The sequence below is a fragment of the Meles meles genome, chromosome 13 (genome assembly GCF_922984935.1).
Source record: "Meles meles chromosome 13, mMelMel3.1 paternal haplotype, whole genome shotgun sequence".
Lineage (NCBI taxonomy): Eukaryota > Metazoa > Chordata > Mammalia > Carnivora > Mustelidae > Meles > Meles meles.
Window position 1 is genome coordinate 86,638,588 of NC_060078.1, and position 138,092 is coordinate 86,776,679.

The window sequence follows — 138,092 nt, forward strand, 5'->3', positions numbered from 1 at the left end:
GGAAGGCGGAACGCGGCTGCCTCGAGGCATCCGAGTGGAAGTAGGACAGTCTGTGAATGACAGAAGGGCCGACACATGCCCTTGGTCGCAGATCTGGTGAGAGCTCAGGACAACGCGACGGAGGAATTTGGTGACTTCCGTGACACGGAGCGCTCCAAGATACCAACATCCCAGGACGTCGGGCTTCTGGGAGTTTCGTACGATTCTGAAAAAACTCATTTTACCCGCACGTCTATGCAAATGCATACTCAGGGGGTCGAATACCACCTGTCCCAGGGCGCATCCACTTACCTCACATACCAAATGTGCCTGACTGGCTTAATTTCTCAAAAAAAACATCTTTGAAATGTTCCACGAGCTCTCTGGAAGACTTCAGTTAGATGGTGGTACAAATACGTTATTCCATACTTTTTAAGAACGATATTGGGGTGTAACTTTATTTACTTATTTATATTTTTTAAAGATTTTTGGGGCGCCTCGGTGGCTCAGTGGTTAAGCGTCTGCCTTCAGCTCAGGGTCCTGGGATCGAGCCCCACATGGGTCTCCCTGCTCTGTGGGAAGCCTGCTTCTCCCTCTCCCACTCCCCCTGCTTGTGTTCCTTCTCTAACTCGCTCGCTCTCTCTCTGTCAAATAAACAAATAAAATATTTTTTTAAAAAAAGATTTTATGTAGTTATTTGAGACAGCGCACACCCAAGCAGGCAGAGGATGAAAGAGAAGCAGGTTCCCCACTGAGCAGGGAGTTTGCTGTGGGGCTCGATCCCAGGACCCCGAGATCATGACCTGAGCCGAAGGCAGACACTGAACCCACTGAGCCACCCAGGAAGGAGCCCCTATTTATTTATTTATTTTAAGTAAGCCCCCCCCCCCATGCAGGGCTCGAACTCACAACCCTGAGATCCAAAGTCACATGCTCTTCTGGGTCAGCCGGGTGCCCCCCAAAAGACTTTATTTTAGGACTTGATTTTAGGAAGTCTTTCCAAACAAAGCTGAAAGATTTGAACATTTGATTAGGATTACAAGTCATTATGAAGCCGTATCAGTTGTTCATTTCACCACAGGGACAATAAAGATGTCGAGGGCAAACGCAAGACCTTTTCTACAGCCGGGAGCGCAGGGCAGTTCTTCCAATACAGACACTCAGGGTCCGTAAGTCATCACAGACGTGGGAAACAGAGGAAATTATGTTGCCAAAACATAGAATCCTTTGTATGGGGGGAGGGGGGATAACTTTCAAGGAAAAGAGAAACTTCCATTTACAACTTTTCGTTAACGGCAGACCAATAGTTCAGGAAAGCTTGGTTCTTTTAACGGAGAAAACGTACCCCCCGTGTGCTTTCGACCCTGAAACTCCTTGACTTACTTAAATTGATCTTCGTTTTAGCCAGTAGGGACCACCAGGCACGCCCTTCCAAAGATTCCTTTTCCCTGAGCCTTTCCAACTTTCCTGTTTACATCTAATTACTATCCTAATGATATGGTTTTGGATGTAGGTGGTGTGGTGGGGTGAGGTCCAGAGCCGATGGCCGAGAGAAAATTCTTGAGACGTCTTGGGTGAAAATAGTGACTTTATTAAAGCTCGGAGATGGGACAGGACCCGTGGGCAGAAAGGGCTGCTGCCCGCGGTCGTGAGGGGCGGCGGATTATATACTCAGGGGTTGGGGGTAAGGAGAGAAAGATGGTTTTGAAGAACCTTCATAGGCTCCCTACCTGTGGGTCAGCGTTGGTCAGTCCGGAAATGAATAGGGGAGTTAGGAAAGGGGGAGGCAGCTGAATCCAGCGCGGACACATGCATGAGCCTCCTTGAGTAGAAGGGGTCGTCTGCTGGCTGAAGTTACGGGAGCAGAGGAAGTCTGGCACTAGGTAGGGAGACACTGGAAAAGAACAACAAAATATGGCTAATAATGAGAAAAAAGCCCAATGAAAATCGCCCATTGAGAGTTGACCGTAATTTTCCTGCAGCCCAGGAGTTTTAACCATTAAAGGAATGAGAGGGGATGTTTAAAGCACCAGTTTGAGTATTCACAGCCGTTAGGAACCCACATTCTGGAAGCTACGCACAGCGGCCTCCCTGCCGGCGCACGGTCCACCTCGCAGAGCAGTTCGGACAACTGACGCCTCTTCTGTTTCTGTTTTCCAGAACGGCTTCGCGCCTCCGCGTCCCTTCGGTGTTGAACAGAGAAACGCTGCTTTCGGTGCCCCTTGGGGCCTTTTCCTTGCCCTTGGTAGAGCTTCCGCGTGCCAAATGGCATCCCGCAGCCCCAAAGCACAAAGACGGACGCTCGGCGGCCGAACGAATGCGGCACAGAACGTGTCACTGTCACTTTATGTGCGGAAGTGGGCTGGGCGGGTAACGGTTTTGATCACCCGTCCGTCCATGCATCCAGGTGAAACACAGGGGACAACGCCTGTCCGGCCAGGGGGACGCCAGGGCCGCAGGTTAGTCGCGGAGCCGCTGGGTCCCAGCCAGAAGACGGTCGTCTAGTCCTGGGTCTCCTCGAAGCGCAGGCAGGATTTCACGGGCTACTCGGTCTGGGAGGACCATCCTTTGAGTTTGTGTCATAATTCCAGGCCCGCATTTGATGGGGGAGTCCTGGCTTGATCATAATCCGCCTTTCTTCGAATGGCTGCGGCCTGTAGGACGAGGCAGCCGGATCTGGAGTCAGTATAGATGCTGACCGCTAAGACTTGGCCGATCGCAAGCGCAGGTGGGCGCTATTGACTCTGCTCTGGAGGCAGGCGCGTTTGCGACGGAGCGGGGCCTCGGCGGGCACAGCCAGCTTTCCTCACTCCCTTCTCCGTGAAACTACCGCCGCGGGTAGGCCGGCTGTCATCTGTGGCTTCAACAGCTGGCCAGTGAGGGTGAGCAAGACCAGTGACGCCCGAACAGGTAAGCTCCACGGAAGTGCCATGGTCAGGTCCAGGAACAGGGTCGCTGGGTTCAGAGTTCGACAGGTTGTAAGTATTATTTCAGGCACGTCTGTGCGCGTGGCCCGGTGTTTCGTAAGTCAGCCGCCCAGCGAGCACTGGTGGCCTTTCGTGTCCAAGACACTCGGGACCTGATGTGAAGTCACGACGGTCAGGGACCGTCCCACAGTGAGCTTTACCAGGAGGGCTACTGTACGCTTGGCTAAAACCTTTGCCTGCAAGTGTCTGTCTACAGAGGTGGCTTCTAGGATAAACACGACCGTGAGGGATGCACCCGTCAGGAGCCCATTCTGTTTGAGGTCAGCCTCAATAATGTCCAAAGCACAAGGAGTCACTGGCAAGTGGGAGAGGACTTCCCTCAAGAGACAGACGCGTTGGGCTCCTGGGTGGCTCAGTGGGTTAAAGCCTCTGCCTTCGGCTCAGGTCATGATCTCAGGGTCCTGGGATCGAGCCCCACATGGGGCTTTCTGCTCTGCAGGGAGCCTGCTTCCTCCTCTCTCTCTGCCTGCCTGTCTGCCTAGTTGTGATTTCTCTCTGTCAAATAAATAAAATAAAATAAAATAAAAAAAGAGAGACAGACATGTCCCCAAGTGCCTCATCTGATCCAATCACCAAGAAAGTGGGGTCACCCCCGGTCTCCACAAGCCCATAGTTAACCCCATGGAGTGGGACACGCTCTGGCTTTTAAGGAAAATTTAACCATCCCAGCCGCACGGAATTGGTCAAGGTGCCAGCTGAGTTAGATGATCATTGGGGAATTAATTCTAAATAATCATACACCCCAGGGCCCTGTTGTTATCCCGACAAAACAAAAAGCGGGAAGATTATCTATGCATGAGCTACTGGGTAGAAACAGAAAAGCTGTTTCTCGGAAGTTTACTTCAGGTTGTCCAGGGTCAGTTTTTAGGGCTTTAGGAAAAAAGCCAGAGCCTTCGAACGGCTTCACCAGGGACACAAGGGCTGTCCAGACTGGGCCCAGAGGTGCGGCCCCCGTGATCCAAAAGTTTACTCCCGAAATTAGTCTAAGCAAGCAAACGCTGCGTGGCCCAAGTGGTAAGGGTCCTGCGGAGAGAACAGCCCGTCTGGGACACGGGGCAGGCGTTCCTGGAAGGGGACTCTCCCCACTGACCCGCGACGGAGGCTGAAACGACAAACGTCCCTACGGGCTGGAACCTCTCAGGGCAAACAGCCCCAGAGCGGAGCTGGCAGGGAGGGGGCTGCGGTCCCCGGTCTGCGCCTCGGGCCACGTAGGTGCACCGAGTACACGTACCCTCCAGATCCGGGAGCCCAGATGCCGCATCCTCACTCGCGCCTCGGGTGTCTCGGGGCCACACTGAGACCGAGGACCGATGAGCCTTAGGGTTGGGGACCGCATGCTGTTTTACGTGGGTCTCCCTGCACGGACGTGTTGTTAACGTTGGTGGGTCACCTGCCGTCAGCCCAACCCCCGACGGACTTACCCTGGCCCAGGGGTCTTCTCGAGGGGCCGGGCCACCACGTCTGCGGCTTTCAATTCCACAACGTCCCTCAGCAACGGTCTTGAACCCACAGCAGCATCTGTCCCGACGGACAGCGGGCTGGCGGGAACCCGGGCCTCACCAGCCTCTGGGACCTGTGCCCGCCTCCTGCCCTGTGGGAAGCCCTTCCTGCACAAACTACATACAGGACACACGCAGGGAAAACAAAGACCAGCGCCGGGAGGAAGTGGAACAGAAACCAGAGGACTCGACCAAATTAGCCAGGTGCCCTCGGCCCGAGGATGTAGCATCATGGGGCCTGCTCCTGCGGGCCTGCATTTAGGAGGGAAGGACAGCACCAGCCGCGCTTTTCCCTACCCGACGCCACGGATAGAGATTCTGGGAGGTCCCCGGGAAGGGAAATCTTACTTCTGCCCCTGCTTTCCACATGTCCCGGCATCTCTCATGGGACAGGGTCCAGCAAGTTCAAGGATCTGGCCGACCACCCCATCTGTCAGGGAACAGGAACCCCCGTCCCCTTCTGGGTCCTTCCGGCCAGACTGCGAGTCGCACTGACGCAGACAGATTCAGGGCAGGAAATCCAAGGTGAGGGTGTGCGTGCGGGGAACCCCCACACACGTGCAAGTTCCAGAGACCCCCGGGCACCATGAGGTCCCCGTGTCACCGTGAGCTCAGGAGAAGGGGCTGGGGGTCCTGGAGGTCAGAGGGAAGGAGCGCGATGCCCGGGAGGGTGAGAAAGTCGGTGTTTGGTTCACAAACGTCTGCGGCCACGGGGACACGGTGGGACGCCGAGGACGGGGATCCGACAGGCTCTGCGGGTCCCGCCTGTCCACGGACCTGGTTCCCGTCACAGTGCGGTGGCCCAGGCCGGCCGCGCTCCTCCTGGAGCAGGTCCTCCACCGGAATTCCTCTCAGGAGTTGAGCGGGAGGTGAACAGCGGGTCCGAGGCTGCGGGTGGGCTTCCTGCCCAAGTGGCCCGTCCTGGGCCACCCGCCCAGGCCCTACAGTAGAAACTCTGGAGAGGCAGAAAAGACAGGAAGGTTAAAAGTCACTGTCCCCAGAGATATCAGACGCGGACGGCGCCAGGTGACAACTGTCCCCAGAGGCGTCCATCGCGGACGGCGTCAGGTGAGTTCTGGGGAACCTTCGCCGTCTGGGGGTCCCTGTGCCCCGAGGCTGCGGCCACACAAGCACGGCCCCGGTTCTCCCTGGGACACTGGCGGAAGCCTGAAGCCGAGGTCGGGTCGCGATGCCACGGTAAGAAAACACCCTGGCCATCCTCAGCAGGAACGCGCGTGCAAAATGCTGAATCGAGCGACGGCGAAGTAGACTGAAGTGGATTTTACCGCCTCGCGACCAAGTCGGGCTGGCCTGGGAGCGCGAGGACGGTCTGTGGCACGACGCGCTCCCTAAAAGCGGAGAGAGGAAGACATCCGCTCATCTCTGGGAGTACCTACCGGGCTGACCCAAGAGCAGGAATGACCCTCACTTTAGAACAGGAACGCGTCAGTAAAGCAGACGTGACGTCGCACGCGCAGGCCCCAAAGAGGAGCCAGGATGGGGGAGGGGAAGCCGGAGCCCCGAGACCTCCCGCACCTTCTCCGGCTGCTCGGCAACAGGACCCCACGCGGAGCCCCCGTCCCCAGCCCTTCGTCTGCAGAAACGCAGGGGCCCAGGCTGCCGCCCAGCCGGACCGATGGCCCAGGGGTTTCCGTGTCCTGCCGGGCTTGGCGCCGGGCTTCCTCCCCGAAGCCCCTGTGTCGCCCAGCGGTGGGGGCTGCCCCAGCTCCCGCCTGGTTTCAAGGCTAGAGCAGCCTCGCGAGCGGTCCGCTCTCCGATCTTCCTTCCACACTTTCCGTTTCCGCCGGCATCCGCCAGGGCTGCTCTGGGCTCCTTGCAATGAGGAAGCCTTCCCGGGAACGGGTGTTCACTGGAAAGCCGAGGGACACATCACAGGAAACTGTGACATACCGGCGCGTCCCCCTGTGTTGCCGGCAAGCCCGCCAGCAGCGCCACCCCCGGGAGGAGGGCAATGCATTCCCACCGGAAGGACAAATGACACTTAGAAAAAAAAATTTTTAATATTTTTATTTATTTATTTGAGACAGAGAGGGAGAGAGCACAGCCTGGGGACGGACTGTGGGAGGGGGAGAAGCAGGCTCCCCGCCGAGCAGGGAACCCAACACGGGGCTCGATCCCAGGACCCCGAAATCACGAGCTGAGCCGAGGGCAGACGCGTCACCAGCTGAGCCCCAGGTGCCCCAGAGGCAGGGGTTTAGTCTTTTCGGCTCACGGTGTATGTTGCACCGGGCCTGGCGTTAGTAGGTGTTCAGTTCACGTTTGCCGATGAAATCAGCGGACAGACCAAGAAAAATAAAATTGAAGACAATAAATGGAGAAAACCTGAACAAATGAAAATCTGGTGAAATGTGTGCTCAGGCTTATGGAAATCAGGGTCTTCCTCGCATACTAGCAGTAACTGGTGTGGAAGTGGAAAACTTCCCGCTCACGAGAGCGCAGGAACAAAACCCCCGGGAAAAGTACAACAAGGCTCGCTCAAGCCCTGGGACACGTTTGGGTGTTGCAGGAAGGTGGGAGAAGGCGGCGTTGGCGACTGCAAAGACAAGACCGGCGGGAGCTCGGGGCTGGCAGAGCGCCCGCGGCCTCACCCTGGATCCGGAGCGATCCGAGACCTCGCCCGAGCCTCACGGCACCCACGCACACTGCACTGCCGCTCTGTTTTGGTTTCTGTTTTACGAGAGTCTGTTGTGTTGAAATAGAGCAAATCTGCGTACAGGAAGTGACTCAGACAGGAGGAAGACGTGGGTTCCGTGGGGGAGGCGAAAGGACCCTCATTCGGAAGAGGTAACGGGTGCCAGGGTCCGTGGCCCATGCCGGCCCCTCACCACGAACCCCCAGACATAGAAGGGGGCGCCACGGAATCCGCAGGATGGGATGAACGCCGCTCCCTGCCCCTGTTCCAGCAGCCCCCCACGGCCCCCAGGTGGTTGTCCCCCATCACCGCCCGCAGGAGCCGCCTCTCCCTGCGGGGTCCCTAGCTGACCGCCTTCCACGCGGCCGGGAGCGCGTCAGAGGGGACCCCATGGTGTCTGCTTTCATTTTTAGCTCCTGTGCTCTTGTGGCGGCCGCTGGGTCCTGGGGTCCAGGGGTGCGGTTCCCACCCAGCCACACACACCCGGGGCCCCCATAGCGGTCACCGCACCCAGAGCTGGAGCTGCCGCTGGCCTCACCCCACGTGAAGTGTGCAGTGTCCGAGAGGGACGCGCACCCCACTGCCAGGCCCCTGGAGCTCCAGGAGGTGGTAGCCTGGCGGGGTCACCAGGGACGGCAGGTGGGGGGCTGGAGGCAAAGCCCCTGCGTGGCAGGGCCTCACGGGGGACCTCAGGGAACAGAAGCTTGGCATTCCCGGAGCCTCCAAAGACCCCGTCGTTGCCTCCTGAGGACCAGCAGGTCTTGTCCTCCCACTGGGGGGTTGTAGCCCCCGCCCCAACCACACTCCAGACCCGGTTCTCAGGGCTACACTGGGCAAAACGTTCTGGAGGCCTCGGGGGTGTTTTGAAAGCTCTGGAAGGGACGAGGAAAGCCTCAGGAAGAATCCAAGCCACGCGCTTCCTGTGTGTTTCCCGAGAGACTGGGCAGCCCAGATCCCCCCGCCCCGCCCCCTGCCGCTGACCCGCCAGTGGACGGAACGTGCCGGCCCCAGAGGGGGGCTGATCCGCGCCTCCTGGACCCTCAAGAAAACGCCGTCTTGGGTCAGGAGCTGCCGTGCGGACCGTGCCGTTCCGCCTCCCTTCCTGTCCCGGAGAACACAGCCTGTTCCCCCAGCCCCGGGGAGGGCCGCACTGCGCCCGGCTATTTTGGGACATCAGGGTGACGAAACCGCTCTCTGGTAAACAAGCAGCCGTCACTCCGTGTCCCCGGCTGGGGAGCTGCGCGTTTCCAAGGGACAGGGTGTCGTGTGACGGGACCCAGCTGCCCCGCCGGGACATGTCCAGGACAGGAAGGCGTTCCTCGAGCGAGCGGAGCGACGTGCCTGGCGAGGCTCCACACGGTCCCCTGGGGCGGCCTCCGGGGCCTGGGCCGTCTCTGTGCCTCGGGACGGTGAAGCAACAGGTCAGCTGCTCCCCCAAGAAGAGACCGCAGCTGGCCCCATGCGTGCTGACGACCACGGTGGCAGGGGACCCACACGCAAAGCAAACCCTGTCCTGCGGCGGTCATGGGGGAAGCAGCTGGCAGACCCGCTCTCAGGCGCAGGCGGTGGCTTCAGCGGCGGGAGCTCAGCTTCGGTGCCTGCCCCAGGGCCCTTGCAAAAGCGGCTGCAGCGCTGCAGTGTTCAGGAGGGACGGGGCTGCTCCAGACGACCTGAACGGGCCCCGGGTCGCCCTGGGCTAAAATCTGGAGCTTCTGAGCGGTCTGTCTGCACCGGGGGGGTGAGAGAGACCCCCAGGGTCAGGCCGTGGGTCATCCTGTTCGAGGGGGCGGGGCTGCGGGGAGTCCCACCCGCGGGCTAGGGGGGCAGGCAGAGGCCCCCATTCTGCGAGGAGGACCCGGACGTGCAGGGAAGAGCCGGCTCCCGGCGAGCTCGGACGGCTCAGATGGGGGCAGCGACGGGCCTGGGGGCTGGGGAAGGGCCGCGCTGAGGGGGCGTCAGGGGCTTTGCCCCTTCGTGGAAGCCCCTGGGAAGCCCCTGGGCCGGCGTCCGGGTGACAGAGTTCTGACTCCTGAGCACCGAGACGTCGGGCCCAGGGCTTCTGCCCTGCTTAGCCGACTCTGTCCCCACGTCCAGAGTGGTGGGGCTCTTTCTGGGACAGCCTGGAGGGGCCACGGTGGCACCCCGCGGGGGAGGCCATGACATGCCCAACGGAAGAAGAGGGACCCGCCAAGTTGCCCGGGGGTCTCAGGTGGCTGGAGACGAGGCGATCACGCTCTGCGCCAAGTGTGGGCCGCAGGGAAGGAGCCCGCTGCGTGGTGGCGGGGGGAGGGGTGCTCCTGGGGCTGGAGGCAGCCGGAATGATACCCGGCGCAGCCGGAATGACACCCCGGTGCAGCCGGACACACAATTGGGAACCAGAGCGGCTCCTCCTGGACTGGAGGCCAGGGACCAACGGAGCAGGTTTCCCCAGAGGGCGCATGCGGGGCCCGGAGGCCGGGGCTGGAAACAGGGCCGGAAAGGTGTAAGGACGGGAGCCTGGGTGCCCAGGGCGGAGCTGGGCTGCCCACGGCCTGCACCCAAGATTCCCGCCAGGGTCGTGCCCTTGAGCTGGAAGCCAGCACCCCTCCTTGGAGGGACAAAAACCAGCCACCAGTGGTTTGCATCCCAGGACTGGGGGGCGGTGGATCTGGCTGGAAAGACCCAGCGTGGCCACGGGGGCCGAGGCCCACCTGCCCAGGAGCCCGGAGCGTGGTATCGCTCCCCGCTGAGAACGAGCACTGGGCTTGGGCAACAGCAGAGCTCTCCTGAGCCAGCCCTCGGGCTCGCACATCGCCCTGGACACTCAGGGGCCACCAGCCGGGGAGGGCTAACTCCCCCGGGGGTCCTTCTCTCCCACTCCCCTGCTGGCTCTGGAAGTGACTGGCTGGGAACAGACACACGTGTCCCCATTCCTCATGCGCCTCCCCCGTCAAGAGTCTCGTTTCTCCTTCGATTTCCCTCCTTCACGTCCTTGATCACCTTGAGCCCACTGCAGAGGCATTCTTCCACCCCGCAGCTCCCAGCGCCCGGGGATGAAAACGAGCGCCGGCCCGCACTCAAGGCTGTGTGAGCACAATCCACAGCACACCATCCACGGCCACACCATCCCATCCATGGCCCCATCATCCACAGCCACACAACCCACGGCCACACTGTCCCATCCGCGGACACACTGTCTACGGCCTCCTGCTGGCACCCTTCTGACCACCCCTCCCCGCACCAAGATGGAGTCAGGGTGCCCCTGGATGTCTTCCCTTCACGTCCACAGCCATTTTTACTCCTTAACTTTATCCTTCCGGGGAAAGAGGAGAGAGGCGTGGGGCTTCCCATCCTATGTAAGAAAGCTGCGCAGTTTGCGTCCTTTCTTCCTGATGGCCTGCCTCCTCTGGACCTCCCCGGACCAGCCTCCGCATTTTCCCACCGCTGCCATCCCGTCCAGTGCGCGGCCCACACTGCTCTCGTGCAGGGCGCCTGGATCTCTTCCGGAGCCCTCCTGGCGTCTGTGCTCATCCTTGGGGAGGGAGCTGGCCACTGGTCCCTGAAGCTGACTGAAAGATGTCCTCTGTCTTCCAACCCAGGGGACCATCAGTTCCCTCGGACACTCTCCTTGTGCCTCATAGGAAGGTAGAGTGGACCAAGCAAGCCGCTGGGCCACTCACCGGCCTATGGGCTCCGTCCGGCCTCGGGCTCCGCCTCTCTCTGGCTGTCCCCAGGCAGAAGCTGGCTGGAGGCTTGCCCTAAGGGGCCCTGTTGTCCTGCCAATAGGACAGCTCCAAGAAGCAGACTTCTGCCGAGGCCCTGATAAAGGGGAAACACCAAGAAGGAGAGAGAGGATTCCTCATCCCCCCCAGCCCCCACGTTGTTCCCATCAGTCATCTTCCAGTAACGGCAATCGTAGGACCTCCCTCGGAGACTGCAGGGTCCCATGCTGGGAACACAGGGGACAGCACCGTGGAGGGCCCGAGGGGGACGCAGGGGACGCAGCGTGGAGGGCCCAAGGGGATGCTGTTCTGAGTCCTTCAGCGGCCCGAGGGCAGGCCTGTCCCTCACAACAGAACCTGCCTCTGGGCCGTCTGAGTCCCGGCTTTTTAAAAAGGCGAGGGGGCCCCACCGTCCCAGCGCAGCCTCCTGGAGGCGGCCAGGGCTCCTGACCCACCTCCCTGCATGCTCGTGGGGCTCCGCGTCCTGTAAGGCGTCGGGCTCCGGGAGACCTGGGGCAGCCTCTTTCGTGTTTCAAACGTCTGAGCTCCGTCGCGGGGGGGAAGCCAAGGCGTCTGGGGCGCTGCCCCTGTTGTGACTCCCGTGCGCTGCTGTGCACGTCGTAACGGGGACCCGCTTGCCCGTGTCGCTTGCATCCATGGGATGTCCCTCGGGAAGATGCCCCAGAAAGGTCCTGGCGACGAGGGTGAGGCGGGGCAGCTGTCCACCTCCTCTCCTGGCCCAGCCCTCCTCCACGCATGGACAACCAGCCTCTGACGCGTCCCGGACGCATGGTGGAAAGAGGCTCCTGCATAAAGAACCCGGAGGGCTTTTCCCTCCCTGCCAAGCACCCCTGCACACCCCTCCGCCTGCTCGCGGCCGCCCCCTGCTGCCCAGAATGCAGATACGGGACCGCTCGGGAGGGGGAGTGGGGCCTGGAGGCTGGCGCAGCTTTATTCCCAAGACAGCGGGATGGGAAAGATCCTGGGTGGCCCCAGCAGGCGGCTAGAGGGACGCGTGCAACATCGTCGGCGGGAGGGAGGGGCACGTCAGGGAGCCTTCCACAGCGTAGCACACCGCGTCCGCTTACACCGGCGTCAGGCTGAGAGGTCAGAGGGCTGCTCCGGGATGTGGGGCCGGGCTGGCTGGGCAGGGCATGGGAACACTCCGGGGAGGGTCACATTCTGTGTCCTGGGGGTGGGGGCAGGGTGTGCCCTGCACAGACGGACCCCACGGACCGAGCCCGCCCCACCGGACACCAGATCTTCTCTCGGTCGCTCTCCCGCAGGAGGGAGCTAGAGGCAAATCTGGACCGCGGAGAGGTGAGCCAGTTGCAGTGTTCACGGCCGCTCCTGCGTCTGCGGCTTCCTTGGAAATGCACCGCAGAGTAAGGTCGTGGCGGACGGGGACGACGGCTCATGGCAAACCCAACCCTGTGGCCTGCCGATCCCAGAAGCCGGATGCGGACGGAAGCGTGGCCACACGCGATTCTTCAACTTCCCTAGATGTTTGGGAACTTTCATAATAAAATGTTGGGGAAGGAAAACACAGACTTTCTTTAAAAACTGTAAAGGGCAAGAAAGGCCGGTGTCTCTCTGTCACGGGCACCTCAAGACGTGTCCTCCCGCCACGGGGCGCACAGAATGAGCAGAGCTTTTCCGGGGATGGCGCGGGCGCGAGCGCAGGTCGGCTTGGGGCAGAAGGAGCCTGCCGCGCCCGTGCTGCCGTGGGGCCCAGGCTGACCTTAAGGACACTTTCCCTGACAGACTCTGCCCTTTGTCTGGGGGACGCGGGCGTGTGCGTGTGGCCTGCCTGTCCCTTCATCTGCCCTGGTGGTTTCCAGTCCTTCTGAGGCACCCGGCAGCTGACCTGAGGCTCCGGAGGAGGAAGGCTCAGGAGGAAAACGAGCCCTGGGTTAGACAGACGAGGGTTCCGGGGCCAGACAGACAGACATAGCTTTCCGGACATAAGAAAAGTCATTTCGGGCCCCCAGCCGCCCCGCGGGAGCAGAGGACAAGCAGCCACGTCAGGCAGGAGAGAACCTCGTCACACGGGGGACAGTGGCTCAGGGGCACAACCCCCAGGGCTGGTTCCGAAGGGAAGACGGACCCTGGACGAGCCCTGCGGCATCCGAACCCTGAGAGCCCTCAGCTCCGGGACCCGCCGCAGCCAGAGCACCGACGGCGCCGACCCGGGCTGGCCTCGTGACGCGGCCCTGCACTCGGTCACCTTCGGACGCCTTCCGCCCGGTTCCATGCTGAGCGCCGTCCGCGCAAGGCCCTGGGGACTGGCTGTCCCCTCGGCTCACCCCCCCCCCGCCCCCCGCAGTGTGGTTGTCGCTTTGGGAAGGCCCCGCTGCTCTCCTTCCTTGTTGTGGGGAAACCTTTCCTTTTCCTGTTCTCTGGCTTGGTGGCGTCTCTCCGCTCGACGCCGCCCAGAGGGACCCCAGTCCCGGGTGACAGCTATGGTCTCGGGCGGGTCTCGAGGGCGTCGCGGAGAGGGAAGAGCAGACGGCGGTCGCCGGTAGCACGTGCCGCGCCATGTGCAGGTGTGTGCGAAGTGCCGCAGAGCGGACCTGGGGGCGGTCCAGACCCCGTGGAGCTGTAGGGCCGTGAGCAGGGTCTGTGGCGGGTGAGGGGTCAGAGGCTCAGGGCCGGGCCTGTCTCCTGGGCAGACGTGGGCACACACGGGGCCGCTCCATAGTGTTTGTTGACGGAACCGAGCGAACCGTGCTGGGCACAACCAGGAAAGAGCAGGGTCTCCGTCAGCTCAGTCCTCTGTGACAAGTCACCACAGACCCGGCAGCCTCAACAACTGATCCCACGGCCTGGAGGCTGGGAGTCGGGTCCTGGGGGGCCCCCTTTCCTCTGCAGAGGCCTGACTTCCCGCCGAGGGCCTCGGGGGGAGAGAGACAGGGAGCAGCTCTCTGGGGAAGCTTGAGGGTCACTGATGGTGTCACAGACCCCCCCCCCCGCGTGACCTCAGCCACCCCAGTGACCTCCCAAAGACCCCACCCCAATGAGGATGGGGCAGCCCACGCTTTCCTTCCATAACAGAAGCGGGGGGGGGTTGGGGTCCGTTTAATCAAGTCTTGATTTTTATGCCAAAGACGATTGGTATTGACGGTGACAACAGGACAACAGGCGGGTGTGGGCGCACCTGTCCTTCGGGGTAGACGGTCGGCCTCCGGTTCACAGATGAGAAATCCGGGCACCACGGGGTGAGTGTCCTCGTGGCCGGGAGGAAACAGCAGAGCTGGGCTTGCGACCTCGACCACAGGCTCCTGAGCTGATGGCCGGACCCGTCAAGCCACCGGGGCAGTAACTGCCGATTAGGACCTGGGGAACGTGTTCCTCAGTATTGCCCTCGGAGAGGCTGCTGGTGGGGGCAACTCGCGACCGCAGGTCTGGGCTCCCGAGCCTGCTCAGGTGGTTGTTAGCTCTGTGGCTGCTTCTGGCGACCTGACTTCCAGAACGCGTGCATCTTTTCAAGAGACCGATTCCAGAAACATTGTGTGCATTTATAAGAAACTGAATGCAAGTAAGTGTAGCTTCATTTATCCATGGACCCGTCCGTCCCTCATCCATCCATCCATCCCTCCCTCCATCCGTCACTCCTTCCATCCTTCCATTCACCTATCTCCCTCCACCCAACCATCCACCCATCCATCATCCATCCATCCCTCCATTCTTCCTTCCAAAGTTCCTTGAGAAAGTAACTCTAAGTCAGAAACAGGAGAAAAAGTGTGTCTCTCAGCTGAGACGTTTGCTTCACGTAGTTGGGAGATGTGCTCTTAGACGTATATACATTTAGGACTGTGATGTCTTCATGATTAATTGACCTTTTTATCATTCCAAAATACCCATTTTTAATCTCTGGTAATGCTCTTTATCTTGAAGTAGGCTCTGTCTGCCGTTAGTGTGGACACGCCAGACTCCAGACTGGCTGATTTCCCTTCCTCTCCTTTTACTCCCGAACTGTCTTCTTCTCGTAAATAGTGTGTCTCGTGATCTCACTTTGTACCCATCTCTAACAATCTCTTTCAGTTGGAGTATTCGTGCATTTACATCTATTTGAGGTGTTTGGACTCAGCCATCTCTGCACTGGGTTTTCATCGATCTCATTTGCCCGTTGGTTCTTCGTTCCTCTTCTTTTCTTTCCTACCTGCTCTGCAGGGAGGAGCAGACGTCAGAAGCGATCTAGACACCAGGACACACCTTTAAATGATTGAAAACAGCATATCATTTAACAAGGAAAATGGCAAGAAGCTTAGAAGTCTATTCTCTCCTTTCTAGGCCCTCATGTTCATGCTAGCATGACCCATATTTTATAGTGTAAGTGACGTAACCCTTCTAGGACATTCTTGTCTGAAACAGTCTTTAAGAAGACGTAATGCTGTATAGTGCACGTACAGTGTTTAAAGATCCTTTATATACTTCAACTCTTTGCCATCTCTGGTGTTACTCCTTGCTAAGAAAGAAGATTCTGTCTGATGTCACCATGTCTCCTTCCTGCAGAACCTCTCTCAGCGTGCGTGGGGGCTGGGTCTGCCGGGGACGCGTCCTTCAGCCGTCTGCTGTCTGAAAACGTCTCTTCCACCAACTCGGGGAGGGATGTTTTTCTCGCTTATGGAATTCTAAGGTAACAGGATTGTCCCCCAGCATGTTATTCTTTTTTTTTAAAGATTTTTATTTATTTAGTTGACAGACAGAGATCACAGGTAGGCAGAGAGGCAGGCAGAGAGAGAAGAGGAAGCAGGATCCCCACAGAGCAGAGAGCCCAATGTGGGGCTCGATCCCAGGACCCTGAGATCATGACCTGAGCCAAAGGCAGAGGCTTAACCCACTGAGCCACCGAGGTGCCTCCCCGCTGCCAGCATTTTAAAGCCATTGCTCCATTTTTTCGGTCTTGCGTTGCTTCTGATGAGATTTAGGCATTGTTCTTGCTTTGTCCTGTTGTCTATGGTGTGTCTACTTCCCTGTGGGTTGCTTTCAAGAGCTGTTCTTTATCTTTGCTTTTTAGTTTGGTCAGGACGTGCCTCGGTGTGCTTTTCTGTGTTTATCCTCCTCGGAGTTCTCCGGGCTTCCCGGAGCGGTGGTTAACATCTGTCACGAACTGGGGCAACCCTCAACCATTACCTCCTCGAACACTTACTCCGCCTTACCCGCTTTCTCTTCCCCTTCTGGCCATCAACTCTAGCCACTGCATGCATCGCAGTTGGGTATTTTCCGCAGATTTCTGGGTACAATTTTCCATTTAATGATTTTCTTTGTGTTGCAGTGCAGATGGTCTCTGCTGGTACGTCTTCAACTGTATCCGTCTTTTCTTCTCCGGCCAGTCTGTTGACAATCTCACGAAATAGTTCATCTTTGATGTGTTTGTCATTTCTAGCATCTCTCACATTTCCATCTAATTCAGAGGTCCGTGTGCTTGCCTGTGGAAATGTGGGCGTGCAGGGACCTGGTGGCTTGTGTCTTGTGAACAGAGTACAGACAGCTGGGGTGCTACCTTGGAGGGGAGGCCACACGAGACCCGGACTTCCGTCTCGCGCACTCTTCCCGTGAGCTGGCCCTGATGAAGCCGACCGCCGTACTGGGGCCGTCTGCTGGAGAAGCCTTTTTGGCAAGGACGTGAGAGATGAGGCCGTGGTTCTAACAGCCTGAGACAAAAGCTCAGCCAGCAGTCATCCAACTCCGTGACCGTGGCCCCGCTGAGAGAACCCGAAAATGAGGGCCTGTCCAATGCCGTGCCCAGGTTCCTGACCACAGATACTGTGAGATAAATAAAGGTGTATTGTTCTCCTCCAAGTTTGGGGGTCATTTATTACGTAGGGATAAATAATGAGTGCACACACCGCTGGGATTCTTATTAGGACTGTATTATACTTTTTGCTCACTTTGAGGAGAATTGACTTCTTTGCTACAGTTCCATTTTCCAGGCAAAGAACATAGAATAACTCTACATTATTTGCGTTTTCTTTAACAGCTCTCAATACATTTTCATAACCCTATCCATAAAGATCTTGCCATTTTTATGCCAGTGTAAATGGTTCCTTTTTCATTTATAAAATTTTACCTCAAAATGATTCTTGTGGATAGATTTTAATTCAGCCAATCTCTTTTATTACTTCTTATCTGTGAAGACTTTTAGATTTCCTATGTGTACAATGACACCGTCTGCAAATAATAATAGTTTTTTCTTTCTTATCTTTTTTTTTCTTTTTTAATCTATATTCATTTTGGTTGTGTTGTTGCATTACAACGATGTCTAGGGCCCCAAGTACAATGTAGCCTAGAAAACATGATTGTGGGCACGTGGGTCTTATTTCTGGTTCTTCTGGACGTTTCTGTCAATTGTGATGACCTATCCTAAGATGATCTTTGCTGGTATTTTGCTTTCCTTTTCTTAGCAGATAGCCATCACTGGATTTAAGAAGTATCTCTCAACTCCAAATCTGCTTGATTTCTTTAAAAAATTATGAATCAGTGTCAGACTTGTCTGCTTGTTTTCCCTGCACGGATTTCCCCTTGCATTTACTTACTGCGCGTTTACCAATGCAAGATTGACCAACGACTCCTTTTCTCTCATACTGTGCTCAAGAAGTTTGACTGTTCTCATGAAGTTGGGGACTTTCACCCATTTTTCTATCATCTAGAGGGGTTTGTATCAGATTTTATCTTGTGTTCCTTTCACATTCGGTGAAAACTGCCAGGGAAGCCATCTGTGTTTCGAGTTGTATTTGGGGGAATTTTTTTTTTAAATCACATTTTTCTGAGTTAATATTGCTACATTTCTAGGAATTTGTACATTCCGTTTCAAATTTCAAATTTATTGGCACAGAATTTATTTACATATTCTTATTATTTCGGTATCTGAAGGATTTTCATAAATTTGTCAGAAGCTTGTGAATTTTATGACTATTTTCAGAGAACCCGTTTTGGCTTAATTTTTCCTCTGTCGTCTGTCTCCCCCATGCCATCACTTTCCTTTTAGTTCCTCCTTTTACTCATTCGGTTTGGGTTTGTCACGTTTCTAGATTCTGGAGACGGATGCTTGGCTCCTTCCTTTCTCCCGTCTCCCGCGGCTGTACACGCCCCGGCAGGAGAACGCTCGGTGTTCTCGAGCCGCACAAATTTGATATTTACCATTTTCACCTTTATCTAAAATAATTTTCTGATTTTTTTACCGTGGTTTATCCTTTGACCAAAATGAATTATTTAGAAGTGTGTTTATTAATTTCCAAACACGTGACTATTTTCCAGTTATCTTTTGTTATTTTCAGCTTAATGGCATGGTCAGAGAATATGCTCTGTATGTCTTTAATTCTTGAAAATTTTTGAGACTTGCCCAGAACCACTTGGGCTTAAAAATACTGTGTGTTGGGGCACCTGGGTGGCTCAGCGGGTTAAAGCCTCTGCATTCGGCTCAGGTCATGATCCCAGGGTCCTGGGATCAAGCCCCGCATCGGGCTCTCTGCTTGGCTGGGAGCCTGCTTCCTCCTCTCTCTCTCTCTGCCTGCCTCTCTGCCTACTTGTGATCTCTATCTGTCAAAAAAATAAATCTTTAAAAAAAAAAAAATACTGTGTGTTTTTGAACACAGTCTTATGTGTATCTCTGTTAGATCAAGTTCGTTAATGAGGTTGTTCAAACTTTTTTATACACTTATGGCTTAAATTTCTATTTATTCTAATAATTTTTGAGACAGAAATTGTATTCCCGCTATAGTTATGTGTTTTTGTATTTCTCTTTATATTTCTTTAATTTTTATTTATTTATATTTTTATCTTTTTAAAAGAAGATTTTATTTATTTGTTTGACAGAGGGAGACACAGCGAGAGAGGGAACACAAGCAGGGGGAGCGGGAGAGGGAGAAGCAGGCTTCCTGCTGAGCAGGGGGCCCGATGCGGGGCTTGATCCCAGGACACTGGGATCATGACCTGAGCTGAAGACAGACACCCAATGACTAAGCCAGACAGCCCCTATTTTTATTTTTTTTAGATTTTTTTAATTTATTCATTAGAGAGAGAGCAAGAGAGAGCACAGAGGGAGGAGGGTCAGACCCCACACCAAGCACGGAGCCCGATGTGGAACTTGATCCCAGGACTCTGGGGTCATGACCTGAGCCAACGGCAGCTCCTTAACTGACTGAACCACCCAGGTGCCCCTCAAATATTTTTTCTTAACCATACTTTCTTCTTTTTCCAGTTTGAGAACACAAATGTGAGCCCTTTTATCGCGGCACAGGTCCCTGAGTCTCCGTCCATTTTTCTATCTCCTTTTCCTCTTTGTAATACGAAATGAATCACTTCCCTTGATCTGTCTGCAGGTTCACGGCCGCTTTCCTCCGTCGTCTTCATGCCACTATTGACTCTCTCTTGTGAGGTTTTATTTTTCGTTGTTGTATTTTTTTAGTTGCAATAATTCCATTTGATTTTCCTTTACATTTTCTATTTATTTTTTAAAAAGATTTTATTTATCTATTTTAGAGGGGTGGAGAGGGGAGGTGCAGAGGGACGGAAAGGGAAGGGAGAGGGAAAGGGGGGAACCTCTAGCAGACGCACTCTGAACGCGGACCCTGACTCAGGGCTGGATCCCGTGACCCCAGAGATCGTGAGGCAGACGCTTAACTGACTGAGCCCCCCAAGTGCCCCCACATTTTATATTTCTTGGCTCTCCATTTTCTCAGGAGTGTTTGCTCTTGGCTGAAGCCTTTCTGTAACAGCGTGTCTTCTCAGAGAAGCCTGTGTCTGTTGTTTCGGCGTTGCTGACTGTTCTCTCTCCACATTCCGGCTCAGGTTGTCGGGTCCCTTCTTCACTGGGTGATTTTGGGTTGGATCCCGCACACACTGAGCACGATGTTATGAGACCCGGGGACTTTTTTTCTTTTTTAAGATTTTATTTATGTATTTATTTGTCAGAGAGAGAGAGAGCAAGCGCACAAACAGGCAGAGAGGCATGCAGAGAGAGAGGGAGAAGCAGGCTCCCTGCCAAGCAAGAAGCCCGATGTGGGACTTGATCCCAGGACCCTGGGATCACGACCTGAGCTGAAGGCAGGGACTTAACCCATTGAGCCAGCCAGGTGTCCTGTCCCTGGGACTTTCTAAGTTATGGAGAATGTTGATACATGGCATTGTATCGGGTGTGTGACTCACTTGAGTTCATGCTGACTCCATCTGACCTGTGAGGTGCGATTCGAGTCTGTCCTTCGGCTGCTGCGCCCACTGGGACCGGGGCAGGGGCCACTGTGCTCTCCTACAGTTGGTGGCAGGCTGATTAGGGCCAGACGCATGCCCACGCAGCCCAGGGGTCATGCCGGGAGATCGCACCCAACTTTCTCAAATCACTTTTCTTAGTTACCCCCTTTCTGCAGTCTCGCCAATACTTTCCAGCTTCCTGGAGCTTCTCTTTTCGGGCATTTTCCCAGAAAGCTTTTTTACGTTCCTCTTTTTTTTAAGATTTTGATTTATTTATTTGAGAGAGAGAGTGTGTGTGCACACGCACCCAGAGGGAGAGGGAGAAGCAGACTCCCCGCTGAGCAGGAAGCCCGATGCGGGACTGGATCCCAGGATACTGGGAATGCGACCAGAGCCAAAGGCAGAGGCTTAAGCAATGGAGCCACTCAGGGGCCCCTTGTTACATACTTCTGATGACTGCACCTGTATCTTCGGCCACATGGGAGGAGGATGAGGACATAAAGCAACAATGATTTGCCCAGCTTTGGGGGAGCAGAGTCTCCGAGTTAGAGCAGGAATGTTCCCTCCTAGAGCGCTAGGCTTCTGCAGTCTCCGTTGTTGCTGTCACCAGCAGCGGGGCCGAGGCCTGAGAGAAGAAAGAAAGGAAGAAGTGAGAGGGAGGACGTACTCTCCTCCTCACCAAGCATCGGGGAGCCCTTTCCTACTCCTTGAGCTGAGACTGGAAGGCGTCTCCCAGAATGATCTCTCTTCGTGCCCATGCCCACTTCCAGGTTTGGGAATGGATTTAATCCATGCTGGGAAATAAGAGAAACTCACCACCAGTTTGGTGATGCTCTAAATTCTAGTTCTTTCCCCCGATCTCCCCGCTACCCTTCACCTTCTAGAACCCTTAAATAGCCACCGCGTGCTTTGTGTTCAGGTCTCACAGCTACGTTCGAACAGAAATGGCCAGCTGGAAGGGGAGATGAACCATGAGAGACTATGGACTCTGAAAAACAACCAGAGGGTTATGAAGGGGCGGCAGGGGGGTGGGGGGGTTGGGAGGATGAGGAACCAGGTGGTGGGTAATAGGGAGGGCACGTACTGCATGGAGCACTGGGTGTGATGCCAAAACAATGAACACTGTTATGCTGTAAATAAACAAATAAAAATTAAAAAAAAATTAAAAAAAAAAAAAAAAGAAATGGCCAGGAGCAGGGTGGGGGGCGTGGTCGGGAGGGGATGGGCTTACTCCATTTCACCCAGAACCAGAAGTTGACGAGGGTTTTCCAACCTTAGCAGAGTTTCCACTTCTACTTAGGTTTTTGGCCTGGTAGGTCCTCACTGATGTTTGCCCCTATGTTTGCAGTGTTTTTCTGTTTTGTTTGTTTTTCATTTCCTGCGACAGACACTGAACTGGTACAATGCGATGTCAGAGTGTTGTTAGGCTTTATATAACCTTCCCGTACGTTTTGAACTTTGGTTTTGAGAAATACTCAAATGCAAAGAGAAGTTGTAATCGTAGTGACTTCGCCCATGCTGTTCCCTCACCCAAGACTGCTCACCTCCTGGTGGGCCCTTCGCCGCTGCTGCACAGGAAGGAGCCGGCACGATGCTTCCCCAGGCATCAGGCACCTGTCCCGCCGATGTCTGCCTTAGTGCCCTGGGGAGGGACGAGCCTTTGGGCCATTCCGGGGAGAAGCAGCCAAGCGAGTGGCTGGGGTGCACATGAGAAATCTCCTCTGACTTGCCTGTCTCCCTCAGCCTTCAGACTTGGGACGTCCCCCTGGCCCATTGTCCTGTTCGACTGAAATGACAAACTGTACATTTAGTGAGCAGAACCAGACCGGCGTCACTGTCCTGGAAGCTGCAGCCTTCACGCCGCGGTCAGACCCGAATCAGTTCCCAGACCCCAAATCCTTGCAGCTAAGGAGAGGCCAGGTGTCCCTGGGGAAGAATTCTGCACTAGCCGGGAGGCTTGACCTTTCCTCCTGGGCTGAAGGGAACCTGCAGCCACGCGTCCCGGCCCGCGCGCTGGACAAGGCAAACACTCGGACCTTCAGGGGAGCCTGGCACCCTGGTCTGAACCAGCACTAATCAGGACAGAGGCCTCCCTGGAAACCAGCCCTGCCAGCACCTCGATCTCAGACTTCCAGCATCCACACTGAGAATAAGTGTCCGCTGTCCCAGCCCTCAGGTCGGCAGGGCTTTGTCACGGCGGCCTGAGCAGACCGAGACGAGCTTAGTCTCAGCACATCCGAAACATGCAAGTAAGTTGCCCGAGCAGAGAGCCGGGCCTCGGACGGTCCCTTCCCTCTTTTTAGTGTTTACGGAAGCGCCCTAAGAGCTGCTGGCCGACGACCCAGAACAGAGCCTGGTGTGCACGTGGTCCTGCCATGACAGCCGGGCTGGGCGGGACAGACCGCGGGAACCGACCCTAACGGGGGCGGGGGAGGGGGCGGAGAGGGAAGCCCACCCCGTGGGCATTAGCGAGCAGCACGTGGTTATCCGCTCTCCTCGGAAAGAGGGTGAGCTGAGAGGTTCGCCCACACCAATGCCCAGTCCCTGCAAGGAGCCGCTTCAGAGGCTGTGGTGAAGGAGGTCTGGGAAGGAGCGGGTGCGCAGATGACCTTGTGGAGTGGGGTCGCGTGTGACCGTAGCCTCGTTCCGCGCAGGCTCAGCGGGTGTCCCTCCTGAGAGCCAGGTGGAGAAGACCCGTTCTGCGGACGTCAGCCAGCCGCTGCCCCAGGCTGCACACGGTCGTGGAAGACGTGCTGGTGGCAGCATGGCGGGTCCACCCCCGCCTAGCGACCCCGTCACCCCAACCCGCTGCGGGGCCCGTCTGTCGGCCGCCGAGATCCACCAGAGCCGCGCCGCACGCCCCAGGGTCCCCAGCGCTCGGGCAGCAGGTTGACTCCATCGGGCCTCACTGCAGGAAAGGCTCACCTGGGGGTGGTTTTCTCTGCCGTCCGCCGGGTTTCTACCACGCTGTGGTCTGGAGACTGACCGAGCGCTCTCTTCTCTTTCACACCAGCCCCGCCCCCACCGCCTCTGCCTCTGGCCAAGGAACCAAAGGCCGCAGCAAGGGGCTGACCCTGTGGGACCCCGAGTCTTAGTCTGTCACCCCATGGCCGAGAATGTTGGAGAGAATGTTGGACCGCATCATTCCAAGGTGCCACGGGGTGTCCCGGGAGAACACCCTTCATCCCCGAGTTTCTGCGCTGTCCAACGTGTTCTCGGCTAACGACCAAGGCGTGGCGCCGGCTTCCTGTGGCCACAGCGCCTGCGTTCGGGAAGAGCGGATCCAAGGGCCAGGCCCCCTCCCCAGCGCCGGGAATCCTCCACGCTCTGCAGGCACAGAACTTTGGGATCTGCGGATTTGTGAGACTGGGTGCGGGAGAAGGAACGTCCTCCCTGAGGGCCCTTTAACCCCGTGCCTAGGTTTTCCCCGGATACTACTCGCCTGCCACCTTTATGAGCTCAGTGAACCGCTCCAGCCACCCTAAGAGGGGCCCTTCACGGCGAGGGCCCAGCCCCGGAGCGCGCCCAAGTGGCGGGCCGGGCCCCCGGAGCCGGGCACGCGGCGGAATTGTGGGTCTGGAGCCGCGCGCGGGTGGGACCGCGCCCCGCAGGGCCCCGAGGAGCTCCCCCTCTCCCCGCGCGGCGGAAGGCCCGGTCCGGCGGCGGGAGCCGGGGTCCCCGGGTGAGGACACGCACGTGCGGCGGCTCCGGGCACCCGCGCGCGGTGGGGGGAGCGCCTGGCCCGCGGCGCCGGCGGGTGGCGGTCAGCGCCGGAGCCGCCGCCGCCTCCCCCGCCCCGCGCTCTGCGCCGCAGCCGCGGGTACCTTCAGCCGCGGCGCCGCCGGTTCCGCGCGCCGCGACCCGCTCTCGCCGGGAGCGACGTGGGCAGAGGAGGAGAAGAGGTGGGGTTGGGGTGTCGCGGGGCCGCGCCCGGCGGGGCGGCGGCGGCGCGGAGTGTCGGGGAGGGCCGGGTGCGGGGCGCCCGCCCGCGGTGACGCGCGCCCCCCGCCCGCCGCAGCGCCTCTGCAAGGGCCGAGCGGGGCCGTCGGACGCCGCCCGGAGCGCGCCGCCCGCGGGGAGCCTCGGTGAGCAGCCGCCGGCCGCCGCCGGCCGCCCCCGGCCCCCGCGCGCCGCCGAGCCGGGCCTCCGCGCTGCGCCCGCGCCTGGCACCGTGCGTCCCGGGCCCCGGGCGCCCTGCGCGGTGGGGTGGCGGGTGGCAGCGCCCTCTCGTCCCTCCCGCGGCCGGGGGATGGCCCGGGGTGGAGTCCGGAGGCGGCGGGGGTGGGGGGGCAGGGCGCGCAGAGTGACGTTCCGCCGACCCGGTCCCGCGGCCGGGCCGCCCCTGCCTGGGGCGGGGGGTTCCTCTCTGCCTCTCCAGGCGACCCTCGCAGGCCATCGGCCGCTTGTGTCCATCGCGCACGACCCGGGAACTCCTGGGAGCGGCGGCAGGCGCACGGGCCTCTGTGCTCACGGGGACGCCGGCCCTGGGTGGGCGCGCAGGTGCTGGCGGTGCAGGGGTCCGAGCGACTTGGGCGTTTCCGAGTCGCTGACAGAGCGGCGCCCCCTCCCCCCTTGGTGTCTGCTGTTTAATTTCAGAGGTTCCTGTTTCCGGGGGTGGCGGCATCCAAGGCCACAGAATGAAGGGTTTGATCGGGGTCAGGAGCCAGAGGGGAGGCAGGGCCTGGACAGTTCTCCTAGAAAACACCTCCGGCCTATCCCTTTGACCTTGTCCCTTGGGACGAGCAGGATTGTCCACGGAGCCCCTCCTCTTCCTGCCCTGAGGAATGCCGTGAGGAATGCCGTGAGGGTTCTCAGTGGCATGTCGTCTGCGAATGCAAGGGCGGGTGATGGCGGCAGGGCCCGCAGCGTCCTCTCTGCCTTGGGAGCCACAGAGGGGGCCGGGGTCCTCCGCTGCTGGGAGAGCCTGCTGGCCGGTGCAGAGGCTCCCCAGCACCTCAGGGTGGGCGGAGGGGAGAAGGCAGCAAGTGCCCTGTCTGCCAGGGTTTGGGATTAGAAGCAGGGGGCACGGAACCCTCCAGGCCCCTTCACTGCCTTTCTGACGGCCGGTTTGTGCTCTGGCAACTGTCTGCACTGTTTTTACCGCGACGTAATTGACACAGACCCGTTTTCTCCCTTGAACTTCAGTACTAAGGAGTACTATGTCCCCCTTAGCCGTGCTTCCAGAATAGGTCGGCACAACACGGATGTGATGCGCTTTCAAGACCAAGGACCCCGGCCCAGCCCAGTCCACCCTGGGCTCCCGCACCCAGGCCGGGGGGGGGGGGGGGGGCTGCTCTGTGGCTGTCAAGAACAGCACCACGACAGCCCCGACGGGGTGGGTCCTCCCCGTCCACGCGGAAGGGAGTAAGCAGCACCTTACTCCTTCCCTGGACACAGCTGGTTTCTCCCAAAGGAATACGGTTGGAAAGAAGGAACTCTTGTAATGGTGCCTTTCAGCTGGAGGCTGATGGACGTTATGGCTCCAGTTCTGAATAGGACTTTCCAGCAATCTGATGCATCCCTGTACATGCTTTGGAACTTTATTTGTATTGAGAAATTTGCACAGGCGCAACTGTGGCCTTTATTGTCAGTAGTGACAGTGGCTGCTGAGAACTGGGTCCCGAGGGCATCCCGGTCAGTCAGGTGCCCAGGGCCACAGGCACGTTCCTGAGCCACCGCTCCCGCATGCCTGCTGCCCCGGGAGCCCACAGGGTCCACCTTTCCTGGGGACAGTTGGTGGCAGCATGATCAGTGAAGTCCAGACCTGGGCTTTTAGTCCCCTTGCTCTGAGTTCCTGATGCTGCACGATCCGTGAGGTTGTTCCCAACGGCATAGCAATAAAAAACATGCTGAAAAAGAGGAAGTCGTGATGATAAAAACTCACCGTGCTCATGCCAGGTCCTGTTCTGAGTTCTCTCCCTGCGTTCAGGGGCGTGAGCATGGCTCGGAGCGGAGGGATGGGCTGCAGGAGGCCCGGGACCAATCTTGAGGCAGGTGGCGGAGGTGCCGTCATGGGGGGCGGGAGGCCGAGCCGGGATGCATCCTCAAGGACTCTACAAAGGATGAAATGACAATATCGTAAAACTTTGTCTAAAAATGGGGACCCAAGACCCAGAACAGGCAAGGGTCTTGTCCCAAATTAAGATCTCTTAGTCCTGGCTCCTAAGAGCCCTCCCCTGGGACCAGGGTGCGTCCTCAGCTCTGCCCAGCCCTCGCATTGGGTCCAAACACCCCATCTGCATACTTGCTGTGTCCCCGATGAGGCTGAGAGCCAGGCCCTTCCCACCCGGGCTCCGCCAGGACTGGTCACCGGTCACAGTGCTGTGCCACGGTCCAGTGGGAGTCACGACACTGTGCCCTCCGCCCGCACTTCCTGCTAAGTGTTCCTTTGCTGTGGCTGACCTCAGGGAAGGGTTGAGACCGCTCAGCTTCCCTGCCCTGGAGAGGCCTCTCGGGTCAGCATCGCGTCTGTGCACTTCAGGAAACAGCCGTGGGCCTCGCCTCCTGACGCCAGCAGCCCCCGGAGGTCCTGTGCCGGGAGGCGCTCCCTCTGGGCACGGAGCTGGGTTAGTGCCTTCGCGACGGACTCTGTCTTCCCCGTGGTCACGTGCTGGAGCCCTGCCCCCCCGGGTGATGGCGCGAGGACCCCTCTGGGGGGTGATGGGGGTTGCATGCAGATGCGAGGGTGGGGTCCCCTTGGTGGGACCAGTGCCCTTCCCGGAGGAGACAGCAGAGGGCTCGCTCTTTCTGTCTCTGCTGTGTGAGCACACAGTTGGAAAGCAGCTCCCTCCAGAACCCCACCCCACAGGCGCCCCGACCCTAGACTTCCAGCCGCCAGAGCCACAAAGCATCATTCCCGTTGTCCCAGCAGCCCGGCTGGCGACCCTACACCAGGGTGGCCCGAGCTCACTGAGATGGGGGCTCTTCTGCTCCCCACGTCTAGACATCTACCGGACTCCTCCTGACTGTCCGTGGATAACACGGGGGGAAAACACGCCCCCAACACACTCACACACGCACAATTTGGATCACACTATAATCATTTTATGGGTCATATTAATAAGTATTTTAAAATATTGGTGAAGAAATGATTTATCGTGTCTGCATAGCATTCAGCTGCCTCCTTAATTGCTTCCTTATAATTAGAGCTTCGGGTTGGATTTAACCCTTGGCCTTCCTGAACGGCCCCTAATGAACTTTCTTAACACATGTACGTTATTTTAGGGCTTTAGTGTCTGTGGGTCAGGCAGACCAGTGTGGGTGTGTTCCCGGGAAACTGGAGCCCCACAGTGCCCGCCCCATCTGGACCCGCCCCGCTGCAGGCAGAGGGGGCAATGGAACAGGGGCTCCGAGGAGCAGGGTGCCCGCCAGGGGCTTGGGGCGGGGAGGTGGGTTGATGCGCCCCAGCTGCCCCCCCTGCGCACGGTTCACCTGCTTGCTGCCCAAGTGTGGGCTTTCCAGGTTGATTGGGCCCTGTGGAGGCTCAGACCGCGTGTTGGGGTCCTGGTGGGGCTCGCCCTCTTCCCTGCCCTGCGTGGCCAGGCCAGACTGTGTCCTCGGGTCCCCTTCGCGCACGCCCTGCCCGGGGAAGTGAGCGCAGACCCTCAGGAACCTTGAGGGCAGAAGGGCAAACGCATCCCCAGCTGAGGATGTGGCCCTGCGATGCCCACTGGGCTTCCCGCCCCCTTCACGCCCCAGCAGAGCGCCCCGTCTGTCTTCCCTGGTCTGACGGCTCCTCTGCCGCGGTAACTTACACCGATCGTTACAATATTGGAAATTATTGGCAAAGGCGGGCCCGGCTGGCCTCACGCCGCGGGTCCTCTCGGACGCCTTTCCTCTCCGGGAAGCTTCATGGTCCTTTATTAAGTGCCCGCGTCCGTGCCTCCGACGATCAATGTGTTGGAGGCTTCTGGAATTTTCTTTTGCGTTTGTGCTCTAGGACAAAGCCCTGTGTATTGAATCCTTTGTATTATAAATGGGGGTTCTGTTGGTTTGCAGTTTCTTTTTTTCTTTCTTTTCTTTCTTTCTTTCTTTCTTTCTTTCTCTCTCTCTTTCTTTCCTTCTTTTTTCCTGGTTTGCCATTCGTGATCCAAGCTTCTCTGGACTGGGCTCCTCGGCAATGCAGACAGTTCCAGGAAGAGAACAGGGCTGCGTTCTGTCAGCCCCCAAGCACGTCTTTCTGGGAGCACCGGAGGCCTCAGGGCCTCTGGACTCTAGGGTCTTCAGCAGGGACAGAGAGGAGGCGCCCGAGGGAGGCAGAATGTTCTCGGTTTCCCCCTCCCCTGGCCCCCCAGGGAGAGGACGGCGGGGCTGTCCCTGCGAACAGGGAGGTCTCCCGCACACCTGCCCCAGGCTCCTGCTCTCCAGGCGGGTGTTCCGGGACATCTGAGTGAAGATCCTGGACGAGGAATGAAGTAGGGCAAGAACACAAGCCAGGAGGTAAAGTCAAGCTGAATTTTTCCCTTCGAGTGTGAGATGCAAGCCTTCCCGCCGGCCCCATCGGCCCACCTTCCCTCTCCTCGTGGTGCGGCACCTCTTGGGAGAGGGCGGGACAGCAGAGGTCTGCCTGGGGACACAGGAAGGTGCTCGTGGGACGGGAGCTGCAGCCTCGATGCTGGGCCTGGGGACCACTTGGACGCTCCGTATCGGTCAGCGCTGTCCCCTCCTGGCCCCACCTGATGGCTTGATGCCATCAGACTTTCCTTCCTTCAGACGTTTATCAGTTACCTCTTCTGGGCCAGGCACTGTGGCCCTCACTTGGGGGGTGGGCAGTGAACAACGACGGACACGGTCTTGCCCTCCAGGAGTGGTCAGTGCTCGGAAAGACATGCCTGGGTCCAGTGTGAAAGCGCGTGTGCAGTTTCTGCTGTGACCAGTGCCAAGATGCTTCCCAGTTCTTCAGGAGCCCCTGCCCTGGTGTCTCCCCTGGCTGGGGGATCTGGGGAGGCTGCCCAGGAGACAGCCGTCCGAGGGGAGGAGCAGGCCTGGAGGAAGTCGGCGAGGGGCCATGGGGGCCTGCGGTCTGGGAGCAGGCTGGACCGTCTGCTGTGGCTCTGGACGCCCGCTCCAAGCTGGGCTGCTAAAGCGGCTTGGTCCTCAGAGCCGAGGGACCCATCAGCATGTGCGGGAGACCGAGACCACATCGTGGGTCGTAAAATGGACCATTTTAACCACATTTAAGTGTGCATTCAGGGGCAGGAAGCACATAGACCTCACTTAGAACTCACCACCGCCCGGCTCGAGAGCTCCGTCGCTTGCGACCCCGAGCTCTGTCCCCACCCCCGCTCCTGGTGCCGCCTGTTCTGCTCTCTGCCCAGGGCTGTGACTCCTCTAGGGACTGCTCGTGAGTGGGTCAGACGGGATTTGTCCCTCTGTGACTGGCTTACTTCAGTCCGCGTGACATCTTCCTGGTCCGTCTACGTAGTAGCTGGTGTCGGGACTTCCCGCCTGGCAAGGCCGCAGGACGCTCCGGAGTGTGCATGGGCCCCTCTGGGCTTCTCCATGCGCCCTTCCACAGACGCCTGGGTCGCCTCCCTGCTTTGCGTCGTGGGAGCGACGCCGCCGGGAACCGAGTGTTCAGACATTGCTTTGAGACGCCGCGTGCGGTTCTCCCTGGTGCGCACCCAGAAGTGGGACCGCGGGACCGGCGGTAACTGGTGCGCTAATTCGGGAAGCCCCGCTCGGGTCTCCGCCGCCCTTCCTCACTGTGCGCGTCTGAGTGGGACCTGACGTCACATCGCGGTTTTGACGCACTCTTCCCATTAGTGATGTTGAGCCTCTTTTTATGTGTTTATTTTTAATCCCTTGTTCCGAACTGGCTCCAGTTTTACAGAAAAGTTGCATAAATAGCTCCGAGCTGCGGTCGCCCAGCGCGCGCGTCTTGTGCAGCCGCGCGGCAGCTCAAGACCAGGCCCCGACAACGGCCGGCGCCGCGATCCCGACGCAGACCCCGCGGGCCGCGCACCAGGTCCTCCTCCTGTCCAGGGTCCCGCCCGACGCTGATCGCAGCGTGTGGCGATTGCGATCCCCTGGTCTCCTCCAGCCTGTGACGCCTCCGTCCTGCTCCCTTAGGACATTGATATTTTGCCAATCACTGATTAGTTATTTTATAAAACGCCCCACAATTGGAGTTTTTCTCACAACCGGCGCGAGGTCCCGCGTCTTTGGCAAGAAGCCCGCGGCAGCGCGTCTGTCCCTTCTCGGTGTCCTGCCGCTGAGCTCTCCGTGCCCGTCTCCCACGGACGGTGAGGCTGGCCTGGGCATCTCCGCTGCAGGCGGTCAGGGTCTGGGAGCTGCCGGAGCCATGCACACTCTCTCTCCAGTCCCCCTCGCTGACCTGGCTCCCCTGCACAGCCCGTGCCTGACGCTGGTCACCGTGTGGTTTGCCCGTGTGACCCTGAAGGCTCTCTTCGGCTCGCGCCGCTAGCGGACATTCTCCCATCAGTAAAGCTGCGTCTCCTCGTTGTGTTACGATTGTCATGTTTGCGGACACACGGACGCTGGTTCATGCCATGGGAGCGTCTGGCAATAACCATGTGTTCTGTGTGTGACACGCGCCCCGGCTGTGGGTTTTGGAAGCCGCTGCCATTCGGCTCCGTGTTCTTGCAACAAGCTCCACTTTTCCTTTTAAAAGTTTAGTACATTGGGGCGCCGGGGTGGCTCAGTCGGTGAAGCGTCTGCCTTCGGCTCAGGTCATGATCCTGGGGTCCCGGGATCGAGCCCTGTGTCATGCTCCCTGCTCAGCGGAGAGCCTGCTTCTCCCTCTGCCTCTCCCCTCCACTCCACTGCTCTCTCCATCCCTCTCTCTGTCAAATAAATAAATAAATAAAATCTTTTAAAAAACAAAATAAATATTATTACATTATTATTATTATTGTTATTATTAAACACTTTCTTACTTCCTGGAACCGCGGATGCGTCAGACTTGGTTGTTTCTGAAATCTTCAGTTCGTGGTTTCTCTCTCCGACACACATGTATCCATAAACGTGTAAGTATATACGTTTTCACATTATATATACATATTTGATGTTTCTCCATTGTTTCCTTGCTTTGGCGTGGGTTTTAGAAGTCTGACTAGACTGGTTCTTTGGATTCTGGAAGGTACGTAATCTTTTTGTCCGCAGGCCTTGAGCATTTTTTTTCTAAGATTTTATTTATTTAAGAGAGAGAGAGCGAGAGCGCACAAGCAGGAGGGAGCGGCTGATGGGCAGAGGGAGAAGCAGGCTCCCCACGCAGCAGGGAGCAGAACCCGGGGCTCGACCCCAGGACTCTGGATCATGACCTGAGCTGAAGGCAGACGCTTCACCGACTGAGCCCTGTCAAGGACAGACCCTGGCCTTGAGGATTTTATCTTTAGTTTAGAAAGCCGGGAGTTGTGCTGGGTGCGTCCCAGGGTTGCCCGGTGAGCCCCTTCTCCCTGCCCGAAGTTCCAGCGAGCTGTTTGTCCTCAGGAGGGGGCCTTTGGAAGACCCCACGTTTCTGCTTTTCTCTTTGTTTCTCCTTCTCTGCTTGACAAAGAGTTTCTCTTTTCGCCTTTTCTTCTCCCCAAAGATCTGTGTTTGGAAGGCCGATGACCTCTCGGCCCGCGTGGGGCCTTCATGACACGCTGGCCTCTGTTAGTGAGGTGGTCACTTCAGAGGTCACCTGGCTTTCTCTTAGTCGCTGGGCCACCCAGCGTGGGCGCAGGGTCGAGGCGCTGTGCAGGCCTGCGAGCCCCTCCCTGCAGCCAGCCAGATGCCTGGTGCTCCCGCATGGAGGGCCACTGCCCCCTTCCCCGCGTCCCAGCCCTGCAAGCTGCGTCCATCCTTTCCCTGCAGCAGGCAGGGCGGGCAGGCAGGTGCGTGAGGGGCGCTGGCCCTGGGATCTGCCCGCGTCCCTCTTTTCACTCCTAGTGACTCTGTGGTCCGGCTTTCATGTTCCAGTGACTGCCAGCGTGTGGCTTGGCGCAGACTCTTGGGTGTTAGGGACTCATTTGCGTAGCTCAGTGTGAGGGCATGTGGGGTTAGGGTTAGGGTTAGGGACCCCGGCCGCCCCTACACCTGATCGTCCGGACCTCAGCCAGCCGGGCGCGTGCGGCCGCGTCTCCCGTGGCTCCGGCTTCCGTCTCCCTCGACACTCGTCTGGGGAGGACGTTCGCGCAGTATTGGGTGTCAGCACGTCCCCTCCTGTCAAGTGCGCGTTCCCATCCTCCTCCTCTTTCCTGCTGGTCGCCCGACGGAGCTACACTGCCGCTCTCTGCACCCCGCGCCCTGCTGGCCCACTCCTTTCCCAAACGGCACTTTTTGATGGGAAGTTCTGCATTTTGATAAAGTGTAATGCGTCTGTTTTTTCATATGTGGTTACTGTTCCCAGTCTTGTCAAGACCCCTGCTGGCCCTGTGGACCTGGGTTTCACCTCATATCTCCTTGACATGAGCCCAGTGGTCTGGGGTCCCTGCTTCGTGCTCTGGTTTGAGATGCCCGCCTTGCCCTGAGCAGGTCTGGAACCTGCCACGTCCCTCAGGGACCCCGGGTGTTTTAAGCAGGTATGCCCACAGAGCTGTGTGGGGGAGCTCGTGGCTGCTGGGTTGGTCCTGACTTTCCTGATTTTCAGAAGACAAAGCTGGGAGAAACTCTATGAGAAATATGTCATTATCTTTTTCTGATATTTTCAGTTCAAATTTAAGATGACAAGATGGTTATTTCTCTGGTTTTACGTTTCTCCTTTCTCTTGGGCGGAAATCCGTGGCCCCTGGTGACTCTGACGTGACGACTTCTCGCTTTCGTCTACTGCAGCACGATGGTTTCAGGATACCGACACCAACGTGGCCGGTGAAGGAGAGTTCACGGTTCCTTTGCCTCTTTTGTCTTTAAGATCTAAGCGACTCGGGCTGCTTTATACGACCCTCTCCTCCTTAGGGGTGGCTCTGGTTCCCTCGGACTTTCCGCTGCGGTTCTGGTTAGAACATCCAGGAGTGTAACTCACTGTGTTCCGGGAAGAGCGGCTTCATCCGTGTGTTTAAATCCTCTTCTCTCTCCGCTGGTGGCAATATTTTCTCAGTCTTTTTTTAGTTCATGTTTCCGTTTAAACATAATTTAAGCAAATGCACACGTCCTTCCATATGCCTTCTCCCATCTTGGGCAAAACGCAGCCTCCCGTGACCCCGTCCTACTTTCCTCCTTCAGCGCTGCAGCCGTGCCCGTCCTCCTCTGCAGGTGCGCGGGCCTCCCCTGCGGCCGCTCGTTCTGTCCGTGCACTTGTGGGTCGTTTCCAGTCTCTCGCGATTAGAAGCCGTTTTACTCTGAAATAGCCTTGCGCACGCGTCGTTTCATGTGTCTCAGCACGTCGTCGACTCCATTATTAGCAGAGGGAGTCCCAGACGAAGGAACCGTGACTCGGTAACGCGCCGTAGACCGCCAGGCCCCCTGCAGCGGATCCGCCCTGCGCGCTCTGCCGGCAGCCCCTGAGCGCGACGCTTCCCCGTGCTGGAGGCGCTGTCCACTGGCGGGGGCTGCCAGGAAGGGCAGAGATGGCAATTTCGGTGCAATTTTAATGTGCATTTCTCTTACCATGGGGAAGTCGAGAGTCTTTTCATGTATCCAAAGGACATTTGCATTACTTTTTTTGTGAATAGTTCATACAGTTTGCCCATTTTTTCCCATTTCGCTCTGGGGTTGCTTGGCTTTCTTCTTAGATTTTGAAAGTTTCTTTTTTTTTTTTTTAAGATTTTATTTATTTATTTGAGAGAGAGAGAGCGCGCGCGCGTGAATGCACAAGGGAGGAGGGGCAGAGGGAAAGGGAGAAGCAAGCTCTCCGTCCGCTGAGCAGGGAGCCCAACGCAGGACTCGATCCCAGGACCCTGAGATCATGACCTGAGCCGAAGGCAGACGCTTCACTGGCTGAGCCACCCAGGCGCCCCAATTTTGGAAGTTTCCTATAGTTTGGGGATATTCGTCCTTTCCCTGTGACATAAGGTCCATGTATTTCCCCCATTTTGTTACTCATCATTTAACTTGGTGTATGCTGGAGTTCCTTTAGTTTTCTCTACGTTCTCCACAAAAAATCGCATGCACGGTCGTCCTCTGACAAGATCAACCTGTCCGGCCAAGCCTCCCCCTCAGTGGGGACCCTCTTTCCAAGGTAGAAGCTGGTGGGTGATCTCTGGGTTCTCAGTGCGGCGGAGCCGATCCAAGCCCTCGCTGACTGTGCGAGGTTTCTCACACGACGAGGGCGTCAGGTGGCGGTGTCCGTAGCCGCCCTGCTCTCCCGCACGGTGAGGCAGAGCCCACGTCCCTCCTCTTCTCAGTGGTGGTGCTGGAGGTGCCTGGCTGGCTGTTCGGAGGCCTCGTAGCCTCCTGGAGACGTCTCAGAGAGAGGGCTGTTGGGGCATGCCCTCTGGGGACACAGCCACCGGCCGTGTGACCAGAGGACCCCCGAGCGCCTGTGTAGACATGAGTGCGTCAGCCGTCCTGAGGTGGAACCCCAGCTCCGCAGCAGCGCCCGGCATCTCAGGGGTCAGCGAGGACGCTCCCAGCTAAGTTTGACCAAATTCCTGGTCTACCCGTCCTTGAACGAAATGAACCCCTTGTTCTAAGCCCCTAAGTGTTGGGCCGTCCGTTCACACAGCAGTGGGCGGACAGGCGTGCGCGTGCTTTGTCAGTGTGTGGTGTGGAAGGCGCTGTGCGTCGGCTCTCGGCGTGGCTGGGCTGACGGCTCCACTTGGTGTTGAGAGGGAATCTGGGGCGGCTCACAGGTCATGACATCATCGAGGCCATTTTGCTTCCACCTGAGAAATGCATTTCTTTGTTTCTACTCACTGGTTTCACTGAGGTATTTGTGGGGGTCGAAATCTGTCTTAGTTTGTGTTTGTTCTCTTTGTTGCACCCGTTTTTCCTCCTTTCTTGGCTCCTTCTGTCTGGGTTAAGGGGTTTCCCCTCCTCTCTCTAAATGTCATGCATTATGTTTTCTCTCATGTCGTGATGATGATAAAAGTAGCAGGAAAAAGTAGTCCTGGAGGCTAACCCCAGTCCGGGTCCTCCCCTCAGCTGAGAGAAAGGAACGGCTTGTCCCTGTTCTGAATCTCCCGGCCGACTGTTGGCTTGTTTCTGCCTTGCTGAGCTCATGAAACCGCTAGAAGCTGGTTCGGCGCGTGCGCGTCAGCTCCCCACACCCGCGCACGTCTGTCGTTGTCCCTTCGTCCCTGCGTTCGGGGCCAGGCTCCCACCTCAGGCCTTCCTTTATCCAGAGCTCCCTTCTCTGCGCCGTTGCCATGTCTGGACACATTTTTTCAGGAACGGGGGTGACCGTGTGGAATTCTTGCTCGGCACGTATTTTAAAGCGTGTTCCGTGCGCTAGTCCGTTGTCCTCGGGCCCCCGTGCCCCGCGGCGACGTCGCGCGCCTCTCCTGCCTGTTCCTGGAGCAGCTTCCACTTCCTCTGATCTTCGCCGCTTTTCTCCTCAAGTGTTCCAGTGTGTGTAGACATTGGCTTGTCTTGGTCTTGGCGGGGCTGTCTTCATCGGTTGCAGGTAACTCTTGGTCATTTTATCTTCAGATTCGGCTTCTCAAGGTTTTTTCGCTTCATTTTTCCTTCTGAGAGCGTCTCGTTCTCTCACTTTTCTTACCCCCTGCGTGTTCTCTTTTTTGTCTCTTTGTGCTGAGTTTTAGGTGGTTTCTTCTGAGTTTTCTGCCCGTTTCCCGCGTCTCTGTCCCGCCCGATCTGCCGCCGGACGAGCCCCTCGGCTGTCCGACTGCAACCGTCCCGCCTGCTTTTACAAAATTCTCTCTTTTTACTCAGCTTGCGCCTGTCTTCGCTCAGTTTTCCCCAAAGTTATGTCAAGCTCGTAGCTTATTTCCGTAAGCAGAACGGGGGAGACGGTGCGGGGGTGCGCCGGAGTTTGCTTCCGCTCAGTTTACGAAACAGAGAGACGCGCTCTTCCGTAACCCGAGTTTGTCGATGCTGAGGGCCGGAGGCTGAGGGGCTCCTCCCTCACCCCGTTCTCGCTCACGGGCCTTGCTTCCTGCTTTCCTGGCTCGTTAGCGGGTGTTTATCGCTGTCCTTGAACACGTGCTTGTGGGGATTCTCTGGGACCGCTCCAGAGAAGGTCGTGTCTGCATCTGCCAGGCAGCCGGGGGCACCTGGTGGGAGCCACCTCAGAACCAGCTCGGCCCGCGGTCCTCGGTGACACTTGGGTCATCGGCCGTGCAAGGACCCGTCTGGGGTCACCACTCCCTGGGGCAGGGGCTCCCCGCTCTGATCAAGGCAGCCGCCTCTACAACCTCTTGGGGCCGGGGTGCAGTGCGGGGGCCCTGAGGGCTGCCGCATGGGGCGGGTGAGCGGCAAACCCCGCAGTGCAGCACCGGGTTCTCTCCTGCCCCCCTCACCCCACGAGGCAAGGAGCAGCGTTCAAGTGCAGGCCGGCGGCCAGCTTCTTAGGCAAGCCGCTTCGGTTCTTCAGTAATCCCCGTCTCTCTCCGTGTGGGAGGCCCCGGATTGCTCATCTGGCCATTTTGCTGTTTCAAGTGGAGGGTGAGTTAGTTCGGACTGACCTCGCCAACCACCGTCCGGGAAGGAGTTCTGAAATCCCCTTTGTCCCCATGGAGCACTGGAGAAGGTCTGGAGCTGTTGGCGTCTGTCCAGGCGGATCTGGCCACAAGACTCAAGCAAGACTCAAAGCCTGAGGCCACATTGTTGTGGTTTCAAGTCTGCTTTTGGAATGCCCAAGGGTGATCGAGGACGCTTTACTCTGTGAACTTGGAAGAGGGTATGGAGTGAGGAATCCACGTCATGAAATAATTGCTAATTCCAGCGCGTGAGGCCGGTGTCAGCCATGGTCTCAGGGACCACTGGGTCCCCGGGATCCAGGTCCCAGCCTGAGGCGCTGGCTTTGGTGAGCTGAAGTCGGAACAGAACTAAGGGGCAGCCCCGCAGAGGGCACCCAACAGACTGTCCTCGTGGGACGGGGCAGCTGCCCCTGGAGGCGGAGGGCCTGGTCCTGAGGCCTTTCTCCTGCCGCGGAGGGCGCGGGCCGGGGAGGGTTCTGCACGCCCACGCGCGCGCCAGGAAGGCAGGCTGGCCCCCGGGGGTGGACGGAGGCTGTTCTGGGCGCTCCTTGGGGTGGATCCGCCAGGACTGCTGGGGTCCGTGTTGCCGGTTTTACTTCTGCAGGAACCGGAGCTGCTGTTCTGGAGCTGGACTCCCGACCAGGAGCCGACAGCAAGTTCCTTCCTCCGCGGGTGGATCACTGACCACGAGAAGGTCGTGCGCGGCGGACACAGGTGTCTCCCTCCGAGAAACTGGTTTGGGAAATGGATGAATCAACTAAAATTCAGCATCTTTCTTTTGCCAACATTTGGGAGGGAATTAAAGCAAAGCAGCCTTGGCCAGAAACCTGTAGGCCACGACGACATCGAGGCAGGAGGGAAGACTGGGGGGAGCCAGAGGCACCGGTGCCGTGAAGGGGCTCGTGCGGTCTGAGCCGGCGGAGCCACGCAAGCTTCTCAGAGCCACTCGGGCCGCCGCGCTGTGGTTTTCATTACCGCTCCCTCGGCCTTCACGGCCTTATCCTCCGTCTTCAGTTCTGTCTGACCGTGGAGCCTGGTCCGCGGGAGCCTAACGGGCTGTGGCCTCATCCTCTCCAGCAGGGTGGGCGGCCCACCGTGCGCTCAGACTAACCTGGGGCTGCAGAGACCCGGTCACCAGGCCTCCCCCCCGGGCTCGCAGTCCTCTCCCCCTCCCCTGCAGGCCCGCGGGACAGTCTTGCGCCGGTCTGTGGGCCGCGCCCTGCACGGCGCGGTCCGTGTGTTCTCTCGGCTGCCGGCCTTGTCCCCCGCGTCCCGGCCGGCCTGCTGGTGGTCCGCCACAGCCGGTCGTCCGAAGTCTGGCCGGAAATCGGAGTCCAGTCTGGCCGCCTCGCTTCTGGGGCGGCGCGACTCCCCTCATCTGTCTGAGCCGGGCTTCTCCGGAAGCGGGGGGGGGGGTGCCATGAGGCCGAGGCAGCCCGGGGCGCTGCACCTGCAGGAGGCTCCCCCCCACCCCGCCCCTGCACACGTGCGTGCACATCCAGCCCCTCCGCCACGCTGCGACTCTTCCTCCTCCCGCTCCTTACAGAGCAACCGTGGGAAACTCAAGGGCCTCGTGCCCTCGCCACCCCCCGAAGAGCCCCCAGAACCAGACCCCACACTGTGGAAAGGCCCCTGCGGAGTCCGTGGTTCCTGGGAGCGGCCGGGTCGCGTGAGCTCCCCTTTTGAGAGCCGCGGGTCAAGACCCAAGCGAAATTCGAAATCCGGCTGCGGGCTCCTGGCTGCGCGCTCGTGTGCACACAAGCCTCTCCCAGGACGGGCGTGCGGCTCCCCGGGGCTTCGCCAGCGCCTCACCGCCTGAGGCTGAGAACTGACGCGGACATGGCCCTCGGTGCCCGCGTCCCACCGCACACCCCGCCTGGTGGCTGGTTCTGGGCCCAGCCGCTCGGCTCGGTGTTTAGTCTCCCCGCGGTGCGGGCGGGGGCGGACACGGCTCCGCCAGGCCCAGGGGGTCATCAGAGCCGTGCCGGAGCAGGGGTGGACAGCCGGACGTGCGGCAGGACACTGGGCACCTGGGCACTGCCTCGCCGGCTCACGTCAGGACTGATGACACAAGGACACAGGTGCCCAGCACGGGCTCCGTGAGCTGGCAGCCGGCCGTCCCGACCAGAGATGCGCACGGGGTCCTGCTCAGACGCTCTGCCCGACGGGTGCTCACCTCCTCCTCTTGCTCAGCCGGCCTGCTGGGCCTTGGGCTGGGCCCCAGCGGGCTGAACAAGGGCAGCTGTGTCCTGTGTTGATGACCCTCGTGAACGGGGCATTGTCTGCAGTCCCAGGGACGAGGACACACGATGCCCCGCGGCATGAATGACCGCATTCTTCGCGGGGGCTTTGGATTAAACACGCTCATTAGCTGCGAGCACAACGGCCCGTGTTCACACTGCACACCGGGCGACAGTGTGGGGAGGGCTCGGGACGACCCACCCGGAGGAGCGCGGGGTGGGGGGCGGGCGCTCCCGGCGAGGCAGGAGAGCCGCTCACCTGCCCCTGGGCCATGTGCCCCACACGCCCACCGCTGATGGAGGGCCGGACGCGGGTGACTCAGGGCGGTCCATCCCTGGAGACCCGATGGGTGTGGGAGCGCAGTCCGGCAGGGCGTCAGGACAGGGGCAGGGCTGCCTCCCATGGGAGAAGGCTCTGCGAGGCTCCCGAGGGGACAACAGCTGGGCAAGAAGCTGGCATCTGTGGCTGGGGCTTACGGGCTCTGGAAGCAGGCAGCAGGTGGTCGCATCCCTGCAGAGCGTGCACAGGTGTGTGGGCGCGGGTGGGGTGGGAGGTGGCCCTCGGGGCAGGAGGCTGGCCGGTGCCGTGCGAGCACCCCTTCCTGGGGGCCTGGGGACAGGGTGCTCTGTGTGAGTCCAGTCCCGTGCTCCTGCCGCACGCGCTCCGACACGGGCACGTGAGTGGGGCCCCCGGGGTCGCTGGACCGTTGCAGCCGATCTCAAGAAAGTTTTGGCTTTGGATCTCGTCGATCCTCCCAGCCCAGAGGTGCAGGGGCTCGGGCACGCATGGCCCTCCGTGTTCCGATCTCCGGTGCGTGTCCCCAGGCTCCCCTCGCTTCTGGAGGGCAGCCCTCTCCTGCCTGCTTCTGACCAGTTGTGCGCACCCGCGACCGAGGGATCCAGTTTCCCTCCCCGTGACTCGGCGGCAGGCAGCAGGGGCTTTCCTCTGGAAGGCTCTGTGGTGCGGGGACAGTCTGCAGATTCCCAGGAAAGCTCGCACGGTGCGGTCCCTTGGATGTCGTCCGTGCTGCACCCGCCAGGAGACATTCGTCTCCAGCAGTGAGGGGTCCGTCTGCCTCCAGGGGAAGCAGGGACTCTGCCTGGAGCGGGGCCGCCGCACTGAGGACGAAGGTGGGACTCATTCCCTTGTCTGGGTCGCGAGGGACCTAACTCTCCAAGGCTCGTGTGTTTTCGAGGAAAGAGAGGACAGTGTTTCAGGCGGTGCCTGTGGCCACCTGCGAAGGCCAAGCGGTCCGGGTGAGGAGCGGCAGCTGCATCTCTGCCTGTCTGTCCCTGCCCCAGGCTCTGCATGGCCTGTCCTGGGGCCTGGAGGACAGTCCCTCTGGTGTCTGACCTCAGCCTGCAGCACAGCCGCCTGCCCCCGCGGAGAGTAGCCGTAGGATGCGGCAGGCGGAGAGTGCGAGCCGGGATCCCTGGGGCCCGTCCTCCGGCCAGGCTCACCCACTGGCCGCAGATCCCCGGAAACTGACTTCCCTGTGGAGAGCCGTGGAGCTGAGACGTTGACGTTTGTGTCAGGGCGGATGGAGCGGCGGCTTCCGAAGTAAATGGAATTGCTGGCAACGTGGCCGTGAAGACAGAGAGGGACCTTCCTTACAGACCCGCCCTAGGACGCAGTGGGGGCGGGGGGAGGAGGGGCCAGAGTTGTCTCCAGCCATTCTTGGAGGGAGAGAGCAGGGGGGGGGAGCAAGGCAGAGAGGGGGACGGGGATCCCTCTGGGGTCAGAAGACTGTGTGGAAACCCGGAGCTGTGACCTCGGGTCCGCCGCCAGGGGCTAGGTGGGCGGGGGCGTGTGCCTGCCCAGGGCCCGCACTGTCGTGCCCGCCAGGGAGGGAAGAGCGGACAAACCTTCGCCGAAGGGAGCTGAGGCTGAGACCCAGGGAGGGGGGTGCTCGGAACCGCAAAGGGCCGCCCCCTCCGGAAAGGACTAGGAGCGAGTCCCCATCAGCACTGAGAGGTGACCTTGTCTGTCACTCCTCGCTCAGAGTGGGACGAGTTTAGGGAGACTTTGAAGAGCCAAGTCTGTGCTTCTCCCGGGTTTAGGGGCTTGAAATGATGGGACCGGACCCCCAGCCAGGAGTCATGGTAAGATGGGTGCAGGCAGGCGCCCCTGGGGCTTTAATCCGAGAAACAAGCCGTCGGAGTCCTGTCGCACGCGGGATGCTTAGGGGCAGGCTGTGGGGCGTTTCTCTTCAAGACAGAACGAGCAGGAAGATCCGGTTACCGTGGCTTCTCCCTCCCATGCCCTGGAGTCCTGCCCGGCGTGGGAGCTCGGGGAAGAGTTTGAAAACACAGAGACTGGGAAGAAAAACTTCCCGTGTCTGGAGATGGTAGAAGCCGACGCTCAGAACTAGGGGTTTCTGGACGTGGCCTGCACCAGGTCAATATAAAACGTGGGTAATGGGGCTCCTGGCGGGGGCTCCTGGCGGGGGCTCCTGGCGGTGGCGCTGGTGACCCTTGATCTCGGGGTCATGGGTGCCTCACGTTGGGCGTAGAGATCACTTAAAAATAAAATCTGGGGGCACCTGGGGGCTCAGTGGGTTAAGCCGCTGCCTTCGGCTCAGGTCATGGTCTCAGGGTCCTGGGATTGAGCCCCGCATCAGGCTCCCTGCTCAACAGGGAGCTTGCTTCCTCCTCTCTCTCTCCGCCTGCCTCTCTGCCTACTTGTGATCTCTGTCTGTCAAATAAATAAATAAAATCTTTAAAAAATCAGTAATGTTCCTATGCAGCCAGTTTCTGCACGCTCAGCCTTGGTTTCTGACGCCTTTGGAGCTGGGGTGGGAGACGGTGGGGCGGTCGGGGGCCAAGTCAGACCAGCTCCTTCGGGGCGACGAGGAGGGCAGCTGTTCCCTTGGGCATCTTTCGTTCTGTGAATTCCCTACCATGCGCACCCGCGACGGCCGGAATCAGGAAACAGGTGCTGTTGGGATGAGCAAACTGCTCCTGGACTCGGGAGTCTGCACCGCTCTCCGTGCCACCCCCCCAGCCCTCGGGGGGCTTTGGAAGGGTCACCGTCTCCCGCGGGGTTCTGTGCAAGGACGGTCTGCGGGGGACACGCTGGTCACAGCCATGAAAGGGCTGTCGGTAGGTCTGTGCATATGCGTAAGTTGGAAGATGAAAGTAGTTGTTTTTATTCGAAGAATAAACACATACTCAGTGTTTTTACAAGTGTGTGCACACAAAGACAAGAGGCCAGAGGTCGAGTCCGGGAGGTCCCATCCCCTGGAGAGACTGCCGCTTCGCACTCGCCATATACGTTCCAGTTTTTCGGTGAAACACGCACGCGCACACGCACACGCACACACACACACACGCACACACGTTCTCCACCTTTCCACTGTGTTGAAATACGCGTGGTGCAAGACCCGCCGCACATTTCCGTGGCGTGACGAGCACTCGCAGCATCGTGCCCCGGCCCCGCCACACCCCGGCACTCTCGTCTTCTCCTGAACCTGGAACTCTGTCCCCATGAAACCCCAGCCCCCACCGCCCTCCCCCTGCCCTGGCGCCATCTTCCAGCTTCTGTCTCAGTGACCTTGACCTGAGGGCATCCTGTGAGCCGAACCACACGACATTTGTGTCTGCACAACCGCACCCGGCATGGTCCTCGGGGAGCCCCGCGGCCGCACACCTCAGAGCTGCCTTCCTTTTCGAGGCCAAACGGGGTCCCACCGCCCGGACGGCTCCTCCGCTCACCCGTCAGCGGCCCGTGGGCGGCTCCCGGGCTCCGTGGCGAGCGCCGCTGTAACACGGGGTTCCGCGTGGAATGAGCGGTTCTGCCGTGACCCCGTGTTCACCGCTTGAGGACCCCCCGCGCTGCTTTCCATGGCGGCCACGCCGTTTCCCGCCAGCCACGGACGCCGCTCCACCTCCCGCGTCGCCGACAACACTTGGCGTGTTCTCTCGTTCGTTCTTTCTGACGCGACCATCCCAGGGAGCGTGCGGGGCGTCGCGGAGCTGTGATCTGCGTCGCCCTCATGATGAACGTGTGGAGCATCTTTCCAGGAGCTTCTCTGCCGTCCGTGCACCTTCGCTGGAGACGGGTCCGTGCAAGCCCTTTGCTCGTTTCTGGCCCAGGTCGTTTGTCTCCTTGTTGCTGAGACGCGGGCCTGTGCTGTGTTCCGGGTACTAACCCGTCGTCAGATGCCAGATTTGCAAATATTTTCTCCCACTCTGTGGGTTGCCCTTTTACTCCGGGGATAGTGTCTCTTGATGCACAAAATCTTTAAATTTTCATGAAGCCCAGTTCGACCATTTCTTATTGTGCTTTTGGCGTCGTAGCCAAGAAATCGTTGCCGAGTCCAGAGTCACGAAGCTTTGGTTCCGTGTTGTGTTTTCAGAGCTTTGTTGTTCTGAGTCTCACGTTAGATCCTGGGTCCAGCTCCACTTCATGCCGGCGTGTGGCAGCGGCATCACCCCTCATTGCCCCTCGCGTGGGACGTCCAGTTTCCAGCGCCGTTGGTTGAAGAGACTGGCCTTTCTCCGTCGAATGGTCTTGGTTCCTTGTCAAAAGTCTTTGGCCCCATGTGCAAGGATTTCTTTCTCTGTTCAATGCACACACTTGTTTTTTGACACAGCAATGTGATTGTGTTGTACAAACGCTTTTTACAACTTATTAATTCATTTTTTAAGATTTTATTTTTAAGTAATCTCTACACCCAGTGTGGGGCTTGAACTTACAACCTCGAGATCCAGAGTCTCCCGCTCCGCCCCCGGGGCCAGCCAGGTGCCCGTACACACGCTGCCTTTTAGAAAAACCTAGTCCGTTGTTCACGTCCTCCCACGTTGGTGGGTCTCGACGAGCCGGGGTCCACCGGCGCCCCGTGTGCTGGTGGACGCGCGTCCCATCCTTGGTGCCGGTCGTCTCCGTGCGGACCCCAAGAATGCTGCCAGCTGTTGGTGTTCTGTGGCTGGCGACGTTCCCATAATCATCCGAGACGAGCCGTATTTGAAGTTGTGAGAGCGCTGCCTGCACAGGGCGCGTGTATAAGAGTGTGAAACACCGTGTTCTACCATTTCCGTGGGACGCCTTTCTAGGCGTCACATTGCTGAGTTCGTGGCGGTGGGCCGCCCGGTGTGCTTCTCCCTCTGGCCGGGGGAGCAGCCGCCCTGCGACACGGGTGCGGGGCTGGGACAGGCCCCACGAGTGTTAGCATCCTCGTCTCGGGCCACCGTCGTGGGCCCTTCCGCACGGGTGGGGTTCAGACCTGGTCTCCGGTCCCCGTGTCAGCCCAGCACCGGCCAGCTGTGTGGCCGCGGGCCGGCTACCCGGCCTCTGCGGGCCTCGGTTTCCTCACCTGTCAGGGGAGATGGCAAGGACAGTTAGCCGGTGGGGCTGTCGTGACTGGAACGGGTCGGTGGCTGGGAAGAGCTCAGGAGAGGCCGGCCGAGTGTTCTCGCTGCTGTGGGAGGCATGTGCCCGCACTCACCAGGGCAACTGGGTCGTGGGTTCTAACTTACACGTAGGGGAGGACGCGCGAGGCTAATGCAGACCTATGACTCCCACATTCTCACGATCACACGATGTTACTGGTTTTTACTCTGCGGGCTCCTGCTGGAATGATGCCCGTTGGGTCTAGGATGGGGTGAAATCTGGACATTTGGGTCCATGTTGGAGGGGTGGGGTGGCTGGCAGGGTGGGTGCAGGGCTGGCTGGGAGGGCCGGGGGGGGGGGGCCTCGCTGGCCAAAGATCAGGCCCTAACTGGGGAGAACCGCGGCCGGGATCCTCGTCCCTCCTCCTGGTCCTAGACCCCGTGCGGCTGCGGCCAGCGTCTTGGGCAGGGCAGTGACGGGCAAGGCCGTCGGCAGCCCCGGTGGTAACTGGTGCCTTGATCCAATCCAGCGCTGTGGCTAAGCACCCAGCAGCCCGGAACCTTGTCGGGCCTGCGTTTTCTCGAGAGCCGACTCGGGGCACTTTGATTCTCCGCAGCTGTGCCGGGGGATTCGGCCCTGTGACCGGACCGAAAGGGCTCGTGTGCCCGACGCTCTGCCACAGGCGCCGGTCTTACCGGCCGGATGCCTCCCTATGTTTTCATTCCTTGGGGCTTAAGCACAGTCATCCTTCCAGCATCTCACCGTTTACATAAAACAGCCTTTTGGAGCGGAGGTGCCTTCTGTTACTGACCTTGTAGCCGCGCGAAATCCAGAGGGGTTTCAAAGGACAGGAGGACTGAGACGGTCTGGGTTAGCTGCTGGCCGCAGGGGGCGAGCTCGGGGACCGGGACTCAGGCAGCGAGGCCCCCCTTCCCGCCTTCCCCACCTGTTTCCCCCTGAGGACCGGCAGAGCAGCCCCGGGCCTAGGATTCCGCCTGCTGTGCACACAGAGAAGTGCTGCCAGGCCGGGCCGGGCAGACCGCCTCCTCCCCCACCCGGGAGCGGTGGACTCGGGCTGGGGACGCGCGCGGCGCTGGGCGTTCCTGAGGAGCCTGTCCCGGGAGGAGAGCGGAGGGATCGGCCGCTGCTTGGAAACGCGGTGCAGCCGGTCCCTCCCCCGACGCCCGCTGGTAAATCCCAGCTGAGAAACCAGCGCTGCGCGGTGCTGAGTCATGGAACCCGGGATCGGGAAGCACGCAGCCGCCGGCTGAGCTCCAAGCCAGAGGCATCGGCAGGAGGCAGCAGAGGTGAGAGCAGGGGGCGCAGGGGTGCGGCGAGCAGGGTTTCTGTTCTGAATGCTGCAGGGGCTCCGCGGCTTTCGGCCTGGGCCCGGGTCTCCGTGCTCAGGCTGCCGGCGTCTGCATTCGCCTCTGTGCTTAGAGGCAGCCCCGCGCCGCCGGAAGTGAACGGTGCAGAGGAGTGCGTCCTCTCAGCCCCGCAGCCCCACCGAGGGGCTTGGGGTGCCCTTCCCTCTGCGCTCCTGTGTGCACCCGGGGAGGCCGGCCTGCTTCCCTGTGGGCAGTGGGGTTCTCTGCCTCAACACCGGGGGCATCCGGCCACGCCTTCAGGGCGGGAGCTTGCTCCCGTGGCCGCCGTGGCCGCCGTGGCTGCCTGGCTGCGGGACGGCCCGCGGGGCCTTGGGCTGGTGCTGGGTGTGCCGCACCCGGCGAACACAGCAGCACCTCCCTGTGTGGCCCGGGTCCCTGCTCACTCATCCCTGACTGGGGCGGCGGGTGCAGGGGACGCCTCTGGGCCTGGTTTTCTTGTTGAGAACCAGGCGTGTTGATGGCTCTGGTTCTTACCACCCGTCGGCCCGGGGCCAGCTGGTGTCTTCTCTGTGACACTCAGGACTCACACCGTGTCCACCGACACCGCTTCTTGTGCGAGGAACTTGGGTTTGGGGGACCACAGCTTGTTACGTGTTTCGCTCTTACGTGTAACACTTGCTGCATGTTTTGACGCTTTGCCTGGGCGGATGCGGGGAGGCCCCTCCGTGGCCCGGTTTCCCCGGCGTTCTGGGAGACCGAGGGCAGGCAGGGCTGCGGTGGAGAGAGCAGCCCAGGGAATCTGGCAGGACCTGGGTGGCTGGGCCCCGACCTCATCCGGACCCGACAGCAGTGTAAGCGCTGGGCGGTGTGGGCCCGTGGCCCTGCCCGTCGGCGGAGCTGAGCCAGCAACACAAACCCAGACCCGAGTTCGTACCAGAAGATTCTCCACGGTCTGAGCTCTTGAACAGGTCAGCCACGGCGGGGGTCACGGCGAGCAGGTCAGGCCAGCGTGGACCCTTGCCCCCAGGTTCCGCGTGAAAGGTCGGCTCTGTCTGCTGGGGGTTTCGGAACGTCTAGTGGATGGCGTGCGTGCGCCCTTGCGGCTGAGCGTGCGGCCGAGGGGTCATGACGGCGCACTCGGTGTCCGGGTTTCCTTTTCCGCGATTCCTGCTGCTCTGTGGGCACCCCCCCCCCCCGACACGGGCAGGGAACCCACCATTCCCACGACCGCGCAGACGCCCCCAAGGGCCCGCCGCACGGAGGACCCCATGGGATGTCCGAGCCGCTGGGAGGTGTCCCTGCAGCCGGGCCGCTAGGAAGGAGAAGACAGGACTGTCCGTCCCAGCGAGTCTGGAACAAGCTGCTCTAAGAGCTCACGGAGGCTGCGTGCCGACCACGGCTTCTGCACACCGGGCATTCCACGCGGGACAGACGCCACACCTTTTGACTTCTCTCCTGCCCAGTTTCCAGACCCAGGAGCCACGTGGACGCCAGAGCAGCCCTCTGTCGTACAGAGACGCGGTCCTTCTGGAAACTCCCCGTCTTCCTGCGCAAACCGCGTGGGCGCCCGTGTCCTGTCTCAGGTGTGGCGCCGTGGGTCCAGCCCCCTGGGCAGGTGTCAGGGGGCACCATGAGGGGTGCTCGGGAGCCCCAGGCGGGAGCCGGCCTTCGTCGGCCACACAAGACCGCGAGTGGCGGGCCGTGGTCATCCCTCTGGCGCCCTTCCCCATGGCCCTGGGTGACAACACTTAATGACAGCTCAGGAATTCTGAGGGGCGCCTGGGTGGCTCGGGTGGTTAAGCGTCTGCCTTTGGCTCAGGTCGTGATCTTTGGGTTCTGGGATCCAGTCCCGCGTGGGGCTCCCGGCTCAACCGGGAGTCCGCTTCTCCCTTTCTCCCTGCCTCTCCCCTGCTCATGCTCCCTCTCTGTCTCTGTCTCAAATGAGTAAATAAAGCCTTAAAAAGAAATTAAGAAAGAAAGAAAGAAGTTAATTCTGTCAGAACGCCCCGCGGTGGGCACCGCTGACAAGACGGGCTGTCAGAACCGCATCCGTGCCACGGAGGCCTGGGGCCAAGCACGGCCTGGCCTCGACACGAAGCCAGACCCAAGCCACGAGGAGGGAAAGGGGGCCCCAGACCGGGATTCTGTCCTGCTCGTGATGAAGGCTTTGACCCAAGGGCAAGACCATGAATGATCAGGACCAGACACCTGGAGACTCGGCCGGCGTCTGCTTCACGCCCGGTGTCTCCGGGGTCAGAGCACACGCCTGTGGTGGAGGGGCCCAGGCCCCGCAGCCCTCGTGGACCCCCCCCCCCCTTGGTGGGAGCCAAGGCGATGGGCTGGGGCCACTGTCACAGCAGCAGGAGCGAACTCAGGGAAGAAAGAAGGCTTCTTCCCCGCCGTCCTCTGCTCACAACCTCCCTGGATGCAGGTCGGCCCTGTCCCTGCCCCCGATGGCCAGCTGCGCAGCCCCTAGCGGACCTTTCCTGGGCTCCGGTGGGACACGGGGTTCTGTGTCCTCCTAACAGGTCATTCGATGCGTTTTCTTTATGAAATACAGTTTTTTTTTTTTAATTGAGTATATTCTCATGATGGAGACGTTAAAAAAACTAGAAAAGGAAAAAAAAAAAAAACAAGACCCACAAAATAAAATATTAAGATTTTAGAATATCTTCCTTTTCTTTTTTTCCCTTTCCATTCCTGTTTGCCTTGTCTTCCCCTTGCGGGGGACACCCCGTTTCATGGGAGCGTGAGCCCTCGGTGAGCGCCCCTTGAGAGTGTGCGCGGCGCCTCCCTGCCTCCTCCTGGGCAGGAGCCCTGTCCCTACGACTTGAGGTTGGTTTGGGATTTTCACGATCGCAGGCAGCACGGCACGAAGCACCTCTGAGCCGAAGGTCCCCCTGGGTCCGCCAGCCTCCTGGGGCCGACTCCCGGACAGAAAGCCTGGGACTGAGTGTGAGGAGCGTGGGGCAGGTCGGTGGGCACACATCACCCCGTCCTCCCCAGAAGGGCCCGCGCGGCTCACCTTCCTCCTGGGATGCCCCGAGCAGCCAAGTGAGTGCGTCCCGTGTGGCTCAGAAACTTCCTTCATGCCCACGACACCGCCTCCGTCCTCCAGTGCGGAGCGTCCCCGCCGTCTCTGCAGGCTTCTCACTGCTCCCTCCGGGTTCCGCGGGACAAGCCCTTCCGCCCAGGCCCGCGCCGTCCGTTTATTTTCTCTGGAAGTGCGCGTCAGCGCGGCCGTGGGATGAACGCGTGTATGTTTTTAAGATCTGGCTTCCTCCGCTCTGCGTAAGTGTGCCAAGATTCACTGTCGGATTCACCGGTAATTCTTTCTTCTTCCCGAGCACCGTGTGGATGTCCCCCACCTTGTGTGTCCACGCCCTCGAGGATGATTTCGGGGTTGCTTCCAGTTGTCGCCGGGCAGATACAGCGGCTCCGAGCACTCCCGTGCAAGTCCTTGTGCATCTCCCTTGGGCTCCTCCGCAGGCCGATCCCCCGGGAGGCGTTTCATTTTCTCGGAAAGCAGCCCAGCGTCTTCCGGGTGCTCAGACCGGGCTGCGTGCCCAGCTGCCGCGTGCATGGCGCAGCAGGTAGCCCTGCTGGCAGGTGCGGGCGGGGACACCTCGTTTTACTGCAGTTGCCTGATGACTGTGTGTGCGTCCTTCCCCGGGCTTCTTCGCGGTCGGTACACCCACTTGCTTCGGTGACGAGTCTCTCAGAGCTTTTGCCCATTTTTAACCTGGGCTGTCTCTTGACGATTGAATTTTGAGAGTTTCAGAGTGTCGATGCCCATATATTCTGGATACAAGCCCTCTACCAGATGTGCGTTTTGCAAATAGGTTTTCTCAGTCCGTGACTGTTCTTTTCATTTTCTTAACAGTATCTTTCCCAAAACAAGAAATTCAAAATTTTTGTAAATTAAAACTTTCGTAAAGTCCAGTTTGTCGATATTTTCTTCTACGGGTCTTGCTTTTTCATCCCAAGATAGCGAAGACTGGATCTGTGTTTTCACTTGGAGGTTTTGCGGTTTCATGTTTCCGAGGGTTCTGTGGTCCCTTTGGACTTGACCGTCAACATGGTGGGAGCTGAGGGCAGAGCTGGGACGTTCGGTGCTTTCTCATGTGGGCGTGTAGACGTGCGAATGTTCCGGTTCTTCGAAGGACTGTCTTTCCTCCATCGAGTTTTCTTGGATCCTCCGTTGGGCAGCGGACAGAGACTACATGGGTCTGCTCTTCCATTCTGTCCCATTGACCTGGCGTCCTTACGTCCATGTCACACCGTGTGGACTGCCGTGGCTTTCTTGTGAACTGGAAACTCGCAGTGATCCCAGCTCCAAATGTGTTATTTTTCAAAGTTGGCTCATTTAGATCATTTACGTTTTCCACAGCCGTTTTAGCAACAGCTTGTCAGTTTATACAAAATGGGTCTGTTAAAGTTTTGATTGGCATTGGGTTTACTCTAAATTTCAGTTTGGGGAAAGTTAGCATCACAACACGGTTGAGTCTTGTGATCCACGAACGGTGACTATCTCTCCATTTCGTTAGTCTTCAGTTTTCTCTCATGAATGTCTGGGGTCTTCAAGTGCACAAATATTGTAAATATTTTGTTAGATTTATTCCTAGGGATTTCACATTCTTTTGGGGCTGTTGTAAAAGGTATTGTTTTGTGAGAGAATAACTTGTTGCTAGCATGAAGAAATATAGCAGATAAATATAATTTATTTTTCTCTTTTAATCTTTAAATCTGTTAATTTGCTAATCTCATGTGTTCCAGATCGATTCCTTGGGATTTTCTATGTAGACAGTCGTGTTGTATGTGAACAGGAATGCCTTTAGCTCTTTTCCTGGTTCACTGTTGACTAGGGGTGGCGAACACAGGGGTTTCCCATCGTTCTTTATCTTAGGGGAGAGATGGTACCTCTTTCACTATCTATTAAGTACGGCACTAGCCACAACTGTTCTTTTATGGATGGCCTTCATCAAGTCAAGGAAGCTTCCTCTCATGACTTTTGCTGAAAGTTTTTATTGTGAATGGATTTTGAATTTTGTCCAAAGGCTTTTCTACGTTTTTCAAGATGATTACGTGTTTTTCAATATATTAATATGGTGAGTTAAAGGGCCTCATTTAAAAAATATTAAACCAATTTTGCATTCCTTATACATATGTCCCATTTGATTCCACTGTATTATCCTTCTTACATATCGCTGAATCAAGTGGCTAATTCTGGTGAGGATTTTTCCGTCTGTCCTAATGAGGGATATTCTTTTCTTGTGATGTCTTTGTGTAGTTTGGATATCAGAATAAGGTTGGGAAGCGTTCAGTTCTCTTCTGGAAGAGGTGATATTGAATTGTTCTTATTCTTTCCTTGAGCGTTTGCTAGGATTCACCAGTGCATGTGTCTCTGCCTAGGATTTTCTGTGTTGGAAGATTCTTACCACAAATTCAATTCCTTTAATGGATAAAAGGGTGCTCAAGTTATGAGTGAGCTTTGTTAGTTTGTATCTTTCAAGGAATTTATCCAGTTCATTTGTTATTTCTTAACGTCTGTAGGACATGTAGTGATGTCCTCTTGTTCATTCCTGATATTGTTATTTGTGTCTTCATTTTTTCCAGGCGTTTATTAATATTGTTAATATTAATATTAACAATATTATCAATATTATCAGAACAACAATATCTTCAAAACACCAACTTTAAGTTTTATTGACTTCTTTTATTGTTTTTTATTTTAATTTATTATTTTCTATGAACATTTATTATTTCTGTTCTACTTATATTTACTTTCTTTTTCTTTTTCTGTGTTCTTAAGGCAGAAGCTTAGACTAGGGATTAGATTAAGGTTAGAAACTTCCTTATTCCCAGTATAAGCGTTTATTGTCCTTCATGCTCTCTCTTACCACTGTAGTTAAACCCACCAATTCTGGTACTTGTGCTTTTTTTTTTTTTAAAGATTTTATTTATTTATTTGACAGACAGAGATCACAGCGAAGCAGGCAGAGAGTGAGGAGGAAGCAGCTCCCCGCTGAGCAGAGAGCCTGATGCGGGGCTCAATCCCAGGACCCTGGGATCATGACCTGAGCCAAAGGCAGAGGCTTCAACCCACTGAGCCACCCAGGCGCCCCGGTATTTGTGCTTTTATTTCTATTCAGTTCAAAATGTTTTTCTAATTTAGTTATAATTCCTTCATTTCTTTTTCACCTATGTGTTATTTAGAAGTATGTTTAAGATTTCCAGGTATTTAAATTTTTTTCTCAGTATCTTTTTTCTACATATTTTTAATTAATTTTGGGGGGAGGGTGCAGAGAACATACCTTGGATCATCTCACTTATTTTAACTTTGATGAGATTTGTTTCAGCATGTAGTCTATTTTGATGAGTATTTTATGTGCACTCGAAAATACTGAATATTCTGTTGTTGGGTGATGTTTCTATCTTACAAATGCCAGTTGGGTCAAACTGGTTGATACTGATGTTGAATCTTTTATATCCTGAACTCATCTTTATGCACTTACTTCACATCCAACTGAGAGGTGAGCGTTGAAGTCTCCAATTCTAGGTGTGAAAATTCCTATTTTTACTTGCATCTCTGTGGTTTGGGTTGTACGTGTTTTTGAAGCTCTGTTGTTTAATTGCTGTGCCCTCTTGATGTAGCAAGTCCTTTCTCTTTCTGTAACGTCCCTCTTAATCCCTGGCAATGTTTCTTGCTCTGAAAGCTACATGGTGTCACATGAGTACAGTCTCTTCGGCTTCTTTTGTGTAGAGTTTGCATGATTAACTTTCTTCATCCTTTTGCTTTTGACTCATCTATGCTTTAATATTTAATGTGAGTTTCTGGTAGATTGTGTAAAGTTGGTGCCGGCCTTTCTAAAAGAAAAATACTCATCTGAAAATGTCTACCTTTACATTGTGTCTTTTCACCCGTCTACCTTTAGTATTTAATGACACGGTTGGCGTGCAATCTAGCTTTCTGCTCTTTATTTTCCATTTGTGTTAGCTCTGCTTTGTCCCTCCTTTCTTGACTTCTGTGGGGTTGAGTATTTTTATGACTCTATTTAAGTGTTGGTTATTCATGGCCCTTCTGGTTCAATTTAATTTTCGGTGCTCGCTTCAGGGCCTCAGTATCGTCTGGAACTCATTACAATCCTTCTTGACATTGTGCCAGTTTTGTGTTATGAATGACCTTCATTTTCTTTCCCACTTTCCTATTGTTTTAAGAGATTTTACTTCCATGTGCTGTGTACTCTACAGTGCACTGTTCCTGGTTTCGCTTTGGATAATTTGTTATCTTTCAAGGGGATGACATGTAAGGAAAGAGTCTTTTGTACACACCGTCAGTTTTATTACTTCGAGCTTTCTTCCTTTCCCTGTGTAGATGGTTTCCCATCTGATCACATCTCTTCTGCCTGAAGAACTTCCTTGAACAGTTTTGGTAGCACGGATCGTCTGGAGGTAAACCCTTCCAACTTTTGTTTGTCTGGAAAAGTCTAGTTCTCCTTCTTCTTGGTGACGGCTTTAAGAATCTCGAAGCCATCCACTTAGAGTGTGAATTCACAGGGTTTTAGTATATTCACAGGGTTATGCAGCTGTCACCACAAATTTAGAACATTTCCATCACCCCGGAAAGAAGCCCTTGACCCTTCTCACTTCCCTGTCCTAAGCCTGCGGCAAACTCTCATCTACTTTCTTTCTAGAGTCGCCTTTTCTGGCCATTTCATTAAAATGGAGTCATACAGTATATGACCTTCTTTCTCTCTTTTTTTTTTTTTTCAGATTTTATTTATTTATTTGACAGAGAGAAATCACAAATAGGCAGAGAGGCAGGCAGAGAGAGAGGGAGGAGGAAGCAGGCTCCCCGCCGAGCAGAGAACCCAATGTGGGACTCGATTCCAGGACCCTGAGACCATGACCTGAGCCAAAGGCAGAGGCTTAACCCACTGAGCCACCCAGGCACCCCAGTATATGATCTTCTATGTCTGGCTTCTTTCATCCTGTTCTGTTTGCAAGGTCCACCCGTACTGTAGCCTGTATCCCCATCTCTCTCCTAGTAACTGCTGAATGATGTTCCATTGTACGCCTAGACCGTGTCCGATCTGTCCATCTGTCAGATGAATATTCATGTTGCTCCACTTTCTGGCTGCTGTGAACTTTGTGTGGATGTGGTACATCCTGGGGTACATCCTAGGAATGGGAGGGCTGGGTCGTATGGTGACTGTTAAACGGCGTGAGGACAGGTCAGAGCATTTCCTGAAGCAGCTACGCCGCCCGCAGTGCACGAGGGCTCCGATTTACCCGCAGCCTGACTTGTTATTTACTAGGTTTTAAAAATACTTATTTTAGGGCACCTGGGTGGCTCAGTCGGTTAGGCGTCTGCCTTCAGCTCAGGTCATGATCCCGGGGTCGTGGGATTGAGTCCCATATCAGGCTCCCTGCTCACAGGGGAGTCTGCTTCTCCCTCTGGCCCTCCTCCCCGCTCAGGCGCTCTCTCTCTCTCAAATAAATAAAATCTTTTTAAAAAAATAAAATAAAAAATTATTTAAAAAATACCTCTGATAGTAGCCATCATCATGGATGTCAGGTGGTCAGCTCCTTCATTCCTACAAGATATGTTTGCTGAGGATAGAATTCTAACTTGGTGGGTGGTTGGTTTGGTTTGGTCTGGTTTTCCCAGCACTTTAAAGCCGTTGCTCGATTGTCTTCTAGCTTCTCGTCCTGCTCCTCTGAGTGTCGTGTGCTCCCTACAAACCTTGGTTCTGTTCAAGGTTTTTCTTCAGTTCTGGTGTCCATCAGTTTGACTATGGTTTGTCTACACTTCTTCTTCCTGTTTGGGGATCTATGAGCTCCTTAAATCACTGAGTTGTTGTGTTTCACTAACTTTGAACAGTTGTTGATGTTTTATTTTTTTTATATATTTCTTTTCCCTGTTCTCTTGTTTTACTCTGGGACTCCACCCCCACCTTCCTTCCAGGCTGCTTGATTCTGCCCGACATGGTTAGAGAGTCTGTTTTCTCTCTTCTCCTTTGTTTCACGTTGGATGGTTTCCTGTCTTCAAGTTCATGGAGACTTCCCTCAGCAGTATCAATTCCTCGGGTGAGCCAGCCAAAGGAATTCTTCACCTTCGAGGTCATGATCATTGTTCGCAATGTTTCCATTCGAGTCTTTCTCATAGTTCCCATTTCTCTGCTGGTTCCTGTCCCTTCAGTCATCATGTGCTTCCTTTCCAGTAGACCCTTGAGCATATTAGTCACAGTTCTTTAAATGTCCCGTCTGGTAGCTGCCACGACTCCGCCCCTCTGAGTCTGATTCTTCTGGTTGCTTGACAGTGGGTGGTTTTCCTTGCATTTTGTTTTGTTTTTCTGTGTCTTGTAATTTTTTATTGAGTAGCAGTCATTGTCTGTAGAGGAACAGTAGAAAACATTTGAGGAAAATATCTAAGCACAGATATGGATACATCTCTTCTCGAGTTCGTATGTGGGTTTGAGTTGACCCAGGAAATCGCTGACCTGGGTTCGGGCTTTGTAGTTTTTGTCAGTACACCCCAGCCGACACGGGGTTCAGATCCTGCATGGCGGGCTGCCGGCACACTGCAGGCTCACGCGGCCGCAGGCTCTAGTCCATGTCTCTGCTGCACCTCAGCTTCCGGCACGCCCTGCACTCCTGCGCCACAGAAGGGGCCATCTCTGCGGCCTTGCCCCTCCCCCAGCTAGACTGCTGTTGCTTGTTATTCACAGTGAGACTTGTTTTGAGGAAAGGGGGTCTCGGTCTCTTCTGTGTAGCCTTAGATGAGTTGAGGCATTTGTGCCTGAACTTGGACGGTCAGGCTTCTGAAGATTCCTGCCCTCCTCCCCAGCAACCAAGCTCTGTCTGTGTCAAGGGGCCTCTGTCTTCCTCCCCAGGGGCAGGGGTTTGGGGCTTGCCTTCTTACCCTAGAGGCACGGATACTTTTCTAGATCCTGGGGCCCGAAAGAAGGAGGGATCTTGCTTTCATCCTTATCCCAGTGACCCTGTAGACAAGAGGGTTTGCTGCCCTTCTCCCAGTGGCTGAAGGCTTTTGCTTTGTCTGCAAGATGGTGGGGAGAGTCTCGTACTTGTCCCAGGCAGCAGACTGCCTCTTGCAGATCCGCACCACATGGGGAGCCCCTCCAGCTTCTGCCCTGCCCTCAACCTCTCTTGTGTCTGGACTTGAAAGATTCCCAACTGACCTGTCAGCCCACATCCGGCCCTTGGAATCATGTTAAACTTGGAGCTGATTTCTTCTTACCTACTTCTTTCTCCTGTGCTCCGCCTAAGGTTGGCTTGGGGCCTCAACTCTTTAATGGGCTTGAGGAAAGATAGGATTTTATAGACTATGGCTGGGACATTCTCTTGTGATTTTTTACATCATAAGCAGAGGAGGTTTTCTCAAGATTTTAAAATCATTTTTTCCTTCTTTGTAAATTATCTCCTTTGATAGTTACCCATTTATCTTGTGAGATCATGGTATTTTTATCGAGTTTCATGATCTCCTGATATAGTGAAGTTATTAACTTTTTAATTGAATTTACTGCGCACACTGTTTCGGCTTGGTTTTAGCTCCTTAATTGCATGACATCTATAATAGAGAGATGTAAATTTTTAATGGGTTGGAATCTGCTGGCTTTTCCTGTTGTGAATTCCTTTCATCTTCTCTAAGCCTAGGGAGGCCGCTCTCTCCAGAGATTTGAGAAATGCTCGTTTCAACTTTCCCTGCTTTGATTTTCATCCTCAGGTCTCTTCAATCCACTTGGAGTTTCATTGGGAAGCAGGATCCAGAGATCGACTTTTCTTTGACAATTAGCCAACAGAGCCAGTCTGTTGGAGGGCTCTCCCTCCCCTTACCTCGGAACATAATGTACGTGGATTATAACGTGGGGCCTATTTTCTGAACCGTGTGATGTTTCTCAGTCACGCGGTCGTTTATGAGGTTGGGGTTTATCCGGCTTAGTAAAATTACATGATTTTGGCTAGAGACACCAGTTTCTGTTACAAAAATTTGCTGTATTTCTGCCAGGACCCTGTTGTGCTCGTCTCTCTGGGTACCATGGACACAACTGTCTCAGGGGTCACTGAGTGAGTCCGTTTTTCTTCACTGCTGCTGCTGTGTGGCCGGTTGCTGGGTCTCCGAGTTCTTGGGCAGCCTGAGCCTGAATAGGATGTTGTCTGACGCCCCCCAGGCCATGAGGTCAGCAGACGCCACAGCACCCCATTGTCAAATGGACGTGGAGCATAGATGAGGTTAGCTCGAGCAGGCCTTGAGACACAGGCAAGTCCTCTGGTTCCGAAAATCCCTCTCCTGCTAAGGCATCTCGTCTCTCCCACTCACCCCGTGGCCTCGGGGGGCCTCCCTGGGACCAGTTGGCTGAGGAAGAGAGGATGTGGGCCTCACTGGCAGGTGATTCTGCCTGACACGCATGGGTCGCCCACGGTGGGTGCAACACCTTGGGTGCTAATGTCTGTATTAACTTTCTGTTCTTGCCAAAACAAATTGCCACCCATCTAGTAGCGTACAACAACCGAGAGTTGCTGTCTCACAGTTCCTCAGCCGGAGCTCTGGGTCGGGGCTAAGCCTGAGTGTGGCCTGCTGCTGTCCTTTCTGAAGGTCCTGGGGGCGGGGTGGGGGGCCTCTGTGTCCTTGCTCACTCGGGTGTCAACAGAGCTCGCCTCTGTGGCATTGGACCGTGAGTTTGATTTCCCTGTGCTGTGTGACCCAAAGGCTCTGCCTGCCCAGAAGCTGTGTCGACCCCTGGCTTGGGGCACCTTCTTCCATGTCCAGGCCGGTGGTCATGGTCCACATCTTCCTCCCCTGCACCTTTTGGGCCTTTTCTAGGAAAGAGTCTCTGCCTTTAGGATCTATGTGGTCGGATGGGACCGCAGACTGCATCTCAGAGTCTTAACCTGAGCACATCTGTGAAATGCCCTGTCACGTAAAGGAACCTGTTCACACGTTGCAGGGTTAGGACGTGGACAATATCGGGGGACCCACACCTGCCCCCTCGCAGAGCATCCCTGGCTGATCAAAACCCAAATGCTGACCCTCTTTCCTAAATCAATACAGGTTTTCTGTGGGACGTGTTTCTAAGAAATCTTGAATTTTAAAAAAACATATTCTAGAACAAATTTTTTCTGCGGATAAAATGTCAGGGAGCTGGGGACGCCTGGGTGGCTCAGTTGGTTGGACGACTGCCTTCGGCTCAGGTCATGATCCTGGAGTCCCGGGATCGAGTCCCGCATCGGGGTCCCAGCAACATGGGAAGTCTGCTTCTCCCTCTGACCTTCTCCTTCATGCTCTCTCTCGCTGTCTCTGTCTCTCAAATAAATAAATAAAATCTAAAAAAAAAAAAAAAATGGCAGGGAGCTAAAAATTTCGGATTGACCGTAACAATGGAAGTAGTCCACAAAGTCTCACTACAAAAGACGCTCTGTACTCTCAGCCCATTTTTGACCGACAGACACGCCACGTGCACCAGTTAGTCAAACCGAAACGTGGCCGTGTCCTTCGTCGGGAGTTCTGGGACCTTCACAGGTGGCAGAAGCAGACAGACAAACGGCGTCTGCCGAGCCCTGGCCCTGCACCTGGCTCGTCGCTCTGGGCTGTGTGCTCCGCGCCTTGCCGAACCAGAACGCTGGCTCTCGGGGGCAGATCTTAGAGCCCACGGCGGCCGCCTGCGGCAGCCCCAGCAAGCAAGTACACTGGGTCAGGAGGCAGGTGTTTCCAGATGCTGCCCTGAGCAACTCTCCTTTTTCCTAAAGAGTAAACCCTGTCGGTTCAGAGCTGTCCCGCATGGTGGCTTGGCGCGGCCAGACCCCCAGGCCGCTGTCACGAGCACCTTGTCCCGCCCTTGCCGCACCTCCCTTGCCCTTCTCACGTCCGGACTTCCATCAGACGACACCCCCCGACCCACGCACACACACAACTGCAACTCCAAGCCAGCCTGTTCTCCCACCCCCGAGGGACACCGACACGCATTACCAACCATCAGCGCATTCCTCCCTAAAGTGTACTTGCAAAGCCCTTGTCCTGAGGCATTTGCCATGAACGAAGGTTTCCTGAATTTCTCCTCTGGCTGTGACAGGGTCACCAGTCATTGTCTCCAGACATTAGGTTCCCGCAGGGTCTGCTGTCCGTCCTAGCCGTTGAACCTGGCTTTCTTTACAGCCCCTGCCGGGCCCTCCAGCTCAGGTCCTTGTGGCTGCCCTTCAGGCACAGTCCAGGACCAGACCTGCAGACCAGTGAGGCAAAAAGGAACAAGCCTGAATCTCACTACTTTCTGGGGCTCTTCCTCTGACTTTAGGGGCTTCCCTGTTTCAGGTCACTTTGCTCTTGGTCTCAGGCTTGGGCTGGAGGCTCAGAGGCCAGGTCCCGTCCTCAGCCAAGGCCTCCTGAGGGGTCCCGGGCTGAGCAATGGCCCCAGACCACAGCCCCCGTCCTCCACTGGGCTCGGGCGTGGACACACAGGCGGAAGCTCACCCCGGAGCCCGCACTTTGAACCCCATACATCAGTGACTTCCGGGCTTGGGAGTCAGAGAAGCTGGGAATGAGTAAGGAGACGGATGTCATTTCAGCTCTTTCTGTATCTGGGGCATAATGCAAGAAGCTGGCATGGCAGGTACCAAATGCCACGGATGTGGCATCCCGGGCCCCGGTTTCTGGGGGGGCCAGGCTTGGGGGAAGGTCGCCCGGGCTTCTGAGAACAGGGTGCGGACGAAGTTGTTGACCTTCTGGTCGCCAAGAGAGAGGACATTACTGGGTAAAGCAGCCTTACTCCCTCAGGGAGGCCAGTTCTCCGGCCAAGTGGACTCCGGGGGCCAGGAGGGTCTCTGCTAGGGGCTGGCCTACTGGCCTGAAAACCTGCCCTTCTTCCTTGAGGCCCTGACTCCTTTGCAGGGACCTGGCCTTCCCCTTGGGTGGCTCGGCCTGGGCCTGAGACCACGGCTGCCAGGGATGTTTGTCTCCAGGCCCTGCTGCTATGGCCGCGCCCAGAGGGACCCGGGCAGATGCAGGCTTTTGTTTCCTGGCCTGGACTCCGGAATTCCGGCACTTTCCATGCAGACCCCGCAGCAGATGAAACTCAGCCTGAAGGTTGCGTAGGGGCCACTGGGCGTCAGCCGGTGAGACACATCCCCACCGGGGGGTGCATGGGGGCTGTCGGGGGTGGGGGGGCCTCGTGACACCAGACAGAGGCTTTCGTCAGCGGGGAGCTGGCTGAGTCCCCTGGCTCCCACCCGCTGTCTCCCACCTGCCAGGAGCAAGGCCCACCGCAGCCCCCGGCCCTGCGGACCGCTCTGGGCGCCACCGCAGGGAAAGGGACGCCATGACCCTGACCCCACCCCCATCCAGATTATGCAGAGATCCTTTCAAATGCCATTTTACTTTTTATGTTGGACGATTTGCCAGACCCAGGGTTCTCTTGTGCTGCTGGAACCAGCGGTACAGCTCCAGTCACTGCGGCGATGACTCAGCCTCGAAGCCATTTCCACAGCCTCCAGCTGGAGGTCGCAGGGAACACGTAGATTTACATTTATATGTATGTTGTCGTAAAGATGTAAGAAAGGGATGAATCACAGGCCTTAAACAAGCAAAAGCAAGCTTTCCTTGGGGGGGGGGGGCAACGCTATTTCCTGATGCCGTGGGGCGGGGGAGTGCAGGAGAGAGGAAGGACCGTATGGAACTTCTGTGCACCTGGGGGTCGCTGGCATGTTTCCAAGCAGGTGTCCACGGGCCTCACCGCGCTGTTTTCTGCTCCCTTTCCCCGGTGCCTCCCGCTCAAGGAGCCTTTCTCTCTCCCCGCGTGCTTGTGCGGCAGGCGCCTCCCACCCTCCATCCCGTCTGGCGCACAGCGCTCTGCTCTCCATGGTCCTGATGTGGATCCTTCCACGGGGTTCCAGGTCTCCTTCCCAGGCTCCTGCCTCTTGCACCTTTCTGGAGGGCCGGGGTGGGGTGCTCCCTGCCCCTGCTCTCTGTCATCTACAAACGACCTCTGCATCTTGGCTGGTTTTCCCTCTGTGTTCCTCTCTGGGAGTCAGTCCCGCTTCCCACTTCCTTGCCAGGCGTGTCCCTCCGTTCTATTGAGAAGTGACCGGCAGCCTGGTCGTTTTGACTGGGCACCAGATGTCGTGGATTTTGTATGTTGGGGGCTGAATTTTGTTTGTATTCCTTTACATTTTTTTTTTAAGATTTTATTTTTTTGTTTGTTTAGAGAGCATGGCCGGGGGGAGGGGGCAGAGAGGAGAAAAGCAGACCCTTGCTGAGCAGGGAGCCCTCTGACCCCACAACCCTGAGATCATGACCTGAGCTGAAACCAAGAGTCAGAACCTCAACCCACTGAGCCCCCCAGACGCCCCTCCTGTAAATATTTTTGAGCTTGGTCCTGGGCCCCAGCTGGGTGTGGGAAGAGGAGGCCCCTTGGACAGAGGCAGAGAGCTCTCGGGCAGGCTAGGCCGGCGCGCTCCCGAGGTGGTGCGTTCACGTCTGCTCCCCAGTCCCCAGCCTGGACTGTCTGCAGCAAGGGGGGTCCGGTTGTGTGTCTCTCTCGGGAACGGCAGGCCTGGGGCTCTGTCAGAGACGGCGCTGGGTCCTCGGGGGACATGCTCCCTCTGGACCCCGGTTTCCTCACCCCAACACCTGGCATTTTGGTCGGCGATCTGAGATTCTTTCCCGTGCTGGAAATCTGTTTACATGTCTCTGCTTTAAACAGCCGTCTGTCCAGTGACCAGCTCCGCAGAAGCAAAACTGTGTATTGGTTCGGTATTCTGATTCCGTTCTTTCTGGAACACTCGCGTTGCCATCCAGAAACCATTTCCCTGCTTGGCCCACGTTGGAGGGTCACAACCGCTGCCCTTTTATACTTCCTGGTATTAATGTGATGGAAACCTTCCTCCCCGGACTGAATCAGGCAAACGCAAAGCCACCACAGGTGGTCGGCGACGGCAGCGGTTGAACATGATGTCTGCCCTCTGCCTGGGAAGGGAGCCGGCGAGCGTCACATCACACTTGAGGTTTAGATGACACCATCTCTACTGTGACTGTGATGACGCTCGTTCTCGTGCAATGGTCGGTACGAGTATAAGGTGTTTCCTTTGACTGAGAAACTGCCGCCTCCAGGACGGCGGGGTAAACCTGCTCTTCCCTCGTCTCCCATCCCACAACGAAACACTCTGGATACAGGGTCAGAAGTAGGCGAAGACGGCAAGCCAGCGAGGGGCCTCGGGCCCGGGAAGACACCATGGTGAGGTCCCTGAGTCTTCGCCGGGGCTGCAGAGATCAGAAACCCCAGCAGATGCAGACGGGACACGCGGCACGAGGACCCTGCCCTCTCTGGCCCGCGGGCCGGGAGAACAGGCGGGCAGCATGGTTTTACCCGAGAGGAAACCCGGCAGGGCAGGAGCCCGTGGGGGGCACTGGACGCTGGCGACCAGGGAAAACAGACGGGAACCACGGGGAGATGGCACCCTCGCTGCTGGTGGGCGCGCAGCCTCCGAATAGCTCGGCTGCGCCTCATGGAACGACCCTTCCTCAAGCACGGGCGACCCCAACGTCACGCCATGGGTAGTCATATCGGAGAACCAAGGCTGCTTGTCAAGCCGTGTGCGTGTGCAGAGAGCGGCCCTGGGGTGACAGCCGAGGCCGCGCACAGCCGGACGCCCTCCTGTGTGAGCCGGTCCCCACACCCTGGAACGGGGCAAGCGGGTGAGCCGCCCGTGCGCGGAGGCTGAGCGGATCCCAGAAGGTCACATACCGCTGAGTCCCTTTCCGTAAGGTTCCTGAAATGACGGAATGTAGAGACGAGAGCAGACGTGTGGTTGCCCGGAGCTGAGGAGGCTACAGCAGGCGCGGGGCTTACAGGGCACATGAGGGGTTCTGGGGAGACACGGTCAGCGTCCCGGGGGCACTTCTGCGCTGTGGTTTCTCAGGACGTGGCCCCCGGGGAAGCCGTGTGGATGCACGAGGGCTGTGTCACCCCACACGGCCGCGTCTGTGGGATTCACACGGAAAAGTTTACGTCCAGGTTGGAGTTTCACTCACTCACGGGTGGGCCTGGACTTCGGCCGTGAACCATAGGGCCCTCTCCATGGGACGGGAACCTGTCGGAATCCGCTGGGAGGACTGGGGACCGTGACTCCCCGGCAGGTTCATAGGGAAGAGGCGGGGTGTTGGAGTCAGGACAGAGGTGGTGTGGCCAACACCAAGTCCCTTCTCAGAGATGCCAGCCAGCTGGGGGAGCGCTGGTGTCCTTGTGGGGTGGAGGGCATCCCCTGCCATGTGGGGTGCCTCCCTGGCTGCCTTAGCCGCTCACCGTGAGTCCGCTGGCCTTGGCGGCAACGGTCCCATCCTGGAGCCACAAAATCCGCTCCTGCCCTGGGTCCCCATGGTGACATCGCCTGGACTCCTGACCTCTGCCTCTGGCTTCTAGAAAACGCACTTCCCAGGGGAGCTGAGGCCTCAGCCTCTGCCCCTGGCCATTCCGTGGACCCTCCGTCTGTCCTGTGACCACCTCGTGGTCAGCTGTGGGAAAGAGCCCAGCGGGCTTGAGCGTCTACCGTGTTTCGGGGCTGTCCCAGGGCTCGCGCTGACCATGGGTCTGCTGGGTACCACCCAGCCCCGGGCCCCCGACCCCTCGTGCTGCTCCCCACCCGCTCCAGACGCTCTCCTACCCCCCTGCCCCGGCCCCCAGCACGACTCCTGCTCGACGTGTCCAGGTGTGGATCAGATTCTGTGACTAACATGTGCGTCCAGCCACGTGTCCAGCTCATCTCCCTCTCTGGGGTCTTGGTGTTTTCTGGAGAAAGTGACTTTTGATGGGAGAGCCCCGTGTCATCAGGGCTACCCCAGGGCCCACAGCTGGCCTGCCTCTGTGCCCCTCTGTCGGGCTCATCTGAGGGCCCAGCCTGGGGAGGGGGCACCCTGAGACACCTCCCCCAGGGCCAAGGGCCCCCCTACACGGGCATCTGCACACTGGCCACGCCCACGGGCATACGGACATTTGTCCGACTGCCAACAGGAAGCCCACCCTGAACTCGGGGGGTTCCTGTGGGGTTCGACAAGGTGACTCTGACCCTCCCCACTGCCTGCCTCCTCGATACCCACACCTCGGGCTTCCGTGGAAACGATAAGCATCAGAAGCACAAGCGTCAGATTCGTCCTGTCTTCTCTGTAGGTAAAGGGTGAGCACAAGCCATGGGCTCCACGTTGGAGAAATCCTGGAGGCCGGCAGGGGCCAGGTGGGGGTGGCGTGGACCCCACGGCTTCCCCGTCAGCGGCTCGGCGGCTGGAGGGTTACTGCCCTGGAGGGCGATTGACGGGCGGGGCACAGAGCTTGTCTCCCTTCCTAGATGCTCCGAATGTAGGAGCACTTCCTGGGAAGACAGCAGAGCGAGCCCCTCTATGTACTGCCCCCTGGGAGACCCCAAGGCCTGGGGCGCAGACGGCTCTATTAACCTGGTGGCTCAGTGACTCCCCAACAAGGTCCGACAGGCGTGGCGGGTGGAGATGTGCGCCGGTCTGCAGGGAGCCAGAGCCTGACGGGGACCCTGCCTCGCACCCCCAGGCCCCTGCGTCTCCCAAGTGGGTTTGCGACTCTCGTCTGGGAGGTGGACTCGTTCAGCGAGTATCTGAAATGTCCGCGTTCTTACGTGCACTCTGTCCCTGTCGGCTGCGGCAGGCGGCCCTCGGCGTCCCCAGCAGCACGCGGACGCCGAATGCTCGGACTGAGCCCCACGACAGGAAGCCGTGGGTTTCAGGGTTGTTGTGCTTGGACACTCAAGGGTGTTGGCTGGGGGCCCACCCGTGGCCTGGCTGGGGGCTGGTGCAGCCCCAGGGGTGGCCTGCGGACCCTCCACCCCTAGCCCCTGCTTCCAGCGGTCACTGGCTCCTCTGGGCAGGGGTGAGTGCTCCAGCCGGAGCAGCCGGCAAAGGCCACAGGCTCCCCAGGCCCGTTTCTCCCTCTGGCCGTCTCTTCTGTCTCCCAGGGTGACAGGAAAGAAGCGGGGTGTGTGCCTGAATGTGACCCTTACAGCTGCTGCTTTACCGGGTGTGGGCACGGAGGGGAAGGCATGGGGCGCGCCGAGGCACTACCCCAGAGCAGGACACCCCAGAGCCCTCTGGGTGCCGCCTTCGAGCCCGTCCTGGTGCGGGCAGAGGCTTCATCCTACCCCACTCTCCTCTGAGGGCTCAACCCGGAGATCATTAGCACAAACACGATATGGGGTCTGAAAATCCCCTTTCCTTCCTGCTGGCCATAATCCCATCAAGGGCTCCTAGGGGAGGCCGCCCAGGAATCTCTGCTGGGGTGTGGGCCAGTCCCATCCCGCTGCCCTCAAGGGGGGGGGTAGTTGTTCCCACTCATTTCCATAATAATAAAGGTGCCCGGTTTCTCTATTTGCCCCCAAACTGGTGTTGGAGGAAAATACTAACTCTACCTTCCGGGAGAAGTCAGGGAGGGCTCAGTGCCCCTCGATGCATGGGAAATTCTCAGTGCAGGTTGTCCAGAGCCACGGTGGGGGCCGCTCAGTTCCAGGGACCCGGTGGGGCGGCCGGCAGGGATCCCGAGCCCAGGCCGGAGCCGACGGTCTGTGCCGAGCCTGGCGGAAGCCTGTTCCTGACAGAGCAAAAGGCACGGTGGGCAGCGGGGGCGGCCAGAAGGGCTCAGGGCTCGGAGGGTGCGGGTGGGAAGGAAGGGACCCCGGGTTGCTGTCCAGCCTGGGGGCCCTGCAGGCTCAGGGCTGTGCCACGGTGTCTGTCTGGAACCCGCACCAGGGGTCTCCCTCCGTCTTGCAACGAAGTTAGTTCCCTCCGTACACACCTGTGATGCTGGCTCTCCGTCCAGGAAAGGCCTGCAGAGTTTCATTTTAAAATACATTAAAAAAAGGTGCCTGGGTGGCTCAGCTGGTTGGGCGGCTGCCTTCGGTTCAGGGCATGGTCATCGGGTCCTGAGATCGAGCCCCGCGTCCGCCTCCTCAGTCTGTGGGAACCTGCTTCTCCCTCTCCCTCTGCCTGCCCTTCCCCGCTCCTGCTCCCTCTCTCAAATAAATAAAATCTTAAAAAGAAAATACGTGGAAAACAACAACCGCGTCTACGGAAGACACGGAGTAAATACTGTTTGGGTAGTGGGGTTGGAACGCAGCCTGGGCGGACTGAGCAGGAGACTGGGAATTCGCGGGGACCTGGTGCGGGCAGCAGGGAGACGTCGCGGTCTTGACCAGGGGAGGCAGGAGGCCAGGGCTGTCACCCGGGACTGGGGTCCCTCTGGGGGGCGTCGAGCGGAGAGACGCCACCAAGCCAGAGAACAGGAAAAGGAAAGGTTTCCCCGCAACAAGGAAGGAGAGCAGCGGGGCCTTCCCAAAGCGTCAACCACACTGCGGGGGGCGGGGGGGGGGGGTGAGCCGAGGGGACAGCCAGTCCCCAGGGCCTTGCGCGGACGGCGCTCAGCATGGAACCGGGCGGAAGGCGTCCGAAGGTGACCGAGTGCAGGGCCACGTCATGAGGCTGGCCCGGGTCGGCGCCGTCGGTGCTCTGGCTGCGGCGGGTCCCGGAGCTGAGGGCTCTCAGGGTTCGGATGCCACAGGGCTCGTCCAGGGTCCGTCTTCCCTTTGGAACCAGCCCTGGGGGTTGTGCCCCTGAGCCACTGTCCCTTGTATGACGAGGTTCTCTCCTGACTGACGTGGCTGCTTGTCCTCTGCTCCCGCAGGACGGCTGGGGGCCCGAAATGACTTTTCTTATGTCTGTCTTTCTGTCCCCGGGAACCCCCAAGTCTCTGTCCATGGGGCCGGAACGGTGGTTTAGCCCAGGCCATGGAGAACAGCCTGCAGGCAGGACCCCCGGCCCTTCAAGGGTTCCTGCGAGCAGCCTGCAGGGAACCTGCCAGCGGGCGGCCCGGGCTCCCTCCCGCCACGGAGACTCTGCCCTGGCCCCCCAAAAACTTCTCTTTTAAAAAATTTATTTATTTGTCTGAGAGCAAGAGCACGAGAGCAGGGGGAAGGTGGAGGGAGAGGGAGAAACAGGCTCCCCACTGAGCAGGGAGGTCGAGGCAGGGCTCCGACCTAGGACCCTGAGACCATGATCTGAGCCGAAACTAAGTCGGACGCTCTGCCGACGGAGCCACCCAGGCGCCCCCCACTCAGGTGCCCCCCCAAGAGCTTTTGATGACCAAGGCAGGAACTGGGGGGCTTTTAACTTTCTGCACTTTTCCTTCCCAAATGGAAACCCGCCACTCTGCCTCTCCTGACCACCACCCCTGAATGCCGTGGCAGAGGCCACGCCGTGGACGATGGGACACGCGCTCACGTGGCCGGTCGGAGCAGCCGGGACGCTGCTTTTTCCAAAGCTGCTGCTCTCTCCGTCTCCGTGAGCAGAGCCACGTCGACCACGCTTCAGGCTCCTGTTGTCCGTGGTCAGCACCCACAGGTCGCCGGACACGAGGGGGTCCTGCGGTGATGAGAAGCCCCGGGACGGCCCCGTGGCAGCGGCCCTTGGGGCTGGGGGCCTGCATGTGGGCTGCCCTCAGCAGACGCAGCCGCGTGGCTTTGCCGGCCGGAGCAGTGACTCGGGGGTCTCTCGGCGCCCCCGGTGAAGACTTGAAGGGAAACGTCCTTGCAAGTGGCCAGAAAACCCTTTACGCAGAGCTGGAAAATCGACGAACGCCCCGGGTTGACGCTGCAAATGTAGCCGAGAGCCTAGGCCTCGGCCCCTCCCCTCTGTCAGGCGCGTCCTTCATCTCGGGGCAGGGGCCCAGGGCAGAACGGGAGCGGGGTCAGCCATTAGGCTCCAGCGGAGGGACAGAGGGTCTGCTAGGATCTTTTCTGAGGCCACAACAGTACTGAGGTGGCCCCAAATGTCCCAATGTCCCCGACCGGCTTCAATTCCCATCCTCCTTGGAAGAGTCCGCCGTCTGGCTCTGCTCCCCAGGCGGACGTGAGGCCTCTGCCTGCCGAGCCTCCTCTCACTTCTCCGTGGACTCCCACCCGAGGCTTTGTCCTGAGTTTGTGTCCCGAGGCTATAGGGAGGACAAGGGCTGGGGGACTCACTTGGACAGCGCGTCCCTAGAAGTGACAGTGTCCCAGCCTGCGTTCAGGCCGATCTTTGACCCCATTGGAGGCACCTTCTGAGCCTGTGAGCTGGGGCGGGCAGCCGGCTGCTACCGGGCACCTTTGGGACTCAGGTCACCGTCCTGGTGTCCGAAGTGCAGGAAGGAAACCTTGGGGGCCAGGGACATCCTTGCCTCCCCTTGGTGCAGCTGAGGGAACTGAGGCACCGGGTTGCCCAAGTCTGAGTGAGGAGCAGGGTCCGCCTCCTGGTGCTGAATCCGGGCCCCCAGTCTACACAGCCAGTTGATCGGCCTCCCTCCCACACTTGGTGCTGGGACACGTGGGGAAGGAAGCGCAGCTCCAGGTCTGGGGAGACGGCGGGAATTCCCAGCATGGTGCTGGGCGATGCGTGGGCCAGCCCAGGGCAGGGTGCCGCCCGTGGGGTGGCTGAGGCTGTGCCTTCTCCCCCCACGTTGGCTCAGGGCAAAGGCGCACGTCCGCCTGGGGCAAAGTTCCCACGTCCCCTGGAGGGGTCTGGAGGTCCCGGCCTCCACCCCACACCCACCATTGCCTCTGGGGCCACACACCCAGGTATGAAATTGGACCTCGAAGTTGGTCCCCAGCCTCTCATTCCGAAGGGGCAGAAAGAACACCCTGCGAGCACTCCTACTGCGCCCGGCACGGGCACCGGCTGTGTGGGTGGCCCCGTCACAGCTGCCTACGAGGGCAGAGGGCCTCTGTGGTCTGGGGCTAGGGGCCCTGCATGCAGTCTGGACGCCAGCCTTGGCCCTCCCCTCCCCCGCTGCATGTGGTCCAAGCTTTACCCGAGGCCGCGGGAGGCCAGTCTGTTCACTGGCTGTGTTTTCCCTCCAGGCGAGCGAGGAAATGTAGCGGAGCTGGAGCCACTGCGAGGCCCTGCCTGCCCGAGCTTGGTGTGAACAGCCCAGCCCAGACGCGTGGCCCACCCCGGGCACCCCTGGGGCCACCCTCACCATGTCCAAGAAGGGCATGGGCGCCCGAGGCAAGGGGGACAAGGCGGAGCTCCTCGCTGCTCTCCAGGCCGCCAACGAGGACCTGCGGGCCAAGCTCACCGACATCCAGATCGAGCTGCAGCAGGAGAAGGGCAAGGTGGGCCCCAACCCCCTCTTCACCCCTTCCCAGCCCCCTGCGTCTGCCGGCCTGGTCCCAGGGTCCGCAGGGGCTCTCAGGGCCGCCGGGAAGGACAGACCGCTCTGGCAAACGGGCAGCGGGGGTGGGGGGGTCGCGTGAGGTGGGTGACCGCCCTGGTTCAGGGTCTGGGCCAGTGGGACCTCGGCCAGTGGCGCCATCCTGGGAGATGTCCCCTGAATGGGCAGTAGGACGACCGCTGCAGGGATAGAGGGCACAGACTGAGCAAAGCACTTCCAGGGGCATCAGGAACCTGGGGGCAGCGCCAGGGAGCGGCGATGGCCTGGGGTAGGCCTGAGATGGCACCACCCAGATGTCCAGCCCTTGGGGTCCTCGAGGCCCACGCGGAAGGCGGGGCTTGTGCTGGGGGGCTCTGGTCACGGGACCACCTGTTCCGTGCCAGGCCAGGGCTGGGTGGCAGGCCTCCTGCTGACCCGTTGTCCTCTCCACGTCAGAACCTCTGCCCTCGCCCCCACCCGAGGCCTCCTGGGAGTGTGGAGAGCGGGTGGAGAGTGGAGGGGTCCTGCCCGGTGCAGAGCTCTTCTGGGAGGCCGTGGGGAGGGGGGCCAGGTCTCTAACAGCTGTGTGACCCAACCTCGTTACATCCCGGTCCATGAGCCGTGGTAACCCCGTGAGGTTCAGATCCTGCGTCCATCAGTACAGTGACCGGACAGCCCGCGCCGGCCGGTTTCCGTGCGGGCTGCGGGCTGAGTGTGGCCCGCGGTGGGCGCTCACCCTCCTGCCGAAGGTCTCCGCTCTGCAAAGGGGCCGGAGCAGGACCGTCGGTGCAGGGAGGAGCCGCGGGGATGCGCCTGCGGCTCCGTTACCATTGGCTGCTGCCCAGCCACCACGTGGCCGCTCCGGTGGCCGGCGCCTGGGTGGGGGGCGGAGCCTACGGGCCACTGCTGGGACCAGAGCGCGGACGCCAGCACTGGCTGCGGGCCAGGCGGTCCCTGCGCCAGCAGCGCCAGCACCAAGGGGCCCAGATATGCGGCCCGGGGGGAGCCTGGGGCGAAGGCGCCAACGCGCCGTGGCCCGGGACGGAAGGTGCCCCGCGTGCCGCGTAGTCCTCGAGGTCGTCCCACACCGAGGCCGAGCCTCAGACCCGCACGGGGGTTGGCGCGGGGCCAGGCGCTGGGTGAGAGCCCGGCCCCTAGCAGACGCGGGGACGTGGGACCGCGGTGCTCGCCCCTGCGCACACCCCGCGCTCCCGGGCGGCGGGTGCTCCTGCGCCGGCGCTTTTAGCCAAGCCTGCCCCGCCCCCCCCCCCCCCCCCCCCCCCCCGGCCAGGCCTGGGGTGGGGGCGCCGCGCGGGGGGCGGGGCGCGCGGGGGGCGGGGCGTGCGCGCCTGGAGGGGCCGCAGCGCCCAGAGGGGCGGGGCTGGAGCTCGCACCCCTCCCTGCGCCGAGGTCCTGCAGCCGGGCCTTTTGTTACTTCTGCTCCGGAGAGACCGAGCTCTGGGCAGGAATTCCAGAGGGCAGGAAAGGAAAGGCCCTAGTCTGTGTTTGTGACCGGGTTCCTGGCCACGCAGACGACCCCAGCCGCATGCCAGGTGCTCCGCGGGTGGCCCTGGGGCAGGTCTGAAGCTCCTCCCACACGGACCTGCCCGCGTTCCCTGCCTGGGCCATCTGGGCGGTTCCCAGCCTCGCTGCGCAGAGCCCTCCTGGTCTGCACGGCTGAGGCCACGTCCAAGGAAGCTGGGTCGGAGAGCACGCGTGTGCGTGCACGTGTGTGTGCGAGCACGTGTGTGTGCATGCACGTGCGTGTGTCCAGAGCACGTCACTCCCCCAGACGGCCCGGTCACCTGGCTGCGATGACGACCCCCCCCAAGCTCTTCTCTCTGCAGGGGTGAGACCCTGAGGCTGCGGTTTGCAGACTTACTGCATGGCAGGGCCTGTGAGTTAGAAATGGGGCCTCACTGTGGCCGGGGCTCACCTCTGTTGGCAGGAACCCTTCCTGGGCACTGGAGGGGATGCTCTGAAGCCCACGGCCTTGGGCATCACGGCCCGGAGCCCCCTTCCTTCCGCCTCAGCTGCAGGCTGCCCGCATCCCCCGTGGCTCTAGGCTGCGCTCAGCGTGGGGGTGTAGGGAACAGAGCCCCACGGGCCCCACGAGCAAGGTGCCGGTCCCGGAGAGCGGGGTCTCCTCCGTTCAAGGAACATGCAGGTGGCGCACAGGGTAATGGTTCTTCCCCGTCGTCTCCCCTTCCAGCCCCTCTTGCTAGTCTGGAAGCCGGGAAGGAGCAGCCAAGGGCACCCTGGCCATTCAGACCCAGGGGCGTTCTCTGAGCCTGAGCCTTCCCTCCCCCACCTCTGGGCTCCCACTGCTACTTCCAAGCCAGACCCGCACCTTCCTGCCAAGCATCATTAAAACATTCAAGTTTTTTTGTTTGTTTGTTTAAGTGTGTTCACGTGTGTGTTTGTGTGTGTATCTGTAGACGATACCCACCACCCAGAACCAACACAGGCCACTGTCTTTCAGGATTCAAATAGGAAAGTTCTGGACCCTCACAGACACACTGTCCTTCCTGTCTTCTCCCGCGTGGGGCTGGCCTCCAGGGACGGGCGTGAGGAGAGCAGGCTCCAACGTGGGCTCAGGTCAGGGAGCTGGTTGGCTGTCCCTAGCACACTGGTGCGGCTCGCGGTTTCTTTCTTTCTTTCTTTCTTTTTAAAGATTTGTTTAATTATTTGAGAGAGCAAGCCTGCGTGCAGGAGGAGGGGCAGTGGGAGAGGGAGAGACAAGCAGGGCCCCCCCACCCCCGCTGAGCAGGGAGCCCTACTTGGGACTCGACTCATGACTCTGAGGTCATGACCTCAGCTGAAACCAAGAGGTGGACGCTTCACTGTGCCACCCAGGCTCCCCCAGGCTTCAGAGCGCCCGTCCCCACGCTCACCCGGGGCCTTGAGCTGGGAGCAGAGTAATCGGAGGGCAGAATGCCCCTCGGGCCTCTTTCCAGTTCGCCCCTGCGCTCTCCCATCTCCCCCAGCAGCCAGGTCGGTCAGTGAAGTTCACCTGCGATCCTGAGCTGGTGTCCCCCGCAGAGGCTCGGCAGCGCTCTGTCCGCTCAGCCCAACGCCACCCTCGCCACACAAAGCTGCCGGTGCTGGGGCCTTAGTCATGCCGATGCGGGGGATGGAAAACACGAATCCAATAATCATAATCTTCAACAGTTCTGTCCTTATCGGTCCTGAAGTCCCTTATGAGCCTTGGTTAACGTCACCGTTGCAACAGCGGGGGACAAATTTGCGTAACCAGATCTGGACCGTGGGACTGGTCACCCACCCTTGAGCGGGAATCCCCAGCACAGTCCCAGAGCAGCGGCACCACGGTTTGGGACTGTGACTTGCCGGGGTAGACAAGGTCTCCAGAAAGTGTGGGAACCTGCCATGAGCTCAGCACCTCGGTTTTCAGATGGCTGGTCAACCTCTCGTGGGGTACTTGGGGGATTGACCTGACAGTGAAGAATGAGATGCGTTAAATCAAAAGAGGACTGTCCTGCAGCCACCCTTGGTCGGGAGACTGAAGTGGGACCATCTCTGGTGAAGAACCTTCCGGAAAGAGGGAGCCGGCCCCGCAGGGAGAGGAGCTCACGTGGAAGGCCTCGCGGGAGCCGCATGGAAATGAACTCAGCGTCCGTTAAGCAGAGTGGGGTGCTGGGGGCGTGAACATGGCCGGCGAGGTGAAAACAAGCCCAGTGCTGAAGGTCTCCCGTCCCCACCGCCACGCCAAGGCTCCAGCCCCAACACGGAGCAGCCCCCACGGCCCGCACTCATGGGGTCTCGCCTCCACTGTGCCCCCTGCTCATGAGCACCGCTGCGGCCGGCGGGTAGGAATGGACACGACAGGCTTCCTCCTGCTCGAAGGACGCTGGCCTGCTTTAACTGGGAAGGAGCTTCTGAAACACGGGGTGCCTATGTGACCCCCAGGCCGTGCCTCAGTGGAAGGAGACACTGAGGAACGGGAAGCAGGTGTCTGGGCGAGGTAAAGCCAGGCAAGAAGGCGTGGTGGCAGCAGTGCAATCAAGGAGGGCCCCTCAGAAGCGGAGGCCCAGGCCAGAGACCAGAATGACGGGACAGAGCGGGCCAAGGCGGGTCTGTGGGAGCATCTTTTGGACAGGCTCACCTGATGCAGCGGCAGGAATGGTGGCCCCGAGGCCAGGCCATGGAGGGCCGTGTAGGTGGGGGTAGGAGGGGCCCAACAGTGTAGCGTGTGGACCAGGACATTGGGAGAGCACAGGGGGTCCTAACGCAGATCAGGACCCACTAGGGGACCGTGAGCTTACTGACAATTGTGCGGTGTCCTGGTCACGAGGTCGGGGTAGCTGTCACGGTAGGTCGTGCTGGAAAATGTGACGGTTGCCATCTTCCCCCAGTTAGGGAGGGCCGTGGGGCGGGAAGGGACGGCAGGCCCAGCAGCCACCTCGGGTCCGGTGCAGGCCTGGCTCCGAGGGGAGTGGTGGCGTCCGCGTGACGACCGTGGAAGGTGTGGGAGTCGATAATGGGGAGTTATGTCCACGTCCCCAAGTCCCCATTGTTTCCAAGCCTCCCACGGGGAAGAGTCTTCGGCTCCTCCAGGCCCGGAAACACCGAGTCCCCCTCGCAGGGTGCGGCAAGCTCCGGCGGCAGCTGCAAGCTTTTCCTCCTGGTCGGGCGAGACCCAGACAGCAGTCGCCCCGGAAATACAGCCACCGGGGACTTGGCAGACAGAACGGGGCAGGGAAGAGCCAGAGCTGAACCAAGCAGCGAGCCGGAGGGAAGATGCCTTCTCAGAGCCAGGACCTTGAGGAACAAGGACGGAGACGGGGCGTTCCAGAAACTGGGCTGACATGGGCAGAGGCCGCGAGCAGCTGACGTGGGAAGTAAGGAGTGTGCGTTCAGCTCCTCGAAGGAGGCCACCCTGTCCGTCCGTCTGAGGCGGCGCCGCTGTTGGCCGGACCGGCGCCCTGGCCAGTGAGGGGACAGGCGGGCCTCACGCCTCCATAGCCCGTCTCTGGGGAGGACCCCGAGTTAGAGAGAAAGGTCCTTTCCTGCAGAAAGCCAGCCTGCGCCGAGGTCCCCACGACCCCTGAAGCCGGGTCCCAGCGGCGCTGTTTGTCCATGTGATTTAAAAGTCTGTAAGCCTCGAGCAAATTCGTGGACCGGTGTTCGAGAGCCGCAAACGTTCTGTGGCCCCGTGAAGGGCTATGGCTGCCTCCAAGCACACACGAGCGTGGAACAGTGTGCTGGGGCCCCTGGTGAGAGGAGACCGGGGGCTCATGGCTGTGTGGCCGGCGGGCCGGGCCTGCCCCGCGGCGGTCTGAGCGCAGGTCCCCACCCGCAGGTCCTGGGCGGGGCCTGGGGGCTCCTTGCAGAGCAGTTCCATTCTCGGCGGTTGACATCAGTGACAGGACCTCGGCTGTGGACACACAGCGCGTCCCATGCCCACGGTCCTCACGCAGCAGCTGCCAAGACTCCGGGCGCCTCTATCTCCGTTTTGTGCGGAGCAGGTTGGCGGGAGACCCGCCTCAGGGCTTCCCGGCCCGGCCCCTGTCGCTCTGCAGTTCCAGATCAGTCCCTCTTAGGGACGTCCGGTCAGGACTGAGGAGGGCGGCCACTCGGTCCTGTGAGCGCCTGCGTGGGTCAGGGGCCGGACGAGGGCCATCGTCGTGGGGCTGTGGTCTGGCCCGAGGGTAGAAGTTGGCCTTGTCTGAGGAGTGGAGACGGTAGTGCCTGTCACCGTGGGCCCTGTGTGTCCACAGCAGGTCCAGGTCACTTGGATGGCCGGCTGGTGGGGAGGTCCTTTGGGGCCGGCGCCCCCCACTCTGGGAAAGCCTGGCTCGGCCTGGGGTGGGACTTGGGGGTCAGGCAGATTTTGTGAGGACTGTGGGCAGCACTGAAATAGTTTCTTTCTGAACAAACCTGAGGATGGCCAGGCCAGGGGAGCCAACCTCGCGGACAAGGCACAGCCGTGACGGACTGGGAAGGGAGCAGGGAGAATGTGGGAAAACACCGTTCTCAGGAGTCTTACCGGCAGAACGGGCGTGAACACAGCAGCTCCCGGCTTCCGAGCGACTGCGTGTCTCACGTGGATAGAAGAGGAATGCAGGAATGTTCTCCCCCACCGCCCCGGCTTCCTTGAGAACCAGGTTCTCCGTGTGAGGGGAGCGGAGGTGGGGACGCTGCCCCAGGAGGTCGAACAGAAGCCTGGGCTGGAGCTGGAAGTCAGGGTGCCTGGGGCACAGTCTGGGGCAGGAGGTGAGCCACAGGATCGCCTGACCCGCGGAGAGCCTGGGACGGCCAGGGTCACGGCGTGTCTGAAGGCTTCAGGGCCACAAACGGCTGCTCTGAGCCTCAGTGGGATGAGAGCAGTGTCGAACCGAACCCCGCCAGCTACGCTCAAACCCACACGTTCCTGATGAAACAAGTAATCCGGCTCCTGCTGGGCCGACGGAGAGCCTGGTCCCTTGAAACTGGGCGAATGGAAGGAATGAACTGAAAGGGCGACCTGCCCCTCCCCGGGCGGCCCGTGGCGCGGAGCGGAGACCCACCCCAGATGCAGAAACCGCTCAGCCCGCAACGTCTGAGGAGGCAAAGCCACGGCCCCAGGAGTCAAGGGTCAAGAGCGCCGCCGCTAAGCCACGCCAGCAGCCACGTCACCCAGACATGGATGAGCTCCTGGGCGGCCGCGGTCTATGCCTGACGCAGCTGCGGATCTCAGGGAAGCGTCGCTACCTGCTGCCTCGGCAGGACCATCTCCCTAACTTTCAAAGCTGCCGTGCGTTCCCGGGACAGATCCGAGTCACCCGGCACCAGCGGGACCCCGCGGGCAGACCACGGCACATGTCTGCAGTTTTGGGGGCTCATCTGGGGACAGGAGCCTGGGACGCCTCCAGCCCATCGCCTCCCCACGGCCTGCATGCTCGGGGCCACAGCGACATCCCCGCCAGCGCACATCTCCGGCCCAGGGAGCCGTGCGGTTGAGCCCACAGCGCATGGGGAGGAATTCACGGGCCCCGTGAAGGGAGCGTCAGGGGAAAGCTTCTGCCGGAGACAAGAGGGGCGGAGGGCGAGGCGGGGCCCGATGGCATCTCTGCGGCAGCCTCGGAGCCAGGGAGGCAGCGGGGCTGGTCTTGCCGTCCAGTGCGTCTGGCTTAGAATTGCCGTGAGAGCCTGTGTCTCCTGGGAGCGCCGTGCACTTGCTTGTGCACTCTCTTTGGTAACTGCGGGGGCCGTGGCGGAGGACCCGGGCTCCAAAGGGGTCCCCGGCCACGGTCTGCTGCGTCTGAGCCCGCTGCTCCAACCTGCCCGCGGCTCGCTGGAACGTGCGGGGCAGGGCACGTGGCGTGGGTCTGGGTCTTCACCAGGCCCTTCCCGCACGCAGCAGGGACGGTCGCAGGCACTGGACAGAGGGCAGGTATGTGGCAGGTGTGGGTACCGTGGTGTCTGAATCAGCTTAGGGCACAGTGAGAGCCAGACCCTGCAGGGCTCTGAGCGTCCCCCTCCGCCAGCTTCCTGCTGCGACAAACACCAGCTCTGTGACCACCGGCGACACCACCCGTGACCACCGGCGACCACACTGCTCTTCCGTCCGATGATCCCCATGCAAGAGGCCGGCTGGCTCCCCTGGGTCCAGCCGCGGGCCCCCGACCCCACCGTGGGGGCTGAAATGGCTCAGGAGTGGCCCCCTTGAGAGCACAGATTTGCTGATTTTCCCCCACACGGCTGAGAACCACCATCGCCATCTTCGCCTTGAGCGGGAGAGGGCAGCCACCTGCAGTGGGAAAGGAGCGAGCCCCCGCACTAGGCTTCAGCAGGGCCCCTTCTCTGGCGGGAACCCGGGCGGCCAGGCCGATGCTTGCTCCGTCCTGCCAGCGCCCGGGCAACCGTCGGGGCCTGCAAGGCTGAGACAGAGTTCGGTCACTAGAACTGGTCTGAGCCATCCCGAGGGCAGCTCGGGGTGGACCCCGCCGCACACTGGACCAGCAGCCGGGAGCCCCAGCTGAGTGCGTCCGGTCACATGCGGGTCCCGACGGAGAAGTAAGTGTACTGTCGGTGCGAGGCATGCAGCCTCCCGGTCTGTGTCCCGGGGATGCTCGCTCTGACGCGGGAGGGGCACCACGGTCCTGGAGAGATGCATAAGGCACTTGGTTGGGGGGGGTGCTGTGAGAAGGGGGCGCAGGGTGGCGGGTCAGCGTGTGGAGTTAGGGCTGGGTGTCTGGGGGCTGCCGGCCACGGTCTGGGGGATAGGCGGTGGGCCTGCCCAGGGTCGAGGGTCAGAGCTTGTCACCCTGGGGAAAAGCACCCAGAGTTGCGAGCCGGGATGCCAGGGGCCGTGGCGGGGGGGCTGGAACTTCCCGGATGGCATGGTGGGTGTTGTCTGCGCGCAGAGGTGCCCCTGGCTCTGCCTTTGCCCTGAACGCCCCCAAAGCAGAGAAGGAAGCTGGGCCAGAGCTTCGCCCGTGCGGACGCTTCCTCCTGTGGACAGGGATGGGGGGTGGGAGCTGCAGCCGTAGCTGTCTGAACGGGGAGCAGGGACGCCCGCTCCAGAGCTGGGTTTCGGGTCCGCAGGAGAGAAGGCGGGGCTCAGGGACGCGGGGCTCAGTGATGCGGGCCCCACGCAAGGTGCCGCAGAGCCCGGATGCCGGGGCGGAAGTGAAACACCCCCCGCAGCGGACCCGGGGCTGGTCGGCCGCTGCCTCACCCCATGCTGGGTCCTGAGCCCCGACTTCCTGCCACGTGTGGGTGGTGTGGCCCCTGAGCCAAGACTGGCGTTCTAGATGAAACCAAGAGCTTCAGTGAGAAATCTGAGCATTTCCAAAGTCTGAGAGACCCGCGGCCTCAAGCCGCCTCCCCATGGGCCAGAACATGGCAGGAGGTAAGTGCAGGCCCTGTCCCGCGGGAGGCCCGTGCCCACGCGTCCCGCACTTTCCTCCCGGCGGCTCCTGGGCGAGGCGGCTGCTGGGCCTTTGCAGCGCGGCCGGGCCTGGCGGGGGTCGGCAGCGGAGCGGGTCGTGTGGACGCACGTGTCTGTGATCTTCCTCTCCAGGCTCACGGCGCTTCCAGCCTCCGGCGCCCCCAGGACGCCTGGCTCGCTCTCCGCCCGCCCGGCTTGTCCGTGAGGCGTCTCGGGGGACATAGGTCCCAGCCCCACGGGAGGAGCACAGAACTCCCGGGGGCCCCGGGGTGCGGGGGCCGGGACCTGACCAGCCGGCGGCGCCCCGTCTTCCAGGTGAGCCGCGTGGAGCGGGAGAAGAACCAGGAGCTGCGGCAGGTGCGGGAACACGAGCAGCACAAGAACGCGGCGCTGCTCACCGAGCTCAAGACCAAGCTGCACGAGGAGAAGATGAAGGAGCTGCAGGCCGTGCGGGAGGCGCTGCTGCGGCAGCACGAGGCCGAGCTGCTGCGGGTCGTCAAGGTCAAGGACAACGAGAACCAGCGGCTGCAGGCCCTGCTGCACGCCCTGCGGGACGGCGCCCCCGACAAGGCCAAGGTCGTGCTGCTGTCGGAGGCGAAGGAGGAGGCCAAGCGGGGCTTCGAGGCGGAGAAGATGAAGATGCAGCAGGAGATCTCGGAGCTCAAGGGGGCCAAGAAGCAGGTGGAGGAGGCGCTGACCATCGCGGTCCGGGCCGACAGGGTCAAGGCCGCGGAGATGCGCAGCGTCTACCACCTGCACCAGGAGGAGATCTCCCGCATCAAGAAGGAGTGCGAGCGGGAGATCCGCAGACTGGTACGTGCTCCCGGGGCGCGGGGTGCGGGGAGGGCCAGTGGGACGTGGGCGTGAGCACCGGGCCCAGAGAGGTGAAGGTCAGGGCCCCCGGGGGCCGTCTTGGTGTCGGTGCCACGTGCGGAGGCACCCACTGTGTCTGGGCCATGGGGAGTCAGCCTCTTGTCCGGTCAGGGGTGGCCGGGTTCCGGCAGCTTCCCTGGGGCATCGGGATGGCTCCAGACACCCGCTGTCCGTGGCTGGCGCCCCGAGACTAGACGTCCTCAGAGACCCAGAGCAAGAAGTTAAAGAGAATATTCAGGGCGTGGGAGGGCGTGTGCCTGACTGTCCTCATCCCTTGCAGCTTGACCTCCTTGGTATTTGGGGGAAATGGAGCTCTACCTTAGAGCCCCATGTCCCCTGTCACGGGCTGGGGACGAGCTGGCTTTGCTGCTGGTCACACTCAGGACCCCTGGGATCCCCTGAATGGGATGCCGCAATCTCTCCAAGCAGCTCGGCCGTGCACCCGGGCACTGCTCCCTCCTTCCCTGGGCTCCACTTTCTGCCCCGGGCCGTGCCTCCTTGTTGTACTTCCCAGAAGGGGCAGAGCCGCTCTCCAGACCCAAGGCCCAAGGGGGAACGCAAGCCTTGTGAGCCAAACAGCCCCGCGGCCATGTGCATCTGGGGGCCCAAACACTCCCAGCCCGGACAGCCGCCCTCCTTTCCCGGGCTGTCCCCCACTCCGTGTCCCCACAACCCTAAGCCATGTGTCGGTGCCGCTGTGAGCCACCAAGGCCCTTGTGGGAAGTGTGGGCTTCCTTACGCGACAGGACGGCCCCTCCCCTCTTCTGCCCGGGAAAGGGGGGACGCCAGTGACCATCTGGAGGAAGCTGGGACAGACGGTCAGTGCCCACTGCCTGTCTGCAGGCCTGTGGCCCCGTCTCCGCAGCTGGGCGCCTGTAACACAGCCAGACGGTCCCCGTGGCGCCGCCCCACCCCCAGCATGGACGCCCCCAGGGGCAGCTGCCCGCAGCTCTTCCAGCTGATTCTAGCGGATTTTCTGCCAGATTCTCAAAAACATGCTTATATTTCTACTGTTTAAAAAAAAAAAGATTTTATTTATTTATTTATTTAGTCAGAGAGAGAGCGCGCGTGGGCGCAAGCAGGCAGAGAGGCAGAGGCGGAGAGAAGCAGGCTCCCCGCTGAGCAAGGAGCCCCATGCGGGACTCGATCCGGGGACCCTGGGATCATGCTTCACCCACTGAGCCACCCAGGCGCCCACAAATTTCTACTTCTTGATATCTCAGTTTTTGCCCCCCTTTGCCTGCCCCAGCCCCCGACCCCTTCCCCTCGGCTCCTGCTTGCTTCTAAGTTGTCCAGGCGCATCTTCACAGGAGGACTCGCCTCTGTCAGCGAGGGGCCGATTCGGGAAGGTGTGGGCACTGTCAGGGGAGACCCCGGCAGGTGCTCCCTGAGGCCCTGGGGGAGGGGCGGGTGACGGCCCTGGACAGCAGGGCGGCCCCTGGGGGGCAGGGCCCAGCCGTGGCCGATTCAGCGCAGCCGGGGAGGGGAGCACAGGGTCCCCACGGGACCCTCGACTGAAATTCAGTATCGACAAGTGGGCTGCCGTGTGCGTGTTCCTCACACAAGACCCACAGCGCCCCGCGGCCGCGTTACCTTTATTGTACGTACTTCCCTTTGCCCTGGAGTTCATCTTCTCGTTTGCTTGTTTCTCTACGTGCCTATTTGTCATTCAGCCCTGAATTTCCGGGGGGGCATCTCGGCCTGAGCACAGTCACGCATTTCTGTCGTTCCCGAGACGCCCCTCCTGGAGCCCCCCGCCCGCCCGCGGGACTGCCTTCCCCCGACCCCGGCCACTAGACTGACCTCCCGTCCCCCTGGGAGCCCCCACCAGCTCCTGGGCTCTGTCCTCCCATGTCCTCTTCTCTGATGTGTGATTCCCGCTTCTGCTGGAACGCAGGCTCGAGCCACGGCCGGGAGAGAACTTCTGGGAGACTATGGGTGTACGAGACTGATTCCGCTCTCACGCTCGATGCTTCCACGTCGGGGACTGTGAGGCGGAGAAATTTTCCATCAGGAATTTCAGGGCATCTCTGTGTTGTCTTTTAACTTCTGGCGTAGCCAGGAGGAAGCTGGAGGCCGCTGTGACTCCTGACCTTCCCCGATCCCTGGGTCCCTCCCGGAGCTGCGGGGTCTCCCCTGCGCCCAGAGCACCACCTGCAACGGGAGCATTTGGGAAACTTCTATTTTTTTTTTTTTAAGATTTTATTTATTTACTTGACAGACCACAAGCGGGCAGAGAGAGGGGGAAGCAGACTCCCTGCTGAGCAGAGAGCCTGATGCGAGGCTCGATCCCAGGACCCTGAGATCATGACCTGAGCCGAAGGCAGAGGCTTTAACCCACTGAGCCACCCTGGCACCCCTTGGGAGCCTTTTGTAACTGGAAACGCAGTCCCCACCGCGGGAGACTGCTTGTTGCCTCCTTGTCTTGCTCCCAGATGGCCGGCGAGGCACTGACCCCGAGGTCTGCTCTGCAGCCCGGCTTCCCGGAGGTGCCCCCCCAACCCCTCCCCAGCTCCTCTCCGCCGCCGCCATCCTTCTCCAGCGAATACGCCTCTGCCCCCTTGCACTCGGACACCTCAGCAGCCTCTCATTTCCTGGAAGGTGGTCGCAAACACTGGCTTGCAGAGTTGTCTTGGGTTCCCACCGGGCTGTGCTCCTTCACCCCTTGCGGCCACGGTGCCCCCGTCATTGCAGGCACCACGCGGGGCTCGCGGGCAGACGGGCTGTAGGAGGTTCTGCGTCATGTCGGGGCCTCTCTTTGTTTTCTTTCCCCTCCCAGGAACTGGAGTCAGGGCAAGAAGGCGAACAATGACACCAAACACAGCAGGTTGGGAAGGAAGGTGTGTTTTGCAGGTGGTGTGCCTGTAGGAAACCCTAAGCAATTCACCCCCAAGCCCCAGAACCACTGAAAGAGTTCTGCACGTTTTCAGGGTCGAGATCAAAATGCAAACATTGGCTGCACTTTTATGCACGAGCAACAAACAGTCCAGAATGAATTTTTTTTTTAAGATTTTATTTATTTGAGAAAGAGAGAGAGAGAGCATGAGTGGAGAGAGGGGCAGAGGGAAAGGGAAAAGTAGACGCCCTGTGGAGCGTGGAGCCCGAGGACGAGGGGCTTGATCCCAGGACCTGGAGATCACGACCTGAGCCTCAGTCAAGAGTGGGATGTTCCATGGACGGAGCCGCCAGGCCCTACTAGGGGATTTTACACGAGGGCTCCCAGACCGCACGTAGTGGTTCTGGTCCTGTGCACTGCGCGGAGCCTGCTCTGGACGGCGGGGGCGGGTCAGGGCATGCGGAACGTCCTCGCCTCCACGAGGGCCGTTCTTCCGGCCTCAGCATCCTTCCCTGGGGACCAACTGCCCCAAGGGCTGCCTCGGCTTCCGTACAAGGGGGTGTGGAGGGGACGGGTGGGGGGTGCTATGGGGGAGGGGCAGTGGGCTGTAGGAGCTCCCAGGGGTGAGGGGGTGTGGGGGTGCTATGGGGGAGGGGAGGGAGGGGGGGAGCTGGGGGCGCGTCGGGGGCTGCAGGCGGGTGGGGGCAGCTCGTCTGGAAGCTGGCCAGTCCCAGGCAGGATTTGGGATCTTCCCTTGGAACTTTGGGAGGGACGCCACCAGATTGTCCGTTTTCGGCGAGGACAGTGGTTGTGAGGGACGGGCTGTGGCGGGCACTGGCGTGCACACAGGGAGGCCACCTGGAAGCTACTACAGGGGTCAGGGAGAGAGAAGGTGACAGCAGGTGACAGGAGGTTCCTGACTCATGCCCCCATTTCACCGGAGGCCCTTGTCCTGTCCCTGGGGAGGGCTGGTCATCTGGGTGTTCACGGTTACATAAGACGGGGACAGATGACCTCCCCAGGTGCTCTCTGCGGAGAGAGAACCCACGACCTCTGGCAGGGAAAGGGGGTGCTGGGCCGCAAGGGAGAGGGACTGCTGCCCACCACTGCTTCCCTGGCCGGCCTGGGCCTCGTACGTGGACATGTGCAGTGCCCTGTAGACCTGGGGACCCCACGGGACCGGACAGAGTTTTCTCTCCACCTCACGCACCGGCATGTCCCCCTTCCCAGGTGGGTGTTCGGCTGGGAACCGTAGGGTCCTGCCTGGGCATCTGCTGCCCCTGGACCCTGATGGACACGGACGCGGCTGTGTGCCGAGCCGCCCGGCGTTAGGAGGACCCCCTGGGACACTGTCTCTGAACTCAGAGTGACTTCCCACCCTGACGATCAAATCCCACCCCTGTGTGAAGGCACCCGTCCTTGAATTTCCTCTGTGGGCTCATCACCCTGCTTGGCCACAGCACCTGGCGTAGTTGGGCGGCATCTCAGGGACGCCTGCCTTTCGGTCGAAGCCGTCTGCTTGCGGAGCTCATTTCGGTGGGCTCTTTGTGTAGGGTCTCTTATTTTCTGGGGTCCCGACGAAAGAATAGTGACGTTTTCTAAGTGTCGTGTATGAGTGTCGTTAGACCCCAGAACACGGCTGCTTAGGGATACAACTGTATTTCACTGGTTCCTTTGTTTTCACTAATTCCGGGTGTTTCTGTGCGCTCCAGTAAATGGGAATTTAGCAATTAAGGATTTCTTTTATTCTGTTCCGTTCATGGCTTGCCTGCAAATTCTGTGATCCGGGCTACTGAGCCATCTCACGTCTTTGATCCAAGCTGACCTCAGCAGATGGCCGGTTTACGGGCTTAGTTAGCCTCAAACAGCAAGCAAAGTGCCAAGATATCCCATCCTGCTCCGTTGTTTGAAAATTTGTTTTAAACTGAGTCGTTTCATAAATCGAGAAACGTTTGCAAGGGCCCCTTGCCGCGCCCGAGTCCGTCAGTCGGTCTGTCTGAAGAAGGGGAGGTGGGGCGTGTTTGCCTCCCCACGGGGAGCCGCCCACCCCGCAGCGGCCAGGTGAGGGGCCCGGAGGCAGGTGGCAGCCGCGTGCAGAGAGCCTTCTCGCTGCTGTCAGGAGGCCGGGCGCATCAGGGAGAGTGGGGAGGGCGGTGGACCCCTCATGGCCACTCGCCTGGTAGCCTGAAGAGGCCTGGTGGGCCGGACACGCCTGACTTCCAGTCTGGAGCTCACTGGTCCGGAGAACCCCTCCCCCAAGCCTTAGCTCAAAGCCAGATGAACTAAAAATGCAGCACGGCCTGCAAGCAGTCGGGCAGCACCTCTGTCTGTCCACGCCGTGGGGCAAGGAGAGGCAGGGTGCAGAAGGACCGGAACGTCGGCTCTTTCTGGGCGGGGTGCCCCTCAGAGAGGAGAGGGAAGAGGCAGCGAGAAACTTCCGCTTCTGAAACCCTCAGCTGCTCTGTTGGAGGACGGACCTTTCTCCTCACCGTCTCCTATGGATGGGGTTCCAGGAACTCGGCGATTCCCCGGCCCTGCCCAACACACGGCAGAAGGCAGGAGCTACAGGGGGCTTCTGCGGACCTGCCAGCCAATGCCAACCCCCAGGAGCCCCCGCAGTCCAGCGCTGCAGGGGGAGGGACCCTGGGAGGGGTGCCCGGAGTCCAGGAGGAGTCTCAGCTGCACCAGCCTGAACTGGACCAGCAGAGCAGAGGCCGGCCCGGCCAGGGGTGGGATGGGGGGAGTCACACTGCGGCCGGAGCAGTGGGGCTGTGCTGCCGCACCTGCTTTTTATCCCATCCCGGACCCAGAGACACGTGGGCAGGGCCGCTGCCGTGGGGACCCTCCCGACGCTGGCCGCGAGCGCCGCCGTCTGTGTCTATGGTAACTGCAGACCTGTCCTCTGCCTGCCTGTGTGATTGTGTTCTGTTCTCCTTGTAGATGGAGGAGATAAAATTTAAAGACAGAGCAGTCTTCGTGCTGGAGAGAGAGTTAGGGGTTCAAGCCGGGCATGCTCAGAGACTGCAGCTCCAAAAAGAGGCTCTAGATGAGCAGCTGTCCCAGGTCAAAGAGGCTGATCGGCACCTGGGCAGCCCCAGACGGGAGTTTCCTCATGCAGGCGGTGCAGGAGACGCCTCAGACCACTCAGGAAGCCCTGTAAGCACCCCCCACACTGCCCCCGGGGACCCAGAGTCACAGACGGCGCTGCGCGAGGCTCTGCGGGCCTGCTCGGGCAGCTCCCCAGAGAGTTGAGAGCCTAGGTCCAGAGTCCAGACCAGAACCTCCCACCCCGGGGACGCTGACCGTGTCTGCAGCCCACCAGCCGGACCCCGAGCCCCCGCTTCTCCGGCTTGGCTGGGTGGGCAGACACACTTCTGCCTCCCTGCTTCCTGGCTGGCGTGGCACCGCACTGGCCTTCACTCGACCGCCCGCCCCACATGGTCCCCCGAGGCCTCCGCCTGGAGCCGGCCTGCCGCTCCCAGGCCCTCAGGCAGCTAACGGTCCTTGCTTGCTGGTCCCGGTTCCAGCCCCCGGCGAGAGGGATGAGGCTGCACCATTCCCATCTCCGCGTGCACGGGCTCCTGGCTCTCCATTCGCCCGCACCCCCACCCGTCACCCCGACCCGCTTTTTGTGTGACCACGCCCCCCTTCTGCTCCTCTTCAGGCTGCCGTGATAACGTGGGGGGTGGGCAGCCCACAGCCGCTTGGCCGTGACGTCATCACTGCTCATTGCTGCTCCTCATTCAGAGCCCGCTGGAGTGGTTCTCGGCAATCCGGGGTGGGGGGCTCTAAATTCCGCGGACCCTCAGTGCAGGTCCTGCGGGCTCGCCCCCTAGCCTCTCCTGCACCTGCTGAATGAGGAACAATCCCTCTGTCCTCCCCAGATATGCATTTGTTTGCTCTGAGGACAAACTGTTTGAGCTGAAACAGCCCGAGGACAGCGACGTTTCAAGAATAGAACACTTTTTTATAATTTCATTATAAATCGCTTTACCTGAGTTAAATCTTGCTCTGCCATTCGATGGATTGTGTGAACTCCAGAGAGACTCTGAAACTGGACGGGAATGTTTTGATCGAATTTTGAATGAGGTTCCAGAGGTTTCAAAAGTGACCTCATAGAACCTCGATGTGAGGGAGCACGCTTTTGGGAAGCCATCTTCGCAAAGTCTCAGGTTGAACATCTCCTCCCGTGCTCACGTGATCATACTAGGGAAGCTGCGAGCCCGCCTCCCGCACAGGCAGACCCTCCCCACCGGGGCAGCCCGCAGCAGCCCCAAGGAAGGCCGCAGCACCCGCCCACAGCTGCGTGCCTGCCTTTGCACGCCCTTGCCTCCCACTGCATATCCCGGACATTCCTGCTCCTTCGTTCTGCCCCCACTGTGCGGTCCTCGGTGGCCACGGTGGTCAGCAGCGGTCCCCTGCCCCCGGGGGGGTCTGCGCCCGCCACGTGCGATCATGGGCCGTCATGGCGCAGAACAGCTTTGTTCTCCGTGGTGACTGGGATCTGCAGAGGTTTCTATGCGTGTGTCTGCGAACAGTTGTTTGCAGTTGATTTTTGTTTTAGGAACAGCAGTTGGATGAAAAGGATGCTCGGCGCTTCCAACTTAAGATCGCAGAGCTGAGTGCAATCGTTCGGAAGCTGGAGGACCGAAATGCCTTGCTTTCGGAGGAAAGGAATGAGCTGGTGAGTGGCAGTGAGGCAGGGGCACGGGGTATCTGTGTCCCATGTCTGTGGCTGCTGGGGGAGCAGGGTGCCCCTTTCCTTGTGGAAAGGAGTGATGGTGTCAAGGACAGGGCTTGTATACAGGCCTCTCAGCTGTTTCAATAAAGCTTTATGAACAAAACCTGGTTGAGAGTCCACATGTGGGCCTTGGGCGCCTGTTGGTCGATCCTCATATTATTGAGCAAAAGTACCGTCCGTCCCGAGAGTTCCCTGGGACGAGTGAGGCCCTTCCCTCTCGGGGCAGCCACCACGATTACGGCTAAAAGGCACCGGAATTTCCAGGTGACCCGTGTCTGAGAGGGGACTCCTCCAAGGGCCCTGAAGGGTCATGTGCCAGGTGAGGCTCCTGTGGCTCTTACTGGCAAAATAGAGCCCCAGTCGCCCTCGCTTGGCTGGAGCCAAAGCGTGTTCCGGTCGGTTTGCCGACTCCGTACGGGGACTGTTGGTTCCATGTGACACTTACAGTCGTGTCGTGTGATTAATTTTGTCTTGCAGTTGAAGCGCTTGAGGGAAGCGGAGAGTCAGTACAAGCCACTGCTGGATAAGAACAAGCGACTTACCCGGAAGAATGAGGATCTGTCCCATACTCTGCGGCGCATGGAAAACAAGTTAAAATTTGTCACACAGGAGAACATAGAAATGGTAAGGGGCCCTGCCTGCTCGGGTGGACCGGGAGGATGCTCATGCCCCGGCTCTGGTCTCCCAGACAGGGCCGGGCCGGGAACCAGCGGGGCTGCCTGGGAGAGGAGGCGGTTGGTGAGGGTGTGAGCGTGGAGGGACGAGGCCGTGGGCACCTGCCCGAGCACGACAGGGTTGGGGAGTCACCGGGCAGGTCAGCAGCCCCATGCCTGCTGCGCTGGGAACACCGGCTGCTCCCCGGCCTCTGCTGACTCTGCAAATCTCGGGCTCAGGCGGGAGGAGCCCCAGGACACCTGTGGGGGTGGTCGCGCGGCGCAGGCCGGAGCTGCAGGAGGGCCCAGTGGTGCAGTGGGGGATGGTTAGCCTGTGTCGAGCCCGGCTGGCAGGGAGGACCCGCTCCGGGCCGCCGACCACCGCTCTGCCCGCCCCGCGTGACCGGGTCCGGCTGGCCTTGCAGCGGCAGAGGGCCGGCGTCATCAGGAGGCCCAGCTCCCTGAACGACCTGGACCAAAGCCAGGACGAGAGAGAAGTGGACTTCCTGAAGCTGCAGATCGTGGAGCAGCAGAACCTCATAGACGAGCTCTCCAAGGTGCGCGCGCCCTCCGCCGCGCCCGCGGGCCCTCCCGCCCTCGGCCCCGCCCCCTCGCCGGGGCCACGCCCACGGCCACGCCCCTCGCCCGTCTTCCTCGGCCTTGACCCGCCCCTCTCGCCCGCCCCTGCCCTCGACCATCGTTGCCTTCCCTCTCCTCCTCCCGCCCCTCAGCTCGCGTCACTCTCCGTCCGTCCTCTCCCACCCCAGGACCCTCCGCGCGCGTCTCTCTCAGCCCCTCCCCCCTCCTCCTCGGCCCCGCCCTGCCGCCCCTCGGCCCCGCCCCTCCCGTCTCTCTCTCTCTCTCTCTCTCAGCCCCTCCCCTCTCCTCCCTCGGCCCCGCCCCTGCCGCCCCTCGGCCCCGCCCCTCCCGTCTCTCTCTCTCTCTCTCTCTCAGCCCCTCCCCTCTTCTCCCTCGGCCCCACCCCTCTTCCCACGTACCTGGGCTCCTTGCCCTCCGGCCCGTCCCTGGGATGGAGAGCCCAGCAGGCGTGTCCCCCTGTCCCTCCCTGGGGCTGCACCGCGGCCATGCCCGAGTGGCCCTCTAAAGCTGCGTCGTCTCCTCCCCGCTTCGGACCCCGGGGTTCGAGGGCGGTGACGCCGCAGTGTTAGCTCCTGGGACCCTGGGACAGAGCAGAGCAACCTTTTCTGTTTGGAGGCCAGAATCTGGTCCAGGTGCGGCAGGGCCGCGCCCCCTCCGCCAGCGCCAGGCCAGGGTCCATCCTTTGCTGCAGGGAAGCTTCTGGCCTCTCACTCCGGTCTCGGCCTGACTGCAAGGCTGCTCTCTAGATCCCTGATTCAATCACGTCTGCAGAGACTCTATTCCAGACAAGGTCCAGGCGCAGGTGCTGGGCATTAGGACGTGGACAGGCTCTTCGGGGCCCACCCGGCCTGCGACACTGCCCTGTCCCTGTAGGGCACAGCTTTGCAAATAGTCCTGCATCAGACCTTCCTGCAGTCGCTCTGCTTGGGGCCTTCTGCTTCCTGTTGCTGTCCCTTCAGATCATTTCAGAGCAAGTCGCCTTGGTCCTTCTGTGACCTCTGGGTGCGGCAGAAGGGACAGCAGCATCTCTCCTGCTGGTGTGGCTTGTGGCCCAGAAGTGCTGGCCTGGCTTGTCTTGTCATTTTTAGTAAGTTCTGGCCCCATGTGGGGCTTGAACTCAAGACCCTGAGATCGAGTCACATGCTCTGCTGACTGAGCCGGCTGGGCCCCAAGGCCTCTTTCATTTTGATGACTGAAGTCTCCAAAGTAACAGGAGGTCCCACAGCCCAGTGTGGGCTGCAGGGCGGGTCTCACCAGCTCAGCCTTCCCTGAGCGTGCCTGAGACCTGCCCCCTTGTCTCGTTCAGCCGCACAGTGGCCGCGCGCCTGGTGGTGTAGAGGATCTGGGGGGGGGGGGGCGTTCAGGAAAAGGAGGAAATCCTGGTCAGTTGCAGTCATAGGTTATCGCCGTTTCCGAAAGGCCGAGGGCCCCTGGGTGCTCCTGTAGGTTCTCGGTGCCCTTGGGAGGTCAGCTTAGGCGGGGAAGGGGGACCGTGAGAGTCAGGTCAGATGCTCCCTCTCTGGGCAGTGGGAGGTGGCCAAAGTTTGGGGCAGCCACCAGGCTCTGGGTCCTTGGGGAGCAGGTCTGTGTGCCCAGCTCTGTAACAAGCTCTTCTCTCCGCAGACGCTAGAGACCGCCGGCTACGTGAAGAGTGTGCTAGTAAGTAACTCCCACATTCACCCCAGTTTCCCAGCACACTTGTCCCTGGAACCCCTCCTGCTGGTGGCTCCTTCTAGTCCCAACAGGGCAGCCGTGCCAACACAGGCTAATCCCCCAAAGGCTTTGCAGTGGGGACCAAGGATGCCCATTCGTTAGGGTCAGATAGAGGCCCCACGTGGCCATCGGGGATGCCCACAGGAGCCAGCACCCAGCTTTGCCCATTCTTCAGGGATGGCTGACGTCCCTGGAGCGCTCAACCCCACCACGGGTTTCCTCCCTGCCGGTGTGGTCCTGCAATCGAAGCGTGGCTGGTACATGGTCAGGGTCACAGAAACGCGGTTCAGCTCCCTGGGGAGACACGGGTTTTTGGTCTCCTCCCATGTCTGCAGGGTCTGTCTCCAACCGTGTGGGGAGGGCATTTACCCAGACATCTGCTCAGAGAGCACGGAGCAGGGCTGGGCTCGGGCCCTTTTGGGTTCCTGTTTTTGTGTGTGTTCTGCTCAGAGCCTGCCCCCCGGCCACACACCGGGAAGGAGGCTGGAGCACTGAGCAGGGTGTGGTCACGGCCCCCCAAGTGGGCCAAGCAGAAGCCCCACGCCGTCTGCCCCTCCAGCTCCGTGACCACGCAGACAGCAGCCCACCTAGAAACTGCCCTCCCGGTCCATCCCAGTGACCACGTGGGGACGCGAGCGGAGCCGCTCACCCCTCGGAAAACCTCTTCCGCTGGTTTTGCAGGAGCGCGATAAGCTGTTAAGATATCGGAAGCAAAGAAAGAAAATGGCCAAGCTCCCCAAGGTAAAGGAGACGATGCGGACCCATGTGTGCACAGAGTGTGTGTTTTCAAAGCCACTTCACACCAGGGAGTTTCTCTCTGGAGGTGAAAAGAAAATATTGACTCTTTCTAAAAATTCTTTCTGTGCCATAACCAACACGAACCTCAAATCAATACTCTTGTTTGTAATTCTAAATTTAAAAGTCCTACCTTGTTGCTTCTAAATTTCCCAGGTAGCCCACGATTCATGACCGCAGGAAGGAGGGGCTCGCCCTGGCCTTCCCCTGCAGGCCTGGGAGTTAGAATTCCCACGTGGCACCCCAGGCCTGCCTCGCCACCGCCACCACTGCGGGCTGCGGTGCCCTGCCTGCGGCTCCCAGGGGGCCCCTCCCAGGCAGACCTGCTCCCCCAGGGAGTCTGAAGCCCAATCCTTTTCCATAAGTGTGTGTTTTTTATTAAAGGAGGTTCCGGAGGTATTCCCAGAGAACGTTAGCTTTATGCAACACGAGTGTGTTTTCTTGTTGGGCTTTGGAACGCTGAAGGGTGTTCCTCGCGCAGCCTGGGAGATACTCCTCAGGCACGGAGGCCGGCCCATTTGGCCCCCAGAGTGTCGGGGGCCCTCTCTCCTCGGGATTGTCGCAGAGCACTTAGAGATTTTCCGGGGCCCTGGGAGCCAGCGGGAAGAGGCCCGCCCGCCCTCTCCACCTGGGCGGCCGCTGTCCCCGCTTCCAGGAGGCAGGACTGGGGAGGAGCCAGGCAATTAGATACAGGCCAGGAGCACCCAGATGGGCTCAGCAGCCCAGGACAGGATGTTGGTTGACGAAGGGGTGGACCGTTGGCCACACGGCGAGGGGTGACCGTCATGAGCTGGACCATGAAGGGGTCCAGTGGGATGTCGGCACAAGGACCCAGGAGGCTCCTGTGACTGTGGAGCCAGGAGTTCAGGAAAGTGTCAGGGACACAGCAGGAGGGACTTGGATAAAGTGAGAGTGGATGGTGGACATGGTGAGGAGGGGACACGGGTCCGTGTCTGGAGTAACCCAGTTGCTTTGGGTCAGAAGCCGGTTGTGGTGGAGACCTTCTTTGGATACGATGAAGAGGCTTCCCTGGAATCCGACGGCTCCTCCATCTCCTACCAGACGGACAGGACAGACCAGACCCCGTGCACGCCCGACGACGACCTGGAGGAGGTAGTTCCCACGGGGTTTCTGGACAGGCTGGAGTGGGGCCTGGAGGCCGGGGCATCAGGGTCGGGGGTCTGGGGACATGGGGTTCTGCTGTGGGGCCTAGGGGCACTAAGGCTCCAGGTTGTGCCTTCCCGGGCAGATCAGGGCAGGTGACCCCGTGGCGGTGGACCCGCTGAGAGACCTCAGACATCGTTGTACAGCTACTGCCGGCAGCCTTGGGGATGATGAGCACAGGGGAGCTGCGGCCGGGTGAGGGCTCCTGGGCTGGGTCCCTCTCGGACACAGCAGACCTGGGCCTTGTCCTCGGAGCACCAAGAGCTTTGGAGCCCGGGGGACCCTCAAAGGCAGCAGCCACCCCCTGCCTTCTCCCTGGGGCAGCAGGGGTCCTTGTAGCCCAAAGGAGGCACCTGGGGATCTGCGCAGGAAGGTGGGGGTGGGGAGGAGATGCTTTCCCAGGGCCAGGTCTCACCTGACACATTTGGGGGGCCAGGTGGGGTCCCCGCCCCTGGCCTGGCTGCTGGCCCCAGAGGCTCACCCTGGCCTCAGTGTAGCCAGCTGGGCCTTTCCCCCGGGGGGCTCTGGGCTCACCTCCCCGGGGCCCCTGGCAACGCTGCGTCTCCGTGCACCTGTGCAGGGCGTGGCCAAGGAGGAGACGGAGCTGCGGTTCCGGCAGCTGACCATGGAGTACCAGGCTCTGCAGAGGGCCTACGCCTTGTTGCAGGAGCAGGTCGGAGGGACGCTGGACGCAGAGCGAGAAGTTAAGGTCTAACTGACTTCTACTCCACGATGTTCCGGCTCCCGCTGGGCTCCTCCCCGCTTGACCCCCGCCGTGGCAGGGACACCCGTGGCGCTTCGCCTTCCGGGCTGGTCCCTCTCTCCCGCGGCTCTCGCCAGGCCATTGGAGCTCCTGAGGCGACTGGGAACCAGTGTTTGCGCAGCCACGCTGGGAGCTGGCCCGGTGGTGGGTGGGGCCTCCCCAGGCGGTCCCCGGCATAGGTGTGAGCAATGGTCCCTGGAGAGCCACGTGTGTCCCCTCTGCGGACCGTGGCTGGCAGGCAAGGGGAGGTCTGCTTCCTGCGGACCTGCCCGCGGCGCTTTTGGGTGCGCTCCCAGAGCGGAGGCTCAGGGGTGGGGAAGGGCCAGCATTTCTGCTCGGCTCTTGAAATCTGCTGAGCTCCTTCACTCATCCAGTCTGCCTGAGCTCAGCTGCTGTGCTCGCCTTGACCCTGGGCCTCACCAGCCAGGCCCTGCTGGGAGCAGGTAGGTGTCCCCCTCCTGCCCCTGCTTCCCTGAGCCCTGGGCCAGGAGCTGCCTGTCCACCGAAGGCAGGAACACGGGGCTGACAGGTGCCCTCGCTGGCCACCAGGGGAGACTGTGGCAGGGGGCTGTGCCCTGTCTTCCCCTGAACCGCCACCCCACACTCCCTGACATGTGGCCTGCCCTGCCAGGGCTCTGAGGGGATGCCCTGCACAAGGTCAGCTGTACCCTGTACACGGAAGGGCTCTCCTGCCCAGCTGCCCTGGCACCTGGGGGCCATCTCTGTCCCCAGCCACACAGGGCAAGGCGCCAGTCGGCTGGTTCCGAGCCTCGGGCCGGGCGTGGACTCTTGGAAGCAGGGCACAGTGTCAGTGGGGTCCCCTTCCCTCCCCCTGCTGCCTGGAGAGTCACTGGACCTACTCCCTGTGAGCAAACAGATCTCCCTCCAACTTCCCTTGTGTCACGACGGCCCTAATAGGGAGGCCAGGGGAGGGGAGGGAGAGCCAGGGTCCGAAGGGGAACCCGGGGCTAGGTCAGGGGATATTCTGCCCTCCTCAGCTCGAGGGACCCCTGACCCAGTGCCCAGCTGGCCCGGACGCTCTCCTCTGCCCAGAGGTGTTCCCAGGGAACAGGGGCGTCCATCAGAATGAAGGGCCCTGTGGCCCAGACCTCACAAGAGCAAATTAAGTCCGGGGGTGGCCTGGACGGTCTGGGGCCTTGCCTGTCCCCGGGCAGTGGAGGGTGGGCTTCTGCGCGGGAGGGGGGAGTCAGGTGCACACAGGACCGGCAGAGGGTACCCGTGCAGGAGGGGATGGGCCGAGGGCCGATTGCCGAGCCGTGCATGTGTCCTTCCCGTTGGCCAGAGCCCAGGATGTGGCCCAGTGGCCAGTGCCCTGCAGGGCTCCACGGCCCTCCTCAGCCCTTTCATCCTGCCTACAGAGTGTCCCCATTAGCCCCTCAGAATGAGTCTGTAGAGCATCCCCATAACCTGAGAGAATCCGCTTGCCACAAGCCTCCTGTGCTTCCCTCTGCCCGGAGCCTTCCCTGCAAACGCGTGGCCCGCCCCCTCTCCCTTAGCGGAGGGGAGAGCCCACTGAAAGCCTCCAGCCCTGCGGGCCTTCCTGGCTGCGAGAGGAAGTTTGACGTATCCCTGCTCCCATCCTACAGACCCGTGAGCAGCTGCAAGCCGAGGTGCAGAGAGCCCAGGCACGGATAGAAGATCTGGAGCAGGCCCTGGCCGCGCAGGGGCAGGTGAGGCTCGAGCGGCAGCGGGTGCCCACCAACATGGAGGGCGCCGAGGGACACGGGCGGTCCACAGGTGTATGGGGGGCTGCACCTGGCAGACAGGCACCCCACTAGGAAATGCAGACCCTGAAAGGAGCACAAATCAAAGGGAAGTCCCAGCATGCCTTGACGGGGGGCCTCGGTAGGCCCCGTCTCTCCCCCCAGCTCAGGGTCAGGGCTGCCCCTGGAGACCGCCGGTCACTCCCTCACCCCTATGCCCATCGCCACCTCTGGGCTCTTCAAATCCTGGGGAAGGTGTCCATCGCCTGCCACCACGAGCTTCTGTCCTGCTGGACGGCACAGCTCCAGGCGGACCCAGGAGGCTGGAGGACGGCCGCGTTGGGCCGGGAGGGTCTGCACGGGAAAGCACCTGGGGCACCATCAAGCCAGCGCGGACCCACGGTGGTCCTCGATACGTTCACCACTGGGTGGACGGCGAGAGGGACGAGAGGATGACCTGAGCACACCCACTTGTTGCCCACACCCCCACTTGAGCGCGCATGACCCCAGATCCGCACTGGGCACCTGTAAGCTGTTTACCCGGACCACGCAGGACTGGCTTGCCCCGGGGCCCCGTGCACTCGGGCTGCGGGAATCGTGCTCAGAGGCTGGGCTGAGTGCGGACTTCACAGACCCTGCCCGGACCTCATGAGGTTGGCGCCCGAGCCCCACGGCGGCAGTTCGTGCGGGAGAACAGCGGCAGGGTCGCCGGGACACGCGCGGGAAGACCGTGTGGTGGCCTTTCAGTGGCTGCGAGCCCGCCAGCTCCCAGTGACTTTGCTGAAGAACCTGGAAAGAAGGGGAGCGTGTGGGGCAGCGGGCCTTCCTCCTGACTCCTCGCCGAGGATGCTGCTTGTGGGGGGAGCATCGCAGCTTTTGGGGACACGTGACCTTGTGGCCGGGTCGGGGAGGGCGTCCACACACGTGTCTCACCAGAGCCTAGAAGCCGGCCTCCGTCCGTGCATCTGAGTGTGAACAGACAGGACACGCTCTGAGGGTCCCAGGCTCCTGCTGGCTCTGTGTCAAGGTCCTTGGACCCAGGACACGCATACGGCTCCGCATGCCCCTGGTGCCTGGCGTGGGTGGGTGTGGGCTGGGCGTGCTGGCCACGTGATGGCGCGGGGTCCCCCGGAAGCAGGGCTGCCTTCGCCTGCTCTCGTCCGGGCCCCTCCTGGGAACCCCGGGGAGATCGCAGGCTTTTGTTCGTGGCGCGGCAGGAGCGACAGGAGCTGTGGCCAGAAGCCCGCTGCAGAGGCTGGGCCTTGCCTCCTCCACTCTGCTGAACCGTGGTTTAAATGTCGGCTTTGCACCGATTCTGCGGCATTAATTTCTCCGATTTAACTCCGTCTTCAAGGACATGAAGTGGATTGAAGAGAAGCAGGCACTGTATCGAAGGAACCAAGAGCTCGTGGAGAAGGTGCGCCCCACGTCCCGAGAAAGCAGCCCCCCACCCTGCACTCCCGGGAACTCTCTTCCGGACGGAGGTCCCTGGGGGGTCCACAGAGCCGGGTCAGCCCAGCTGCTGTGTGTCTGGCATCACCTGAGCTCTCCAGGCCGTGGCCCTGGCCGTGGGCTCTCCTGGCTTCCGGTTAACAGGAGGCCCTAAAACGCTGTCGTCCCTGCACCCCACCGCCGGCTGGGGCTCTGTGGGCTGGAGGATTTTACGTGATGGGCCGGAAAACACAGTGCCCACCGGCCTGCTCCCGCTAGTGGCCTGGGCTCTTGCCCAGAGCTGCCTCACTTGTCCTTCTCTGGGCCAGTGAGATGCCCTTTCTGCACACGATCCCCTCCTTCAGCCCAATCTGGGGGCGGGGGGTGCTCCTCAGAGGGCACCTGCACAGCTTGGGACGGCCCCCAGTGGGTGGCGCCCCAGAGCTGCTGGCGCGGGATGGTCAGACCAAGGTGGGAGCCGGGTCCGGTTCAGAGGCAGAAAGGCCACCGCCACCAGGGCCATTGTCCTGCCCTGTCAGGGTGCCATGTGCCGCCCTTCCCCACCCGCCATGGGCCTTGTCCTGGGCCGAGCACGGGCAGCCACAGTCCTTCTAGAGAAGAGCCAGGCCTGCGTGTCCTCATGGGCCCGAGGGGTGCCACCGTGTCCGTGCTCCGTGCAGACCAGCAGCTCCCAGCCAAGCCCCCGAGCCACAGCCCAGTCCCACTGGGGGCTGATAGGTCTGGATCGTGCATGATGCCCACGTGCTTCCTGTGGACCATCCACAGATTCCTAAATCACTGCAGCTGTGTCTGTGGTGCTCTCATGCACACACGCACACTTGTGTAACGTTCACGGGCACACTCGTGTGTGCACAAACACGTGCACATTTGAATGCTCATGAGTACGTATACCACGCCCAAAGCGTTTCCATGTGCACAAATACATGTGCACATGGATGCTTGTGTGCACACGTGACCCTCACACGCGTCTCACGTTCGTGTGCACACGTGCTGCTCACACGCACACTTAAGCACTTCTGTGCACACAGACACTCGTGTGCATGTGCACACTTTAAACCTGTGCCTTTCTCGGGCTACCATGCGCACGAGGGCACATTCCGGTCGGCGCTGCCCACGGCCTTGGCTGTGCGTGACCCCACATGCCGTGGAAGGAACCTGCCCTCGACGGCGCCTGGACAGATGCCGGGCCTGATCCATCTCCTGAGAGCCCAGAAGGGCATGCAGCTCCCCACATTCAGTTCAGGGGGTGTGGGCCAGGCCATCTGGCCCAGTAGACGCCCTTGTGGTGTGCCCTTCCCTGTCCTCACAAGGCCATGTGCCCTGGACATCTCAGCGGCTCTGCCCTCGATGGGCCCCTCTCTTCCCTACTTCTGCTCAGACGGCTGGGCTGGGCTCAGGGCCACCCCGGGGGCATCTACGGCTCCTCGCCCCTGTACCGTTCCCTTTGTCCGCCCACCCTGATGAGCCAACTCCGGCTGGAGCAAGGGCTCTGGGCGCCCAGGTGGGTTGGCTGTCCCCATGGATGGCCGGAAGCTGTCAGGAAAGTCGGGAGTGGACCTCACGTGACCTCAGTGTCTCATCTACCTTTTATTTTACAGATTAAACAAATGGAAATAGAAGAGGGTCGGTTAAAACACGAGGTGCAGGATGCGAGGGACCAGAACGAGCTACTGGAGTTCCGGATCCTGGAACTTGAGGTGCGCCATGGGCGTGGGCACTGGGTGCGTGGGGCCGAGCTGCTGTGACGGAGGGAGGCACTCGGCCTTCCTGACCTGGGCCCTTGCTCACGACCCCAAGGGGGTGGGTGGAAAGGAGGCTCCTCTCTGAACAAGGGCCATGGAAGAAACCCCATAATGAGTGAGACATGAGTGTCCGCTTCCAGACCCACTGGGCTACACGATGATGGCTGTGCCCCGTGGGGCTGTGTTGGTGGCCGTGGTACAGAGCGGGGGCCACACACTCAACCATGGTGGCCAGCTAGTGGACGCTTGCCCCTTTCTCATGTAAGCCGCCGAGTGCGGGCAGCCGAGGGCCACGCAGGGACCAGGCACCCTTCTGGCTGTCCTGGGCCCCTCCTCCTCTGTGACCTTGGCCTCCTGCAGAGGAGGACGCGGGAGCCAGGCTCCCTGAGGGAAGGGTCCAGCCATGCACACATGGACGGCACCTTCCACTCTCACTCCTGGCCAGGAAGGCGTCTCTGAAGCCAGAGGGCGGCTGGGGGGTATAGCCCACCTGTGAGGACGTGACCGGGGCTGGCATCTGCCCTGCCGGCTGCCCACCTGACTCCGGGGCTGCCTCCTCGGTCCCAGCCACCTTCAGGACCCCCGGGGACGAGGAGGTCATGAACCTTGTGGCGGGAGGGTGTGCGTGCATGCGTGTGCACACACGACCACCCCTTGGCCTCCGGGCTCCTGCGCGTGGCCTTGGGTCCGGGGGCGGCTCTGCCAGCCACTGTCCTCAGAGCAACCAACCAGTTGCTCCGGTCAGCCCGTGGAGGAGGACACTCCTCCCTCAGCCTCCGGCAGCCCGAGGATTCCCGCGGACCAGCAGGTCAGCAGCAGAGGTGGGGATGGGGGAGTCGGACCTGCCAGGCGGGGGGGTCCCCGCTCCCGCCCGTGTCTGCGCAGGGACCCTCTCTGGCCCTGGGCTTGTTTCCCAAATGCCCACATTTGCTGGCCTCTGCACCTCCGCCCTGTCCCTGGGTGGCCCCCAGCTCAGCCCCCACACCCAGCCGCCTGCTCTCTGTCCTAGGAGAGGGAGCGGAAGTCCCCAGCCATCAACTTCCACCACACCCCCTTTGCAGAGGGGAAGAGCCCCCTCCAGGCCTACTGCGAAGCTGAAGGCGTGACGGTAAGCCCCGCCCCCTCCCACCCCTGCACTTTGTGCCACCCCCCCACCCCCCACCCATGCTCCCAACCCCCCTGTCGCGGGCATTCACCTCCTGGTGTCCCTCTGTCTGCCTCCAGGACATCCTGGTCTCGGAGCTGATGAAGCAGCTGGACATCCTGGGGGATAACGCCGTAAGTGTATGTTGCTCTCCTGACTTGTGCATGCCCCTCATGCCGGCCCCCGCCCCGTCAGCCCCCAGGGTCCAGGGATCCTGCTGCCCGTCTGCCATGGCTGCTCTGCCTGCCTGCACCCTCCCCGAGGCTACAGCTGCTCGGGGCAGCCCCTGGAATTTGGGAGGAATCCTGCCCCATTCTCATGTTCCTGCACCCAACTGGGTGGTGACTCACCCAGAAGCACGGGGTTCAGGGCCTCTGCTCTGCCAGGACGGGGAGCGCTCTGCTGCTCACACCCAGGTCCACCAGCCACAATGCTCCTGGCCGTATGTTCTCAATTTCTGGAAGGCCAGTGGGTCTTTAAGCCTTTCCATACCTTGGTGGGGGTGGGGCGGGGGTCCTTCCAGCGCTTTAGGTATCCCAGGCTCTTAGTGGTTCCCTTGTCCTTGGTTTTGGGGGAAGGGCAGAGACCATCAATAATCTGCAAATCTCATTTGGGGCACCGTTCCGATTTCTTCAGCAAACTCAAGCAGTACTGATTGCTGTTGTGACTGTACTGCTGCCTCCTGCGTCCATCCCTTCCTCCCCCACCCTTCACCCTCCGTCATCCCCCATTCATCCCCCACCTGTCCATCCACCTTTTGTCTTCCATTTGTCCATCCATCCTGCATCTTCCATTCTCCATCACCCGCCCATCCATCCTCTGTGCATCTCCCATCCGTCCGTCCATCTGTCCATCCATCCGTCCGTCCATCCATCTGTCCCTCACTCTCTATGCACACCCCGTTGTCTGTGTGTTCTCTCTCCTGTATCCCTCCCTCACCCTCCATCCCCCCACCCTCCCACCTGTCTTCCATCTGCACCTGTCAGTTTGTCGGTCCTCTTGCACCTGTCAAGGGCCTGCCCAATGAGCAGCTCCGCTGTGCTAGAGGCAGCCCCACTGCACTGCCCAGAACTTCTTTTTCTCCAATGAATACTAACAAGCAGAGTCTACAGCTAGTCCTGAGACACCTGGGGCTCCCCATCCTGCTCACTGCTTTTAAGAAAGCCAGGCGCTGAGTCAAATTCGTGTACTTCATGAAGGAGAAGGAGAAAAAGAGAAGCAAACACGTGAACACACGCACTCTTGCTTGCTCACGAGCACCGCAGCCCAGGGGCTCGCATGTAGTCTTGGGACTCGTTGCTCTTCCCAGCCGCTGTGATGTGTGCAGGGCCCTATGTTGACAGGGACACTTCTCTCCTTGCCCACTTTCTGGAGGGTGGGGAAGGCTCCACTGGTGGTATCTGCCCCTCCCCCAGACCCCCTGCTCCATCTGAGCTGTAGGCTGTAGAGACATCAGCCAGTAGCCAGGATGGGGTCCCGCCCTGAGTTTTCAGGCCCCATCGCAGGGACCATACTGGTCAACCTTCTGATTCACAGCTGGAGAAACAGAGGCCCAAGAGGACACTTGCCCAGGGTCCTAGAGCGGATGCAGGATGAGCCTCACTCTGTCCAGTTCAGTTCAGGGCCCCTCCTCAGCCTGGTAGCTGCCTACTCAAGAGCTCCAATGGGCAGGATGGCCATGGAGCCATCGAGGGGCCTCACAGCATGGAGACAGAGGCTCTCAGGGACTGGAGGACACACTTTCAGGTTTTACGTTCAGGCGACCCTTGGGAAAGCTTGGCACTTCCTACTGATGGGCCTGGAGGGAGTCCCTGTCCCTTCAGTGGTCACAGGGGGCATACAAGCGTGCTTCGCAAGCACCCCATGACCGGGGAATGTGCCCCGTGGAGCCTGAGCCCGGAAGTTCATTCCTGGAGCTTGCAGCGGCCTGGCTCATGAGGCAGGCAACGAAGATAGCCCGTCCCCTGCTGTCTTCTCAGCCAGCTCTGTGGCTGCCATGCACAGACTGCCCCAGAGCAGCCCGCAGCCTCCAAACCGGCTGCGGGGGTGCCGGAACCCCAGACCTCGTGTGCTCGGGAGGCAGGGCCCTTAGAGTTGAGCAGAGGCTGGCGGGGCAGAGCGGACCCCCATCCTCCCTGGCGGAGCTCCCCTCCCCGCAGCTGTACCTGAGCCGCAGAGGAATGGGTCCCCTGGGGAAGGCAGAGCAGACGGCACTCTGCCCAGGCCGGGGCCTCGGGACATCATCACCTACTGGCCGGGCTGCCCACCCAATGGTGAGCCCCTGAGCCAAGTGCAGCCATGTCCTAGTAGGTTCTCCCTGGGGCCACTTGCTCAGCTCTCCCTGGTCCCTGTCTGCGTGGGGGAGGGAGCGCACTGCCCCAGAAGCAGGCAGTGTGAGGAGCGCCTGGCCAGCCCAGCTCTGGGCTGAGTGTGGGTGCACTGTGGCCCGAGGGCAGAGCTCGCCTCTGTGCCTACAGCATTTGGTCACTGTCCCTGCCTTGGCTGACTGCTACAGGGCTAAGGGACAGTGAGAGACCCCTGCCCTTGGGGGCCAAAGTTCACAGCCCAGATGGAGGGCTTGCTGAGCAGACAGGTCCTGGGCTCCAGGGTGGTATCCCTGGCTCTGTGATCCAGCAGACTCTGCCTCCTCTGCTCTCTGATTCCCATGCTCCCCACCCCCCCTCCAAGTTGGGCCCTGTGGCAGGGACAGCCTGGCTGCCACCCAGCCGCTGACGCGGCGGCGGTCAGGGTCTAAGTGAGTGAAGGGCTTGTAGCCTCCAAGGATGCTTATTGGTCCCAAGGCCAGACTCAGCCAGAGACCACCCAGGCGGGCCCCCTGGAAGAGGTGTGAACACACCCTGCAGAGAGGAGAGGAGACCACAGGGATGCGGCCATCACTGCACACTCCTATGCGGGTTTTAGCCGTTCACACAGCCCGCGTACGTGGGGAGCCGGCTTTAGACCAAGGTGTGGACCAGGGACAGTGGGTGTGTGTATTGCCGCGGCCCTGCACACCCCTCGCCCTCAGCGGGCCACCTACAGGGTCCTGGTCACCAGTCCTGGGGCGACCGGCAGGGGCAGGACAGAGAGAGCACGTCAGCATCAAGTCAGGGTCAACGGAGGAGAGAGTAAAGGATATTCAGGACCCCAGGAGGCCATTTCACTCAGAGTGACCTGATCTGTGGCCCCAGCCCCCTGCACCTCTCCAACAGGTTCACTTCAGGCCCCCCTGCACCCCCCGCCGGGCACCCCTGCACCCCCCCACCAGGCCCCCCTGCACCGCACCAGGCCCCGCCGCCCTCAGTATTTCAGTCTGCTGCCCTGGCAAGTCCCCCCCAACTGTCCCCGTGTCTGCTCTGGTGCAGAATCTGACCAATGAGGAGCAAGTGGTCATCATACAAGCTAGGACCGTCCTGACCTTGGCTGAAAAGGTAACAGCACCTGTGTGGCCGCTCTCGGGACAGGGCCGGGGCAGCTGGGAGAGGGGGCAGTCCCCGGAGGAGGGACTCCTGGGCTGTGGCAGGGTAGGGGGTCGTCTATGAATCCTGTTGGCCTCGGGAGGTCCTGCACGTGCAGGGCTCAGGCAGCACCCACCACCCTCTCTGCGGGTGACAGATCAGACTTGTCTCAAGGCCCACTCTGCCTCCGTTTCTCCCTCTAAAGGTCAGGCAGTGGAGTGGGTCTGTATACCACTGGCTTCCTGTTCACCCCACCAGAACCCTCCCTGGGGGCTGCCCAGCCCACCTGGGCTCCTTACCTGCAGCCGGTCCCTGGCCCCCCAGCCCCCCAGCCAGAGCCTGCCTGGGAGGCCTGCTGTCAGCAACTAGTCCTGGGCCCCCCGCGGGAAGGGGAGAGGGAGTCCCGGCAAGCAGGGATGCAGGGCACGGGATTGAGGGAAGACCTCTGCTGGCTGAGCGCTCTGGCCCCTGTCCCCACCGAACCCTTGCTCACGCCCCTTCTCTCCCTGGGGAGTGAGGGACAGACCTCCTGGACAGCACGTGGGGGTGTCTGGACACTGGGCACCCGGAGCTCGCCGCGCCAACCCAGCCCCCACTCCCAGGCCGTCCGTGGCACCTGGGGGACGGTGGGATGGGTGCCTGCGTGGCCACCCGCGAGGTCACCATCTCTGCTCTTCCGGTCCGTGTCCAGTGGCTCCAGCAGATCGAGGAGACGGAGTCAGCCCTGCACCAGAAGATGGTTGACCTAGAGACTGAGAAGGTCGGTGGGCGTCTCGCCTCGTGTGTGCAGCGGGGCGACAGCAGGTGGATGCCCGGGGCTGAGACGCGGCCCCTTGTGTTTCAGGAGCTGTTCAGCAAGCAGAAGGGCTACCTGGACGAGGAGCTGGACTACAGGAAGCAGAGCTTGGACCAGGCTCACAAGGTGAGGGAGGCGCGCGGCGGGGCGGGCTGCAGAGTCCCGGCAGAAGCGGGGCAAGCGCTCCCGCTGGCGGCTGCCTCTCGGGGCCTGGTTCCCGCGTGACCGCCGCGGCGTCAGCCTCTGCGCTCCTCGCCCTGGTCGCTGAGGCCCAGGGAGGCCGGACTGCTCTGGCCCACACACTTCGCCCCGTGAATGTGGAGCTCACAGGGTTCTTTAAAATGAGCTGAGAAAGTAGGACTCATGGACATATAACGCGTGTATAAATTAATCGAACGCGGTTGACTGTTCGCAAGAAGCGTTCTCTGGGGCTTCCTGTGTGTGTCCCTGCTACTCCGAGAAGCGTGTGTCGTGCCTGTGTGCATGCCTGCCTGGCCCGTGGGAGACACCCACCCCGCTGACAAACTCGTCCCGACTTGGGGTTAGCATGGACATCCGGGAGTCCTCGCAGACACACCTGCACCATGGGACGTAGTCCTCACCGACGCGGGTTTGACAACCAGAAGTCCCGTCAGCACTTCAGGCCGCCGTTGTTTCAAGAGGGTGAACGGAGACCTGGTGCCACATCCTTGCTGCTCTGATTAGTCTGGCCAAGGGGCACCATGGGGGGCTTCCTGGAGGAGGGAGGCCACACTTCTTCCCAGCGGTCAGTTACACCCTGCGTGCTGCCCTCCGGCACGTGCTTCCCAGCCCACCTTGTGTCCCTCTGGACGGCCAGTCCTTGAGGTCAGGGCATGTCTGGCACCAGCTCAGGGAAAGCTTCTGGGGGCCTCGTGAGGCAAGGGGTCTGGAACAGACTGTGCGGCGAGAGGGACGCCTGAGGCCAGGAGTCCCTTGTGGTAAGTAGAGGCACGAGTGCCCGCCTTCTGGAGTGTTAGCGGAGTGAGATCACTGTGTGGAGAGCGCGCGGGGCACCAGCAAGTCCTACCCAGCCGGGAAGCTGACGCTGGGATGTCTCCACTAACCCACAGGCCCACGCGGGTGCCGGTGCTGGCGTGGCGGCCCCCTCACCAGCCAGGGGCAGCGGGACACTGCGGGACACCTGCAGGCTCGGCCACAGAGAAGGTGGTGGAGGGCAGTGGCCTCAGAGAGCCGAACAGGCACCCGTGGACCTTCCCGGAAATACGGGCCACGATCCCTGTTTCCAGTCCACAGTGCTGGGTGGGAAGGATACTGGGGAGCAGCTGGACGCCCGTCCCCACCGCTGCTCCCTGTGCTCCAGTCCTGCAGCCCAGACGCAGGCACGGAGGGGACAGCTCACCCCGGGGCCCCGGGCATTCCTCAGGGCACAGCGCAGGAATGTGTGCATCGGTGCCGGAAAGACAGGCCCGTGTGCGGGCCTCAGAGTGGGCTGTATGTCTCACGTGTGCGCACACAGACACGTGCACACACCCACACGCATGCACAGCCACACACGCGCACGTGCACCCTAGAGAGTGGGGTGCCCTCGGGGGGCTGCAGGGCCGCGGACACCTGCCCGGGCTTCACCTCCTCCCTGCTCTGGACGCAAGGCTGTGGCAGGGGTTTTGAAGGGGAAGTGAAGTCCCCACACACGGGGGCCACTCGCAGGGAGCAGCTGGCTCCGGCAGGGGCCCTCGGTGGCGCGCAGCTGGGGGCGAAGGCCGCTGCCCCTCTCGCGTTTCCAGCTTTGCGCGAAGCCTTTGTGGTGCCGGCAGTCAGCGCGCCCGCCGGCGCCGTATCTGTAAATGCCTGAGCGCCTCCCGGCCGCCTGAGCGCTTCTGCTGCCTGCAGGGGCTGACCCGGACGGGGAGCTGGTGGTGACAGCTGGGGACAGTTCACTTCGCAGCTGTCAAGACCAATAAAATGTGAGGCTCCAGGGGTTTTTTCATTCCCCAAAACATCCACGAAACCTGAAAGCACTTTTCATCATCATTTTGCCTGAAGAAAAGACCCTTTACTTCTGAAGAGGTTACATTTTTGACGGGAGGTTGGGTTTCTGGAGGGTAGGAATTTGGTTTTTTCAGAGAGTGTTCAGGAAAATCTCCAGAGGGAAAAGCTCTAACAGTGTTCCGGATCCGACTGGTAAATCCCTAGGAATTTATACCAAGGTGTGCCTTTAGTCCGCTGAGCTGCAGCAAACGGGGCCTTCTGCATTGGTTCGTGGTGGTTTCTTTCTGAGAGGGCAGGGGTGAGCCCCACGCGGCACGCAGCTCTCTCCTTGTCCCCGGGGCCCCCGGCGGCCGCTGTCTGGCCCGCGCGCCCACCGCCCCTGCTCAGCCTCCCCTATCAGCCTCAGCTCCAGCCCCGGCCTGGGAGCCCCAGGGTCCGGCCCCCATGCGGCCGGTCAGCTTCTCTGCTTCCCTCGGGTGTTCTCGCGGCAGAGGATCTGTGGGACTGCGGTCCTTCCCCAGAGGTCTGCAGTGGGCGCTGTGGCCCCTAGCTGTGGGGAAGCACATGTTCGGGGACCAGCAGCACGAGGCATGACGGGCTCTCTGCGTCTGAGCCCTCGGGGTGGGGTGAGGCCTGGACTCCAGAGCCCCCTGCAGAGTCTGGACCCCAGTTGTCCCCAGCAGGACCCCAAGCACATTGTCCGAGCCCACTTGTCTCCCAACGTGGGGCCAGTAAGAACAGTTGCCTCGGGGCAAGGGTGGGCACCGGACAGCTCTGCAGGCTGGGGTCCTCTCCCAGGCCGCTCAGGGCACCCCAGGCCCAGGGGTACAAGTTCTCGGGATTCGGAGAGCGGAGTGGTAACGTGGGCGCGCAGGGCCCTGCGGCCGGCGAGGGTGAGGCCGTGTCCAAGGCAGTACAGAGCAGCCTAGAGGAAGGGCCGTGCTCCCAGAGCCCAGAGGCTGGTCTCAAATGCAGTGTGGCAGGACGTGCTCCCTCTGAGGCCGCAGGGAGGGTCCTCCATGCCTCCTCCGGCTCCTGGTGTGCCCGGCCTTTGTCTCTTCACGTGGCTTCTCCCCATGTCTTTTGTGACTGCGTCCCATTCCCCTCTCCTTGTAAGGACACGAGCCATTGGCTCACTGGATGTCCCCCCATCCAGTATGATTCCAGCCTAACGTGAAGACAGCGGCAGACACCCTAGTTCTAAATACTGTGGCCACATGCATGAGTTCCAGGGGCCAGGACCTGAATATATCTTCTTGGGGACATGATCGAGCCACCATATGTGGCAAGGAGGACCACAGAGTGGCCCAGCCTCCCCTGGGGAGAGGCTGGAAGTCCAGGCCCTCCCCCACTTCTGTCCTTACATCAGACAGACCCCTGTGAGCGCTGCCGTTCTTCTGTGGGGCTCGTGAACCCAGGGTTTGAGGAAGGCCGTGAGCAGGGGAAGACGCCTTCCCTCGACTGCCCATTGCCCCGGCTCCCTTGGGGCCGTCCCCCTACTCTGCTTTCGAATATCTGCTTACCCGCTTTCCAGATGTTGCTGTGAGCTAAGGCTTCCTCCAAAGTTGCGTTGCACACGTCAAAACCCGTGTAGAAGTGAACGCTCCCGGGGAACGGCTCCTGGGCTGGGTGTGCACGCCACAGGCGTGTAAGCCGGCGGAGGAGGGAACGGCCCCCGCTGTGCGGTGGCGTGGAGGCGCTGGCACCCCGCGAGTCACGGGGTCCCTTTGAGCAGCCGGCCGGATCACGTGTCCCCTCCCACCGTAGCGCATCCTGGAGCTGGAAGCCATGCTGTACGACGCCCTGCAGCAGGAGGCCGGGGCCAAGGTGGCCGAGATCCTGTCGGGGGAGGAGCGTGAGAAGCTCCAGGCGGCCGTGGAGCAGTGGAAGCGGCAGGTGATGAGCGAGTTGCGGGAGCGCGACGCCCAGATCCTGCGGGAGCGCATGGAGCTGCTGCAGCTGGCCCAGCAGGTGCGCGGGGGCGGGGCGGCGGGGCGGGGCTCCAGAGGGGCGGGGCGCTTCGTGGGCGGAGTCCCGCAGCCACGCCCCCGGGCCAGCCCCGGCTCCAGTGGCCACGCCCTCCCAAGACAGGCCCTTGAGCCACTCTGCCTGCCGGGTCAGACCAGCCTCCGGCTGGCACGTCCCCTCTCTTGGGACCGCTGGCTGCGAGGTTTCTAAAGCGCCTCCTTCCATGCTAAGGGCATGACTGAAGCGCCGTCCGGGAACCGCGTCGTGGGGGGGAGCTGACCGTGGCATTCTTTTGACCTTGGGCACTTTAGGACTTCAGGCTAATCCAGCTGGTCCCCTTCCAACAGCAAGGGAGGGACCCTGGCGCACTGGACAGCCTCTGCTCCCCCGTGTGCGCCTGTGGGGCCTGGAAAAGCCTTCGCAGATGTGTTCCGTGTTCAGAACACCCCCGATACACGGCAGAGTCAGATACGCTAGTGACCCTGGCGTTACTGTGAATGTTAGGGTTAGCGTCTGACCAGAGCATCAGTCCGCTGCCGGAACACTCGCCGCAAGATTCAGGTGGTCAGTGTGAGGACCGTACCTGGGGCCCGTCCTTGCCATCAGACAGGCTGCTTCCAGGGTCCAGGCATCCAGGTCCAGGAAGGACGCGTGAATTTGCATCTGGGTCTGGTCTACTGACGGGAACACTAGGGGCGTCATCTTTGCAAGGGGGTCCCTCCTGGGATGGCTTCCTGACCTTGTGGTGGCTTCATGGTGCTGGTGACATCTGGGAAGGGTGTGAACCGACTTCTGGGGTACCCAGCATACGGTTTCTGGTCTGGAGTTGTAGGGGTGGAGGAGCAGAGCAGCCGGCTGCGGAAAGCTGTGTCCGCCAGGGAGACCGAGGTGAGCCATGCCGCTGCCCGGCTCCACCGCGGCTGCCGGCAGTGTGCGGTCTCAGACAGAGGACGGTGCCGGCTGGCTGCGGCTCTGAGGCTTGTCCACCATGTAAACGGGTGAACGCCTTGATTTCCCAAATATGCTGCTGAGTGAAGATGTTTCTCCTACCGTTGCAGAGAATTAAAGAGTTAGAAGAAAGACTAGAAGGTCAGAAGAGGCAAATAAAGGAACTGGAGGAAAAGGTAACATGGGTGTTCGGGGTCGGGTTTGTGCACGGGGAGGGGTGCCGGTTCGCGTGAAGCCAAGCTGCCTCGCAGGGGCTGCATCTCTTGCAGACTCAGTTTCCCTAGCTGCAACAGTGGGAACTGGGGCCCGCGACCTAGGGTCCTTGTAGGGCTGGTGGTCGTGCCAACGTGTGGGATTCCTCCACGTTCTTCATCAAGCAGTTGGTCTAAAAGTCAAGTTCCTGAAATGCCGCCTTCTCTTCTTGAAAGCAGGTCGTCTGTCCAACACCAGTCTCTGGTTTCTGGCCCTTAATGCACCTGCTTTGGGGTTTAGGACACTCAGAGGCTGGTGTGCAGGGAGTTGGGGGCCTGGGGCAGACCAGCCGGCTCTTTGCCCGGACCCCCAGCCCTGTCAGGTGTGGAGTCGTGAGCGCTGTGTCCGCTCAGTCCGATTCTGTGCTCCCCAATTCGAGGTGCCTAGAGTGTGCCTGGAGGGAGCCCTGCGTCTTTCCATGGGGTTTGCTTAGTTTAGGGGCCTTTCTTTCTCTGTGACTTACGGTCGTTTTCATATCTCTGTGGGCACACTGATGTTTACTTGGGGCGGATCTCACCGAATGACCGGCTCCGCGCTGGGCACTGAGCAAAGTGGCCCACGGAGCGACTGCCTGCCTTGTCTCTCGTGGAAAGAGCAGGAGACCGGAGCTTGCACGGGTGCTCCGCGAGCTGCGTGGCCCAAGGAGGAGGCCACAGAGGCCCCGTGCCTACAGGGGGGAGTGGCCCCTTCCAGAGGCCGCCCAGCACACCCCACCCACGCCTGCTGCCCAGAGACAGCACCTGCCCCTTCCCTGGGCCCTTTACTGTCGTCTGCCCAGCGGTCATCATGGTGACTGTGTAACCTCGTGGTGCCAGTGAGTGCCCATGAGTGCCCGTGAGCAGCCCCCAGACCTGCACAGGCTGGCAAACAGGGAGGCCGTTCCTGCAAATAGGATTTGTGGCCCTGTGGACACCGATGCGTGGAGAACCTCCACCAGGCCCGGAGGGGCAGGGGCATTGTGCTCAGGGTTTCTCCCCGCACATGAACCTGTTTCCCTTTGCATCTTAACCCGAGAACATTCGTGCACACGATCCTCTTGGACTCTAAGCACCAGGTGTGAATTCCTGTGACGTGTCTGTGCCGTTGTGAGCTCCTCCCGCATCTGAGTCGGCAGCGCCCCCGCCCCAGACCCCGGGTGAGGCTTCCGGATGGCATCTCTGCGGGCTGCTGGCTCTTTACCACTTACCACGGGACGGCGACAAGGTCTTGTCTGGGTGCTGGGTTTGCCCGGCCCTCGGAATGTCTTCCCACAAGACGCCGTCCTCGTCCTCCGTCAGCAAGGGTCCTGACCAGCGGCTCCGCAGAGGAGGCAGCAGAGGCGGCTGGTGGGGGCGCGTGTGCGGGGCGCGGGGCGCAGGGTCCCCACGCACCGGGGTCGGCTCCTGTGCCTGGCGGAGGCGCGTCTCGTTGTGTCTGTGACCGCGGCCTTTCTCGCCAGAGCTCTACAAACTCTCTTTCTCTCTTTCTCCCTCCATGTCTCTGCCCCCTACCCCGCCCCTCTTCAGTTTCTATTTTTGTTCTTATTTTTCTCCTTAGCTTTCATTCTGTGGTCATAGCGCGCCTGGCCCCGACACGGTGAGTATCTCATCAGCTGGCGCCCTGGCCAGGGTCCGTCCACCCCCCAGGGGCCTGTGGGGCCCCCGCTCTCCAGCTGCCCAAGTACCGCTGGTAGCCCCAGCCGTGTCCGGAGGGCTGTTCCAAATCCAGGATTCGGGGTCGGTCAGGGGGCTCGAGGGCACCTGCCGCTCTCGAGTGGGCAGGAATGTGGAGGAGCCCTCACGAGGCACCGAGCCACGGCGGAGGCGTGCACGCACTCGGCTTCCCTGCTTCCGTGGCCTCGGCGGAGGCGGTGCTGGAGAGCCCAGTGCTCTCGCCTTTCTTGTCCTTCTCCGCTGGTGCTGAGGACAGGCGGGGCTGACTCTGAAGAGCCCCCAGAAACGCCCTGGCTTCCACGACGCGCGGGTCTCACTCACAGACGTGAGACCAGCCGCCCAGTCGCCGTGTCATTACTGTGGCTTTAGACCAGGGCCACGTGCTAGTCCTGACCCCTGCTTCCTTCCACCGTAAGAGGAGAGGACCAGCAGCTCTGGCCTCACCATCCTGCCCAGCCCGTGGCCTGCCCTTGAAGGGTGTCTGAGGGGCTCCCTGAGGGGCAGCAGCGCACTCTCCTGCTCCCCGAGCCCACCCGCAACCCGTCCCTCCAACCCCATCCTCTCCGGAGAACCCTTCCCAATGCGTGTCCGGCATCTTGTGTCTTCCAGCCCCCAGAGGAGCCAGACCCCTTTCCTCCAGTGGGACCAGAGGCCAGCAGGTGCCTGGGCAGCAAAACAAGATGCCGTGTCCCATCCTTGAAGCCCCACGAGGATCTGGTCTCTGGGGACCCCGCCCCGTTGAGGAAGAGAGAGAAAGGGAGGCTTTGAGCACCTCTGAGTGGGCACCGGTCCACTCTACTGAGCCAGACTCAGAACTCGTTTCTTGACTGGGGCTCCTCTGGGAGTGGCCTGATCCTGGCTGCTGGACCCTGGGTCCCCCCTTGGGACACAGCCTCTTGGGCCCGGTGACAAGGATGCACGCGTTCCCTGCTGAGCAGGTGCCGAGAGCTGCTTCTGTGCGGGACCGCCCACGAGCTGCCCCCCCCCGCCCCCACCCCCGCTCCTCAGTCGTGCACACAGCTCGGACGAACCCATCAGGAAGAACACAGGCAGCCCGTGAGAGGACCCAGGGAAGCCTATGGCCACGGCAGTGACCTCCAGCCAGGGAAGCCCAGGTGGGTCACAGGGCACGTTCCGAGGACAGCTTCCCCTTGTCCCGCGGTGGCCTGTGAAGATCCGCTCGCTGGGTCCTGCGCACCTGCTGGCCGGCTCGTCCCTGCCTGGTTTGAAGATGCTGTTGCCTCGGGAGCTGGCCTGACTCCTGCACGCACCGGGCCTTCACCGGCTTCTAGCCTGCCCTGAGCCGCGTGGAGGAACGCGGTGGGACTGACCAGAGACTGAGGAGCATGACGGTGGGACGAGCGAGCACCCAACCCACTGGAGAGGGGCCTGGCTTTCCTGGAATGCAGAGCCCCAGGCCCTGCGGGCCCGGGCACCTGGCGCACTGCCCCCCATGACCTCCTGGAGGCCGTCGCCTGCAGGCAAGCTGAATGGGGCTCAAGGGGCCACGCCCACGCGAGGGCAGCCGCGCACCTACAGTCCTGCGGATATGGCAAGGGAGCCCAGCATCCAGGTGGGGAGCAGGTGAGTACGCTGGTCCGTCTCAGAGACCCATTTTCCCTCCCCACTGTTTGGGGTCCTTGTCAGTCTGCTGGGACCTGCCCTGCAGCGGGAGCCCTGGGTGACTGTCCAGGCCCACTTCTCACCGCCACCCGGGACCAGAATCTGCTCCCTGATCAGGGGCGTCCCTCTGTGGGCTCCTTAGGGGTGCTGAGCCTCTGTGGGCCTCCTCGCCCAAATCCAGAACATTTCCCCCAGGCCTCTGAGCATCCCTGAGCTTCAAGGTTCAAGGGTGGCCTCATGTCCCAGCAGGGAAGAACTGTCCCAATGAGCTCCAGCCCCTGTGGGGTCTGCTGGCCAGCCCTGCCCACCCCGAGCCCCCAAACTCCAGGAAAGGGACGTCCCCTTCTCCTGAGCTGTGGCCCCCAGGCCCCCTCCCCTTCAGGCACAGTCATGAGTTTGGCCTCCTGGCCCCTCACTCCTCTCCCTGCCTGTCCCCCACCCTGGCCCCAGGCTAGGAGGCCACAGGAAGGTTGGGCCCGGGAGGGGGACTCCAGGGCCGAGGCCTCCGTTTCCAGCAGAGTCTCCTGAGTGCGGTGCTGCTAGAGGCCGAACCGTCCACGTGTCCTTGACTGCAGGTGGGCCACGGCGGCCCCACACGGGGCTGTGGATGCCCCACAGCTGTGAGCAGGTCCTTCCTGAACCAGGAGAGCAGAGACTCTGGGAGCAGGTGCTGGGCCGATGCAGCTGCCCTGGGTAACAGGGCCTTCAGGCTGCCCTCGGTGGCCTCAGGGCCTGGACGGGGCTCCCAGAGAGCACACACAGGGGCGCCCTTCCCTCAGGGCTGGCGGGGCGCAGCGGCAGCAGCGGGCACACCGCAGGGCTGCCCCCTCGTGGGTGTCAGAAACCCCTAACAGTGTGCAGGCCCGGAGGGAAGCATGCCTCCCCTCTGCCCAGCTTCCCAGGGTTCAGGGGGAGCATTGTCGAACACTCACCAAGGTACGGACCAATGTCTGAGACGGGGCAGCAGTCCGGCCTGTCGCAGCAGCGGAGACAGGGGCTCCGACCGCCTGCCAGGCCGTGCGCGGGACCCCGGGGTCAGCTCTTCCTCCGACAGCTGGGGGCAGCCCCAGGGCCTCGGCGGAGAGCAAGCACGTCCATACATTGTAGCCCGGGTGGCACTACGCTTGATCTCCAGGTGACGGCAGCGCCGGCCGGGCTCTGCCGTCCCCGTGTCCCAGCCGGTGACCACATGGGGAGGGGCCCCAGAGGCCGCAGATGTCCTATTTCTCCGCAGGCTTTTGGGCACTCAGCTTGGCACCCATTAGCAGCCTTTGTGAGGCCGTGGTGGCCGTGGGGCCCGCATGGGTTTCCTGGGCCCCCGTCGCTGCTGTGTTCTTCCGTTCTCTGAAGAAAACCCGTCCCTGTCCTGTCGTTCGTTTCTTTGTCTGGTTATTCATGCCAGGACGGACTCAGGCACATTTACTTCATTCTGCAGGCTACAACCCAACAGCGTCACTAGTTACCGTCCTGGCCTGAGCCATGGAGCATGTGTTCGTGTGACTCCTGTGTCCCCTTGACACGCCCCATCTGCTGAGTGAGCACGTCCCTAATTTCTGCCACCCCAGCCTGGGCTTTTAGTGTCCCTGCCCCAAGGAGCGCCTTCCTCCAGCTGTAGGATGGTGTTTAGGAACTGACTTCGCTGGGTGCTGGGTGTGCTCCTTGCCCTGGGCCAGGGGCTGTGGCATTATCTCTAGGCCGACTTAGGGGAGGAGCTTGGATGTACTCATGAACATGCACACGCCTATGCATATTTCTGCATCCATCTGTCTATCTACCCTCCGTCTGTCCATCATCTGTCCATACATCCGTCCATCATCCATCCACCCATCCATCATCCATCCATCTGTCCATCTGTCCATCATCTGTCCATCCATCCATCCACCTGTCCACCCATCCTTCTGTCCATCTGTCCATCCATCCATTCATGAATCCATTCATTATCCATCCATCATCCATCCGTCCATCCATCATCTACCCATCTATACACCTGTCCATTGGTCTGTCCATTATCTAGCCATCTATCCACCCATCCCTCCATCCAGCATCCATCCATCCCTCTGTCCATCCTCCATCCATCCATTATCCATCAATCCATCCATCTGTCCATCCATCCATCCATCCATTTGTCCATCATTCATCCATCCGTCCATCCATCCACCCATCCCTGCATCCATCATCTGTCCATCCATCTGTCTGTCCATCATCTAGCCATCCATCCACCGTCTATCTGTCTATTTGTCCATCTATCAACCATCTATTACTCATCTGTTATAAAACTGTGAGTTCATAGTTGATATGTTCAATTCCAGACTAACAAGTCCAGATCCATTCCAGCCCCCCCCCCCCATTATCTGTGACTCCTTTCTTTGGCTCCCACTGTATACACTGCATATCTCCCATGCTCAGCCCCAGTGTGACGTGGAGCAGCTTCACAGCTGCGGGCTGCACACCCTGTGGGGAACACCTGCCAACTCGGGTGACCCTGTGCTCAGTCCTTTGCTCTTCAGCCTGTGGTATCCAGACGGATACTGTTTTCCGACGTGACTGCGCTCGGCTGTCTCCTTCCCCGTCTCTCCCAGTGTGGCTGCGCCACCAACTCGTCTCTGCCGTGTCCCCGTCCCCCTTCCCCACATACCGACGTTTGTTTTGTTGACACCCCGTGAGGTTCACTCTCCGGGCCGCGCAGTTCTCTGGGCTTTGACACCTGCGCCCCCCCAGTGCTGGCTCAGGGCTGTCCCACCAGCCTCAACTCTGTCTCGTGCCCCCGCAGTCACTGCTACAGTCCCCCCACACCCAACCTCTCAGTGTCGGACCTAAGAAAACTTCGCCGGATTCAAATCACTGGTGTTTTCTGCCACGTTTCCTTCTAGAATCGCGTGGCTTGATGTCTGGCACTTATGTCCAAGCCTGGTTCCACGTCCTTTTTTGCACACGGGCATGGTCTGGGTCAAAGCAGGTGTTTCTGCTGCAGTCATCTGTCCCTTGCTCTGTCCAGCCCTTCGTGAAGAGCTCTCCACAGATCTGTCTGTTTGGTCCAAGTCCTGTCCTGGCTGGAGTGTCCTCCCCAGCTCTGGGGGACAGAGCTGCTGACCCCTATCCATCTGTCCATGTGTCTGTTCATCATCCAGCCGTCCCTCCATCCCTCCCCCCTCGCCATGCTGGCCGGGCCTGGTCCCCACGGGTTCCCAGGGTGGCGGCCAGATCTCCAGGGACCGTGCCTGCCCTGCTCCGGGTCTGCAGGCCGGACACGTGAGACGTCGGCTGTCAGCAGACCCAGATCCACGGCTGCCGGCGAGCAGCTGCTCACTTCCCAAGCCTGGCGCAGATCCCTAGTGCTGCGCAGCCTCCCAGGTGGGCCACAAAGGACGGCCCTGTCGTCCTTGAAATGCAGGGAGAAGCCTCTTGCTCACAGTCCGTCCGCAGTGAACGAGCGTTGTGTGCGTATAGAACAGGAAACTGCATTTAAAAATATCTGTCTATACCTGTACGCTCTCCATGATAGCGCAGTGACACGTTCTTCCTCAGAGCGGCTCATTTACTGGTTCATCTACAGAGCACGAGGCAGGCTAAGGTTCATCCGAGTGGGAGCAAGCAGCTCTTTGAGGCTTTTTTCCCCGGGAGTGGTGGCGGAGTTTGGAGGATCGCTGCTCTCGGGGGCTGCCTGTCCGTCTCAGGAGCAGGGACAGGGCCCCTGCCGAGGTAGGAGAGGCCCCTGGACACCTCACACCTGCTGCGCTCCCGCGGGACCCTCCCCGGGCAGCCAGCCCTGCCAGGGAGCGTGGTGCAGTTGGAGGTTGACCTCTACCCCAGGTGGACACGAAGGGGGACCGGGGCCTGCCATCAGACGTGTGCCTGTCCGATGGCGGGTGAGAAGCCCGTACGAACTCCCTTTCACGTGAAGCCACGGTGTGGCCACACTTGTGTGTCAGAACGAGCTCGCTGGGAGGTCACTGCTGGTGAGCAGAATTGGCTGGTCCCCAGACTGGTTCCTGCCCCAGTCTTGCCACAGGCCCCGGAATGTCCCAGCAACAGTTCTGTTCCTTGTAACCTCTGTGGACACACTGACTTCTAGGTCCGACCCCCGACTCCTCCCCCTGCGGTGGCTGCTGTCCGGGTCCCCGCACAGCGACCCCGTGCGGAGCTTTTTGCCGGACGCCTGCGTTTGTCAAAGCCATCGTGTTGTGGCTGCGTGAGTCACTATGTAGGGAGGAAGTTGCTATGACCTTATGCCCTTTTGGACGCCCTGTGCACCTGCTGCCCTTGTGCCGAGAGCCACAGCTTGTCGGGCAGTCGCCGTGTTGTGACCTCCCTGGGACCTCCTGCCGGACGCCTGGGGCTTGCTCTTGGGGAGCTCGCGGGTGTGGAGCGCCTCTGTGCGTCCACCTCAGCATCGGGACGCAGGGTCATCGGAGCCCGAAGCCCAGCCCGAGGGCTCACCCCCAGAGTCTCTTCTGGTTCACGCTGCGTTCGGAGCAGTTTATTTTTGCTCTTTGCTTAGAATTCGTTTTCACCTTGTCGTGGGCCTCGGTCTGAGCTTGCGAGACTCGCTCGCCGTCTCCACGGAGGGGCCGCAGGTGCGTCCTCCCCTCCCCCGCCAGGCGCGCTGCTGTCTCGGGCATTCGTCGCCCTCCCAGCCCGCGGCTCAGGGCCAGCGACCAGCTGTCTGGTCATCCAGGACGTCGCCATCTCGGTGACAGCAGTAACGGATGTTTTCGCTGGAATGGCGTGAAGCCGTCAGTAACAGACGCCTTAGGAGAGAAGGCGGCGTCGGCAAAGAGTACCACGGCCCCTTCCAGGGCTGCGGGAGCAACTGCCTGGACCCTCAGCTGGAAACAAGACCCAGAACCGCTGGAGAACGAGGCAGAAGTTGTGTGCGTGGGTGTGAGCCCGTGTGCGTGCCTGTGCACCGTGTGTGCGCGGTGTGTGTCCTGCGGACTGGGGGACGTTGGTCCCGAGGGGCCGGGGCCTCGCTTACCATTGGCGGATCCGTCTGAGACCCAGCAGCGGGGACAGACGGCGAGGGGCTGCTGGGAGGCCCTGGAGTCTCTGGCCTTGCCCGGCCTGTGAGGGAGACCGGGGGGAGCCCTCTGGCGGGGCTGCTCTGTGACTCCAGCTCCGGGGCCTCTGGAGCCACTGCGGTGCTCCTCCGCGTCCCCTTCCCACGAGCCTGCGGTGGCCGAGCCAGGAAGGTTGAGAACTAGTCCCAGGCCAGTGCCTCAGCAACTGAGAGAAGGGGACGTCCCGTCCTGTCCTGCCCTGTCCGGCGGGGCTCGCTGCCTGTCCCCACTCCGGTCCCGGCATCCATCTCTGCTGGCTTGGCGTCCGTTCCCCCCAGGCCAAACGGTCTAGTTTGCCTGACCGCCAAGGTCATTGGGGTCAGCGGGCCGCGGGTCGCTGTCAGCCCCGGGGGAGGAAGACCAAGAAGACGCAGGAAATCGACTCCACGGAGACGGTCTTCCGGCTTGAGAGGGGCCCCCACCGCGGGGTGGGCTGGCCAGAGTCCGCTGCCTCGTGGAGGCCACAGGGCGTGGGCCCCCATGCCGGGGCCTGCTGGGATTCTGGCCCCGAGGCCCCTCCACAGGGACCATCGACCCCTCCTGGTCCTGGGGCTGCAAGCGAGCATTTTCTCGCTGCGGGTGACGCCTTCTTTGGTCTGATTTTCCTAAAGTGGGGACGCTGTGACATCTGGGACTTGATGGCCTCCAGGCCAGCTTGCAGCCGCGTCAGTGGGCTCGCCCGCCGTGCCAGCCGCGGCCGTCGGCCTGGGGCTCGGGGAAAGCCAGCAGGCCTGGGCTCGGCTCCTGCTGCTGACCCGAGGGACACGGCCACACCACGTGAGGTGACCTCTGTCCGCCCCGGCCTCGAGGTGTGGGAGCCTGCGGGCAAGGCGCTGTCCTGGTCAGGGTCCCAGAGCCACGGGGCTGGCGGGATGTGTGTCTGTGTCTGTCTCCACTGGTCCGTCCGCGGAGGGAGTTTTCGTGACGCCCTGGCTGACGGGGGATGGAGACCTGCATTCTGCCGGCCGCGGACCCAGCAGGGCCTTGGGCACCAAGGCAGCCTGAGCCCACGGGTCTCAGCTGACGCCACAAATTCCCATCCAGGGGGAGCCCTCGATGCAGCCCAACCTGAGGCCAGAAAGGCCGCTGTCCCAGCTCACAGCCAGGCAGGAGGTCTCCCTCTTAGCCACCCTTTTGTTGGGGCGGGCCTTCCTTCGCCTGATCGGATGAGGCCCACCAGCACAGGGACCAGCGATCTGCTTTATTCAGCCTATGGAAGCAGGTGCTGGCCGCCTCCAGAAGCATCCTCGCAGACATGCTCAGGCTAATGTTAGCAAAGGCCTGGGCCCTGGTGGGCCATCGAGTTCATGCAGGAAATTAACCGCCGCAGCCTTCGAGGGCCCTGGGGCCACATCCTCACCGGTGAGCTACTCTGTGATGGGGCCGCTGCCTTTCCTCTGTGCTCACCAGGCTGCCCCTGAGTCAAAGCCACAGGAGGCGGCCAGACCACGGCGTGCTGTGAATGGGGAGGGCGCCCGAGGGCAAGGACCGGCCCAGCTCCGTGCTGGGCCTCCCCCAGGCTCTGCTCCGTGCGGCTGGGTCGGGGCTCGCGGATGCCAGGGCGGGCAGGGACTCACGGCCACACTGGCGCCTGCTGGGCTGGGCCCCCATCCGCGGCGGCACTGGGAGGCCTGGGGGACCGGAAGCCGGGAAGCGCAGCTGGTGCTGAGTGAGACCCTCGACTGCCTGGTGTTTCCCCAAGTCCGAGTTTTGGGGGAAAAGACCTTTGCTCCAGGCACGTTAGTTGTGCTGTTTTTCTCTGGTTTGGAAACGTTTGGCTACACTTTCCCAGACACACAGCTCATGTGGGAAGGTTCTGTTTTCGGCCTCAAAGTGGACGCTGTGCTCACGTGTGCGGGTTCTCCCCTGTGGCCGGCGGTACAGGAAGTCAGGGTGGGGCTTGGGGACGGCGAGCGAGGACAGGGCAGCAGGGTCCATGGAGGCGGCTGTCACCACCCGCGTGGGCCTGGCTTTCCTCGTCTCGCGTGCGTTTCTGGAAACCCTAAAATGGAGGCGTGCGAGGCGCGCGTCCGGGCTCTCCCTTGGCCCTCACCGCCTGCCGCTGGCACCCACCCTGGGGGCTCCTCCGACCCCAGGAAGACGTCGCCTCTTTGCCAACAGCTCTCTGTTTCCCAACAGTGGAGATCCCAGCGGGAATTCCCGGCACAAACACAGATGGCGGGAGCCTGTTACGCGGGCTCTATTTTGACACTAATCAGAATACTGTTTCCTAACCCATATGTACGATTCCGTGCGTTACCCATGGCGTCACCCATGGGGTCCCATTGGCAGCCTTCCCCGAGGCTCTGCTCTCATCGTGGCTGTTGGGTCTGGTGTCTGCGTGGAAATGCCCGCTGCCGTGGGGGCGGGAGTCCAGCCAGCCACCCTCTGGTCCTCACACCCTCTTCTGCTCATCTCGGCACTTGGGCAGTGAGAGCTCGTCATGGCTTTGGTTCTCTGCCTGTTCCTGTATTTTATCACAGTCCCTTAGTGCAGCCCGCTGGGAGAATTCTGCCCTAAGTGCTCCCTTCAGAAGGAGGGGCGAGGCTGTGGCTGTGGGTGCCCGCCGGGGCAGGGACGTCACCCCCATCACAGGGCAAGTGTTCATGCCCTGGGCTCTGTCCCCCGGTCTCTGAGAAGCTCTGGGGGCGCCCTCGCCAGCCCTGCCCTGTGCCAGGAGCACCTCCCCTGTCCGGTGTCTCTCCCGCCACACGACACTCAGCCGCATTCCCGTCAGTGTGCTGGGCTTTTCTCGTGTCATATGTGACCTCCGAGGAGCCACGCACCGTGGAGGCATCCCGGCCTGCTCCCTGTGGCGTCCTTGGCGGGCCCGTGTGCCCTCCATGGTACCTGACCCCTAAGACACACTCAAACATTTGCCCGGGAACAGCCGAGCAAAGGAACAGATGCGCCCCTGGAGGCCCAACACCATGTCTCCTCCTCCCACGGCCACACGGTCTCCCGCAGGTCCCCACAGCAGGAAGCAGAGTGTCCGGGTGTCTCCAAGACACCCACGTTCTCTGTGAGTCACCAGGAATCAGGACCCGGTGCACAGGGGTCCCGGGGCTGAGACTCACCTCAGTGACGTCGGCTGCGCGGCTGCACCTGCAATCTTGAAGACTCAGTCCGGGGTCCGGGAGCACCGTTCCTGTGCCCTCGGCCTCCCGTGGGGGCCACACGGAGCTCACCCCTCCCCAGAGGCAAGAAGGCAGCCATCTGTGTGCACGAGACCATCGGGCGCCCAGAAACAGGTGTTTGCCACATGTCACATCTTCCGTAGGAACTTCACGGTCAGCCCACCTGCACCCCCCGGCCCTGCGGGGAGAGCATCACAGGCGAGGCTCCCGGAGGCCAGTCAAGGGCTGACCTTGCCAGCGGGCCCTCCTACCAACCCAGCCTCAGCTCCTGCTCACGGAGGCACTCGGGGCTCTGCCCTAGCTCTGGGCCAGGGGCTTGGTGGGGCACGGAGGGGGCCCCGTGGATGCCATGGGGGGCCATGAGACCAAGGTCATGCCCACGAGATAATCTCACACTCACCTGTCTTCGGGCTTTTATTTCTCCAACTTGGAGAAGCTCCTGGGCTGTGGGGACAGTCAGAAAGTTGGGCCCGTGGTCAGAAAAGGGAGGGGGTGGGGAACACCATGCCCCCAGAGGAGGTGGCCTGGGAGGCGGAAGGTGCTTGGGAAGCTGTGAATCCTGAAAGCAGAGCCATGCCTCTGAGCGTGTGCGGGCGAGTGTGGGGGCAGCGTGCTGTGCTCACGGACGGGGGCAGAGTCAGCCCTTTTGGAGACAGCGGTAGTGTGTGGGTGTGTTAGCACAGTACGGCGGGCCCCACTCAGGCCAGGGCATGAAGCTACCACAGGCCACCAGATGCCATTGTCTGGTTCCTTCCGTTTGGAGAGTGAGGTTTTTAGGACTCTGCACATTATTTTCCGTCAGATTTTTTCTGTGTTTGTATGTGTGAAGTTCATGCCGTAGACAGTTACCATCTTAGCTCTGAGAAGCAGGGCCCTGGCAGGGAGGGCTGGCGAGCAGGTGGTCGGGGGCCCTGGCTCTGGTTGGCCTGGAAGTGTGACCTTGGTTGTTGGGGGAGGGGTCCCAAGATAAGATACGATATCTTGGAGCTTCAGCTTTTCTGTCTGCAAAATGGCAGGGCTGGGCTGGCCCTTCATCTCTAACATGCGGGAAACTGATGCCTGGAGGAGAATCTGCTTAGACTGAATCCGATTGAAGAGACAAAGACAGACAGAGACTCTGCTGTGATGTGTGCTGGAGGGGGGGGTTGGTTTATGTGACCACCCAGTTTCCTTCCGCAGGAGCTGAGGGGCTCTTCCTCTTAGCAGGTAAGTTAGAAACCCCAAACCGGAAGAACCCTCTGGAGCATCTCCTAGATTAGGATGGTGTGTGCGAACCCGGGGGTGCTGCCCTGGGTGCCCTGCCCTGTGGCTGAGGCAGGGCACCCCATCTTTGGGCGGAGGAGCCCCAGCAGCTCCTTCGTGACTCATTCCAAACGTAAAGGTGTGAAAGGTCGTAAGATTGGGAGCCTGGCAGCGGCCCGCCGCGTGCACAGTGAAAGGACGGGGACATTGGTATTGGACGGACGGCTGCGCCAGGCGTGGCAAGGGAGCCCCGAGGCCACCTCTGCGCTCATCTCTGTGGCTCTCCGAGGAGCCGGAGCTGCTGCTGGAGCCTCTGATCTGGCCACGGGCAGAGCCCCTGCCCGGCGCGTCTCTCCGGACCTTTTGCGCTGCGAGCCTTGCCTCACAGGGCCTCGGTGGCTCCCACCAGAATAAAGCTTTTGTCTTCCCTCTTTTGCAGGGAGGACGCGGCCCGTCCGTGAAGCCCGTTTTGAGCCCGACTGCCCTCCCGGCTGAGTGCCCTGGCCCAGAGCCCAGCGGCGGCTTCCGGACACAGCCCGACTCCCGGCTGGGAAGCGGCTCCATCGACGCCAGACTTCCGGGGCCGCCAGGCGTGTGTGCGCGTGTGCGTGTGTGCGGCCGTGCGTGCTCAAGCGGGAGACGACATCTGAGCCTTTTGGGGCGCCTGGAGGTTGACGAGCTGCGTGGTGACGGCCGCAGCCAGGTGAGAGCGCAACCAACGACGGGGCAGGAAAGGAGAGCGAGCCGCATTTCTGAGGGGCCGAGGGGACGGGTGACGGCGTCTGAGGGGCCGAGGGGACGGGTGACCGCATCCTCAAGTGTCAGGTTCACTTTCTGTTGGCGTCGGAAGACGCGCTCCGCTCCCGTGCACACGGCGGCGCCAGGCCGGGCTGATGCCCCGGGCTGAAATCGGGGGAAGCTGACAAGGTCGGACAGACGGGCTTCTCTTCGGCGGGCGCGGGATTCCCGCCGGCCAGTGCGCTGCTGCGTCGTTAACCCACACTCGCCCAGGAAGGACCCGTCCTTTCCGTGGTCACGAGAGCCACGGTTACTCACGCACTGGGCGAGGTCCAGGTGAGTCCATGGCTCCTGCGCCTGCCGCTGGGCTCTGCAGACCAAGTCGGGAATCTTGCTCCGTCCTCCGGGCGTGGCTCTGTGTCATTCCAGTGACTCCATCCTCTCGTCACACGTCGTGCTCAGAACCGAATGGCAAATGATCGTCGAGCTCATAAAGCTGCCGCGCAGCTATGAGGACGCCCAGGCTGGGGCTGGCTGGAGCGTGGGACGCGGGCATCCGGAAACTCCGGGCGGGGAGGCTCGTGCCACCGCCCGATCAGCCGCCGAGTGGGCTGGCCACTCAGGAGCTAAGGATGTGCGCTCGAAACACAAACCCACATTGCCCGTGTTCATTTGGATTGTCACGACTTTGCACGTTGTACAACTGTCGGAGAGTGTCCTCGGCCGTCCACACACATGCCAGACAGTGTCATTGTGCTTCTGTAATTTGAAAAGGACAAACTGCGGGACAGAGAAGCATGGAGATCTGGACCAGTGCTTCCCCAGTTGTTGTTTAAATGTGAAAGTGCATAATGAAAATGGCTCAGTGAATGTTTTAAATAATGTTCCACGTGCCAAACCGCGTCTGACCCCTTGCCACGTTCCTGGAGGCCGCTGGGGCCGCGATGCCAGGTCTTGTCCGTCGAGACCACTGCTTCTGTGTCCCAGGCACCTTCTCCTCATCCAATCACAAAATCCAGCAACTGGGGACTGGGCTTTTGCAAAAAAAAAAAAAAAAAAGCAAGCAAGCAAAGATAGGAGGATCTGTCACTGGTTCCTGCTAGTCCAGTGGGCAGCTGAAGAATTCAGGTATCTTACATGACGTGCTCTCGAAATCCTGGAGTATATAAACCAGTGGGCCGCACTGAATTTCCCGAAAGTATCTGGGCTCATTAGTGCAAACTCCTCAAACGGGACGTCTGCGTGTCAGTACCACACTCTCTCATAGAACAAGAGGATCGTCCAGAAGTTGCCAGAAATGCTTGTTGTGGAGCCAAGATGCGGACCTGCATTATCCACCCAATCACACTGTGCCCACGATACCCAGAACAGCACAGGTGTTTTCATTTGTCTACACTGGAAATCCACGTAAGTTGGGCTCCCTGGCTGACACGGGTGTGCGCGTGTGCACCTCGTTTCCGCGTGTCCACGGTCTGGAGTCCCAGCTGCTGAAGGACGGTGGCTCTTCCTTCAAGTGCTCAGCTCTTGCAGAACCCGTAGCCTTCAGGACACCCCGCGTGCCTTACACGGCTTGGCAGCACCACACCGATGTCGGGAAGGAGCGTGTGCCGGGAGTGGGTTTGGCGGAGTGTGGCGTCAATCCACATGGACCATCACCGCATCACTGAAACCTTAAGATGGATTGTGTGTTTTAACACAGTAATGGATTTACATTTAGGCTCAGGAAAACCAAGTTGTAAATATATGTATCAAATCATATATTTGTTTACTGTATTTTAAAGAGCTTTATTGTACATTTATGCAACATTTATGGATTAGGACTCGTTTTACCATGGCAGTGCGCCAGTCAGTGTCTCTGTTCCCTGAAGCAGGTCCTTACTAACCACATTCTACACCTGATATTCTGTCCAGTGCTAAACAGTATTCACAGGCTTAAAATAGGTTTGTATGGTGGTCAACTACAAAATTTTGCACATATTTTTGTATTGTGATTCCTATGATATATACCAGAGGATTTTTACTCATTTGTAAATTATGGTACAGTTTTAATAAAAAAGGTTTTAAATCTTAGAAGATCAAAATTCCCCTCTTCCCAAGGCATTAAAAGTCTGGGCATAGTGGCCATGCGAGCCATGTCCCACAGCAGAAGGGGAACTGGGCCTCCTGCGTGCCGGGGAGGGGAGCGGCTTCTTTCCTGCAGCCTCATCCTGCCTCATGGAAAATCACCGGCAAGACAGGCTCCGAAGTCCAGGTGCTGGCAGCCCCTGGCCGAGGTCAGCCACCAGGCAGGCTTCCTCCTGTAGCTGTTTATCAAGTGAGAACCAGAAGAGAAAATTTAAGTTTAGAAAAGTAGAAGAATTTCTGTGACTGACTAAGAGCACGGGGCACAATTTCACGTGCACTGACTTCACACAGGTAAGCAGAGGCTGTTTTATCCATCCGCTTTGGGCAGTGGAAACCAGAGGTGGGGCAGTTGCTGACTTGGCTCTGCAGAAATGGTCCTGCTACACCAGGACAAGAGTCCTCTCGTTGCGGAAACTGACATTTTGAAATGCTGCTGACTTAACAGAACAGAGGCTGGGATGTCTTTTCCTTAAAAGTCATTCTGTACAGGGCTTGACAGACGGACAGCATCGTCCTATGACCCTGGGCAGGCTGAGTCTCTCTGCCGTGTCTCACCCCAAAGGCTTTAAGGGCAATCAGGAGGAGGTCTCCCAGGTGCATCACAGCCCCACCACCACCACTTGCCAAATGTTTGGAGTTAGCCTCCTTGCCGGGTGTGGGACCTCCCAGGGGACCGGGAAATGTGGCTGGAGTTCCCATAGACAGTGATTTCTTCAGTGCGCGCCTCTGGCCGGTGGCCTGCGGCTTCAGCAGGAGGTGAGAACCCATGCACTTCGCCAGGACCAAATGCTCGCCCCTGGTCCAGCCCAGCGCGCTCAGCACTCCCTGCGCGGACAGCGCCAGCCCCTCACGGCACAGGTCCACGGGGGGGGGGGGGGGGGGGGGGTGGGCAAAGGGGCGGGCAAAGGGGCGGGGGCGTGGAGAGCCAGGCCCTGGTTGGCCCGGTCCACACGCAGCGCACACACCTGTCACAGGAGGCTGGGGGACCCGTGGCCCCTCGCCGGCTCCCGCCATGGCTGCACGCCAGCGGCAGGAGCCCGGGGAGCCTCTGCCCGTCGGCCTGGGGACGCTGGGCACAGGCAGCCCCCCGGCCAGGCCCAAGCTCGGCGGCGTTTTCCACTGCGTGGAGGACGCCTTCGAGAACAAGACGGTGCAGCTGGATGCGTCGGGCGCCGGCCGCCGGAGCCTTCGGGCTGGAGAGCCTTACAGCGGGCCACGTGGAGACCCAGAGGGAACCGGGGAGCCAGACGGCGATGGCCTGGGGGCTCCGGAAAGTCTGGGAGAGCCTCCCGGTGTGACGCAGGGCGGCAGCCCCACGCAGGTAGTAGCCGCAGGGCAGAGGCCGCAGGGGCGTGGGCTGGGGCTGGTCCTCTTCCCCAGCCCGCAGGCTCCCCGAGGCGCTGTGAGGGATCAGGGCGAGGCCTCCCTCTCCCTGACTGGCCGCGTCTGTCCCCCGGACTTAGTTGTCCTGCGTTGCCCCTCCGCCCCGTCCGGCGCTGTCGGCCTCTTCTCTTGGTTCTGGCTCTCTGGTCCGTCGGGGCCGCTGTCTCTTTCTCTGTCTATCCCTATCTCTGTGTCTCCCCAACTTGTCCCCTTGTCCCTAAGCTCCGCGCGGCCGCGGGAGAGCAGCCTTGCGGCGAAGTGTGACCACCGCCGGGTCCCAGAGCCAGCACACCGCCCTGTGTCCGACCGAGGCCGGGGGCGTAAATGCGAAGGAGCGAGGCTTGGGCCAGAGGCCGCGTCCCGGAGGGAGCCCGGCTTCCGCAGCGCCTGGGCCTGGACTTGAGACTAAATTCCATCCCTGCGGCCTCGGGGGCTTCGGGTCACCAGGGCGCTGGCGGTGGTCCCCGGCTGGGCCGGAGCGAGGGCGGGGCCTGGCAGGACTTTGCGAGGACCTCCGCACCCTCCTTCCCGGGTGCAAACCCCGCGCACACAGCGGCCAAGACCTGCACCCGTTCTCTCCCCTCCCCACGCAGCAGGTGTCCGCGTGTCCGTGCGGGGCCGGGGGCCCAGAGATGCGGCCAGTGGCGGCCGCAGCGGCGGGGGCGCGGGAGCCGGTGGGTACTGAGCGGCTGGGGCGGGGCTCGGATGCAAAGGACCCGCGGCAGGCGGGGGGCGGGGCGGGCCGGGGGCGGGGCTCGGAGCCGGAGCCGCGCGGCCTGGCGTGCTCGCACTCGGACGCCCCGCGCCCCCACGTCCACGCCCGGGCTCTGCGCGCCCCCGCCCGGGACCCCCAGGCCGCTCCGCTTGAGCTAGGCCGCGCGGGCCGAGCGAGGCGGCCGCGCCGGCCGGAGGAGCAGAATGTCCTTCCAGGGCAAGAAGAGCATCCCCCGGATCACGGTGAGCCCTGCACGGGGGCCCCTTCACCCCTCGCCCCTGCCCACCTCCCGGGTGGACCGTCCCTGCTCTGCGCCTAGCGCCCTGCCCCGCGGGTCTAGCCCCCGTGCGTGCTCCTGTCCCGGCGCTGGCCCTTCCCGCAGGCTTCCTTCCCGCGCCGGCCGCCGTTGGCCGGGGCTGCCGCGAGCGCCTCCCGGGGCCCCTTTCCAGAGCCAGACGCACAGGTCCCCGGCCATGCCGGCTTCCCGGGACCTCCCGTGCGCCCGGGGAGGGCGCGGGGCCGGAAAGGCCTGCTCCCCAGAGCCCAGAGGCGCCCTCCCTCCCCGCGCTGCACGGGCGCAGAAGCCCGCGAACTCGGTCTCGGGGTTCTTTCCGGGGGTCGGCGGGAGGACGTGGCCTTTTGTTGGCACCGCCAGCCCGGCCTGGGGGCGAGGATGCTGTTCCCCGCGCGGCGCTGCTGGCTAGCTCCGGACCGCGCCTCCGCCGCGCCGGGAGCTCTTTGTCCGAGACAAAGCGACTCGCCCCCGCGGCTCAGCCTGGAGCCCCTGGAGGCCCGGACCCCTCCACTGAGCGGGGGCTCGCAGACTCCAGGGGAGACCAGCGCTCACTGGTCGCGCTTGAGCGGGCACCCTGGTAGCCCCAACTCTCGGAAGGAGAGAACCCCCCCCAACAACCACATGCAGGGGTGCGGGGAGGTCAGACAGTCCACCCCGTGCTGCCAGGAAACAAAGCCACCCCTTCCCTTCCAGCAGCCGGGAGCCTGGAGGAGAGAGGGAGGGAGGGAGGCGCCCCTGCAACCGGGACAGGGGTCTCTGCTGGGGCTGAGACTGACTCTGGAGTTGACCTCAGCTGAGGTTGGAGGGGTTCCGGGTTCACTTCCTGAGTTGCTCAAGGAGGAAGGAGCCCCTGTCCTTCCCGTGCAGGAGGGGGTCCTGTCTGCAGACTGGCTTGGGATCCCGCTGCTGTGGGAAGCCTGCCAAGTGGCCAGCTCAGGGCAGGGATCCAGTGGGACAGACGTAAGGCACCTTGTTTAGGGCAACTCCCCCCCTCGTCCCGATGGGCATCGCACTGTGTCCCAGCTGCCTTCCCTCGTGGTTCCAGACCCAGGATGGTTTCCAAACTCTGAGTTCAGGTGCCTGAAAGGGGAGGAGTATTGACGTGGAGTGACCACAAGTCTCCTCCTAACTGGAGACAGTGGGGGACACAGCCCAGAGGTCTCTTCTGCCCAAAGCCTTCCCTTCCTGGGTTTCCTTGGGCTTATTTGGGGCTGCCTGTGGCCTGTGGCAGTGTGCCCGCTGTTGTGTGGATGGCGGATGGTGGTTTTCCTAGTGACTAGAATCCCGAGAACGCGGTCCGCACGGAAATCAAGAAGATGGGAGGATAACACAGTAAGGCTCCCACGGTGCGGGCTTTGTGGCCCTTTAGCCGTCCCGCGGGGTTCCTGCGGGTGCCACCGCACAGCTTCTCTCCCGTGGCGTCGGGCCGATGGTGTATGAAGAGCCACCGACCTCAGGCTGGAGCCCTGGCCTGGCCTCGGCCTGGACACTTGGAAGCCCCCCGGCAGAGGGCCCCACCTCCCTGTGAGGCCCACCCGACGCTCCTGCCCGGTCAGGTCAGAGGGAGCGCAGGGGCGCCCACGGGGGCGGAGGAAGGGCTGCTTAGTCGGCTTCTCGCCGGCAGCGCCCCGCACTCTGGGCCTCTGCTCACGTCCGTCCACTGCCCGCACCGCTCTGCTGAGGGCCGACCATCACCCCTGACGACCGTGCAGCGTTCCACGTGGGGCCCCGCTTTCTGCCCCTCCCCACTCCTTCCCCACCATTTAGCAGGTTCTTCGAAGTGGGTTTAGTGCTGCCGTACCCGGGATCCACGCCCGCCCCGTGCCCCAGCTCCAGGCTAGCGGTGACCCACTAACGGCCAGCCTCTCCCGCCGGCACTTTGTTCCCCCGCGTGGGATCCGTCCAGGCGGCACCACGACCCTATGGTCCGGACCTGGCTCTTCATCCCCATGGCCTCTCCATCAGCCGCTCCTGCCTGCCCGTCTCCCAGCCTCTCTCGAGCCCTTCTCGGCTCGGCCCCGGGATTCTGGCCTGAGGCCCCCCTCTCACCTGCGCGGGCTCCCATGGCTGCAGGCTACAGCCCCGTTTCCTTCCTCAACAGCACATTCTACTTTTACACAGAGTCAGTGTGATTCGCCAGACCATGCTCAAACCCCTGCTTAAGCTCCCCCCACAGGGGGCCCATGGACACCCCAAGCCCAGCATGTCTCACCTGCACCAGGCTCCCAGCCCCTCACCCTTCCATGCAGAACATTCTGGCATCTCATGTTCAGTATCAATGCAGGCTTGTTCCTTCTGGTGTCCGGTATCAACGCAAGCTTGTTCCTGCCTCAGGGCCCTTGCAGGGGCTGTCCCCTGGCCTGGAACCCTGCCCCTGGCCATTTCACGTGCAGCCAGCCCCTCTAGGAGGCCCTTCTCTGTCCCTGAAGCAGCCTTACTGCTTCCCCCATCGCGCTGTGACAGTAGCCTCTGTGTCCGTGCTTCGTCTGCGATGGCCGTGCGTCATTTCTCATCCTTGTCTTTCTCCCTGCGCTGGGAGCCAGTCCCCCGCCAGGGCGGGGAGCCTGCCTGCTGGGGCGCTGCTCTAACCCCCACGTTTGGCACCATGATAGGCCACACCATGCTGGTATGAACTGGATCCAGCTGCCATCCAGGAGCCCTGGGGGGAGCCGACCCTCCAGCCAGGGTGGGACCATGTGACTTTATCCCCCTCTGATCTGAGCCCGGGTGCTATGAATTAGGTGGCAGCCATTTAAATGTAATGCATTTCACTGCTCTGCCTTCACCCCACCTTGGCCCCCGCGGGTCGCTGTGCCTTTGGCGAGGCCCACATCCTGCGGGTGTGGGACCTACTTGGGGCCCGTGGGAGCCGCCGTTGAGCCGTCCTGCTGCCGCGCATCTCTGCTCCGTCCTTGGAGGTGGTGGGCAGCGCTGGCTTCCATGTCTGCTTCGGGGCACACACATCACGCCCGAGGGGTTCGAGCATAATCCCAGGGTGGGAAGTTACAGGACAACGTTGAAGAGCTGGGTTTGGAGAAAACTGACCCTCTTTCGTTTGTTTCCCACAGAGTGACCGTCTTTTGATCAAGGGTGGGAAGGTCGTCAATGATGACCAGTCCTTCTACGCGGATCTGTACGTGGAAGGCGGCGTGATAAAGTGAGTTCGTGCCTCCGACCTCTTCCCAGGTCGCATGTGTGCGCACAGAGCACAGGTTATCCACAAGTTTTCTTTTCGGTGAAAGCCACCTAAATTTCTTTTTTTTTTCCTTTTCCGAAACCCAGCTCTAGCCCAGGCCCTGAGTGATCGAAAATCTCGCCAGTTAGTGGCAAGGTTTTGGGAAGCTGGACCTTCGTTCATTCCTGTTATCACAGCTTTAGGATGATTTGGGGCTCACCGCAGGTGCTCGGGAAGTACTTCCTGGCCGCACCTGTCAGCTTCTCTGCTGGTGCGGTGCACGGCCGCAGCCACCAGGCCATGCAGTGGCACGTGGACGCCCGTGGTCATCCCACGGCGGTCACGCGGGCCCAGGCTGGATCCTACGTGTGACTGTCTCGAGCCCCTGGCGGGGATGTGGTTCTCTCTGATGGTCTCCAGGGGTCAGGCCAGGGAAGTCCTGGCCGTGTGGCCCTTTTCCTCCAGGAGCCCAAGCCGATGCTTCCCTGCTACACTGTTCGTATTCTGATCTAGGCTCTTTGTAGCCAGTGAAATCTGTGTTGCTTTCAGACAAATTGGAGAAAACCTCATTGTCCCCGGAGGCATCAAAACCATCGACGCACATGGCCTGCTGGTCCTGCCCGGCGGCGTTGACGTCCACACGAGGCTGCAGATGCCCGTCCTGGGCATGACCCCAGCAGACGACTTCTGCCAGGGGACCAAGGCCGCCCTAGCAGGAGGGACTACCATGATCTGTGAGTGTCTCCCAGTGTGGGGGGGGACCCGTCCCACGCCTTGCTTCACTGGCCAAGCTCGTGTGTTGCGGGAAGAGCCTTACAATAGGCATTTCTTGGGGTCTGTTTCCCTTTATTTCCTGTTCAGTCCAGGAAACCTTGCATATTCTTTTGTTATCCCCATTTGCATCGTGAGTCATCTTGCCTTGGCCAGTTCTGGGATGCCTCTGGGGTTTCCACGGGAGCAAATGGATGTGCGCCCAGGAACTTACTATTTCCGGGGAAGCTGGCAGCTGGCCAGGGACTAGCTTTTCAAAACTGAAACGCCTTGTGGACATGGAGGGGTCGTGTTGTCTGAAACCGACACAAGCCCAGGCCTCCTAAGCTTGGTTTGAGTGAAATCCCTGCCTGTGTCAGGAAGGAGCTGTGTTTCTAGGGACAGAATGGCAGAGATCCTTGCCCTCTGTTTTGTGCTGGCTTTGTGCCGGGCAGCAGCTCGTACCCCGTGGGAGCTCGGCAGACAAGCCCCACCTAACAGCTTGCCTGTGGTGAACTTGACTGGAGGAGCTCAGAGCCCGGACGAGACCCAGCTCCTCCTCTGGTGGCCTTGAACTCCGACAGCTCCCTGGTGTGAGTGCGGCGTCTCTGCCGACCTTAACCCTGGCCCAGCCCAGCTGGCTGAAGCCAGGCTGCCCTGCCTTCCAGCTGTCCGGCTGCAGGGAACCCCGCTAACTTTCAGAAGTTACACTTGGCCGACCTGAGCGGGAGGAGGAGGAGGACCCTCCTTGGAAGGGGGTGAGGGTGGGCTTGTGCCCGCGAGCAGCTCTGCGGTGCCTGGTGCAGCCGTCATTGCCGTCACCAGAGAGGCTACTCCGAGGACTCTGGGCTACTGCACAAGCGGCGTTTGGCCCTTGCCAGAATCATGGGTTGGTTTCGTTTACTCAACCATGAGTCAAAAAACAAAACAAAAAACCAGCCAACAATGATGCACATTTTAGTTTGACTGGGGAGACTGGCCATTTTTGGCCACGGCTCATGCTTGTCGCCAGTGGCTGTGGCCGGCCAGGACAGCTTCGTGTTGGTCACCAGTTCAGGACCGTGCCGAGGCATCAGACAAGCATGAGGTGTCACCGTGAGGATGGACAGATGCCGCAGGCTCGAGGCTGGCCTCCGTCCAGCTGTGTCTTCCTCAACCTGCCAGCCCCGGGCTGGAGCCGCAGAGGGACTGTAGGGTGAGGGTCCCATGAGGGGTGCCCTGGCCGGTAGCCCTTGGGTGGGCGTGCCTTCTTGCAGGCCACCCTCCTCTGAGCCCTTTCCCTGCACTCAGGAGAGGCTGTGAGCTTGGACCTTGGACCCGAGCCTGGGTCGGGGAAGTGGCAGCGCAGTGGCCCCGCACTCTTGGTCTCCCCGGGGGTGGGCGGCGCCGTTGGAGGTGTGTATGGTCCCTGAGATGCAAACCAGGGACGGAGACCAACCTCCTGCCACCGCTGGGGGCCGCGGGCCAGGTCCGGCACCACGGACAGCGCCCGCGCCAGCCCCTCCCCGCCTCGCTCCGTCCCGCCCTCCAGCTGGGCCCCCTCAGGTAGAGACCTGTGTGGGAGGTTAAGCCCCTTAACTGCCACCGGTGCTCCTTGGGGTGTCCATCAGGGAGTAGGGGGGCTTGAACCGGCCTCTCTGCTCAGAGAAAAGCCAGGGGACGCCTCTTCAGACAGAACCAACGGGCAGGCTCGTAGTGGCTGCAGCCCCACGGAAGGGGGCCGTGGCCCAGACGCACTTCCTCGTCTCTTGGGAACATGAAACCGGTCTCCCCTGGAGGCCAGCGTGTTCCCAGGGACCAGAGAGGGGCCTCGGCTGACCGCACTGTCCCCCTCAGTGGAGCACGTGTTCCCCGACGCGGGTGTGAGCCTGCTGACGGCCTATGAGCAGTGGCGGGAGCGTGCGGACGGCAGGGCCTGCTGTGACTACTCTCTGCACGTGGACATCCCCCGCTGGCACGAGAGCATCCGGGAGGAGCTGGAGGCCCTGGTCAAGGACAAAGGTAAGGCGTCACCCGGCGAGCATGGGAGGTTGGGCCTCCCTGCTCCTGGCTGGCAAGGGCACTTCCCCTGGGCCGCTGGCCCGGCCCTGCTTCTGCCTGACCCCGGGCTTGGGGGAGTTGAGATTTGGGGAGAAGTTGGACAAATTGAAGGTCTGTTCTACTTCCAGAGGTCTCAGACGAGGAGGTCACCTGCCTCTGCGTCTGTAATTGTCCTTAGCTGTCTGGCCCTCTTGTCCGCTGCCCCAGGACAAGGGTTACACATTTCTGTAGCATCTGAGGTCCTCCTAGGAGCAGAAGCTTTCAAACCCTGTTCTCGCCGCCTGTGCGCAAACAAGCCAGTCGGTAAACAAGGCTCAATCCCTTCGAACCAAAATTTCTGCAGCTGAAACCGCACAAGAGTTCTGCGGCGGAGCTGACACTAACGTTAGGACGAGGCTCCCGTGGAAGGAGATCGGGGAGCAGTGGAGGCCCCCGGGCATCTGACCGCCAGCGGCTGAGCGTCCAATCTCCTCTTGCCTCTCCTGCAGGTGTGAACTCCTTCCTGGTCTTCATGGCGTACAAGGACAGGTGCCAGTGCACGGACGGCCAGGTGAGGCAGGTGTCAGGAGGAGGGCAAGCGGGTGTTTCCGGCGGCCGGCAGGATGGCACCGCCCTACCCACGCGCCTTGTCTGCTCTCTTCCCAGATGTACGAGATTTTCAACATCATCCGGGACCTGGGCGCGCTCGCTCAAGTGCACGCAGAGAACGGGGACATCGTGCAGGAGGTGTGGAGCGGGCTGCCTGTGGGGCCGTGAGGGGCAGGGGTGGCTCCTAGACACGCACACTGAGCACGTCTTCCCACAAGCAAGCAAGCAAGGAGTTGGGGGAGCCTGGGGGCTTTTGGCCATAGGACAGATTTTTCTATTATCACACTTATCAGAAGTTTCCCAGAACTTATAGGGGGATGAGATGGGGTTTCCTGGTGCTTTCTGCCCCTGTGGATTGAGGCCCCCGCAGGAGCTGGACCTTTTCCTTCTGACCACTGAGTACAGGGTCTGGTCCCATGCTTGCCCCTCAAGCCCCAGATGCAGGCACTGTGGGGTCCCTGGGACTTTGGGGGGACCATACACAGCAGCACACCCCCCTGGCATTCCAGACCAGCAGGCAAGTTTCCTGGCAGGTTGGGCTCAGCCCATCCCAAGCTCAAAGGCGGTGAGCCCTGGGAAGGGGCACATGGGGTTCCCAGATAACTGGTCCACCCACCCCACCATGAGGGCATCGCGTGCTACGCGTGCCCCTCTGGTGCAAGGCCAGCCCCGGCGGCGTGGTTAGGAGAACATTGTGGGTCAGCTCAGTGCACGGGTGGGTGGGCAGAGCCTGCCCGGGAGACACCCCGCCGTGTTAGTGAGTCTCATTATTGGGTCCATGGGCTTCTGCTTCTCCCGCATTCTCCGTGGTGGAGCCTGGCATCCCCATCTCCGTTGACGCGAGAGGCTGCTCAGGCACAGATCTTCAAGGGCAAGCTTGGGGGAGATGCGGCCTGTCCACCCCAATGGCAGGGCCCCCAGCATGCCCGTGGGCCTGCCCCCACCAGCGAAACCAGAACGGCAGGCAGAGTGCGCTCTCCAAGCCCGCACCTCATCTGTAACTTAGGGAGCTGCGCTCTCTCCTCTCCAGGGCCGCCGCCGCCTCCATTCCGAGTTCTCCGCAGCTTGTGAATCTGGGGGGCCTGGCAGCCCAGGGCTCAGTTTAGGGGAGCAGGACTCATGTGAGATGTGGGGGTCAGGGTTCACCGGAGATGTGGGGGGTCGGTGTTCAGCGGAGATGTGGGGGGTCAGGGTTCACCGGAGATGTGGGGGTCAGGGTTCACCGGAGATGTGGGGAGTCAGGGTTTACCAGAGATGTGGGGGTCAGGGTTCACCGGAGATGTGGGGGTCAGGGTTCACCGGAGATGTGGGGGTCAGGGTTCACCGGAGATGTGGGGGGTCGGTGTTCAGCGGAGATGTGGGGGGTCGGTGTTCAGCGGAGATGTGGGGGGTCAGGGTTCACCGGAGATGTGGGGGTCAGGGTTCACCGGAGATGTGGGGGTCAGGGTTCACCGGAGATGGGGGGGTCAGGGTTCACCGGAGATGTGGGGGTCAGGGTTTACCAGAGATGTGGGGGTCAGGGTTCACCGGAGATGTGGGGAGTCAGGGTTTACCAGAGATGTGGGGGTCAGGGTTTACCGGAGATGTGGGGGTCAGGGTTCACCGGAGATGTGGGGGTCAGGGTTTACCAGAGATGTGGGGGTCAGGGTTCACCGGAGATGTGGGGGGTCAGGGTTCACCGGAGATGTGGGGGGTCGGTGTTCAGCGGAGATGTGGGGGCAGGTGCTGGTGAGATGTGGGGCCGGGGCTCCTCTCGGGGGCGGGGTCTCCTGGGTACCCCCCAGAGGGGCTTCTGCAGGCTCCGGCTACCCCTGGGCTGGAGTCTGGTGTCCTGTCCGTTTATTTAGGAGCAGAAGCGGTTGCTGGAGCTCGGCATCACCGGCCCTGAGGGCCACGTGCTCAGCCGCCCCGAGGAGGTAGGACTTTGCTGAGGGCTACCCCAGCCCTGACTGCACCGCAGATCACCTCTGCCCGGTGGCAGACCCTGACCCCACGGCAGGGCGAGGTGGCGACGTGTGAATCACGGTGGGCGGTGTGAATCAATGGGCCCTCCCCCACTGGGCTCATGTCCCCTCATGACCACCGGTGGCCCTAAGGTCTTTCCCAAAGGCCAAGAAGGCGGTGGGGACAGGTCTGGTACTGCGCAGGTCAACCCAGATCCTGGGCACTGAGCCACAGGCGGGGTCCTCAGCCACATACGGTGCCCCCTCTGGGCCCAGGATCTGTGGGTGATGGTCAGAAGGAGGCCTCAGGGCCCTGGCCCGGCCTGAGCGCCCCCGGTCTTCCCCAGGTGGAGGCCGAGGCCGTGTACCGGGCCGTCACTATCGCCAAGCAGGCCAACTGCCCCCTGTACGTCACCAAAGTGATGAGCAAGGGTGCGGCCGACGTGATCGCCCAGGCCAAGCTCAGGGGTGAGTGCCAGGCCCGGGTCCCCACACACTCGTGCGGGGAGCTCTCTGGGGGTCAGCGGTCACATTCTCAGGACAGAGCACTCGGCTGGCTACCCGGAGGCTCAGAGCAGACAGGTCCGAGAAGCCGGGGCTGCCCTGCCTGGCCTCTTGCTGGGGGGATCTCGGGTCTGTGGCCCGTGGAGACGCAGGCGCCCAGTCCCGCCTCAGGCAGGGCCCCGTCTCCTGTCTTCTCGGGGTAGCAGCTGCTCCCCTGTTGGCACCGTTCGCCCAGAAATGACAGAGCTGGACACGTGTGTGTGTGTGTGGCGTGCGGGCGTGTGGCGTGTGCGTGGGGGACGCAGAGCTCCTGATTCCGTGTGTGGTGGAACTTGGCCCCCTTGGCCCCGCGGGAGCCCCACATCCCTGTTCGCTGGGGTGCACAGCCTGCGGGTTGGGGTCTGCCCCCAGAGCACCCCCGTGGCTGGAGGAGGCCGGGGTACGGAGAAGAACTAAGGTCCACAGGGAGAGGCCTCAGGCGGGGGCAGGCACAGCGGATCATGTCTCACCGTGACCGTGGCCCGGCTGCTTCCCCAACAGGCCTGGCCCCCCAGCAGGTGGTGTGGGGCAGCGGGTCCAGCAAGGCCCCCACCCCCGGTGCGGGAAGCTGTCCAGCGTCGGGAGATTGAGGGGCAGTCAGGCAAATCAGCAGCACGGGGCCGGGCTCCCCACCCTGCCCGGGTCCGGGGGGGCAGGCCGGCCGGTTGGGGTGCCTCTCATGGGTCTCGCGGCAGGGGTGGTCGTGTTCGGGGAGCCCATCACCGCCAGCCTGGGCACCAGCGGCTCACAGTACTGGAGCAAGAACTGGGCAAAGGCCGCGGCCTTCGTCACATCGCCCCCCGTCAACCCAGACCCCAGCACCGCGGACCACCTCACCTCCCTGCTGGCCAGGTAGGGACCTGCTCCAGGGGGCCCAGGCCCACCCGCAAGCTCCAGAAGCCCCATGAGCTCAGCCCGTGGGCAGCTCCAGCTTCTGCACACACACGGGGCCGGACGTGCCAGGCCGAGGCCCCACACTGGCCTACCCCAGCCCTCCGGTGCCCGACATGGGGAGGGCAGTGCCGGCCAGCTCTCCTGGATGCCCTCCAGCCCCCGTGGCTGTGCTGGCTGGGGAGGGGGACAGAGCCGATGGTGGCCTTTGCTGGCTCACCACAATTGGGCCACCGTGGGCTCCCGTGACCCCAACTTTTCTCAGCGGGGACCTCCAGGTGACCGGCAGCGCCCACTGCACCTTCGCCACTGCCCAGAAGGCTGTCGGCAAAGACGACTTCACACTCATCCCCGAGGGCACCAACGGCATCGAGGAGCGCATGTCTGTGGTCTGGGAGAAATGTGTGGTGAGTGGAGTGGGGGCCACGGGCCATGCCACACGCAGTTCACTCGGAAGGGAGGCCACGGACGACTAAGCATGCCACATGGAAGGGGGCGGGGCTTGTGGGCTCACAGGGCATTTGGTTCTGGCCCCCCTGGAGGAGACCCCAGCTCTGTGGGCTAGCCAGGTCCTCCCCTGGATTCCCGTCACCCGCAGAAGCATCCGCGAGAGGGGTTCCTTGTGTCCTGTGGGGTGGCGCTCTCTGCTGCTAGTCGTCTCCCCCGGACACCTCAGATATCCTCCGACGGCCTGCACCCCCAAACTCCAGCCCCGACCCCTCCCTGGGCAGAGGCCCTGCTTCCCCAGGCCACCCGGTCATCTGGGGGGCACTGTCCCATCCTTCAGGGGACACAGACATTGTCAAAGCTTCATTGATTGACGCACAGCAAGCGTGGCGTTCGTGCACAGCCAGAGAGCGACCCCGGGGTCCACACTCTACCGACACCACTAGCTGCCTGAGGGATGGGGGGGCACTGTCCGTACGGGAGCCTGGAGCCTGGACTGCCCTCCCACCGCCGAACTGGGCTGTCTTGTTTCCCAGGCCTCAGGGAAGATGGACGAGAACGAGTTTGTGGCTGTGACCAGTACAAATGCAGCCAAAATCTTCAACGTGTACCCAAGGAAGGGGCGAGTGGCCGTGGGCTCTGATGCTGACCTGGTTATTTGGAACCCCAAGGCCACAAAAATCATTTCTGCCAAGAGCCACAACCTGGTAAGAGAAGGCTGGTTCTTAGGTCAGCGTCAGGGTCTGGGTCAGGGTCCGGGCTCAGGTCCAGGTCAGGGCCTGGCCCCGCAGCCCTGGGACAGGGCACCTCGCACCTGACTCAGCCCTGTTAGTGGCTCCCGTGCGTGCCCTCTGTCCCTAGAACGGGATTCAGGGGCCGGAACAGCCGGCTGTGGTCAGTTCCTTCCGAACTCCGGCCCCGCCGAGGTGGCCCGGCCTTGTCAGAGCTCCTAGAGCAGGTGCACCAGCCTCCCGGGATGCTGCCCGCCCGCAGCGCGCTGAGCGGTGAGGGGTCAGGGGTCACAGCGCCGGGAGCCCGACCCTCCCCCTGTCTCCCCAGAACGTGGAGTACAACATTTTTGAAGGCCTCGAGTGCCGAGGAGCCCCCACGGTGGTCGTCAGCCAGGGCAGGGTGGTGCTGGAGGACGGGAACCTGCTCGTCACCCCCCGGGGCTGGCCGCTTCATCCCCCGCAAGACCTTCCCCGACTTCGTCTACAAGCGGATCAAGGCGCGCAACAGGGTAGGGCCCGCGCCGGGCGGGGTCGGGGTGAGGAAGGGGCGGGGGTCGGGTTGGGGGGACAGGGCGGCGTCGGGGCGGACCGGCGGGGTCTGCGGGGCTGTTCCGCGGGGGCGGGGGCGGGGGCGGTGGTCGGGGCGGGGCGCGTCTGTAGGGGCCGCCGCCCCAGGACAGCTGCCGAGACCCCGGGAGAGGCAGCCTGGCCCCCGTGCGCGTCCCCGAGCGCGGCCCCGAGCGCGTCCCGGTGCGCAGACGTGCGCGTGAGTAAACTCGCGGGGACGCGCGGTTCCGCAGCCGCGCTTATGAGCTTAGACGCCGTGAGCGCTTTTCCCACGCCCCGGGCTGAGCTGGCCACGCCGCTGTCGCGTGCCCCGCGTCTGTCTAGGCCCACGGCGCGCACTGGTGGCTCACACGCACACTCGCGTGCATGCGGTACCCACAGTTCTGCTTTGCCCCGTTTTCGAGGAGGATGTTGTCTGAACTCGCAGTGAGGAGGGCCAGCCTCCAGGGTGGGCTGGGGGCCCGGCGGCGGTCTCCTTAGGGGAGGAAGGACAGTGGAATCCGCTCTAACTTGCGATGACGCACCTGCCTGGTGGTCTCCGGCTGTGAGGGCTGCACAGCTGTCCCCCCCCACCCCCAGGAGGGACCTTGGGACCGCCCTGCAGCTGCTGCAGCAGCAGAGTCCAGGCCAGAAGCCAGGCACCCTCATTCCCCCCCCACTCAGGGGTGTGGGGGGCCCCGGACACACGCGGGCGCCCTGATGGGTGCCTGCCGCAGACCCAGCTCCAGGCAGCGCCGGCGATCAGAGAGCCGAGGGGCTCCCAGGCCCTCACCCGGGGTGATGGGGGGAGGGAGGACTCAAAGCCTCATGCCGATCCACTTGACCCGAGCCACCACCCCGTGGTGACCCCTCAAGGCCGGCCGCCATCCCGAGTCCTGAGGGCCACGCGCGCAGGGGGCACGAGCACACAGGGTGGTTTTCCTTGGCTCCATGGGCCGCTTCCTCCGTTGCCCCGGCTGCTGGGAAATGTCTTTGGCCATGGGCCGTTTCCAGGGAGACCCAGGGCCTCCTCCGGGCTGGAGCCTCAGAAGTGAGGAGGCTGTGAGGCCCGGCGTCCTGTTGTCAGAGCGGCTGCCTGCTCAGGGCCGCCCTGTCTGAGGAGTGTCCTGCAGCCCAGGGCCCAGCTGCCCAGCCCCAGGGCCAGGAGGGGCTGCATGCACGTGTGTGGGCAGGAGCCAGGCGCGTGCAAGTGTGGAGGTGGACGGGGGGAGCACCTCCAGGGGAGGGGCCGGGGGTCTGGAGCCCGGCTGAGGGGCGTCCGTGGAGCGGTGCAGGCTCAGCCCCCCTCACCCATGCCCCCCCCCCCGGC

At 60.8% G+C, this 138,092-nt stretch overlaps 2 protein-coding genes and 1 long non-coding RNA gene across 22 annotated transcripts in view; 2 read left to right on the forward strand and 1 right to left on the reverse strand.

Moving 5' to 3' along the window:
- Positions 1–20,375: 20,375 nt before the first annotated feature.
- On the reverse strand, positions 20,376–23,678 carry LOC123955551. Its single transcript, XR_006821306.1, has 3 exons — positions 22,937–23,678; positions 21,556–21,797; positions 20,376–20,636 (listed from the first exon to the last, which is right to left on the reverse strand). It is a non-coding gene; the product is annotated as an uncharacterized LOC123955551 (long non-coding RNA).
- Positions 23,679–45,317: 21,639 nt separating this feature from the next.
- Positions 45,318–120,420, forward strand: JAKMIP3 (Janus kinase and microtubule interacting protein 3). 20 transcript variants are annotated; one of them, XM_046027703.1, is made up of 24 exons: positions 45,318–45,431; positions 68,364–68,618; positions 77,865–78,362; positions 84,199–84,414; positions 85,823–85,942; positions 86,477–86,623; positions 87,078–87,209; positions 88,876–88,911; positions 89,647–89,706; positions 90,742–90,873; positions 91,505–91,633; positions 93,295–93,378; positions 94,766–94,828; positions 96,462–96,560; positions 97,615–97,713; positions 97,830–97,889; positions 101,115–101,180; positions 101,899–101,967; positions 102,052–102,129; positions 105,742–105,945; positions 107,001–107,066; positions 108,679–108,717; positions 109,404–110,378; positions 120,293–120,420. In XM_046027703.1, the coding sequence occupies exons 2-23, from the start codon at positions 68,484–68,486 to the stop codon at positions 109,560–109,562; spliced, it is 2,691 nt and encodes an 896-aa protein (XP_045883659.1). In that variant the 5' UTR covers positions 45,318–45,431; positions 68,364–68,483; the 3' UTR covers positions 109,563–110,378; positions 120,293–120,420. The 20 variants fall into 20 exon arrangements, with proteins under 20 accessions (XP_045883659.1, XP_045883662.1, XP_045883661.1 ...); XM_046027706.1 differs by having other exon boundaries at positions 97,830–97,883; XM_046027705.1 differs by having other exon boundaries at positions 90,745–90,873.
- Positions 120,421–124,880: 4,460 nt separating this feature from the next.
- The window catches only part of DPYSL4 (dihydropyrimidinase like 4), a 15,031-nt gene continuing 1,819 nt past the window's right edge, over positions 124,881–138,092 (forward strand). Inside the window, 13 exon segments of the mRNA XM_046027181.1 lie at positions 124,881–125,055; positions 128,177–128,265; positions 128,833–129,017; positions 130,870–131,034; positions 131,562–131,623; positions 131,719–131,799; positions 133,509–133,577; positions 133,952–134,072; positions 134,843–134,999; positions 135,304–135,445; positions 136,022–136,192; positions 136,545–136,649; positions 136,651–136,725. Coding sequence (XP_045883137.1) covers positions 125,017–125,055; positions 128,177–128,265; positions 128,833–129,017; positions 130,870–131,034; positions 131,562–131,623; positions 131,719–131,799; positions 133,509–133,577; positions 133,952–134,072; positions 134,843–134,999; positions 135,304–135,445; positions 136,022–136,192; positions 136,545–136,649; positions 136,651–136,725 — 1,461 coding nt within the window. The 5' untranslated portion in view covers positions 124,881–125,016.

Bases quoted from the DNA above. Each gene is read 5' to 3' on its own strand.
- JAKMIP3 (XM_046027703.1), top strand. From the start codon at position 68,484: ATGTCCAAGAAGGGCATGGGCGCCCGAGGCAAGGGGGACAAGGCGGAG. The intron at 87,210-88,875 runs GTGCGCGCGCCC...TTCTCTCCGCAG, and splicing joins TCATAGACGAGCTCTCCAAG to ACGCTAGAGACCGCCGGCTA. The intron at 91,634-93,294 runs GTCTAACTGACT...CCCATCCTACAG, and splicing joins ACGCAGAGCGAGAAGTTAAG to ACCCGTGAGCAGCTGCAAGC.